This window comes from Amphibalanus amphitrite, unplaced genomic scaffold (assembly GCF_019059575.1).
Source record: "Amphibalanus amphitrite isolate SeventyFive unplaced genomic scaffold, NRLGWU_Aamphi_draft 000891F_arrow, whole genome shotgun sequence".
Lineage (NCBI taxonomy): Eukaryota > Metazoa > Arthropoda > Thecostraca > Balanomorpha > Balanidae > Amphibalanus > Amphibalanus amphitrite.
Window position 1 is genome coordinate 134154 of NW_024882385.1, and position 143329 is coordinate 277482.

Below are 143329 nucleotides of genomic sequence, written 5' to 3' on the forward strand. Positions count from 1 at the left end.
TTTCGCGGGAAGAGCTGTCAGGCCTACAGCTTTAGAGATACATAAAAATGTTTCGACATAAAAGGTGTGGAATCAAAAGGGCTATAAAACTGCTATTTCGGTTTTTCGAATTTTTTGGATTTTCACCCCAAAAATCAAAACGTATATTTTTTGAATATAATGGCCAAAAATCCATTTTTTTTTTAATTTCGAAAAAACGGAATATATTTGATAGTCCCTACCGCCTTCTATCTACCTACCAAAATTGAGATCGATACCTTTTTTTTGGCCAAGCTATAGCGAAAAAACTGTTCAAAATTGATGACGTCAAATTTTCCAACTCAATTTTTAGCAGTTCTAGACCTTGTAGAGCAAAACAAAGACCACCATTAGACTCCCCGTGACGAGCTGCATCGAATCGATACCCATTTTATGCAAAAATATCAACTTTGAAATTTGACCTTTTTGACCTGACCTTGACCTGACCTCCACCAGAAAGTGACCTAAACCGTACCTGATGGTCTTATAACCAACACCATTGAGTTGGAAATGAAAAACTGGCCATAAAATAAAACATGCATCGCATAACCTTAGTAAAGTTGGGTTCATGTGGTGACCCTTGGTGACCTTTGGTGACCTGACCTGTGACCTGACCTGGTATGACCAGTGACCTCTAATAGCAACATATGTACTAGACAACTGACGCCTTATCGCTGATTTTCGACAAAATGCGTTTTGCTCGGTGTTATAGCGCTTTCCCTAGAAGCTCGTGAACGGTGAAACATTTTATCTTTGACCTGACCTGTGACGTCATCGGTTACCCCTAGGTCAATGAAATTTGGTTTCCTTCGACAAATTTGACAGGGCTATCGAACGCCGTTTGAATTTTCCGGATCCGTCCAGTAGTTTCGGAGATACGGGGGGGGGCAAAAAATGCCCCCCCCCCACCGCGCGGAAGGTGGCTGGTAGGCCCACCGCCTGCCGGGTTAAATTACTTGGATTGAACAGCTGGGAAAGATTTCGAAGAAGTCAGGATTTCCCTTTTAAAGCACACAATTCTGCCTGACAAGAATGATTTCAAGGATGCAGTTTAACCACTGGCGGATCCAGGGGGGCATTTAGGGCCATGCCCCCCCCCCCCCCAAAGGCCTAAAGTGGCCTGTTTGGCCCCCCAAAACGTCAGAAAAATTGCTAAGAAAATATACCTTGATGGAGGTTTTTAGCCACTTGATGAAGTAAAGCTTTCCACAGCATAATATGGAGGCAATATGGTAGCAGTGAGGGTCAGTCAAAAGTTGCGCGAGCGGAGTCGCCACCTTCAAAAAAAGACTGTGGTTGGCACGTGTTTATGGCGCGGCAGCTGGTAGTTGGCGGTGTTTCGCGTGGTGTGGCATCACTGGCGGATCCAGGGGGGGGGGGGGCACGGGAGCCTGAGGTGCCCCTGACAGCAGGCCCGTGGTGCCCTTGCTAGGCCTGTGGTGCCCCTGGACCCTGGAAGGCCTGTGGTGCCTCTGGCGGGCCTATAGGGTGCCCCTGCTAGGCTGCTGATGCCCCTGGGACCTGACAGGACTGTGGTGCCCCTGACAAGCCTAAAGTGCCCCCAACAGACCCGTGATGCCCCCGACAGGCCCAAGGTGCCCCTGCGTGATGCCGTGATGCGTGCGAGGCCGGTGGTGCCCCTGCGAGGCCGGTGGTGCCCCTGCTAGACCGGTGGTGCCCCTGGCAGGCCTGTGATGCCCCTGCTAGGCCGCTGGTGCCCCTGGGCCCTGACAGGACTATGGTCCCCCTGACAGGCCCAAGGTGCCCCTGCAAGGCCGGTGGTGCCCCTGTAAGGCCTATGGTACCCCTGCTAGGCCTCTGGTGCCCCTGACAGACCCATGGTGCCCCTGCGAGGCCGGTGGTGCCCCTGGCAGGTCTCTGGTGTCCCTGACAGACCTGAGGTGCCCCTGACAAGCCTGTGGGGCCCCTCACAGGCCCGTGGTGCTCTTGCTAGGCCTGTGGTGCCCCTGGCGGGCTGGTGGTGCCCGGTGCCCCTGCTAGGTCGGTGGTGCCCCTGACAGGCCTATGGTGCCCCCGGGCACCAAGGGGGGTCATGACCCAGGTGGCCCCCCTTGGATCTGCCACTGATACGTTATGGCTTATGCAATATGCAATTGCAGGCACTTGGTATCCCTCACTTATCCCTCATTGGGGGCTCTGGCGGGCTCCTGAGGGCCCACGTCTATCTCCGGGAGCCCTAGACGGGCTCCTTTGGGTCCTTTCAGTCCACTATAGCATAAGAGGTCTCCACGCGAGTCCTTTACATCTGAGGGCGTACCCTGACGTCTGAGGTACCCAACTGCAGCTCCAATGGTCTCTTACACTGGCGGATCCAGGGATCACTGTGTATATATTTAGGGATCACAGGGATCACAGGGATCACCATTATATATTTTTTCTTCCCAGAGGCTTAAAGTGGCCCGTTTGCCCCCTCCCCCAAACGATAATGAAACATAGTTCAATCAGTGCGTGGCCCAGGAGCCGAGTTAGACAGGGGGTGTTTTACCACCTCCCGGCCCGCAAAGGGACCCAAGCACTGACTCGAAGCGGGTTAACTCGTCGACAAAAGCAATGGTAAGTGTTTACAAAGTAATATAAAGGCATGGGACGGGTGGGCTACCATTTATATATTTTTTCTTTTTAGTTAAAAAAAATATTCAGTGTCAGGGCTGTGACGAAAAATAAGTGGCCTAAATCCGATGAGAAAACAGGATTTGGGGGTACCCTATAGGTTTGACTCCTGCATGAGTTACCCCCCCCCCCCCAAAACGCAAGCCTGGATCCGCCCCTGAGTTTAACCGTTTAACCATTTCTCGTTTAGTCATCGCCCTCTGCATCCTCAGAACCAGCCCATCTTCATCTTTACACTCGAAATTCGCAGTTTCCAGTTCCGGACTGACGGTCACCCATCCTCACAACCGGTGAACGGCAGATACGCCTTCGGGATGACCGTTTGATTAGCTGACCCACGGGCCCGTCCATAACGAGAGTGGCTCAGTGGCTGCGGCACACGAGTGACCGAGTCGATGGTCGACTGTGCGCAAGGTCCCCCTGCACTCAGGTAACCTTTTATTCTTCGGCCCCGGAAATGGTCTGGACCGAAAGGACCAGTATTTTAACAAAACTATAGTTAGATACAAGGAATGAAAATTGTTCAGGAACCAGTGCTTACCCTTTCCAGCATTTTCTACAAGCAGACCTCGGTAGTCGGTTGTTTATGATAAAGGATGATGGTTGTAATCGTTGCCATCACTGCACGGACAGATGATGGTAGCAACAGCCAACGCCCAACAGTCGACATTTTATGATGGTCAACGCTTCTGTTAGTTGGTTTTTCATTATCCCGGCAGGCGGTGGGCCTACCAGCCACCTTCCGCGCGGTGGGGGGGGGGGGGGCATTTTTTTGTCCCCCCCCCGTATCTCCGAAACTATTGGACGGATCCGGAAAATTCAAACGGCGTTCGATAGCCCTGTCAAATTTGTCGAAGGAAACCAAATTTCATTGACCTCGGGGTCACCGATGACGTCACAGGTCAGGTCAAAGATAAAATGTTTCGCCGTTCACGGGGCTTCTAGGGAAAGCGCTATAACACCGAGTAAAACGCATTTTGTCGAAAATCAGCGATAAGGCGTCAGTTGTCTAGTACATATGTTGCTATTAGAGGTCACTGGTCATACCAGGTCAGGTCACAGGTCAGGTCACCATTAAGGTCACCAAGGGTCACCACATGAGCCCAACTTTACTACTGTGGACGTCAAACCGCGTGGGACGCGACTTTTTCGCAATAACTTTTGAATGCGTTGCCTCTCAAGAATGAAACTTCGGCAATGGACGTTTCAGACCCCGGACTAATTTTTATTACTAAGGTTTTTCAATGTCCGATCAATATTTAGGGCACTTCCCGTTCACTCGTAATGTTAAATTTTGCTCCTGAAACTCTCTCGGTGAGCAGAGGCTACTCCACAAGGGGCGGAGCCATAGTGTGACGTTGGAGCTAAGCTCCGCCTCGGCTGGCCGTTGCCTGAGGCGCTACCTGACCCGAGACCGGTCAGTCGCGGTCCGTAGGGGTTGGTACGCGGTGCTTCCTGAATGAATGCTCAGCTGGTGTTTGTGGATATAACGTGCATGGCGAATGATGGCTCAAATATCTACTTACATAGAGTATTCTTTTTAGAATGGACCGAGTGTTGACTGTTCGCACTTCTATCAATGAAATATTTTCTTCGACTCGCTAAGAATGTCACCCAGATAGGAAGACTATGCGCGTACGCCAAATATTACGATGATTTAACCCGCGCGGGGCTGGGGTCTCCAGCCGAACGCGCGGGGCTGGGGGGGGGGGGGTAAATTTTACCCCCCCCCCCCCTGTTATCTCCCGAACTAATGGTCCGATTTGGAAAATTCAAACGCCAATCGAAAGATCTCATCACGAACAACTAAAAACATGTACCTACTTAATTTTAAGTTTGAGGTAACAGAAAATAATTACGTTTGAGGTAACGATGAATAACAGGAAATAATTAAATTATTATCTAATAAGTTTGTCAACGTAATTACGTAAATGAGATACGTAATAATATAATATATTTACACAGTCAAGTTAATTTTTTTTAATCAAAATTTTGATTTTAGGTTCTTGTAGATATCAAACCGCCAGGAACGTTAGTAGGTACACTTCGTGTTATCCTGCCAAGCCCCAATATGCCCCAACTTAAATGTTTCCGTAATGCACCGGTACGCATAGCCGGAGGGGAGCCGGATCCGCCGGAGCCGTCATATTTTGCCCTGGGTGGGAGCCGGAGCCGGAGCCGTATTGCCATTTTACTCGGAGCCGGAGCCGGAGCTGGAGCTGACTCAAATGTTCAAGGCTCTGCATCCCTGCTGCTAAGTCAATAATTCGTATAGTTAATTTGGTAAAGGGCCATACTGAACAATCTCGGCTTTTTTCTCGTATTAAAAAAAAAAAAACTGGTAAAAGGCCATACTGAACAATCTCGGTTTCGAGATGTCCGCCCATCTGAGACGCGCACACAGCATGCAGAACCGGTTCTGAGTGAGGATCGACCGACAGATGGCAGTCGTGTCTGAACGGTAGATGGCAGGGAATTCGTAGTTAGTAGGCGGGGCTTCGCGAGCAGCCTGACGATAGCCGCCATCCGGGCTGATATTTCACTTAGCATTACGAGTGAACGGGAAGTGCCCTAAATATTGATCGGACATTGAAAAACCTTAGTAATAAAAATTAGGCCGGGGTCTGAAACGTCCATTGCCGAAGTTTCGTTCTTGAGAGGCAACGTATTCAAAAGTTATTGCGAAAAAGTCGCGTCCCACGCGGTTTGACGTCCACAGTAAGGTTATGCGATGCATGTTTTATGGCCATTTTTTTCATTTCCAACTCAATGGTGTTGGTTATAAGACCATCAGGTACGGTTTAGGTCACTTTCTGGTGGAGGTCAGGTCAAGGTCAGGTCAAAAAAGGTCAAATTTCAAAGTTGATATTTTTGCATAAAATGAGTATCGATTCGATGCAGCTTGTCACGGGGAGTCTAATGGTGGTCTTTGTTTTGCGCTACGAGGTCTAGAATTGCTAAAAATTGAGTTTGAAAATTTGACGTCATCAATTTTGAAGTTTCTTCGCTATAACTTGGCCAAAAAAGAGGTATGATCTCAAATTTGGTATTTAGATAGAAGGCGGTAGGGACTATCACATATGCTCCGTTTTTTCGAAATTCAAAAAACTTTTTGGATTTTTTGGCTATTATAATCAAAAAATCTATTTTTTTTTATTTTTGGGGTCAAAATCCAAAAAATTCGAAAACCGGAATAGCAGTTTTGTAGCCCTTTTGATTTCACACCTTTTACGTCTGAAACATTTTTCTGTATCTCTAAAGCTGTAGGCCTGACAGCTCTTCCCGCGAAACCTTTTTTGGGTCGAAAATGGCAAAAATGACGTCACTCTGACGTCATTAGCGGCCAACCTATCATAGCCTTTGGAAAAAAATTTTGGTCACCATGTGCGCTAGCTACTCCCGGGAGGGTAATGAACGTTTGGTGACGATCGGCGCAGCGGTTCTCGAGATATATTGAAAAAACTAAAGGGGGGGGGGGGCAAAAAAATGTCCCCCCCCCACCGCCTGGAAGGTTATACACACGTAGGCATAATAGGAATATTTCATCAAACAACGTCCGCGCAGCAGTGATTACTGGTTTTGCATTCTTGTTCTAATCTGTTATCTGCAAGTTCGCCGAATCTCTTGCTAAGACGGCTTAGCAGACTGCGACTGACGAGTTTGGCGTATTTTTGCGCTGCGAGCGGGTTCCAGAGCCGACTGACCGGCTGCAGTGCTGGTGCCGGTCCGTCGGGGCTGCTGTCGGCGCTTCGATCACACAACTCGAGGTCGGTGCCTCGGCGGGGTGAGCGGGGGTCTCGCGGTATGCCATGCAGACGTCATATCGTCGGCCGGTGCCGGCTAGCCTCCCGGCAACCGGTACTAATAAGAAGCAGGGCCTAATCGGGCCCGCCTAATCACGAGACCTGTCCGGCGCGCCGGGCCGGACGCTGCCGTGAGCCGGTCTCAAGGTTAAACGGACGCCACAATGGGGAAATGACATCAAGTGTGATCGCCGTTACCGGTTCCCTGTTTGGATAAAGCTGATGTGGCCAGCGAGCATGATTACTTGCCCAAGCTCATTTCGGAGAGGACGTGGGAATGCAGCAGTCACTGAATGTCGCCCTTCAACCTACAATGGCGTTAGGCGTATCAATCTCACCTCGCACTGAAAGAAAAAATGACACCCTGTACGGGGTATTGACGGTCATGTCAAAAATAACACCCGAGTGGGGTGTTTTGAGGGGAGTCGCTGAGCTATTATAAATGGGGTGTTTGGCGTACACCCCAGGAGGGTTTCGACGCATAGTGGGGAGTCGCAGCCGCTAAAGGGGGGGTCAGCGCCGGCCCACATGGGGTTCCGTTAGACTGCAGGTGACACCCCTCAAATATCAGCCGAGCACCCCTTTTTGGTCCCTAAGCACCCGACAGGGTGTCAAACTCCCAAATTAGGGTGTAAAATATAGCAGCTCAACTCCCCTATTTTTCTGATATAACTCCCCATATTGTTCCTGACCCCCACGCGGGGAACCGCGCGCCTTCGGCAGGGAATCTCTCAGAGAAGTTTCACTCCCCTATACTTCCGAAAAACTCCCGGCGAGGATTAAATGTCCTTCGGAACGAGAATCTCAGAGCATATTTATAACCGGGTGAGGAGTTACTCTTTCCGTTCGCGGCCTTGCGGCGCCCTGTAGTGTGCACGACCAACGTATGACACGGTAACCAGTCTAGATATCATCATGATATGGTTGGCCACTCTACGCTATGCACGCTTTTGCCTTAGCTCCAAACATGCACCAGCCATTCGTGAAAAACAGGTCCCGATTTTACCAACTTTAGTTTGCGCCATCTATCGGTAGGATTTGAAGCTGAAAACACGGGGTGTCACTCCAGGATAATGACACCCCAGAGGGGTTTCAACGGGGGTGTCTCAGCGACACTCCAATTTTTTGGCCTGCAATTTTTGGGGAGTTCGCTAGCCGAACCTCTCCCAAGGGGGTCATGTACATTTTTGCGGCGTCAAAAGGTAATGGGGCTCCCGTGTCGGGTGTCACAACACCCATGACATCCTAAAATCATGAAAACGGAGCCTAATTTAGGAGTATTTTGGAGTATGTGGTGTCAGATTGTAAGAAATGGGGTTCCCCGATTTTTTTCAGTGCGCAAGAAACATTATGCGACATATTTTATTGGACAGATTGCATTGAGTTGGTAGTTACCGGCTCAACTCACCGTCGGTGAATTGAGGCGTCATTCATCGGTGACACCGAAGCTATGATCGAGTTTCACGTGCGCGAACGTTCAATGAGAGTATTGGACTAAAATGCCAAAAACCTTCTGAATTTTTAACTCGGCTTGATAAAATAAGTTTATAGAGGCGTCGATCGGTGATCCGAAAGGGGAAATCAAAATATAAAGTCGCGATCGAATTTACTCATTAGAGGGCATATAAGATAAAATGCATTAAAGGTAGTGTGCCAGCTTTCTTGGACCGTATGAAGTTAATGGCCCAGATAAGGAGAACCGGATTTTTAGAACTTATCCATACCTTCAAAACTCATGGAAACGTCTTAAATTCTTCAAATTTTGAGTACCCCAGTGCGAAATTCGCCCCGACGGGTTGTCGGTCGTACCCCAACCACATTTCACACCACTATGAACAATAAATGCACACACTGAAATCGCTATTACCGATATGCTCATCCAATCAAGTTTCGATAAACCCGTTCATCATCATCTCCTGTGGTTTCGAACACGCCTGTTAGGTGGCTTCTGATGCTCGTCGAGGTCGGAATTTCCAAATACGCGTGGTGCGTCGGGCCGCGCGCTCTGACTTCGGCCAAGAAAAATGCGTCAGCTGATCATTGTCATTTCTGCCACTTGCGTGTGGTGAAATGGGGTCATAACTTATAAGACGGCTTTTTCATATCAATTATTTTACATACAATCATATTTCAAACCATAAATAATGTTCGACAGCCAAATAAAAGAAACAATACCAATACGGGCTTACAGTTTAAGGCCCGACATTGTGTTGTCTACGATTAGACAGCTGATAACTCATTCCCGTACGTCGTATGGTCGTAACACTATAATGACCTTTGCTTATTGTCACAAGTGCGCCGCATTCGCGATTGTTGCCCGACGCCTGTTTGCAGGTGAGCCCACTACAGTTGTTATACATATCTAAAAACCGAAAAACTTTTAGGCGAAAAAGGCACTATTCCAGGCCCATTTTTGATTTTTTTTTTGCGATATTATGTAAAAACAGAAGCTTCTTATCCTAGGAAAAATAAAATGGGAAATCTTTCAAAGGTGGCACACTACCTTTAAGATGTTCATTCACCTTCGATCACAGTCATATAGGTAACGTTAAATTAATCAGTATTTCATTAATGTCAAGTGGCTGTCAATAATGTCATTAGAGGGTTTTGATAAAAAAAACTCCACAAGTTGAGTTATCAAATAAAAAACGACTGGTGTAGGTACCAAACTATCATTCAACGTGAATGGAGACGGCAAACACAATCTTCAAGCGCTGCTTTGCAATAGTCCTTGCCGGAGTTATTTATCAACAGTCAAACCTTATCGGTTGATCACCGACCAAACCTCAGAGGACAACAATTTTGAGCTTTGTTGAAATAGTGCACCAATGATAGCGCCTCTGTGGACGTGCCAACTGTCTACGAGCCTCTTGCGAAGCTCCAGCCCTAATTAGGGGCGAAAGGGCGAGGAAGTCGCATCCCCGTATACAGAAAATCAAAATATGCGACAAGGTCCGGCAGCCTTGCCTAGACTTGAGTCTGGAACCCGTCTTAGTTAATTCGCATTACTAGTGTACAGTAGGTCTACTAAAAAAGTCCCCCGCTCCAGAGGCGGCCGGCCGGCCGAACCCCCGGATTCCAGCCCCGACTCTATTGCGCAGGCCGCGGCAGCGACACAGGTCAGGTCGCGGCGCCCGGCGAGTGGGTCAGTTGGCGGCGGCCGGCCGTGGAGTGAGGAGTGAGGACGCCGTGTGTGGGGCGCAGAGATGCCGCAGTGCAGAGGAGGGGGAAGATAGCGACTCTGCACTATGCCGGAAATGATGCCTTTGTGATCTAAATTAAACACCTGCAGACGCAGTGCATATCCTCCCTCGCCCCATTCCTATTTTATCATAATCCTTCAATAATCCGTAATGAGTAATGACCATTCAACGCAAGCAAACAAAACAACCCGTTTAGCGGCGACATCATCTCGGATAAAAAGCGACAGTGATAATTAAAATAGAGTTAGCGCGAGGGCAAATCGAGGGGTATATATGTATCACATACCGAGTATTTTATTCCCATCTAGCAAATCAAGATTGGAGATCTTGTCCAACAAGTCAGCGGCCGTTCTAGACACAGATAAATGCTTTGTTTTCGGTCGCATCATTATCTGCAATAATTCGAAGCGAGGTTTAACCCTCGCCTGCCGAGAAGAAGGGGCGAATGCCGCCACCATGTATTTTTTGCGGTTGCTCAAAGCACACTGATGATAGAAGGCTGACATTTCATACGCCTTGCATTTAATTCAAGCCGGATCATTTGACATCAACCACGTTTTCATGGCGTCTTAAAGAGACCCTCCCACCTTCAAAAAAGTTAATGAATTGGCATGAAAGTGATGTCGCTCGGTTCAGAAAGAGCAAAAACGAATATCTACCAAATTTCATCGAAAAATATTCACCGGTTTTCAAGATATTAGACTTTTACTTTTGTTTACTTTTTGGAATCTCCGCTGTTCCTAGTGACTTTTTTTGAAAGTGCGGCATTTGTTGCGCGCTAAGCAGCATATACCACCGCGTGCTACAAAACGTTTTAGTCAAACATTTAAAAATCGTTAGATATCTGCGCTGACGTCACACATTCAGAGGGGTATTCCTATGCATTAGCCCCTCTGAATCAAAATGCTGCAATTTTGAAATTCAATATTTCCGATTTAAGGCATTTCTCGATGTTGTAAGTGCCGAAACCGGTAATTGTGAGCCAGGGACCCCATTTTGGCTATCTCAACTCAAATCTAATGTTAAGGTGGGAGGGTCCCTTTAAGTAAATCTCTGCACGGTTGTCGGTTATAAAATGATGCAAATCCGCAATGCACTTAGTGTCATATAAGCATAATGGGGAAATATGGAAACTGTTAATTTGGCGTCGGAAATGATCTAAAATTATGCCTCAAGCACTTCAAATCGTGACTTCATACATTCTTGGCAAGGTTTAATGCTTCACTTTTGCATTGTTCACCTTGCGTGACGTCATTTATGACGTCACTAGGACTAGGGTGATAGGAGTGCTTCGTCAATAACTCCCGATCAAAATGAGCTAGCCAGTCGGGACAGCCATCAATGGACTTTTATGCAACATATCCTCCTTTCAACAGCTTCGTGACCTGTGTTGCCCTAACATGACATTGACCTCAGGTAAACATCCTAAATTGCTTTCACCTAAACAAAAAAGCGTATAAATCGACGCGTCTGAGAACAGAAAACACGATTGTATCGAAATGACGATAATGCGACCATTTTTGCGAAGTTATTTACCAAAAACCGATCGAATGCCTTGGGACCCTTGACCTGCCCTAAGAGGTCACTGATATTTTAAAATCGGGTACCAGTCGCTGCGTCACGTAACGAAGCCAACGCTCGTTTTTTTCCGCGAGGCTCTAGCAGCTAGCTCAATCATAGGAGTTAAACATGGGGTTGGGGGATCGCTCCCTTCTCACTCGCTATTTGGCCGGGATAGTGTTTGCAATTATTGTTAAAATCTAGCATTTTAAGATTTCAAATGACCCATTTCCCGCCCAAGTCTTTCAATTCAAGGTCATAACACCATGTCACGTCAAGTGACCTTACCTCAAGGAAAGTTCCTGTGCTCATCATATCTAAATACACCGACTAACCGATCGCTTTAGAACTTTCAGCGATTTCAATGGGCAACACTATATGCATTTGAAACGTTTACTTTGCAAGTTTGACATTGTTGACAGAAAGGCCGGGTCAATTTTGAGATCGCTCAAGTCAATGGGAGAAAATTGAACTGTGACATAACTATGCTCTGGTGTAAAAATTATTGGGTTGTGCGAGACAGCCACAGTGATCTGCGGAGGCGAGACTGTTCCCGTGGGACGATTGCCCTGTCGGGACAGTCCAGCCGTCTCCCAAACGGTCACCCGAAGAGGATTATGTGTCCTGGAATGGATCCGACATCAACTACAGGTTGGCTGGTGGGGTGACCTCCAGTCCAGAGAGGGAAGCATGAAGACTAGGGGCGATGCGGATTGTTTTTTCCTGAGGATAGCGAGGACGGAAGGAATCTAGCACCCTTGACCCTTCCTCATACTGAATGTATCTCAATCGTTTTTTTCTCCACATCGTCAATGTGTCATGAATAAAAATATGAAATCTGGGAGGATAAATTAAATATAGAAATTGTGGCCAACAGAACAATATCAGTTGCGTTCAACATACTCGTAAGCATGATCACACACCCAGCTTACATATGAGCCATGTAATAACCAGTATAACGCCTTTTGGGGCGACTAACGGAGCGAGCGAGAGGGTGGGCCTTGCACGTGCGAAATTGCGAGGGGGTACCTCCAACTGACTTGTGCACGGCACCCTACTAACTGGTCTCTAGCGATGTGCCAAATTTGGGCACAATCGGCCCAGCCGTTCTCGAGATCTGGAAGCGGCACCCTGCACGTGCGCACGTGCAAAATGGGTCCCAACTGACTTGTGCACGGCACCCTACTAACCGGTCCCTAACCGTGTACCAAATTTGAGCGCAATCGGTCCAGCCGTTCCCGAGATCTGGAAACGACCCCTGCACGAGCGCACGTGCAGCAGCACCCCAACTCTGGCACATGTATATGCAGTGCCTAGTGGGTGCCTACCTACATGCCAACTTTCAGCGCAATCGGCCAAGTAGTTACCGAGATATTGCAACAATTACAAAACGGACACCTCTTCGTTTTGCACGTGGCACGCATAGGCGGCGGAACGATTTGAGACAAGGGGGGGGCACCATGGCTCAAGGAGCCAAACCTAGGGTACCCCCAAATCCTGTTTTCTCATCGGATTTAGGCCACTTATTTTTCGTCACAGCCCTGACACGATGATTTTTTATTATTTTTTTTTTTTACTAAACGAAAATGGCAGTTCACCCCCGTATGCAGGGGTGTACCTAATTTTATATCTCTTTGTGGGGGCATATGCAGCCACCCACAATCCTGAATTATGCCCCCACAATGATGAAAAAGCACCCACAAGTCTTTTACAAGGCTGCAACCGTCCTTTCGAGAGCACGGTGCCCTTCGCATGCTCTAACGGCCTCCTCCTGACCGTCTCGCGTTCATGGATAGCGTTTTTAATCACTCGGCGCCCTTCTGGGAGAATGGCGCACTTTTGACAGCACCGCGCCATTCTCATGGTCTAACGGCGCCCTCCTGACCGTCTCGCGTCCTTAGGTCTCTGTTCACCGTGCATCCCTCGACTATTCGGCGCCCTTCTGGGCTCTCAGCGCCCCTGAACCACATATAGCGTTTTCAATCACTCGGCACCCTTTTACGAGAATGGCGCCCTTTTCATGATCTCAAGGCGCCCTCGTAACCATCTGGCGCCCCCACGTCCCCACCAACGTAGCACTACTGACTGTGCGGCGCCCTTCTGGCCTCTTAGCGCCCCTGGACCACATAGCGTTTTCAATCACTCGGCGCCCTCCTAGGAGAATGGCGCCCTTTTCATCGTCTCACGGCGCCCTCGTAAGTCGTAACCGTCTGGCGCCTCCACATTTGGTGCCCCTCCTACTGGATGGCGCCTCTCTACATATTTTTTACGTCCTTCCGGTCAGTTTCCACTTTTAAGCGTGTATTTGCTTAGTCAGACACGTCACTTGAAGCGCCATTCGGCTAGCAATGTTATCAAATTCGGTGTTAATTTAGGCTCCCACATAAAGAATATCGCGCCCCAAAACGGCCTGGCGCCGGGTGCCCCTACAGCTGGGCACCCACAATCATTTTAGGAAAATTACACCCCTGCCCGTATGTGTGGTTAACTTTAAGCTGATCCTCAAGTACCTATGTGTTTGTCTCTTCCTTATTGTCGTTTGATAAATTCCATTTATCCTACATGTATAATTCCCAAGAAGCCATCGCAGTACTAATCAGTGGCGAATCCCAGGGTGGAGGTCACATGGGTCATGACTTAGGGCCTGGGGTCACCACATGCCTGCCAGGAGCACCACAGGCCCGCCAGGGGTGCCAAAGGCCTAGCAGGGGCACCACGGGCCTGTCAGTGGCACCACAGGCCTGCCAGGAGCACCATCGGCCTAGCAAAAGCACTACAGGTCTTCCAGGGGCACCACAGACCTGCCAGGGGCACCAGAGGCCTGTCAGGGACACTATCGGCTTCGCAGGGGAACCACCGGCTTCGCAAGGGCACCATGGGCCTGTCAAGGGCACCACAAGCCTGTCGTTGGCAATTTAGGATTGTCAGAGGCACCACAAACCTGTCAAGGGCACCTGCGTTCTAACAGGGGCACCACAAACCTGCCAAGGCCCAGGGACACCACAGGCCTAGCAAGGACACCACAGGCCTGTCAGGGGCACCACGGGCCTGTCAGGGCCCATGGGCACCTAAGTCATGTCAGGGCCCACCGTAAGCTTGTCAGGGGGCAGGGTAGGTAGGTACCACAGTCTTTCCAGGGGCACCAGCGGCTTAGCAGGGGCACCAGTCATCACATGACTAACCAAAAATAAAGAAAAAAAAAACTGAAAATAGGGCACCACCAAAATTAAGTGGCCGAAATCCGTTGAGGTTTTAATTTTGGGCATAGGTAGGGGCACCACTTCGATTCATGAACCTCCCCTTAGAGTTTTCCCGAATCCGCCCCTGGTACTAATACATCAAATTTAAGGGGGGGCACCTTGCTATTGGTGCCCCCCTTGCAGAATTCAAGGGGGGGGCACGGTGCCCCGGTGCCCCCCCCGTTCCGCCGCCTATGGTGGCACGTGCATAGGGGGTCACCCACATGCATCAGGAATAGTCCAATACTTGGTAGAAGGAATGAAGCTACCCTACAAAAATTACCGCGTGTAAATCGGTCAAGTGGTTGCTGAGATATAAGCCTCGCAAAAGCGTGACCACGGCCGGCCGCTCATACTCAGAAATTTCCGTTAATCTAAGGAAAGACTACGCTCGCTACGCTCGCTCCGTAATTATTTTTGATAGACATGCTTAAGTTATGAAATCATCTGAAATGTTTGTAAAGTTCCACGATACGGATCTAATATCCTGCTATGCATCATGACAATTTCTGGTCAGGTCATGTCTTCGAACAATAGGCCAAATTTTTCAAATGACCTTTAAAGATCAACTTTTGATTCATTCGAAGCGTTTTGATAAGAGGAACACGAGGCTGGTAAAATTAATTTCAAGCAAGTTTTAAGCTAAAAACTTTTAAGTGTTTGTGGAAAAGCAATTGGTTTTCTCATAATACCGATGGTGGCAGTTGCTGTTATTTACGTGCTAAGCCGTTCACCTTAATTAAATCTGACAATATTATTCAGACAGCGGTAAACGAGATGATTGTTGTATTAGGTTAGGCTCGGTCGATTTCAGAGTGGGAAGGATGACAGGAATTAGGGGGAGACAGGGGGCCCGGGCGGGAGTCCTGGACCTCATGCTCCGCTGGGGCCGAGCCCATCACGTGGGTTGGATTGCCCTGACACATGGATAGCCCTGGGCGGTGTTTCACGGCCCCGCGTTGCAGCACGCTGCGCTGCGCTGCTGCATTGTTGCGGCGGTTGATATGAATTCGGCTCCACGCTAGCGTTGCGAGCTTCCGAGTCTGTTGATGTTTCCATGGAAATTGGAAACCCAATGCACCGGTGCGCGCAACGCACCCTGTCCAAGCAAAATTTTACCACCGATGACCTCTGGTGCCATGACCTCTGGCTCTAACCCGATCTAAAATGGGCAGAAGTATTCTTCTTCTTCTTTTTGCTATTTTTGACGCTACTTCGAATGCCACTTAAATGTCCAAAGCTGAGGTATAAGATTGATGCTCAATCCCCATTTCCCCTCCAACAGGGCGTGAAAGTCTAAGGCATTCCTGTGGGGCACGGGCTAACAATGAGTATCTCATAATCATTGTGACCAGGCCATGAACATCTACTGCCATTCTTTAACACCGGTTTCGCTGCGCTGAGCGGTGGCCGTCCCGTTTGTTGGATTCTACAGCTGGCTGGCGGAAAGCGTTACCGGCCGCCCGTCCACCGCCCGCGGGCCGGACCGAGCGGTCCCGCTGACCCTACCTGACCTGATGCCGGCGCGATACGGGACAGGCATACGGAGGTTCGGCTCAGCGGAGGCAGCGCCCACTGGTGCCGGGGACTTTTTTAATAGACCTACTGTACATACATACAACTTGTTATTCGTGTCCTTGGCTCAGCCTAGCATTTGATGGAGATTATAATTCATAAGCACACCCTATATAGTATGTTCATGCCAGAACAAACCAGATGACCGTTTTTTCATCAGTGCTTAAGAATGCTTAGCTTTCTGGCGACTCGAGACTGCGCAGTAGGTACTGGTAGGCTCACGGTCTTCCTATCGTGCTGGAGCGTCCAGTTATCTTTCGGAGTAATTAGCAAGCAAGCATTTTCCTGGTATTTGGCAAAATGACCCCAGATGGAATTAACGTATTAAGCACCTACATGCAAATTCCAGTTACTAGGATCTGTTTGCATTTCAATTTGCCAGCATGAAAATAAAAATCCATAATGCAAAAGACATCTAGGTAATGCTTGTTTATAGAATGTTATTGAAATTTCTCAGTCCAGCCATGAATAAGTGCAGCGATGACCTTCATTTGAAATTTGAATCGTTATTTTAAAATCGCTATAAAGTCGTTCATCATAGATCATTGGTCGTTAAACTACTACCTAACCTGTTAAGCTAAATAGATTAGATATATGTATTGCTCGACGGTTTGCTTTATTATAGATAACGGCCCAACGTTCCCCTACAGCGAAGCGCCGGGCAATTTATGCGTCTAATTTAGGTAACTGAATAATAATTTAACAGTTAATGATTTATGATAAAATACTTTTTAACAATTTAAACTAACGATTTGATAAAGGTCATTGCCGCATTTGTTATCCCATAAATCAGTAATTACCGGCTAGCGATGGTCTACACCAATCTAAATGGCTCCTTCTTTTCCGTGAAACCACTCGCGTAACGTTATACATACAGTTACGACTTACGATCATCCCCTGCTACTGATACGCGCAGGACGTCAGACTGTTTTTTGACACTGATCTGAAAAAGCTTGTGCTGATCACTGGTCCTCATAAGTATATTGTTTGTCAACAATTAACATCGATGGTATCATCTTGTTACAAACAAGGTTTACATCACATTCAAATCAGTCACAAAAAGCTCATTCTAGCTTTCTTCTCCCCGCCCTTGACGCTCACACTAAGCACATAAGCATTCTGTCTTTTTAGTGCCACCGGGGCAGGTCTATTCGGTAGAAGCAGCTCAGGCACCACTGCTCCATCCGTCTTTCTGGCAGTGCTCGGCCACCGTCACACCACTGACGCCGTTTTAAGCCGGTCAGCGCATCCTTCAGGTGTTTGTTCCTCTCCAAGCCTGCGGTGCTGGACCGTCCTCGCCACGCCGAGCACTGAGCGAGAGGACGGAATACCATCCCTCAAGTTCTCCCTTACTGCTGCCAACCACAGCCACGCCTCTCTGGCCGCAAGTCCAGTCTTAATTCCGACTAAAACTCATCTGATGATGAGTCGTTCGCGTCGGCCGTCACCGCTCCCTCTGCAGCGGCCGAGCTTCCCTGCCGTGCCGACTCTCCCTCCGCTGACTCAGACTTCTCCACACCGTCCTGGTCCCCGTGCCATAACCGCCGCCGCCAACCGGTGAGCGGCGGTTATGGCACCTATCCGTGCTTCTATCCTCAGGATACTGAAATCCTTCTCCTCCACGCCGCAACCCCCCTCCGGGCTGGACAGGCAACTTTATCTCATGCGGGCTGCTCCCTTGGAGCGGCACCGCTGCTCCTGAGGGAGCGCACCCCGTAGCCGGGTGCAGTGAGTGCTTTGGGGCTGGGTGGCCTGTCCTCTGGACGGGCTCAGCCCCGGCGACTCACTAGGGTGCCTGCCCAGACCAATGTCTCCCCATAATTCCTATCATCCTTCCGGCTCTGCAATGGTCTTGTCGACCGAAAGGGCCTAACCCAACAAAACAAAAACCGGTGAGCGTCTAAACGCCGAGGGCGCTCATGACGGCGCTCAGCTCGGCGGCCGCCTGGTTCAGGCTGGCCTGGGCGCCGGCCAGTGCGGGCGCCACACCCGCTCCGCTGCCGGGACGGCTGTTGAAGCGCGTGCCGATGGCAGGCGCTCCCAGAGACGGCACCTGGATGTTGAGAGGGCGCAGGGGGCGCACGGAGGGCACCACGGGGATGCTGCCGCTGAGAGCCGACTGGGCGGCCTGCAGGCTGGTGCCGCCGGCCGCCGGCACGGCGCCCGCAGTCGAGGGCACAGCGCCCGCAACCGGAGGCACAGCGCCCGCAGCAGGAGATGCAGCGCCCACGGCAGGAGATGCAGCTCCCACAGCAGGAGACGCAGCGCCTACAGCAGGAGATGCGGCGGCCGCGGGCTTCACGGGAGAGGCGGCCGGGACAGCCCTCTGGGCGGTGGCGGGCGCCACGGGAGCGCCCGCCTGGGCCGGGGTGCCGACGGCGGCCGGCGTCCGACGCCGACTGGAGAAGGAGCTCCTGGTGCCGAGCGTGGTGCCTGTGTCGGAGCGGATGCTGCTCGAGGTCTCAGAGACGGAGACGGACTCTCCGCCGCGAGAGGAGCCGCTCACGGAGACGCGCTGGGAGACTGAGGCGGCTCCGACGGCCGCCACCAGCACAGCTACCACCAGCAGACAACGCATTGTGACGCAGTTGAGACGAGAGGAGACCTGCGGACGGAGACACGGGCGGTCACGTCGGTCAGACAACGCTTTATAAGCTTGAAAGATGACGAGATGACCGTAAACCAGCCTGACCGGAGGGGAAATTGATTGACGCTTATGATGAAAATGATTGCGATAAAACTTGATTCCAGGACGGCTCTCAATGAGCGTCGTAACGTTGTTTCTCATGTTCAAGGGGACAGGCAGCCGAGTAATGCCATGCTCCGTTGCACCGGTCCTACCTGTTTATTCAGCAGCGTGCAGCCTGCAACTGGCGACCGGGCGGCGGTACCTGCTTATAAGAGGCGCCGGGAGCGGGACAGCCCGCGGACGATTCGGCAGCGCTACGCGGCATGCTGCTGGGATTTCTGGCCGCCGTCACTGACGTCATCGGCCGGTCGGAGCTGCCGACCCAGCAGCGGCCGACCGGGATTGGCCGGCGCCGACGGGTGACGTCATCCGGCCGACCGGCTTCGGTGAACGGCTCCAGGTAAAAATGTGAGAACGCCTGAGCTCACGTCATTTCATAACGACACGCGTCCAGCTACCGAATTCGGCGGATGACGCGAGACATGGATGGCGGAAACACTTGTATGTTTGAAAACTGTAGTTTGTAGACGGAAAGTGGCTATAGGTAGTTGGTCGGCCTGGGGAATGGGGATAGAAATAATCCATCAATCATCATGCGACGTGCTCTTTCTAGGCATAGGTAGGTATAGGGTGCGAAAATATAGGTAGGTGCATCTGCATATAAGCGAGATGGTCTTCTTTCAGGGATCCGTTTACTTTTTATGCCTAACGTAGACGGTAACCTCGCCCGCATTGGTGTCTTGCCAGCCGCGAACGTATGCGGTGGGGAGGGGGGGGGGAAGGGGGTCCGTTGGACCCCTCTAGCCTCTGATCGAGCTAGAGCTTCGCGGAAAAAAAACGAACGTTCAGCGTAATGCCCGTTACGAGAGGAAGCCGATAGTACCTAGGTACCCAATTTTAAGGTCCTAGGTCATTGGTTGACATGTTATGAAAGCACCAAAACTACTTCGTTAATGTTCAGGGTGCCATATATCGAAATCAGCTCCAAAAACTATATCATTTCACATGACTGAGCGTTTAAAACCACAAAAGGCTGGACTTGCGCGGACAATAGGTATATGAGCCAACATGCGCCGAATCGCGATTCGGCTATCCAGACATGGTCTCGAGGAACAGGTCATAGATCAAATGTCATTTGGGTCAGGGTTATGAAATTATCAGGGTAGGTGTAAAATTGATCAAATCGAGGGTCCTAAAGGTTTCGTTGCGATCAGCCGTTTTTAGCGCGAGCTATTCGCGAAAAACGGAGGGTCCTTTCGATCCCCCCTCCGCCTATAAGCGCGAGGGAAGGGAAAGCGTCATTGGGGGGGGGAGAGGGGGATAAAAGACGCCTCTTTCAGACGAACGTCATTCTAAACACATTCAAATATACTGAGTTACAACTCATGACACACTGAACCGGAAAATGGCACCCGTGACCCCTTCTTATGTCCTTGAGGTCATCCAGGTCACGAATGGAATCTTACAGTTAGGTATTCGCTAATAACTTAAAGAGGTGTGCTGGAGCGATGAAAGCGCCAGATGTGTTCAGCTCGACGATACGGATCGACGATCGACTGATATGCAACATGACCTTTTCTGTTCAGATCATCACGACCTAGGTCCTAGACCTAAGATGGGTTGTCGAAAGTGCGCTTTTCCGCGTCGCTGGCTCTATTGGTTCCCGGTTTAAGTGCCGGTATTGCGCTAAGTGTTGAAATTGGGAACATTTTACCTTTGATGACCTCTAGTGACCCTTTGACCTGGACCTAAAAATTGACTGAAGTATCCTTAGGTATTCCTTACTTTGGACGTTCTTTCGAATACCGCTTTACCACGTGTCGCTACATGGCTCAGAAGCCGAGTTAGAGCCATAGGGAGAGGTGTTCACCCCCCCCCCCCAGCAGGGCGTGAAAATCCAGGACTCCCAGCGGCACGCAGGGTAGCCTGGTATCAAAGGTCAATGGCTTATATCGGGTACCAGCCGGCGAGCCGCTGCGTCTTGTAACTTGTAATGGCACATAAGATCTTTGTATGCGAAGCGCAAGCTATTTAGGAACGAAACGGCAGGCGGCCGCGCTCCACCAGCCTAATGCCTATGTCACCGTGCACCAGCCCTTCCCGGCTCTCCTTCCTCTTTTGGAGCAGTAGGTACTAGGTAGGTATGCCCAGGGTCCAGAGAAGACTGAGCAATATCACTTATCAGTTACCAAATATGCATTTTACCATAAATGTAATGAATTTATCAAAAGCAATAACTATCATGGTGCTGCGGTTTGAATTTTGATTATAATCGCAGCATCTACATATAGCACTACACTACACGATCGTAACGACCAGTCACCCGATGACGTCACTAAACCGCTTCTGCTGGATGTAAACAAATCACTGGCCGTCGAGGTCAATATACTCGACCTTGGCATTCCACTTTGTGAGTGTTTTGCGCCGCGCGGTCGTGGGGTGCGCGCTCCGCAAGTATACGCGTATTTATATTTCTGAGAGGTTTTAATTTATTCGTTATGAATGCGGTAGTAAAAGGTGAGCTTGATATTGATCCGTAGTTATGGCTTCATGTCATAGATCGTCTCATTCTGCATGTTTTTTAAGTTGAAAGAAGTGGCGCAGCTGCGCAGCAGAAAGCATCAAACTTCAATATTGTTGCATTTTATGTCCACCTATGCCCTGAAATAAAGCTGGAATTGTTTAGTATTTCAACCATTTGTTAGTAGTTTCACTTATTGTGTGATATGTGATGTGAAACATGAATAAATAAATTCATTATGATAAGATTTCTGTCATTAGGGTAGTGTCCTATTGGCAATGCTCGATTCTGTAATTTAAATTAAGAGCCTGATAAGCTTAATAGCTCGATTGAGCTCTGTAACAGTCCATAAACCACCTTAAAACTCTTGGTTTAATGATACTGCAATAACATTCAAGAATTAGGTCAAATGCATTTTAAAGGGAATAGTTCACTTTCACGAAATTCATTTTTTTGCAATGAATTTACGACTTTTTTATGCTCAAAATGACCAGCAAATAAAATTAAACCTTGTTATAAAAATTGTATTTTCTATATTTTGATATAAGAAGAACTAGTTAGTTTTAACCCGCGAGTTGCTGGCCCCCACTTTTCGACCATAGCATAAAAATGGCGCGCCGCAGGCGCGCCAAATTTTGGGTACCTGTAGCGAATTGATTGAAGTTTATTGTGACAAAGTTTAAAAAAAATCGGTTGGGAAATTTTTGAGATATCAAGATTTTAGTGACTTCATGATTTCTGAGTTTTCGACCAAAAACGGCATATGTTCAAAAAATCATATAAAATCACAGAATAGACACACAGACATGCTGTAAACGCCATTATGCTGCCAATACCATGATCAATCAAATGGCTATCTTTGATTATTGATTATCGTTCCGCATTTTCCATAATCTTGAACTGAATCTTGGCAATTTCTCGTGACTTCTTCACAACCATGATACATGCATTTCTTAGATTGAACTTTTTTAGCCAAACACGTACACATATGATAAAATGAATGTCACCATTTCTACGTCCCAACTTACCTATAAAACATGTGTCACAGGCTGCAAATATCAGTTTTGATTTTCAGGGATATGTGCCTACCCGGTTGACCTGACCTTGACCCTGACCTATGCTTGACTAACCCCTACATGGAGCTGACACTCTTGTAGGCCTTTTATGATGGATTGTGCACCGTTTTGACAGAGTTTATGACGAGAGGCGCCCATTGCGAAGTCCTGAAGTCCATGCTACTGAAAGCCCGATTTCAGGTGTTTTACCTGACCTTGACCCGACCTGTGACCTCAAAATTCAACTTTTAAGTACTCATCTGAAGCGTCTCGTCGCGTTCTTTCGTTTGCCGCCTCGTGCGTTTCGCTGCGCCTATTGGTTCTCGAGTTATCGGCTGGGGGCGTTAGCCCTCCCCCCCCCCCAGCAAACGGTGGGTGGCGAAATACCCCAGCAACTGCCGGGTTAAAAGAGGGAAATGACCCCTGCAAGACACATATTCCTCAGCAAGGCACATTTTTCAGGACGAGACGAGAAATGGAATATCTTTGCCTAGCCTAGGGTGATCATTGGGCTGTAAAAGCTCCTGCTTTGTGCTAGTCTCAGCTCAAGCTACAGAACTGCTATTCCAGTTCAAAACCCCCATGTTAAAAGTGAACTATTTCCTTTAAGTTTAATGTTACATATATCCTGTGTAATTGCATTGTACTGCTACTAGTTGTGCTGTTGTATTTTTTTCATCTTACTTTTATTGTATTCTTTCAGACTGAACATAAGCTGTGGATTGGAGCAGCACACCATCTGGCACCTTCCCTTCTCTTAACCATGCTGTGGTATTCAGCATTTATCTACAGTGAGTACACTTTGCTTAGTTGCATCAACTGGAGCTTGGTTTTCTTGCATGTGGTGTGATTGACAGGCCAGTGGGCGGCCTTTTCGTACTGAGCTACTCTTCAATGCTAGGCTCACAGTGTCTCAGAATTTGAAACCCCTCTGCACCCCTGTCTTGGACACCACTCTGGCTTAAAGCATGGCATCATGGAACTTTTGCCAGGGAGGGCCAGACTCTCACCTCACCTCCCTCACCCTAGACAAACAGATACCTACTACCTAGTCAGCTTGATGTTGTGACATCAGAAAGAACACTGCTAAACTGGTAGGGAGGCAGGGGACAGTCTCCACCTACCTCAATCTTCAGCAGGTGATGGAGGGCAAGAAGTTCACTCAGTAAGCTGTGCCTGAGGCCACCCCCAACAAACTCAACAAGTACTATGTGGGTGTCCGCTCCGCCATCAGGTCGCGGCAGAGGCCTTGGGTGGCGGGTCTTATATGTTGTACTAGTATGTGTTAATCACAAGTGCAAAATCCTTTAATCTAAGTAAGGATCCAGAAGGTTAGGATCTAGATTCTAGAGGCTTGAGGTGCGCTGAGCTGAGGTGAGCTGAATTTTTGTTCAGTCCAAAAATGTTGCAACATCACAGTTCTGCTGGTGCCTGGGAATGTTATGCAAGGAGCGGAATATTATAGGAAATAGTATGCTCCCTAGTCCATCAGCTTGCAGGTATGTCTCGGCTTTATCGTGAGAATTGCTTTAGGGTATTTCGGTCACATGTGCTCACTATTTCAAATCAATGGGCAAATCCGAAAACGTTTGTAAAGACTGTTCGCCACTTATTTGCAAATCATTAGCTCGATTGAGGTTGAAGCGGTAAGCGGGGTCTTGCCCTCCTCAACAAGAGGGCCCAGCGAGGATTACCCCTCGCCTGTATAGGGGGGGGGGGGGGGAGTCGAATAACTCCCCTCGTTTTTTCGCAAATAACTCGCGTAAAAAGCGGCCGATCGTGACGAAGCTTTCATTATCCTCGAGTTAATTAATTTTACACCTACCCTGAAAATTCCATGACCCTGACCCAAATGACGTTTGACCTGTAATCTATTGCTCGAGACCATGTTTGGCCGGAATCTGGATTTGGCGTATGTCGGCTCGCATTAGCCGCGCGTTTGCAGTCTTTTGTGGTTTCAACCGTTCAAACATGTGTTATGATGCTGGTCCCATGCATTAGGGTGGGTGTCAAGGTCACCTGAAGGTCAGGTCATTAACCTTTGATGACCTCTGTTCACTTTTTCGAGTTTTGCATGTTTCTAGGCTATTTTTTTTTTTGGACCTGAATTCGAATTCAGCAACGAGTTGAACATTTACGAAGTAGTTTTGGTGTCTTCGTAACATGTTACGAAGCTGTCAGAGGCGGTTGACACGTACTACGAATACCCGGCAGGACCCCTACTGGTTGACCTGACCTGACCTGACTCGACGTGGCATAAATGCACAAAGACATCATCTGTGATAAAAACCTGCGTGATATTCGTGATCAGCACCTCGGAAAACCCCATAGCAGACACAATACGACGTTCTAACAGGTCCCGATTTTCCCGACTTTTGGGTCATTGACCTGACCTGGAAGGTCAACCAACTACCCAGGACCTTAAAATTGGCTATCATAGGCTTCCTCTCGTCACGGACAACACGCTCGTTTTTTCCGCAAAGCTTAAGCTCGATCAGAGGCCAAACGGCAGGGGGATCCGTTGGATCCCCCCCCCCCTTATACGTTCGCGGCTGGCAAAACACCAATACGGGCGAAGGTCAAAAGTTAAATTGTTCCATGAGCCCGGACGGTGCAGTTAGGCTCGGTGTCGTCACAAGGATGTTAACGGAAGATTGCAGATGATTGTCAACAATTCCTGATCAATATAATAAATTCCTCTTCCTGACAGTTCTGTTCCGGCTGTGTTGTGTCTTCGAACGGTATTGATGAGTCACCAACAACCGATCAATCAGCGTTCTGGAAAACGACCCAGCTATGAGTATATTATAATGGTTTTCCCAGCGCGCTGAGTGCGGAGGGCACGGATCGCAGCCGGGTCCAATGCTGTGTCAGTTCGGCGCCGATCCCGCGGGCCGGGATCTACGCAGGTAGTGGGCGACTTCTAACATTCCCAGCTTATCGGCGGATTACATCGGACTCTTCAGAAAACCACCTGCTTGCGTCTGGTTGTTGTTGGGCAGGCAGCATTTTTGACTTGCTAAATCATCGTGGTTAGCTACAACGCAGTTTGACTAGTTGATGCATTGGCGTATGGCAGGAGATGTTTCCGTGTTGGCATTGGAGACGTCTGATGAAATGATTCGATTGCCTGAATTTTACCTCGTCTCCTCTGGCTGCTTGGCTTACGCAACATTTAAGCTTACTGAAAATGTATTTTCCGGACTGCCTACTCATGCTGGGTCATGCTACCACTATTCCCACGTGCGTCATAGATTCGTTGGTTTATAAGGAAACTATCGATTAGGGTTACACTGTCCCACTGCTCGAAGCGTGTGGTCATTGTTTGGCGGCGTGTTCCGAACCGCCGTCAGCAGGGCTGCGGAGTCGATGGATTTTCGGCGACTCCGACTCCGACTCCGACTTCGGCTTTCAAAAACCAGCTCCGACTCCGACTCCGACTCCGGGCAGAATTGTCGACTCCGACCGACTCCAACTCCCGACTCCGACTCCGCAGACCTAGCAGGGCTGCGGAGTCGACAGAATTTCGGTGACTCCGACTCCGACTCCGGCTCGGGTTTCTAAAATCTACTCCGACTCCGACTCCGACTCCGGTCACAACTGTCGACTCCGACCGACTCCGACTCCGACTCCGACTCCGCAGCCCTGGCCGTCAGACGGTCCAGCGGAGTCCCTCGCCGGTGCTCCGGGGTCTCCGAGAGCGGTACGCTGCGCCGTGTCGAACTTAGTTCCGACATGTCACAGAGATGCCCGGGCTCATTCACATTCCCGTCACACGGATACGAACTTCATCGCCAGGCCGAACCTCCCGAGAACGCCAAGTTTACCCGGGTCCAAACAACTGCCGGCGTGGTTCAGACGTCTTTGAGATTGTTTAGATTAATATTTAAAGTCGCTGGCATGCCTGTAGTTTGATTTTTATATTTAACAAGTAAGTGGCATTTTATTGGCACGTTAATGATCATACTTCGCATCAATTATTTTCTCGGCCATTTTCGGTATCAGCATGCGAAAAGAAAAGGAAGATCACCATAGATCGAAGGTCGATTTTCCGGCTTAAAGGTAGTGTGCCAGCTTTCCTGGACCGTATGGAGTTTATGGCCCAGATAAGGAGAACCGGATTTTTAGAACTTATCCATACCTTCAAAACTCATGGAAACGTCTTAAATTCTTCAAATTATGAGTACCCCAGTGCGAAATTCGCCCCGACGGGTTGTCGGTCGTACCCCAACCACATTTCACACCACTATGAACAATAAATGCACACACTGAAATCGCTATTACCGATATGCTCATCCAATCAAGTTTCGATAAACCCGTTCACCATCATCTCCTGCGGTTTCGAACACGCCTGTTAGGTGGCTTCTGATGCTCGTCGAGGTCGGAATTTCCAAATACGCGTGGTGCGTCGGGCCGCGCGCTCTGACTTCGGCCAAGAAAAATGCGTCAGCTGATCATTGTCATTTCTGCCACTTGCGTGTGGTGAAATGGGGTCATAACTTATAAGACGGCTTTTTCATATCAATTATTTTACATAAAATCATATTTCAAACCATAAATAATGTTCGACAGCCAAATAAAAGAAACAATACCAATACGGGCTTACAGTTTAAGGCTCGACATTGTGTTGTCTACGATTAGACAGCTGATAACTCATTCCCGTACGTCGTATGGTCGTAACACTATAATGACCTTTGCTTATTGTCACAAGTGCGCCGCATTCGCGATTGTTGCCCGACGCCTGTTTGCAGGTGAGCCCACTACAGTTGTTATACATATCTAAAACCGAAAAACTTTTAGGCGAAAAAGGCACTATTCCAGGCCCATTTTTGATTTTTTTTTTGCGATATTAGGTAAAAACAGAAGCTTCTTATCCTAGGAAAAATAAAATGGGAAATCTTTCAAAGGTGGCACACTACCTTTAATCATTTTTTATTATTATTATGAATGGTCACTTTACCAGTGGAGAAATAGAGGCATAACATTGCCGAAAACACCATAGCGCATAAAAATTACTGAACTGTCGTCTGAATTGACCTCCAGGTCAACGATTAAGCCTTCAGGTTGACTCTTTGCGCAACAAGTTGAACAAGTTTGAAGTTGAACAAGTTTGAACAAGTTTTAGGCTTGAAGGTGAAAATGTTTCAAATGATTAAATGCCCATAAAGAGCCGTAAAATATTTGCCGAGCCTTCGAAGGTCGAATGGCCATATCTAAACGCGCATATTTAGCTGTACCGAAGCTGCACCTGTGCTGAGTCGTCATTAGTCGGTTATTTGTTAGGCCATATCCTTATCAAGTTTGCAAACTCCTATATAGTCAGCTTGTCAAAATAGCAAGTGCTTAACCGTGCATTATTTCAATCTTTTATTATTCTGTGACAAGTGTACCGACTTAACCCGCGCCCCACTGGGGTCTGTGTATAACACGCCCTACTGGGGGGGGGAGGGGGGGCTATTCATAGCCCCCCCTCCTAACTCCGAAACTACTGGGCCGATCGTCAAAATTCAAACGGCGTCTGATAGCCCCGGAAAAACTGTCGAGCGAAACCTAATTTCATTGACCTCGAGGTCACCGATGACGTCACAGGTCAGGTCAAAGTAAAAATTATTAGCATTTTGGCTTGTTCACATTTTGGGCTCTGGCCGCCGTCTTACAAGTCAGATCAGGCTCATTTTTGGTACACACACTCTTAAACAGATGCTCTAGATACCCTGAGGGTACCAAGCTTTTACTTTGATTTTCAGGTCAAGGTCAGGTCATCACAGGTCACGAAAATATTTTATCATGCGTCGGTCACGTGACACATGTTTTATGGTCCATTTAGGCCATAGATTTCGAATTTGATGTCGTCTGTGTCATTCGAGGTCATTTTGAGTCGAATTTAGCTTAGGTCAGGTCACTTTCAGGTCAAAAAAGGTCAAATTTTGAAGTTAAAACTTTTCAACAAAAAAGGTGTCTATTGGATGCAGTTTGAGCTCAGGAACACGATGGTGCCATTTATATTGGTGTACGATGTCAAATACGTACTGAAAAATTGATTTGAAAAATTAATAATTGTGAATTTTTTGCAATAATGCGTATAACTTGGCCATTTTTGAAGATATTTAGCTAAAACTTGCTAGAGTTAGTCATAATCAAGCGTTCTGTCACATATATTCCGGTTTTTTCGAAAAGTCAAAAACTTTTTGAAAAAAATATAAAAATACATATTTTGAATATTATTATATAAAATTTTCGAAATTTTCAAAATTTTGAAAATTCGAGATAGCAGTTTGATAGCGCGGTCAATTCTGAGTCCTTTCATGCAAAGAAATTGAATCTAGCTTAAAACCTGAGCTCTTGGGAGCGATTGCCGTGGTTCAATGTTTTGCGTCGAAATCGGCCGAACATGACGTCACTCTGACGTCATTTCCGGCCGACCTATGGTAGCTACGAAGTTCAAATTTTGACACAAGGTGTCAAATTGATGCAGCCAAAGGTACTGTAAGTTTGGCGTCGATCCGTCAAGCGGTTTGGAAGTTATTGCAGAAAAACGGGAGGGGGGGCTATAAATAGCCCCCCCCCCAGTGGGGCGCGGGTTAACATTCTATATAAGGCTATTTCGCGGATGCGGATGATAACGCCGACGTCTTGCCAACGTCTTACGTGGCCGTGTTATGAATTTTGGCTGTGATTGCGTGGGACTCCCAATCCTTACAAGTCTTATGGAGACATTTTTCAGGTGTGATTTGGTGTGGTTCAGTATCTGCCTAACTGAGTGATTCTATGTTTTATATTTCTAATTCGATGGGAATATGCATATGTTTTCTTGAGACATCCGGTGTGCTTCAGTTGTGATTTGGTAGACTCCCCAATGCTCAGCTCATCAGTCCTAACTGAAACGTTCCGTGTTTCAATCGCACTTTCTATGGGAATCCACATTAGAGATGTCAATCGGATACCAACTTTTTGGTATACCGATACCAAACCGATACCAACTCGGTATTTGGTATTTCAATCCTAATGTGCTTGGTATTTTGTTGGTATCATGAACCATCGCTAATGTTTAAGAGGCTAAGAAATCGGTAAAAGGTTGGTATTTTCCTCATGTTCCCAAGTTGGTTTGGTTTCGGTATTTCTCCACGGTTTTGGTTGGTATTTGGCAGACATGTGCATGGATCCGATAAAATGGATCTGGGATCTGATCCCACGGATCCTGATCTCGGATCCGACGGGATCATAGATCCAGCTCTGTAATTTATCGAGAGATCCGTAGGGATCACAGATCCGAGTCTCATTTTTTGCTTGAGATCCAGTGAGATCATAGATCCTCACTTATTTTTTGTCAACACATATATCCCAAAAAAGCACTTGTTTCAACTCACAAACGTTCTGTTTTAATGATTTTATGTGATCACACGTCATAATCCTGAGTTTTGTGTCACTTATTGGCATATAAACCCTTTAAAACATGGTTTCAAATGTGGTGCATAGTGGGATCCACTCAGACCATAGATCCATGTTCTTAATTTATCGTCAGATCATATGAGATCATAGATTCAAGATGTATTTTTTACGCCGGATCCGGTGGGATCATAGATCCCAACCTGTACTTTGCTTCGAGATCCACTGAGATCATAGATTCATCACTCGGATCCATGCACATGTCTGGACTATTTGGTTTGGTATCGGTATTCCGATTTTCCGTAATTGACATCACTAATCCACATAGGACTTACGAGAGCATTCCGTGTGTTTTCAGGTGTGATTCGGTGGGGCTCGGCGTGGGCGCTGGTGTGCACCGGAAGTGGTGAGCAATTTCTAGCATGTTCGATAACGTAAGGACTAAGTCATGAAAGTCAAAAGAGTACTTTTGGTGAGAAGATAAACTAGCGGCAATTACATGGCTGATTCTATTCGCGTTCCTTGCTGTCAACATGTGTGCGATATATGGTGACGTAATCAACATTATGCCGTTATGTTGCAACTTGCATGCATACCTGTGCAAAATACAGATACAATGCCATACCGGTTTGACTAGCCACCAAAAGGCTACAGGCGCTGTATTCAGTTCTGTGAACATCTGCTCATCCGTCGCCGGGCGGCTCGGCTGTGCCGCAGATTTTTCCTGTGACGGCGGCAGCCAGTGTCTGGCGCCGCGGAAGCTGTGCGACCAGTCTGCCGACTGCGCTGACGGCAGCGATGAGGGCTCGTGCGAGGCCGGCTCGCGGGTGTGTCCGGCCGGCCAGACGCCCTGCAGCGACCACCGGCTGTGCGTGCACCTCGACTGGCGCTGTGACGGCGTGCCCGACTGCCCGGACGGCTCGGACGAGATGGGATGCGCCGCACCGCAGCGCAGGTACGCACACGGGTGGTGGAGGTTTGAGTCTCTAGACGGACAGATGATGCCTGGGTTCTGACGCGGTTACCCAAGTCCCCCATATGGAGTGTTTTGGGTACCCTAGATATGGATATCTAGATACGGGTAGCCACAGTGCTATCCTCAATTATATGCATTAGGTGGTAGCAATTTGCTACCCGCATAGGCGGCGGAACGGGCAGGGCACCGGGGCACCGTGCCCCCCTTTGATTTTGGTATTTTAACATTAGCCCTATGGGCGTTGCATGGAAAGAATGAGACCAAAAGTCGGCAGTGCCCCCCCCCCCTTAATTGAAGGTGTTCCGCAACTACTGGTTTACCCGACGTTCCTGTCCACCCTAGGCTGTGTAGTGCCGGTCCTCGAGACTATCATATCCCCAGGCTAATAGAGCTCGCTCGCGACCAAACTCGCGTCTCCTTCCTCTCACAGTTCAAACTAACTCGCTGCTTCCCCAGACGCTGTGTGCCGGGCCAGGTGCAGTGTCGGGGTGACGGCCGCTGCCTGGACGTGCTGTACCGCTGTGATGGCACCCCGGACTGTGAGGACGGATCCGACGAGATAGGCTGCGCAGGTGAGCCCGTTAACTGACACAGCGTGTCCGCGGACTCTGTGTAAAACGGGTGGACAGTTGCTGGCTTCAGGCTTATTGTCAGATGCGACAAATTGACAAATGTGTATGCTTTTTTCTCCTGGAAGACAGAATGCATTACGTGTCCCTATATGGAAACCTGTCTGACTTGGTCCCTGCGCGGAATGGGGTACCCCAAGGCTCAGTGTTGTGACCCTTGCTCTTCTGGCTTTATGTCAATGATTTGCGAGTTGCTGTCACTGCAAATGTGCGAATGTTCGCGGATGACTCAAAGCTGTTCTCAGGCATGATGTGCGGACATTGCAGGCAGACCTGAACGCCCTCGTCGAATGGTCTGAGGTCTGTTTAAGCCGACCACCCATGTCTAATTATCTTCGTGTGTGTTTTCTTCCCTGCAGCGCCGTCGTCGCCGTGCGGCCGGGACGGTTTCTGGTGTCCGCACCGGTCGTTCTGTATCGCCGCGTCTCAGCAGTGTGACGGCCGGGACGACTGCGGGGATGGCTCGGACGAGTTTGGCTGTAACATCACCTGTCCTGTGGGAGGGATGAGGTGGGTAACGGGTGGCGACTGAGATTGGGCGGTAGAGACTGGGTAGCAAAGGGAAGATGCAGTTAGTGCTGCGGGGGCTGTATCAATCAGCGCTTGCAGAAAGAAGTTTTTGACTAGCGGACTGTTCTCAAATTTATAGACAATATTTTGTATCGAGGCCAGCTGAGTTTGTGACGGTAACCCCGACTGTCTGTGCGACTGCGTGTCTGTGTGACCGTGTGACTGACTGTGTTACTGTGTGTGTGACTGTTCCCAGGTGTCAGACGATGTGTATCGAGGCCAGCTGGGTTTGTGACGGCAGCCCGGACTGCGCTGACGGAAGGGACGAAGAGGGCTGTGCGACACTGGAGCCGCCGCCGCCCTGTGCCGCCGACCAGTTCACCTGTGATAGCGGCATGTGTATTCCGGTGAGCATAACTTAGGAACTCAGCGAGTTCGGAAGGGAGACGGCTCAACTCGCAGGTGCTAGGCTTAGTGGTAAGATGTTGGCTGCTAGCTACTGTTATAATTTTTATTGCAATCTATTTAATGGCTGGATTTAGCAAGTTCAAGTTCGAACTAAGCGGTACTTGTTGCGCAGCTGTTGAAAGAAGTTATCGGAGTCGCGATAATTCAGAAGTAAAGTTGTCCGTGCTTACATTGCCGGATATGGCTCGCCCACCTACCAGCCTCGACTGCCTGCGGCTGATTCCACCAGCAGCAAACTACCCAGCTGTCAGAAATATAATGTATTGAACGCTGGGGCAGCCACTCGAACTCGGGTTTTCTTGACCAACAGTCTGATGTTCCATTACCTGATTTACGGGACGGTCAGTTCCTAGGCCTGGGGATTCAACACTGCCTATGTCCACTCAGAACCAATGTAATGTTCGCTGGAACAAAGCACCGACTAATCAGCGGAGTGAGCGCTGGCTGAAGTCTCGGGGAACGACGGCCAAACAACTACCAAAGCTGAAGCGATTTTTGAAACTGATGACCGATAATAATATCTCACACAGATTGAGGACCGCTGCAACAGCCACCCCGACTGCGGACTGACTCAGTCTTGGTACTGTGACTGACTGAGTTGTTTCTCCTCCCCCCTTACAGATTGAGGACCACATGTGACAACTGACAGCTGAGATCTCTCCCCCACAGATTGAGGACCACTGCGATAGTTACCCAGCCTGCCGGACTGACTCAGTCTTGGTACTGTGACTGACTGAGTTATCACCCCCCAGATGGAGGACCACTGTGACAGCCATCCCGACTGCGCGGCCGGTGAGGATGAGCGCGACTGTGAGCCAAACTGCGCTCCCGAGCTGTTCCGATGTCCCGACGGCACGTGCCTGCCTCAGGAGCAGGTTTGCGACGGCGTGCGACAGTGCGCCTGGGGACACGGTGAGTGCGACAGTGGGCCTGGGGACACGGTGAGTGCGACAGTCAGTGTTCCTGGGGACACGGTGAGTAGGGACAGTGCGCCTGGGGACACGGTGAGTGCGACAGTGAGCCTGGGGACACGGCACGGTGAGTGCGACAGTGGGCCTGGGGGGAGTGCAACAGTGGGCCTGGGGACACGGTGAGTGCGACAGTGAGCCTGGGGACACGGTGAGTAGGGACGGTGCGCCTGGGGACACGGTGAGTGCGGCAGAGGGCCTGGGGACACGGTGAGTGCGACAGTGGGACTGGGGACACGGTGAGTGCGACAGTGGGCCTGGGGACACGGTAAGTGCGACAGTGTGGATCGGGGGGTCTGGGGACACGGTGAGTGCGACAGTGCGCCTGGGGACACGGTGAGTGCGACGGTGCGCCTGGGGACACGGTGAGTGCGACAGTGGAGTTCCTGGGGACACGGTGAGTGCGACAGTGCGCCTGATGATATGGTACTGAGTGCGACATTGCTCCTTGGGACACGGTGAGTAGGGACGGGTGGTCACTTCGCTGTTCGACAGAGCTGTGGTAGACTGGTGAACGTTGAACGGTGGATAGGCGGTCGGAGTAATGTGAACGGCATAGGTTGCTTGTTGCACAAGTCTGTGCATGGTTGACTTCGGCTAGCGGCAACGGGTGTTCTGGTAGGGCTGTGTAGCCGCGAGCCGACCGGATGCAATTATTAGGGTGGCGGGCAGGATATTGGCCGGTTCCGGGCAGAATTGGACGGTGTGGGTGTCGACGTGCTACAGCTGTCGCCGATACAGACAACGCGCGTATCGATCAGACAATCGAGTGCTAACTTTTTGTCACAATTACTGACGACCGGGGACGATTGGTCTGTAGGTGGCACCTATCTTTCATTTCTGTATTTTCACATTGAAGATGTTTTGTTTTCACGCTTCATTATTGCGCAGTTTGCCGATTGTCTCTGGTTCGGCTTGTCCTATTGCCTAATCCCCATTGCCGTATTTCCACTATGAATCATCCCTGGGTCTCAACTCTCAAGTCCCGCTATCTGACCACCCTGCTGTGTCTCCGCGTGTCCATCAGACGAGGACGACTGCGCCCACCTGGCCCAGTGTCCGCCGTCGGCCCGCTGCGAACACCACTGCATCGGCCTGCCCTCGGACACAGCACCCAACTGCACCTGCCGGCAGGGATACGCCCTCCAGGCCGACCGCGTCAGGTCAGTGGGCAATGTCGTGGCGCAGTCAATATGGTGGGTGGTCAAGATGCATGAAAGTGATACCGAGTACGATGGGTTGTTCTTAGGTCGGTATCGGTGCTCGTCAATCGTGAACAGCAGAACTATAATAGAACGTCCATTAGAGAGATGCGGAGTACGGACGATCGCTGCGTTGCAACAAATCTCAGAGACAGACATGTGCATGGATCCGAGTGATGGCTCTATGATCTCAGTGGATCTCGATTCTCGAAGCAAAATGCAGGTTAGGATCTATGATCCCACCGGATCCAGCGTGATTTTTTTTTCTGGATCTATGATCTCAGAATCTGACGATAAACCAAGAACATGGATCTATGATCTGAGTGGATCCCACCATGCACAGCATTTGAAACCAGGTTTCCAAGTGTTTCTTTGTCAACAAGTGTTTCTTGTGGTGCTCCTTACGAGCCTGAAGTGCCAGCGACAGGCCCATGGTGCCTCTGCGAGGCCGGTGATGCCCCTGCGAGGCCGTGGTGCCCCTGCGAGGCTGTGGTGCCCCTGCTAGGCCGCTGGTGCCCCTGGGCCCTGACAGGACTGTGGTGCTCCTGACAAGCCTGAAGTGTCCCCGACAGGCACGTGATGCCCCTGACAGTCCCAAGGTGCCCCTGCGAGGCCAGTGGGTGCCCCTGGCAAGCCTGTGGTGCCCCTGGCAGGTCTGTGGTGTCCCTGGCAGACCTGTGGTGCCCCTGGTAGGCTTCTGGTGCCCCTGACAGGCCTGTGGTGCTCCTGAAAGGACTGTGGTGCCCCTGGGCCCTGACAAGCCTGAGGTGCCCCTGACAGGTCCGTGGTGCCCTTGACAGGCCCAAGGTGCCCCTGCGAGGCCGGTGGTGCCCCTGGAAGGCCTTTGGTGCCCCTGGAAGACCTGTGGTGCCCCTGACAGGTCTGTGGTGCCCCTGGCAGACCAGTGGTGCTCTTGCTAGGCCGATGGTGCTCCTGACAGGCCGGTGGTGCCCCTGTCAGGTCTGTGGTGTCCCTGATAGGTCGGTGGTGCCCCTGGTAGGCCTGTGGTGCCCCCGGGCCCCAAGGGAGCATGACCCATGTGACCCCACCTTGGATCCGCCACTGGTTGGCACCCATACGAATTCCAGAAGCATCCAAAAACATTTTTTTACTACGAGCGATCGTGAAACGTAAGAAGTGAAAAGTCAGCAAAAGGTGTGTGTGTGTGGGGGGGGGGGGGGCAGTTAACATTGCTGGCCAGTGGCCCCCATTCGAAAGTGGGGGACCATTGCCCCGTGCCCCCCTGTTCCTACGCCTATGCCAGTAACCGATCAACTAATGCAAGGCCGCCTAATAAATTGTTAGTTTACGCCTTCTGCTGCGCCAGTATTGTCTCTCTTGCGCCAGTATTGCCAGTATCGCGCGCTGCCCCTAAGCTGCCACTTATTGCTTCTGACAAAGTTATCTTTCATTGGGTGGAGGAAAATTGCACTCAATAACGATGAAGCACAAATGGAAATCTTCATGGAAGGGCAGGCCAGAGAACCGTCAAGTTTGTTCTTCGGGGTGATACCTACAAATACATTAAAAAGTTCGGCAAAAAGTGGGGGGGGGGGGGACAGTTAACATTACTGGCCCCCTCCACTATGAAAAGTGGGGGGGCACCGTCCCCCCCGTCCCCCTGTTCCTACACCTATGCAGTATGATGTCACCGGATCTCAAACAAAAAATTAGCCTTGGATCTATGATCCCTACGGATCTCTCGATAAATTGAAAAGCTGGATCTATTATTTGGACGGATCCGAGATCAGGATCCGTGGGATCATATCCCAGATCCATTTTCTCGGATCCACGCACATGTCTGGTCAGAGACACGGAAATTAACCACTAAACGTCGGTTCGTGTCTCCATTCGTCCATTCCTCCCCTCACCCCACCTGACCCTCCCCACCCCTCGGTTCCCCACAGTTGTAAGGACGTGGACGAGTGCGCTCTGTCGCGACCGTGCGGTCACCGGTGTGTGAACACGGACGGCAGCTATCGGTGCAGCTGCGCAGACGGTTACCAGCTGCGCTCGGACGGGCAGACGTGTCGCGCCGGGGCGCCGCCCGCCTCCCTGCTGCTCGCAGATCGGCACGCCATCGAACAGGTTCGGGGACAAGTGCGGGGCTTCTCTGAGCACGCCGCTGCGGGTGTGGGTCGTGGGATACGGTGGCCGAAACGCTAATAAACAGCAATGGCTGCTCAATGTGGCGGCCTAAATCCTAAATCAGCGATGACTGAGTACGTAATGTAAACGTAATGTCAGTAATTTTTTTCTTTCATGTGTTTGTTTATTTACGCTCTTTCATACAGACTTCAGCCAACGGCGAGCCCACTTTTGTTTTCATTTGTGACATGATTAGCTGCTCGATCGATGGTGACGTGTTTCGATTGCCTTTTCATCGGCTGTTAAATCCGCCTCGTCCCCAGCTGACCTCTGTTCGTCCCCAGCTAACCACGAACGGAGCGCCGGCCGCGCTGACGCACAAAGGTCTGGCCAACGCCGTCTACCTGGACTTCCACTTCAACAAGGGCCTGCTGTTCTGGATGGACACGGCGCAGAACGTCATCTACCGCTCCCTCATCTCTGGGAACTCGCCGCCAACCAGTGAGTTGTCGGACGGGGCTGGGAGACTGGCAGGCTGGTGTGGGCTGTGGAACTGCGGGCATTGAGTGGTGGTTAGCGGTTTCGTACAGAGTGAATCAATAATGGTAATGTTATGCTGATGGCGATCCTAGTCATTCCACCAGCAGTGTTGGTTTGAGCTCTGCCGGTAATCTTTGCACCGTGTGTCCTCCCAGTCTGATGGCTGTGCCGTTGTCCGCTTAATTCGTGTTGTCCTTGCCGCTGTCCGCCTAATCTGCTGACTGTCGGTCAATCCATTCTCTACTGACCACGGTCGGTCTTACGGTCGTATAAAGTGACTGGAGTGTCGTCTGTCTAGTTCCTAGTCCACGCTAACTTACGGTGTCTCCCCCTCCCCCTCAGCGGTGGTGTACGGCGGCCTGCTGCACCCGGTCGGTCTGGCAGTCGACTGGCTGCACGACCTCCTCTATTGGGCTGACGAGCGGCAGAGTGTCATCGAGGTCAGTCAGCTGGACGGTCGGCAGAGGCACGCCGTCATCACCGAGGGACTGGACCGGCCGCGCGCACTCTGTCTGCACCCCGAGCGGGCGCTGCTGTTCTGGACAGACACCGGTGAGCTGCAATGCTGTTGAAACTCTGCAGAGTGTGTCGTGAGTGTGGCGGTCATGGCCGTCTGGTGTCTTGGTATCAGACGTTTTGCCGCATCGTATGTCAGTCTGTTCACTGCTAATGTTGGCGTGAAATGTAGCGAAAAGATGGAATGCAAGCGGTTGTGTCGCGTGCTGGGTAGTATCTTGCCGTCGCTGAGCTTACTTTGACGACAGGGTTAGGTCGTACATATTCGTCCGTCAGTCTTGGCGTTTCGGCAGGCGGGAGGCTCGCGTTGACAGTCTTAGCCCTAGAGAGTAATCGTCGGGCTGATTTTGCCGGTCTCCTTCCCTGACAGGCGAGGAGGCTCGTATCGAGCGTTCGCACGGTGACGGCGGCGGCCGGCGGACCATCATTAGCGAGGATCTGTTCTGGCCGAACGGACTGACCATCGACTATCCGACGGAGCGTCTGTACTGGAACGACGCCAAGCTGAACAGCATCTCCAGCTGCCTGCTGGACGGCTCTGATCGGCAGCAGGTGAGGCGTGAGATAGATGCTGGACTTGGAGACAGACAGAACAGACGAGGGAACCGCAGACAGCGGGGGTGGGTCGTGGACAGGCTGTGAAATATCGGACATGTGAAGCTGTATTTAATCCGCTGCAATGAGCCGAGGAACCGGATCAGCAAATAAATAAAGCCACCCAGTGCAGGACTGTCCTCAGTAGCAGCGCTTACAGCTTTACAGCCCATTTGGCTCCCTTGCCCACCGACGCAACATTCCAGTTGCTATCTGCACCCGAGGTCTTAGAATGAGGATTGCTTTTTGACTGGTGATGGTGATTTCTGAGTACTGTTGCTGGTGGTGACTGGTGGCTATTGGTGGCGGATACTGCCTCACGGGTTTTGGCTACCAGCTGGGTGACGGCTAGACTGTCTCAACCGACGGATGTAGTCTGGTGCTTGTTGGTGACGGGTTGGGCCCCTTTTCTCAAGCCGTAATACTCAGCTTGTGATGGTGCGCCTATAAGCTGTGACGCTGAGTTTCTCGTGTTGTAGAGGTCCCTCTATGACGGTCCGGTCCCATGTGTCGCGTGTCTCGGGTTTGGTTTGTCCCGTGTAATGGCTCCCGTCCCGCGAATGACATGTCCGGCCTGCACGGCGGCCGGTTACAGGTGGTCCGTCGCGGCGCGCCCCACCCGTACGGACTTACCGTGTTCGAGGACACTCTCTTCTGGACCGACTGGAAGACGCACGCACTGCACGCGGCCGACAAACGACACGGTACACGGCGCACGGACCGCCGCTCACTGGTGCATGTTGATGTACCGCATGCCACTGTACGTACACATGCCTGCCCATTGACACGTCTGGTCATGATCCACCCACCACGAACTGCTCACTGGTGCATGCACCGCCTACCCGTACGCGCTCACTGTAGCCGCCGACAACGTTATTGTGTCATTGCTTCTTGTGTCTTTGGAGCACACCCCCTTTTTGTTGGAGCACCGGAAAGTGGCTACACTCAGTCAGGACACCGGTCCTGACCCGCCCACCGGCGCACGGACTGTCTGCTGGTGCATGGTCCGCCTACTCTCTCACTCCCGGCCTACAGCATGCCAGCCCGAATGGTCTATGGAGTATGGAGCCTACCGCAGATTACCCACCAGCATCTGGACCACTCTTCCTTGGTGTGCACTCCGCCCATTAACTGTCGGAGCAGTGGCTGTTGTAACAGCATGACTTACTTTACCTCTTACATGAACCTGGCAAGCTGCGAATATCGGAGTTCCCTGGTCGACTTTTTACTCAGTGTCTACTTTTTTTTGTTATCGACGCATGCAATGACCGAGTCTTCTAGCATGACGTTGGCTGTGATATTGCCGTGTGCGCATGTCCAGTTTTTCGTATGCTGGGCGTATCGGACTAATCCAGCATACCAATCATGCCTTATGTTTGATTTACGTGATGAAATGCTCGTTCCAGCGTTTGGTTGCATGCGATCCACTATGTACGGTTATATAGAGACCGGGGAAACCCAGTTTTCAGGCTATGCTTGTGCTGAATGTTCCACATTAGTCAGAGATTCCCACAACAAACTACATGTTTTGATAATGGATGGCCTTTCCCATGCTAGGATATTGTTTACTTCAGTGGCTGGATTTTCATATCTGAAACCTACGTTTGGGTCTAAGTATGTTGTAGCAATGTTTTGACGTGATTAATTGTGTATTGTGTGAATGATGTTCAACAGGTGCATTTCTAAAGCATTTGTGAATGGATCTAAATTCCTCTGTATTTTATGATGGCGCATGTACTAAGCTTTCGGAATTTCGAAGCAATATCTGTCGACTGTCAAGGTGTTATACTTTTGACAAGACATCCTACTTTCGGGAAGCAACGATACGTGTTTATGCGGAAAGGAAAGGCCAGGTCGCCGTTTTATTTTTAGTAGGTATGCAGCTCGCGTGAGCAGATAGGTACGCGTTTTCAAAGTTTTTTTTTCATTGTTTGCCTTTGCGCGCTAACGTTTTGTTCGCTAATGTGTTGAATGATTCTTTACGTCTGCCTAAGTTGCGGCTTATGATCGAAATGGCAACTGACCTCCCCCTCCCTCTGGTTTTCTGTGAACAGGGAACCGTGCCCACGCGCTCCGTACTGGTCTGGAGCACCCAATGGATGTGCGCGCCGTACACCCGCTCCGCCAGCCGGGCGCACGCAGTCGCTGCCTGCCCGCTGCCGGCTGCTCCCACCTGTGCCTGCCGCGGCCGGACGGTCATACGTGCGCCTGTCCCAGCGGCCTACGGCTGAAAACTGGAAGGTGAGAGCTTCAGGATGGCGGAACAGCGCGGTAGGCACGATGGGGTGTTACTTTTGGTTTGTTAGGGCCTAGATGTGTTGCAAATCGAGGATAGTTTGTCGCTAGGGCAGAGCATTTGCATAACTACACCGTTTGCATATGTATTGTGCTGGGAGTTCACCTGACTATGTGCGGCTCTCGCAGGTCTAAGCGGTAGGTTTTGCCTTTTTACATTTCCGGCTATATCTCAGAAACTAATCGATATACGATGAAGCCATTTTAGAGGATAATGACAGGCAGTTATGTACGAATAAATTGATCGCATCTTCAGCAGAAGATATATCCAAAAATTCACTAAATTTAATAGGGGCAAAATCTACCCGCTAAAATCCGCGAGACCTGAACAGTATGTCTAAAAAATGTCCTGTCGCGGTCGCCACTATGCGGCGCTGGTGTCGCGAGCCGGTAGTTGGCCGAATCCGCACCGAGAGACTACGTATTCCCAAGCGCTGGTTGAGAGCTACGTAGCGGCCGACAGTAGCACAAGCTCCCGAAACCTCGTGACTCGACCCCGGTTGGAGGGAGGGGAGCGGGCAGGGGAGCGCGCCTAGGGAACGGGAGGGGTAAGCCGGCGGCTGCCGCGGCCAATAATGGTCAAGGGGTCACACAGCAAGCGAACAAGTGCTCGTGTGGGTTCGTGGGGATCGTGAAGCTTGTGCCTCTAACTCTAGCGATGCATGGATGCCACGTTCGGGGCCGCGTCTGAGCCAAACACGGCAACCCCGACAGGCGTGAGGTCAACCACGGCAAAATAATGGTGTTGAAAATGGAGACATGGAGACAATGTGCCAATGCAAGCCTTTATGACCAGAAACAGCTTTTCTGAGAACACAGAGGCCGGTATTGAATAATGATATCCGGATCGAAATTAACAATGACTTATTAAAAACCGAGCTAATATCGCTGCAAAAACAAGCCAAGATATTCGTTAAATGGAATTCATACGTAATTGAATTAAACTATCCTAAATAAAGATTTTAAAAGCTTTCTATCATTGACATTTGTCATTACATAAATGGCATGCAATAAAACAAGATTCAAAGATAGTCAAATAACATTGAATATCTTCCGTATTCAAGCAATAAGCAAGCAAGGACAAACAGTGGCGCGGGAATATTTTCTGGCGGGGGGGGGGGGGAGGGCACATCTGATATTTCCAGGACTCCTTCAGAATAAAGATCAACTTAGGGTACCCCCCCCCAAATATAGTTTTCTCACCGTTTTTAGGGCACTTACTTTTCACCCTTTGTTTTTTCACAAAAGAAAACAAAAAACATTTGTAAAAAGTAACAACTTAGGTATTCCGTCTCAGCTGAGTCAAGAAATCGCCCTTTTGGTAACCTGAAACAAAGGTTTAATTATATATACATAGATAACGCATCCGACCATCGTCCAGATTTTGAACCAACTCATGTTGAATCTTACCAACACTTCCCTGTCCAGGCTAACGGTCACTCGTCCCAGACTTATTGGAGAGTACAGTTCTATCAGGAGCATGTCTCTCCAGTCCCACAGTCCCCGAGGGGTTAACAGTTAGGGCCTATAGAATCTGATTATCAATTTCCTAACACTTGGACCTTTTTGACGGCCGCTTTGGTGTCACACATTTTTGGCCATTTGTCTCCCTTCTGAGGGCTGACTGGAAAGAGGATGAACTTGCAGTGATTGACCCCCGACTAATCATCGACATCACTTGTTGACTGTGCGCACTGCCCGTGCGTCCACATAGCGACAGACATTGGCTACAGACTGGTTGGCTACAGCCACCTACAATAATCCGGAATGGCCCACTTGATAAATAAATACCGAGATGTAGGTAGGGGAGAGTGGGGTAAGATGCCCAGGGTGGGAAAGACGCCCCACCCCCTCTAGCGGCGAAAAAAAAGAATCAGACCTGGAAAGTAATGTTCTTAGCGTAAAGCGGAAGCCTGCCTTGTTAACTGCACAAAAATTTGCGAAGCTCAGTTGGGCAACGGCTGGCTGATGATTGCATGTTTTTTATTTGCTGCTTTCAAGAAATATTTTGGTGTCAAAACATTGTGAATATCAAAGAAGGTAAATAATTTTTGCGTCCCTTGCTATAGTCGTGATACATTAGCATGCGTGTACTGTGTCCCAAACAGTTTGTTTCAGGGTGTAGTTTTATGGCTAACGAATTGTACTGATTTAATGTCACTTCGGTACCTTGGGATAAGATGCCCCCTGTCCTGATGGGGAAAGACGCCCCCCCCCTAAATCCGTAGGCTGTCCTTCAAACAGTCCGTCAAATCATTTATTACATACTTGTGATGTAGACAAAAGCCGATCTGGGACTATTGAGAGTCCAGTACGGTCGGGTGCTCCCCATGCCGGTCTTTCGGCCCACATAGCGACTTTTTGGGCGGCATCTGACTCTGAGAGCCCTCACGACGGCCTCTGTGGGCCCCATTAATGGCTCCAGGGCCCCTCACGACATCCTTTGAGGGCTCCCATGTTGGCCACACGGGCCGTGCTGGCATCTGAGGTCCCCACGATGGGCTAGAGGGCCCCCAGCATCATGAAGACCTATAAGAGCCCCACAGTGGTCTCCAAACGCCACCACCGAGGCTTGTTTGGCCGCGCTGGACTATGATGGCCCTAACGATGACCTCTGAAGCCCCTTACGACTACTTTTGAGGGCCCTTATGATGACGTTTGGTGTCTACTGCAGGCTCGAAGGGACTACTGATTCGTTCAGGCGATTCACGTGCCCATTTATGTCAGTTATAGTGCAGGGGGCATCTTACCCAACGCCAGGGGGCGTCTTTCCCACCCTGTGGGGTAAGATGCCCCCTTTCACTTTTTCAGGAAAATGCTTAATAGCAAAAAAAGTTATAATATTTCAGGCACGAAAGTGTGATATTTTTTGAGAAAAATGATGTCGGCTTCCGTTGAAACTCCAAGTTTTTGCTTTCCCATCGTCATTTTCGAATAATATATGACATAGCAAAACCCTGGGCATCTTTCCCCACTCTCCCCTACTGTATTGAAGACCTCATGTCGCGGCGTCAGACGTCTCTACAGGAACTGAACTCTCTAGCAAAAAATGTTATATCTCAAGAAAAAAGTCATTGTGAAGCAGATTGTCAGTTGCATTGGCAACCAAATAAGCTAATTTACGATTTAATTTGCACATGTTGTGAAGGAAGAGAACTCATAGAAAATTTAAGTGAGAACGAACTTATGGGACACCCTGTAGTGCCGAATATTGGTTGAATCATCAGCTCACATTGTCCAAGATTAGGAAGTACACATTCAACGTCGATAAGGGTAGTTCACGCTGCATCTGCCCGCTGACGCTGACGGCGGTGACAAACACCCCTGGTTGGACGACATCCGGAATCCTGAAATATTTCGATGGGCTACTCACGGCATCGGATCAGTTCCTCGTGGTATCGCACTAGTTCCCCACGGCATCGGATCAGTTTCACAATCCACGGGGTACATGAACACTGAACAGTTCCCAATGACACCTGAATATTAGACTACTCGTAATAATATGACATCGGACCAGTTCCGCGCGGCATCGGATCAGTTCCTCGCGGTATCGCACCAATTCACCGCGTATCTGAGCAGATTCACACGGTATCGCACCTGTCCCTCGAGACAGCAGATTAGTTAGTTCCTCGCAGGATCCGAACAGTTCCGACCAGTTCCGGCGCCGGAGGAGTGCTGTTGTCCTGTCGGATACAAAGGGACCATTCTGGTTATATAAGCCCTTGACCCGTCCTTAGTTTCCCAGGGCGAGTATAAGAGACTGCGATGCCATAACGTCACCTTTCAAATGCATTTTTCCGTAAATCGTTATTCCGACTAATGAGTATGACTATCTAGCATGAAACCACTAGACAGTCATAGCAATTGAGTCATGCTCATGCTATCAGCAGAGGTTCTGTTAACATGTCTAGAAAATAAGCAATAAACATATCAATTGTCATCTACCCGTGTCTCACCTTCATCGGGATCCTATGGAGCCGGGACCTGCAGAGGCTCTTACTGGTTCTGTTATCGGAACAGGTACGGCAGTAGCTCCCATTGGTCATTCCGCGACCTTTTCACCCGATTGTACACGTCCCTCACTCGGTCATACAGGAGCAGTTGCCGCACTCTCTTGTTCCAAAGATAAGCCAGCGTGCGGAGCTCAGTCTCAGTCTCCTCGGCCAACCCGTCCTGCAGCGTGGCCACGGCGTCGCCCACTCGAATAAGTGCCAGGTCCTCGCGACACTGGTCTAACGAGTAGGGAGTGGTGTAGTTGTGTTTGAATCTGGCAGCGTACACCTGGTCTTTTCGACGCCACCGGACGAGTTTCTGTGGGCTGGAGTGACCGACGGCCCGCAGCAGCAGGTCGGGCTGCAGCAGCAGCTCAGCTCTGCCTCGCGGTGTGTCCAGCGGCGCCGTCATCCCGGCTGGCCGACAGTCGGCCGGGAGCTGAAGCTGACTGTTCCACCAGGCGAACACCGCGGCAGTGTCGCCCAGGAGGTACTCCAGGTCTCGGTCGGTGAGAAGAGCCAGCAGCGGCGCGGCGTCCAGGGACACCAGGTCCTCAGCGGGAGTCTCTTTCAGCTCACCGAGGTGAGAGTCACCCAACTCCTCACTTTTCTCCTCGTAGGACGTTCCATCGGATGTCAGATCCGTCGGATCCACCACCAGCCACGCCATGAGCAGTAAGCACTGCTGTGAGTACAAACCAGAGTCTCTTCTGTACACCCGCTGTAGGAGACGATGCTGTCCCGCTGGCCCCAGTGCGGGGAGGAAGTGGTTGTGCCAGCTCTCCCAGCACGGTGCGTCCGGTCGGAACAGCGTCCCAAAGAACACCGCATTGCGTACCATCTGTCGCCCCAGCCGGCGGCGTAGCTCCAGCTCCGGAAGAGGTTCCAGGTCTCCATGCATCAGGACGTCCAGCGGCAGAACACGGATGCAGCAGGTCAGGAGGAGGCGGTCTGCGCGCTCCCGCATGACACGGACCGCAGTGATGATGGCCTGTACGTCGTCCCAGGTGAGTTCCGCCACGAGATTGATCGCGGGCCAGAAGAAACAGGGTATGGCGCCAGCACTGAGGTGGTCCTCCAACCAGTCCAGAGCCATGTAGACGCCCTCGCTGACTCCCGTCCACACCTCACTCCGGGTATCCTGTACTAGCCAGAGTACGGCATTTTTGATGAAGTACGACTTCAGCGTGCGTTTGTCGCTCTGCTCAACAGGCATGCTTTCTTTCATGATCTTCTTCATGCTCTTAAGTGTGATGATGGTGGCGTGCTGCACTGGACTGAGGAGGCGGACGGCCACCACCTCTGCTCTGGAGAAGGACACACGCCACTCTATCATCTCGGTGGCACTGCCGGGCATGCCGGTCGGCACCAGGTGCACGCCGAACCGACACAGGTCGTCTCGCACCGCTCTCGGCGGAAACTCTGCCTGGCGATGCCGTCCTTGGAACTCCTCCTGATGGGGCCACCAGTTTTGCAGACGCTGACAGGGAACGTGGTCCTTTCCGCCGTCCCTGTGCTCACGATTTCTGAAGTTGACCGCCGGACCGGGGCGGGCGAACTCGGCGCCGGTCGGGTACAGGATCTGACAAAACTCCCACATCAGCGTTCTCACCGACTGTGCCGACGGAGCCGACGCCGCCCGCTCGTGCTCACACCGGACCGTGGGCGTCCAGTGCAGGGTGACGAACCCCGGCCGGTCGGTGGGCCGAACCCACAGCTGCGGCGCCTCGCTCAGAGACACCCGGCTCGGCGGATCCCGGCTCACCACTTTGGACCTTGCACCGAAGTCCATCTCCAGCATTAAGTCATGGTCGGAGACAGACCGACCACCAATCACCCCATCGTCCAGTCCCTCTGCTCGACTGCCCGAGCGATTAATGCTTACCACTCGAGTTCCCCGTTCGGGACGACACAGCCTACACAGCGCCGCCTCCGCAGACTCCCGGTCCGGGGGTTCAGGCTCTTGGCCCGTTCTAACAGTCTCTTGTTCCTCGCTTTCGGTGATCCGGTCGGCTGACCTAGAAGCAGTCTCCCTGTCGGTCTCTCGTGTCTCCGTGTTGGTCTTTAGGGGTTTCCCTCTGGTCTGTAGGGACTCCAATGCCTTCTGCAGCTCCCTGCTGGTCTGTCGGTTGATCAGCGTTTCCATCAATGGCCGGCTGACAATCCAGAGGATCGCGTCGTCGAGCTCCTGTCGCGTTACACACGCCTGCAGGGCGGACGACTCCATGTTCAGCACACTTTTCTCGAGCAGCACGGTGTCGAACAGCAGACGGCGGCATACTGAGTCAGGACCGAGCCGCGCCGACAGCAGATCCTCCGGAGCACATTGTGCGGCACCGGACGGCTGGTCCTCCCGGCCACTGTCCTCCTGGTCCGTCTGGCCACTGTCCTCCTGGTCCGTCTGGCCACTGTCCGCCTGGTCCGTCTGGCCACTGTCCGCCTGGTCCGTCTGGCCACTGTCCTGGTCCGTCTGGCCACTGTCCGCCTGGTCCGTCTGGCCACTGTCCGCCTGGTCCGTCTGGCCACTTTTCTCCTGGTCCGTCTGGCCACTGTCCTCCTGGTCCGTCTGGCCACTGTCCTCCTGGTCCGTCTGGCCACTGTCCTCCTGGTCCGTCTGGCCACTGTCCTCCTGGTCCGTCTGGCCACTGTCCTCCTGGTCCGTCTGGCCACTGTCCTCCTGGTCCGTCTGGCCACTGTCCTCCTGGTCCGTCTGGCCACTGTTCTCCTGGTCCGTCTGGCCACTGTCCTCCTGGTCTGTCTGACCACTGTCCTCCTGGTCCGTCTGGCCACTGTCCTCCTGGTCCGTCTGGCCACTGTTCTCCTGGTCCGTCTGGCCACTGTCCGCCTGGTCCGTCTGGCCACTTTTCTCCTGGTCCGTCTGGCCACTGTCCTCCTGGTCCGTCTGGCCACTGTCCTCCTGGTCCGTCTGGCCACTGTTCTCCTGGTCCGTCTGGCCACTGTCCTCCTGGTCCGTCTGGCCACTGTCCGCCTGGTCCGTCTGGCCACTGTCCTCCTGGTCCGTCTGGCCACTTTTCTCCTGGTCCGTCTGGCCACTGTCCTCCTGGTCCGTCTGGCCACTGTCCTCCTGGTCCGTCTGGCCACTGTCCTCCTGGTCCGTCTGGCCACTGTTCTCCTGGTCCGTCTGACCACTGTCCTCCTGGTCCGTCTGGCCACTGTCCTACTGGTCCGTCTGGCCACTGTCCGCCTGGTCCGTCTGGCCACTGTCCTCCTGGTCCGTCTGGCCACTGTCCTACTGGTCCGTCTGGCCACTGTCCGCCTGGTCCGTCTGGCCACTGTCCTCCTGGTCCGTCTGGCCACTGTCCGCCTGGTCCGTCTGGCCACTGTCCTCCTGGTCCGTCTGGCCACTGTCCGCCTGGTCCGTCTGGCCACTGTCCTCCTGGTCCGTCTGGCCACTGTCCTCGTGGTCCGTCTGGCCACTGTCCGCCTGGTCCGCCGGCCCCGCCACTGCCCGCCGGTGACTCATGAGTCATGAGCTGCTCGCTGCAGCTTGCGACTCAGTGGTTCATAATTCACTACTTACGGTCCATGAGTACTCGTAAATCATTGGTCCGTAGACCGCAGCTCACGGATGAATCACAAACATGAGTCATTCATGCATCATAACCCGCAACCGGCTGCTCATGAGTTTTTTTGACACTCTTGATAGTTGATTTACCGCAACGGATGCATTTCGACAGATGGCTCACAGCTCAGCACTCATATGTGGTTCAAAACTTAGCTGCCTCTTTTTTCTTGTCACAAGGCTTCAACTTTTCAAGCCCAATCTTTTGAGTGATGCTGGATGCATATTGCATAACGCTTTACCGCACAGGCTTCATGGGAGAGGTAATCTGAGATGGACACTGATTGCACAATGCGCAGTTAACACATCACTCACAATCCACGCCACTCACGTTCAATCCGTGGATAATTTGCATGCGAGTTGCGACTCACTGATCACACATCACTCGCCGAACAACACCGGCCTGTCCACGGCGCCGGTACGGTCTGCACTGCAGGACGTCTGTCCAATGCCATATATAGGCGTCCGTCCGGCGGAAACGCCCCTCCCCTGCGAGCCGGCCGAGAGGGGGCGGTAGAGCACAGGCCAAAACATGCACCGAGTCCCAGCACCGCAGATCGGCCTGCAGCGCCCTATCGCCCGTGTAACGGCTATCGCTATCTGCACCGTGACGAGACATAAGTACACCGCCGCACAGTGGAAGAACCCCCCACCGTGCTGAGACATAACACCGCACAGTGGGAACACCACTCAGCCAGGGCTGCGGAGTCGGTGTCGGATCGGAGTCGGTTGGAGCCTACAGTTCTGACCAGAGTCGGAGTTAGAGTCGACAGCTCTGACCGGAGTCGGAGTTGCAGTCGATAGCTCTGACCGGAGTCGGAGTCACCGAAAATTAATCGACTCCGCAGAGGTTGAAGTCGGTCAGAGTCGACCCGTAGCCGGAGTCGGAGTTGGAGTTGATTTTTGAAAGCCGGAGTCTGAGTTTGAGTCACCAAAAATCTATCGACTCCGCGGCCCTGGATGAAATTTTATCAAAATATGAGAGACGGTGTTATTTCACGATTTTTTGGTCGTCTGTCGTGGAATGCCCCAGGTACCTGATTCCAGCCTCTCGATGACGAGACCGCTGTAATCGGACAGATCAACCGATACTCCGGCGACTCGATGGCGAGGTTAGCCGGAGCCGACTGGTCGCACCCCTGTCTGAGCGGAGACCCCGCACCCGAGCCTCGATGGCGAGACACGGGGAACGAGTTTGTTGAAGCTCAATGACTCGATGGCGAGACACTGTGGCCCAGGACTGCGGAGTCGGAGTCGGAGTCGGAGTCGGAGTCGGTCGGAGTAGACAGTTCTGCTCGGAGTCGGCGTCGGAGTCGCCGTCGCCAAAATCTTACCGACTCCGACTCCGGAGCCTGCTTAGCTCCATGTCATGCCCTGCACCTGTTTCCTTGACGATACTACGCTCTGAACCTTTCCAAATAAGCTTTTGTCGAAAAAATGCCGAAACAGCGCTTTCAGCAAAAAAGCAGAAGATAGCGGATTCGCCAGAACCTGGCGACCGCCCTCGAACGCTGCGCCAGCGCGCTGGCACGCTGCAGCGCGCGCGCCGTCCGGACGATGAAACAAGGCCCAGGTATCACCCGGTGCCGAGCGTGTGTCCCTCTGCCTCTCCTGGTAGCCGTGGTATTCACAAATAAACCGCCTCCCTCTCTCTCTCTCTCTCTCTCTCTCTCTCTCTCTCTCTCTCTCTCTCTCTCTCTCTCTCTCTCTCTCTCTCTCTCTTTCTCTTTCTCTTTCTCTTTCTCTTTCTCTTTCTCTTTCTCTTTCTCTTTCTCTTTCTCTTTCTCTTTCTCTTTCTCTTTCTCTTTCTCTTTCTCTTTCTCTTTCTCTTTCTCTTTCTCTTTCTCTTTCTCTTTCTCTTTCTCTTTCTCTTTCTCCCTCCCTCCCTTCCTCCCTCCCCACCTCGGCAGATTCAGCCAAGTTACCAATCAGCCTACCGTGGGAGAGCCAAACCACGGGACATATTTTTTAGACATACTGTAGGATGGACTATGGTGGACGATGTTGTGCTAACTGCTAACTGCGTAGGAAGTGACCTTACGGTGGTGGCTACTGGCTCCTGCTATAACGGTAGCTTTCGGTTACAGCCCGGCGTCCTTTGCCCCATCCACTGTTGCCTCACTCGCCGCTCTGCTTCTAACCTAGCCCGTCTCTTCCTCCAGCACCTCTGACTGCGAGTCGGAGCCGGCCACCGGTCTTCTGGTGGCCTCCAACGGCACGCTTCAGGTGGCACCAGTGCTGGGCGGCGGCCGGTGGCACCTGGTACCGCTGCTGGGCCCCGGCCGGCCGTCGGCGGCCGCCGCCGACCGCCGACACACGCTCTACTGGGCGGACGCGGACGGTGGTTGTCTGCGCAGCGCCTTCTGGAACGGATCCCAGCACCGGTGCCTGGTGGACGCCAACCTCGGTGGGTGCTGGACTCTGGAGGGATGCCTGGGGCTTCTGCTGGATGCAGGGATGTCATGTTTGAGGCGATACTGAACAGTGCGATTCGTGGATGGCGTGTTTCGTGATGACTTGACCATGACTGTCGTCTGTCTCCATGCTGAATTTTGATTCCTATCGAATTCTGCCGTGCAATGGCAGTCTGACCTCACATAGTAGGTTTTGCAATGCAGTTTTATTTTTCACCTATCGTCGCTTTGGCTCGGTAATTGGTAATAGTTGGCGCCTCAGCTGACTGCTCGAGTTTGCAGACCTATTCCTCTGTGCCCTAGTGATGCGCCGTGTCGGCTGTACCCGATGCATGCTTTCCTGTGTCCGCTGTACTCGCCGTTTAGTGCGTACTCCGAGTTCTCACCGCGCCGTACCCGTTCTCCAGGTAACATCACCGGCCTGGCGGTGGACTGGCTGTCGGGCCTGCTGTACTGGGCTGACGCCGGCCTGCGGCGGCTAGAAGTGGCCCGGACCGACGGCCGACACCGGCGGCTGCTGGTGGCCGACGGTATCGACAGCCCCACCTCGCTGCTGCTCAACCCGACCGGTCAGTGGCCAGCTGGTGGTCTAAGGGTGATTTTGAGTCCCCATTTGCGGTGCCAGGGTTATCTGCGATTGGTCTGAGTCCCAGACTGATCAGTTTGCCATCTGCGGTGAATGGATTCGTCGGTTGACTAGTCGAGTCGGTCCCCGACTAATTATTCCGTCGAGTTTTCAGACTGGTGTGATCCCAGACTGAGCAGTCCCTTTCAACCTGTGAGTGTGTGGTTAATGGTTTTATTCGTATATGGTGTGCTGTTGCAGATTGTTGAATCTGTTCCGTACCGGTCGTAATGTTGACTGTCCTGTCTTGCGCTGTTTGTGATGCTGCTATGTTTGTTCTTTGTGATGATGTGACCTGGTGTGACCTGCCTCTCCTTCTACAGCCGGTGTGATGTTCTGGTCGGACGCCGGCGGCTCCTCTGCCCGTATCGAGCGGTCCGCCATGGACGGCTCGGGTCGCTCGGTCCTGCTGCGCGGTGGACAGCTGGCGGCGCCCACTGGACTGGCTCTGGACGAAACCGCCACCACAATCTACTGGTGCGACGAGAAACTCGGTACGGCATCGTTCGCGGCACGAACTTGAGTTCGCTTGTATCCACTAGCGACCTTGTACTGGGTAACGTGGAACAAATAATATCAGCAACTTACAGACGGATATGAACTGTGGCTCGCTTTGGTATTTTGCTGTTTTGCTTTCCTTTGATGAACTAATGCGTGAATATTATGCGACAATCGTCGTTCCTGGGCAGCCAGCTGGTGAAATGGTATCTACGGTACGGACCTATTCGTACAATCCCTGTGCGCGGCAGCGTTTTCTCAGCTCTGACCTCCGTCTCCCCTCCAGGCACTGTGAGCGCGGCGCGTCTGACGCCGTCGGGCGGCGCCGGTCCGGTCCGCACCCTGTACTCGGGTCAGCGGCGGCCCGTGGCACTGGCCGCCGCCTCTGGACGCCTCTTCTGGCTGCTGGCCGGAGCAGAGACGGTGGTGAACGCCAGCGGCAGCCCCGGCGGTCCGCCGCCGACCCCACTGTCAGCCGCCCTGGGCCCGCCGCTGGCTCTGGCGGTGCTGGGAGCGGGACACGGCCCCGGTGACGGGGAGAGCCCGGTCGGTCCGTGCGGTACGGATAACGGCCGCTGCTCGCACCTGTGTCTGCCGACTCCCAACGGACCCGTCTGCAGCTGTCCCACCGGTGAGAAGAGGACGCTGGGTCGAAGGAGAGTCATACCAGTAGCTTCGCTCATCCCGGGCTTAATTAAGATTCTGTCACCAGCACAAGACAGCTGCTATTGTTTTTACAGCTTTTATTGCAAAAAAATGTTGCTCCACACATTCGTGTTGCATAAAGCATCAGCTACGCGCAGTTTGCAATCCTGGGTGGATATGTGTGGTTCAAGTCGTATTTTGCCTAGCATTAGCTATGCGCTGCTAGCTGTCGTGTCCCGAATATGTTAAGGCCGCCGTCCACTGTGACGGAATTCCGTCCGGAGTCCGTCAATAATGTCGCCGCACGCTGACCGCATCCGGACCGCAGACGGAAAGCTCACGGACACTGGCGAACACTTTGCGAAGAGCAGTTATCAGTTATTACAAAAGAAAATATAGCAATTTACTGGCATAACATAGTGCTGCCATGTCAAGGAAATTATGTTTACTCACTTCATCTTGAAAGAGTTGAAATTATTTCTTAAATTTGCAATTTAAAACTCGAAGACGGAATACAGTCCCTGCCCGCGTCCGTTCCGCTTGCGTTCTCCGCAGAAAACTTCAACATGTCGGACTTTGTTATTTCGTTTCCGTGGCAACCGCTTCCGAAACGCATGCGGAGAGCTGACGGAAAATCAACAGCTGATTGCCGTTCGGATGCGGTCCGCACGGAGCGCACACGATTTTCGTACGGACCGGATGCGCCCATAGGGTTCTGTGTTAAATTCCGTACGGACCGCAAGCGTTGCGCACAGTGGACGGCGGCCTTTACTCTCTTCTGACCGCGCTATCGCCGCTCCTTGCCACAGGCGTGCCGATGTCTTCTGACGGCCGGAGCTGCCAGTCGGGCCCCGCTCTCAGCCTGGTGTTCAGCCGCGGCTGGGAGGTACTGACTGTTACCACACCCCTCTGTTTCACAGGTGTACCGATGTCTTCTGACGGCCGGAGCTGCCAGTCGGGCCCCGCTCTCAGCCTGGTGTTCAGCCGCGGCTGGGAGGTACTGACTGTTACCACACCCCTCTGTTTCACAGGTGTACCGATGTCTTCTGACGGCCGGAGCTGCCAGTCGGGCCCCGCTCTCAGCCTGGTGTTCAGCCGCGGCTGGGAGGTACTGACTGTTACCACACCCCTCTGTTTCACAGGTGTACCGATGTCCTCTGACGGCCGGAGCTGCCAGTCGGGTCCCGCTCTCAGCCTGGTGTTCAGCCGCGGCTGGGAGGTGCGCCGACTCTCGCTGACGGAGCCGGCCTCCGTGGATACGGTGCTGCCCCTGCCGCGCTCCGCACACGTCACCGCCATGGCCTGGGACCCGCGCACAGGTATAGTTCGGCAATCCACCACCCTGGGACCCGCGCACAGGTGAGCATTTTTTTACAACATCGTGCTCCACTGAACTGAGACCTGCTGGAAGATGCGACTGTTCAGTGTGTCATCACACTAGGATTGAGAGCCTTGTCTGGTGAATACTTGATGGTACCCGTAGACATTGGACAGTGCAGACACTACATACTGCGACTAACCACCGTCTAGTTTTTCAGACCGCATTTTGCACGCCAGTTGTTGCCGCTTCTCTGAGACCGCCTGACAATCTCTTTTCTGTCAGACCGCCTGCTATACGCTGACGCCGGTGGCGGCCGGCGTCGAATCATCAGCAGCTCCATGGACGGACTCAAGTCTCACGTCATCGTTGCACACGATCTGGGTGACGTGGCAGACATAGTCATCGACGACATCGGCGGCAAGGTGGGTGGATGACTCCCGAGAGGCCAGAGTGGACTTGCTCCAGCGTTCATTGATCCTGGGCTGTGGGTTATATTGTTTTGTGATGTGAGCAGGGACTCGCCTGTATGCCATCACGATGTGTTGACCCACCGTTGAGCCCGTAGCGTGCTGCGTGTGTCGTGCGGTGCTGCTTGTGCTGGATTTTGCTGACGTGTTTTGTCAGCAAATCCATGGTCTGGATTTGCTGTGCGTTACCATGTGCTGTATCTGCTGACGAGTGTGCTCGTGTGCTGTCAGTTGTGCTATATGCTCTGTGGATAACTGATGTATTCTGCAGATATTCTGGACGGACCGGACGCGTAATGCCAGTGTGGAGGTGTGCTGTATCCTCTTGATAACTGTGTACTGTCCGCAGATATTCTGGACGGACCGGACGCGCGCCAGTGTGGAGGTGTGCTCGCTGGACGGCCAGCTCCGTCAGCTGGTGGTACACAGTCGGCTGCGCAGTCCGCGCGGCCTGGCGCTCTCCCACCGTCACGGGCTGCTGTTCTGGTCCGACTGGGGCCGGCCGCAGCAGGTCGAGAGCGCATGGATGGACGGCACGCACCGGTCAGTGGCGCGAGAGGAACGGCGAGCAGTGGGGAAGACTGTGCGACTAAGTGGGTCGCATGGAAAGACAATCGGGTTCGGACCAGAGTCTGAGCCGGTTCGGGTCCGAGACGTCTTTGCGTTGTTGGATATTATTGGATCTGCCTACCCTGATGACTTGGTTTGCTCCCTCCGTTGTCTTAGCGCTGTGATGTATTTGTGGCGGACGGCGTCGGACGGCCGTGTGTATTACCGAATTTGTTCCTTCCGTTCCCACAGCACTGTGGTGGTTGCGGAGGGCGTTGGTCGTCCGTGCGGTCTGGTGGTGGATGCGTCCTCCGACCGGCTGTTCTGGGTCGACCACCAGCTGGGCACCGTCGAGTCGGCCGCCCTCAACGGTTCAGAGCGGGTCACACTGGTCTCCGGTGAGCATGCGGGACGACGTCCTTGCGGTAAACGCTGTGACGCTGGTGTTTGACGGTCGATAGATGTTACTAGCTATACATATCTCTCTGTTTTAATTGCACTCAGGACTTCATGTCCTGTAATTTGCCATTAGCTAACTACTCAAACTGTCTGGTTGTGTGATAGTTTTTTCACTACACTCTCGGATGGTCCAATGCTGTATGGTTATCCCCGACATCACTGTCGTTAGCGAATAGCCTGTCTAGCTGTGACTGCTGTGAGCCCTTAGCTGCTGGTAGCCCAATGGTATGGTAGTTCTATTCTCAGCTTATCTCACTTTCTCCTCTGACTTCCCCCAGACCTGTCCCGTCCGTCCGGACTGGCCGTCCACCACGGTCGGCTCTACTGGACTGAGGAGACTGGGGCAGAGGGCGCCGACGGCGGCTCCGTCCGCGCCCGGGATATCTCCGACACCTCAGCGACGCCCGAGACCCTCACCCGGCCGCTCTCCAACCTGGGACACATTATGATGCTGGAGGTAAGGAGCAGGGGTGCTGTCTCAGAGCTTCGAAGTGGGTGCCCTGTACCTGAGTGGTGGGGATCATGATAAAATGACGCTGGATCGACTTTTGTATCCTCAGTGTTGTAGTGTTTTACGGAACTTAATATTTGTAAGCCGCATAGCGGAGATACATGAAGCCATATTGTAATAACTAATAAGTACGTTTTTTTTTTTGCTGATGCTGATACCCAGCCGGGTCTCCACCTTTACTGAGGTTCCCCTCGGTTCTCTCCACTCTGTTGGCAGCGTGACGCGGCCATGCTGCGTTACGTGTGTGGCGGCGGTGACAACGGCGGCTGCTCGGGCCTCTGCCTGCGCATCCCCACGGGCCGGAGCTGTGTGTGCGGTACCGGTCTGGTGCCACAGCCGACCGACGCCGGAGCCACCTGCCCCGACCGGCCGGCGAGAATGCTGCTCTACCTGACACTGAACAGGTGAGGGAGGGATGGTCTATTTGATGAACAGTTGGTAAGTGGAAGAGATTTCAGATTGTTGTAGGGTTGAAGAGGTGAAATCGATAATTTTACTTTACAAATAGCCATACGCATTTATTTTGTTGGACCGCTGCCATTCCCATGTTCGGTCACGTGGCGGTGTTGTTACGTCCAGTTGCCCTATGTCCCTTCCCACGCAGAGCATTGTCACGATGTTACCTAATACCTACCGCACTCCCCTTGCAGCGTGGCGCGTGTGTCTCTGGACGTGAGCCAGCCGTGGGACGTGACGTTGCCGGTGACGGACGTCTACAACGCTGCGCATCTCGACTTTGTGGCCGAGGAGAACGCCGTCGTCTATTCGGACCGGCGACTGAATCAGATCAGGTGAGGACTGGGTATGGGAGAGGTGCCCGCCATTGATGTTAGGGGGGTAGGCCTGAGAAGACGTAAAAACTGAACTCTGAGGTTGAACTCGGGTGGACCGAACTTGGTCCCAAATAACAGCTCAGGCGCAACATGTGGGACTAGGTACGGGCGGAGCAGTGTGGTCTCTGAGGGTTCGCATTGGACCAGATCAGATTTAGGAGGTGAGAAAGCGGGCGGGGTGGGGTATAAGAGAGGTAGGTATGTCCGAGCCGAGCAATAGGAGAATGAGGTGGGCCGAGTGTGGCCAAGGAGGGCCCGAGTCCCGAAGAGCCGTTCGATTCACTTTTATGTTGCAAACGTAATGCCGAGTGGTTTCCTTATTTTTTTTAAGTTCAGTCCCGAATCTTTGGAATGCCTGGTTTTAGAGACCAGAAACCACGTAAAGCGGAGTTTGTTGGGCAGCTGGTCTTTGTGCCGCTGAATGAGGGAATTTTGGGCACCCATTATAATTAAAGTCGAAGGTCAAACCTGTCTTCATAGCCGGCCGGAGCTCCGCTCGGCGACTTCATCTAGCCAGTTATGCGATCCCTGCCACTAACTGCAGGCCATCCACGTCCGAAATAAGTAATGAGTGGCACAACCGCTGACCGACCTTTGAAATATTTGTCTTGGCCTTTGCGATACAACAACCCTAGCTGGCTCAAGAGGTCGTCATCTTTTCATTGAGCTTCCGGTGGTAGGGCTACTACAAAATATATTTTTACGTGACATCATGGCAAATGACACTGATATCTGCAGTTAATGCGCATTGTAGGTGCATTGCGCTGTCTTTATTTGGTCATCTTTGCCTTTGCTCCGCAGACTGTAGCTCCATTCGATGTATCTTGGGTTAGCTTATGGGCGCCTTCCCATGCTGTTCAGCCCAAGAAGCGGACGGTGTCGACTCTGGCCACTGATTGGCTGCCGCCGCAGAGGCTCGCTCGCTGATTGGTGCGCCCGGTGCGCGCCAGATGCAGCGCTCGCAGGAACTGCAGTACCTGGCTGCGAGACGGCCGGCACTCGACGTAGGGTCGGCTCTGGAAGCGGGTATGGTGCCGGGTGTAGCTTGGCTGGTCCGCGTCTCGCTTGATGGGTGATCCCGCTGGTGACAGGGATGAAGCCGCTGACATTACCAGCGATCTCGCTGGCACTATTGGTGGCCTCGCCGGCACCACCGCTGACTCTGACGGCACCATCCTCACTGATGACGGCCAGCGGCAGTCAGGACAGCTTGGCCGGCCGGCAGCAGCGGCTCGGAGCGATATGGGACTCCCGCTGGCAGTAGAGATCAGGCAGAGCCAGACGGCCGCCGCTGCCGCCGCCGCCGTCACGTTCAGTGTTGTGTGTTCCATGGCTAACGGCTGTCGGTGCTGGCTCCTAAGGATACGAAGGATGGTCAGATCACCAGGGACCTAAAAGGGTAGCACATTCTTATTTTTCTTTTCTTTTTCTTTAGTTTGCCTTATACGAAACTAATTACAGTACCCTAATTGGCATGCTCGAGATATCTTGCTCGCACAAAAGTTTTCTCTCTTTCCAATTGATAGTAAGTAGCAATTCCAATTATTGCTTACTTTTATAAAATTTCGTATGGAGTTACAGCTCAAAATTTATCCAGTCTTAGAAGTTATCCAACATTTGGAGCGAAAGCTTCTTTTTTTAGAATTCTATAAAATCAAGATTCTTCTCCTCCCCTGTTCCCAAAGCTTGCTGCCGGAGACGGGTTGTCCTCTCTCACCTGTTCTACTGAGTCTCCCGACGATGGCCTGCCTTGCTCTGCTCTCGCCGCTGTGTGCCTGTCGCCTGCTCCCCGTCACCCTTATACCGGCCGGCTCGGTGGGGGTGGCAGCTACAGCCCGGCGTCCAGGCCGGGTGTGGGTGTCTGGTGGACCACGCACAGTGGCGGCTGTCCACTGCACGCCGGCCGACCCCGGGCGAGGGCCATGATAAACGAGCAGCCAGCACCGATCACCGGTTACTGGAGACTGATCGGTTTATTGGGAGTGGTGAGATGGCGATTACAGACAGAGCGCTAATTACCCTGTTTTGGGGTCGCCCGACCTCATTGTTCGTTGGAGCAGAGTTGTTACCAATTTCGTTCTTGATGATTGTTGATAGAAAAAATTGGCGCCATTTGGTAATATTTTTGTACTGATCCAGGCTAGGAGGTCCAGAAGTTTCGATGTTGCGAGATTATCTAACCGCTTAATCGGCGTGTGGCGAGAGCCTGGTTCGTGTCGCTTCGGCGCTCTGTACTTGCCCTGACATGGATGGCCTGCGATTGGTATCAGGCTCGCATTACAAGTCATCTGTTAGCTACCTATACGAACGGACGTCATACATACTGTAACAATGGTTAACGGGAGACATTAGCTTTAAGTTTACGGCAACTTGCGTGTGCCCTGCTTTCATTTACTGTATTGATGGAACCTTTCTGCGACATCAGCCTATCTGTCATGGTCCGTTGCATACTGTTTGACCCACTAATTCCTCCTCCCTTCCACAGGGTGGTGGACATCCGCACGCCGGCCACCACCCCGCCTCGCACGGTGCTCGAGTCGGCCGACGTATGGCCCGAGGGGGTGGCCGTCGACCGGTCGGCTCGGCTGGTGTTCTTCACGGAGGCGCGGGGCCCCAGTGTGTCTGTGGTGGCGCTGAGCGGCTGCTGCCGCCGGCGGCTGATCGCTGACGGCCTCTCCCGGCCCGGCGCCGTGGCGGTGTGGCCCCCGGCCGGCCTGCTGGTCTGGGTCGAGCAGCAGGGACCGCCGCGTATAGAGTCGGCCAGACTGGATGGATCCGAGCGGCGGCGGCTGGTCACCGAGAGGCTGTCGGCGCCCACCGGGCTGGCGCTGGAGGGGGACAGGTCAGTAGAGAGTCACGGCATGGGAGACAGGTCAGTAGAGATTACGGTATGGGAGACAGGTCAGTCGGGGTCACGGCATTTGGGGGAGACAGGTCAGTCGGGAGGTCACGGCACTGGAGGGAGACAGGTCAGTCGCGGTCACGGCACTGGCGGGAGACAGGTCAGTCAGGGTCACGGCGCTGAGGGAGACAAGTTAGATGGGGTTACGGCACGTGTGGTATCACTCGGGATGTGCACGGTTGGGTCATTCGGGAGGTCAAAACATTGGGGGACAGTGGGGTAACATGTCATACGGGACTGGGGATATGTGCTGGGGAGGGGACAGGTCAGACGGAATGTCACGGCACAGTGTGGGTTGCTAGTAACACAGCAATGGAGTCGCAAAAGATGGACAGAAACTGAATAACCGGCTGGGAATAGGTTGTTTCTCGTAATCACTATTTGACAAGCTATCGATGTGTGCCCGCTGAATCTCTAATCGTCTCTATCCGTCCTCCTACCCGCCCTCAGGATGTACTGGGCGGACTCTGAGCTGCACACGCTCGAGTCTGCCGACCTGGCCGGCGGTAACCGGCGGGTGCTCGTCTCCAGCGCCGGACACCCCTTCGGTGTCACCGTGGTGAGTATGGGACATGTCCCTTTGGTGTCATTGGGAGAGTAGTGTGTCACTGGGTTAGAGTATAGGACACCCGTCCGGTATCACTCTATTAACCCGCGCCCAGATGGGGTCTGCCGAGCAACGCGGTCTGATGGGGGGGGGGGCATTTTGGCCCCCCCCCTCAGATCTCGAGAACCACGCAACATAGCGACAAGCGGTAAACGGTGTTGGATAGCCCCAACGGGGAACTACCTTGTGACCCAATTTCATTGACCTCGGTCAAACCGATGACGTCACAGGTCAGGTCAAAGGTCGAATTTTCACCGTTTACAGGCATTTCAAGAAATGCGTTGTAAAATCGTGTAAAATGCATTTCATTGAAAATCATCGATGGGGAAATGTTCTTCAAACACATATTTTGCTATTTGAGGTCACTGATACCAGGTCAGGTCACAGAGGTCAGGTCACTGGGGGGTCACAATATGAAAGTGTCGTGTGATACATGTTTTATGGTCCATTTTACATGACAAATGCGATTATGTGGGTCAGACAGACTTTAGGGCCAGCTTAGGTCACGTTTTGGTCAAGGTCAGGTCAAGGTCAGGTCAAGGTCAGGTCAACTTAGGTCAAATTTCAAAGTTGATATTTTTGCATAAAATGGGTATCGATTCGATGCAGCTCGTCACGGGGAGTTCAATTGTGGTCTCCGTTTTGCGCTACGAGTTCTAGAATTGCTAAAAATTGAGTTCAAAAATTTGACGTCATCAATTTTTAACAGTTTTTTTCGCTATAACTTGGCCAAAAAAAGAGGTATCGATCTAAAATTTGGTATGTATATCGAAGAGCGCAGGGACTATCACATATATTCCGGTTTTTTCGAAATTCGAAAAATTTTGGAAATTTTTTGAGTTTTTCTAAAAAAATCAATTTTTTTTTATTTTTGGGGGTCAAAATCCAAAAATTTCGAAAATCCGAGATTGCAGTTTTGTAGCGCCGTCTTTTCTCTACACAACCACATAAAGAACTTTAAAATTGCTTGTTAACTGTAGAATTGGTGAGGGTTTCAAGATGTCATGTTTTTTGCTCATTTTTACTCGAACATGACCTCAGTTTGACCTCAATAACTCCTGACCTGAGGTGACCTGTGACTTGAAATTTTGTGTGAAGGTGTCAAATTGATGTCCGGTAAGGTACCCAAAATTTGGCGGCGCTGCGCGCCGCCGTTTTCTCGCTATTTAAGAAAAACCACAGGGGGGGGGGCCAAAATGGCCCCCCCCCCATCAGGGCGCGGGTTAATGTGGTCAAAAGATGGCACCGCTCAGTGTCCAGCGTTAGTGTTCATTTTTGGAACGTCGATCGAAAACCATTTATCTAGGTCCGCTCCGTAAGTCATTAGCATATACCAGTTATGCCAGACGTGCGATGCATAAACCACTTTATCTTCAAAACTTTGTAATAAATGGTTATATTGGTGATCACGTGTGTCCCCGTTAATGCCTTATGTCTGAGCCGCTCTCGTTTTGTCCCCCAGATGGGCGACTGGTTGTACTGGAGTGACTGGGGCACCCATTAGTGTCTGACGGGCTCTCGTTTGTCCCCAGATGGGTGACTGGCTGTACTGGAGTGACTGGGGCACACACAGTCTAGAGCGGGTCGGGAAGGTGGACGGCAGCCAGCGGGGCACCGTCAGGGACAGTAAGTCATCGCTGGGTCGGAATCAGGGGAATGACGTGGCGAGTCACGACTAAACGGGTGTTTATATCGAGTGTTTAGGATCGTATGTTGCACAAAGCCGTACCTAGATATTTCTTTTAATTTGCCGTAATTGATATCACTGATTACTAGCCGAATATAAGGCCTGTGTGGCCCATGTAGTTCAGGTAACCTTGTCCTGCAGTGCTGATGCAGAACGTCTGCCTTCTCTGTTGAAGCTGGGTCGGCCCCTTGCCTGGCTCCCTCTTCTCGTCTGAGCTCTGATCTGACCCCTCACCCCTCCTCACAGAGCTGGAGCGCATAATGGACGTGGTGGCTGTATCTACTGGTCGACCGGCCGGCTCCACCCCCTGTGCCCAGGAGAACGGCGGCTGCTCACACCTGTGTCTGTACCGCGGCGGAGGGAACCTGGTGTGCGCCTGCCCGGACACACCGGACGGTCGGGCGTGCGACACCACACCGCACTATCAGGTGAGTTACATCCAATTCACCACTCCACGCTATTCGGTGAGGTACGCTACCATCACACCGCACTTTCACGTGAAATACGGTCTGTCGCATTCTCACCAATGGTGAGAATGGTGAGTCACCTCATCACAGAGAGGTGGGAATAGTGAGGAGTGGTGAGTCACCACTCTTCACTATTCAATGATCCCTATACGAGGTTTACTTTTTAATCTGCTTTGTCGCTAGCAGGCGTCTTTTTTAGAACAGAACGGACGCTCGACTGCATAGCCACGGTGGCTCGTCTTCTCGTAAGCTCCCTGTCAAATTTGAGAAAAGGTCCTACCGTCGTGCAATGTGAACAAATGCTCGGAACTGTTGCAGCTATTGACACGACTCCGCTAGTCTGTCCCTTGCAATGCGGACATGCGACCCCATCACACCCTTTCATTCTAAAGCGTCATTCACATTGCATTGTCTCTCTGTCTCGCGTCATACACCCGCTCACCCCTCCCTTCCCCCGTCCCGCAGAGCCAGCCGAGCACCGCCGCCGGTCTGAGCGGGGTCAGCACGGCGCTGCTGGCCGCCGGCGGGCTGCTGCTGCTGCTGCTCGCCGTACTGCTGGCCGTGCTCTTCAGACGCTCACGGATGGCGCAGCGTGCCCCGGACCGAGAGGCCACCCTGACCTTCAGCAACCCCACGTACAACTCGTCGGCGTCTGACTTCAGCAGCGAGAAACGCTTCTCGTGGAGGAAGGCCAAATATGACAGGTCCCAGGTGAGGAGACAATGTAGGTCTTGAACGGAAAGACTAGCTGTATATCAGGGCCCTGTTTCACCGGTGATAGCAGCACGCTGCTTTTACACGTGTCAAATTGGGTTTCCATGGAAACATCAACAGGCCCATTGCTCCAACACTACCGCAAGTGTGACGTCAGCTCGCGCAATTTGATAGTAGCGTGGTAGCAGCGTCCCGTGAAACACCGCCCAGGCTGGTGGACTGGGTAACTGATCGATCAAATCGAGGGGTAAATGGCCTTGGCATATCCCATAATCGAGGGCATGGGATATGCTTGGATTGTAAACAGCATGCCTTGGTGTCTAAATACACTGTATTTTTTAATGCATGCATTTTACAAGTAATTATTAGGTATGTTCTTCATAACCTTGTGCTCATATCAGTAATTACATTCAAAAGAAAATACAGATTAATATATTTCGACTTGCGCCTTCATCAGAATATGAGAACGATATTCATCAGAATATGAGTTCTCATATTCTGATGAAGGCGCAAGTCGAATTATATTAATCTGTATTTTTCTTTTGAATATTATTACTAATATGAGCATAAGGTTATTAATAACATAACTACAGGGTGTTCCAAAAAAGTGAGCCCCCCAACTAAGATCGACTGTACCTCTGCAATAGGGTGTGTCACTAATCGCAATGCAAGGTGCTCCATCGATTTTATTGTGCTCCACTCATGTGGAAAGGGCGTGGCATTGTTAATTTCCCGCAAATTTTAACCCCCAGGCGGCGCCGAGCGAGAGAAGTTTGCCCTATCTCACAACATAGGCGACCCTAGCGCCCCTGGCGGCTGTTTGCTAAACTAACAGGCCGTTGACTGTATGGGCTTATCCCTGCTTTCTGTAAGCGCGTCTAGGGACAAATAATAGTATGGGCAGATTGCAGAGAGTGCAAGCTAATGACGAATACCTATAATGAATACAATATATTGTCACAGGGGCCCAGGAACATTCTGCCGTGCAAAGTAAAAGAAGCGTAACTCACTTTTTACGATTTTTCAGGAAAGCCGATTTACTGTTTGGAGACATTGTCGCTAAAGTATCATTCCAATATGGGAATTGCATACATCATTGAAATCGCTGAGAAACGGAGATATTTGTGGTATGCAGTAACGTTCCAACAATGGTTTAAGTTAAATGTAAATTGGCAAAAGGTTTTTTTCCTTTCACTTTTTGGGCGAACCGCTTGTACCGCCAAAAGGATGAAAAGCGTAACTCCAAACAGCGCCATGGTAAAAAAGCGTAACTCATTACTGCGCCAGGCGATGCTGTCAAAAAGAGCGTAACTCGCAAGTTACGCTCTTCTTATCTGAAAAAGGGAGCTTTTTTTCATTATGCGCTTATTTTGTACAAGGTGAATGCTTTATACCATACTATTTTATGGACCTCGCACGTCCGAAATAACAGCGAAAGCAGCCATCAGACCCATCAAAACATTGTCAATGAGAAATCCGACGAGGATAATCGGTTACCAATACGCCCACCACGAAGCATATTGCCCGTGAGTAGCTGTGTGTTAAAAGCGCAAGTTTAAACCAGACGCCACCGACTCTTCTGTCTCCTGAGGCTATCGCTACAAGCTTGGCACTAGATTTACCGAAAAAGCGGCCGGCGATCGCAGCTCGCAGTGGTCTTAGCCTACATATCTACCCGGTCAGATTCCTGATGCCCAGTTTCACCGACTGCTTTGGCCTTTGATGGCTTCTCCGAAGTAACTTATGTAGTCGCTAATGATAGGACGTAGAGCGGCGATAATCAAGTAAGCCTAAGTTTGTTTCATCTCTTAAGGGTTGTTCTTTGGGTCTTGGGGCGTCTTGTCAAAGGCAGCCTTCACCAGGAGGCACAAAGTCGTTTCTTCGCACGACTTCGTTACAAAAAGGTCTTCTTCGACTTCTTCACAAAGACGTTTTTTTTTTGTTGGGTTAGGCTTTTTCGGTTTGACAAGACCATTGCAGAGCCGGAAGGATGATAGGAATTAGGGGGAGACATTGGTCTGGACAGACACCCTAGAGAGTCGCCGGGGCTGAGCCCGTCCGAATGGACAGGCCGACCAGCCCCCCAAGCACTCTCTGCACCCGGCTACGGGGTGCGCTCCCTCAGGAGCAGCGGTGCCGCTCCAAGGGAGCAGCCCCCATGAGATATACATAGGTGCCTGTCCGGCCCGGAGTGGGGGTTGCGGCGTGGAGGAGAAGGATTTCAGTTTCCTGAGGATAGAAGCACGGAACGGTGACAAAGACGTCGAGCGAAGATTGCTTTTATCCCCCTCCCCCCCCCCGGTACTTGGATGACCCTGAAGTCCTTCGTCAGAGTATGGAATCTTAGCTGGCAACCCCAGTTTTGTTTCGCTCCCCTATCATCGAAATGGAAGAAGTCGTCATCTTTAAGGATATTCAGTTTTCGTCTGTTTTCTTCAATCATCCTAACAAAACCTCCGAAGCTATCCACTACAGTTTCTTTTACGGACACTCATTTGGACAACTGATGCGGGCAGCGCGTTTACTGAAACGCAGCTGTCACAGGCGGACGTCACCGGGTACGATGCCTTTGGCGAGTGCGATAACAGCATCACCGCTTCTGGAGAAGGACGCTGAGTCGCTGGCCTGTTGCTGTGGCGCTGAGGCCAACTCTTTGAGCGGCATATCTTCTGGGACAGCCAGGGCACTGTTTGCATGGAGGTAGTATTTCGTGGTCCTCCCAGCCGGCCACACGAGGTCTATACTACCTCAATGCAAGCAGTGCCCTGGCTGTCCCAGAAGATATGCCGCTCAGGGAGTTGGCCTCAGCGCCACAGCAACAGGCCAGCGACTCAGCGTCACTCGTGGCTGCCGCGATGTCGGCCGAGAGATGCTGGCTACTCCCAACCTGCATGGCCCCGCGATGACGCATTTACCACGAATCGAGCCCGCGCTAGCCGCCTCTCTGCGCCCTGGTAGTCCCGCGCGGAGAACACCATCGACTGGACGATCCCCCCCCCCACACACACACACATACACGACCCCGGCTGCCTCCGTAGTGAGTCCGCGGCGAACCTGTGAGCGTCCACAGAGGAACGACTCCGCAACATCCGAGGAGCGGACTACGTTACATGTGTCTCGTATAGGAAGATGACTTGGTGTGGGGGGGGGGGGACGGAATCCGCGAAGGTGGAAGATCTTCTCTGATCTTCCTTTCGGACAGAGGAGAAGGAATGACGGTAAGGGTTGCGGCGGGCTCCCTCTGCTCCATAACCAGGGCCGAGCTCTCAAGACGGCGCTTGATGACATCAGCAGGGTCGATCATAACCATGACCAAGGCCCAAGACCAGCGCTTCTGCCTCATCTGGACCGACTTCTACGCGGCGCTGCACACCGTGGACAGTGGCTTAGCGGCAAGGACTGCCGTCCGAGCCACCCGCGGAGAATGGCGAGCGGACTGGTCGGCAGGCGGGTATAGCTCCATCTACAACGACGGCTCACTACCAGCGCCTGCCAGGGCGGACAACAGGGAGGTAACGGTGGACGTCCACCAGCTTCGGGCGGAACACTGCAATGTAGCAGCCCAGTACCTTCACCGGACAGGCGGGCCGACGGGGCGTGGCTGCCGTGGCCGCCGGGTATAACAACTAGCACCAGAGCAAAACGTTTCCCGGGCGCTGATCTGGGCCGATGGGCCACCGATCTACCTGCTGGAGGACTTGTCGCACGACGAGGGCCCAATCGATCAGGCCTGACAGCAGGGGCTGGCATGTCCATCTTCAGTGGGTGCCATCGCTCTGAGATCCTAATGGCAGCGAGACAGTCGACAGCATCGCCGAGGAAGCCAGCGCCCTCAACCCAAACACCCAGTGGACTTTGAGGCAATCCACCGAGCCTCTGCCAGAGTGACAACTGACGACAGCCCGCTCCCTCCAGGCCTGGTCGACCGGATGAAACCGTCGGGTGGTGGGCTCGCCGCAATCCCCAGCCGTTACCGGCGGCGAGTGGGCGGCCGCGCTGTGCGTTCATGAGTCCTGAGCCGGCCACGGGACCGGCTGTACCCAATGCCCACGGTGGGTCGGCTGCCACCCTCCCTCCTCCCCGGTTGGCGAAGTGCGAACAGTCTGATGGGCGGCTCTGCGGATCTTCCCGGTTGCCGAGAGGAAGCTAACATCGGGATACCCCATACCATGATATGGAATACCCCACGTCCCATACCATGGCGCTGCTCCGCACTGTTGCCCACACGAGAGCGGTGTGGCTTCTTGCCATTGCTATGAATGGCAAGTTGGGACAAAGGGCATTGATTAAATATGCTTTGATAAAACCGGTAACTCAACAACATTTTCCATAATTCCATGCAAGAAAAGCGTAACTCCTGAGTTACGCTTTTTATCGTCCATTATTATGAGTTACGCTTTTCTTCTTTTGTAAAGTTAGCTCACTTGAGAAGATACGCTTCTTCATAAAAATAAACTTTAAAATAACTTAAAATATATTCAGCATTTAAGTCTGTAAATTGGTATATAGATTCCCTATTCGATTCTCCGTCGAACGATACCATTATCTCAAAATGGCCAAAAAGTGAGTTACGCTTGTTTTGGTTTGGACGGCAGCATTCTTCAAGTTGGGGTGCAAGCCCAAAATACCTGACATGACGCATATGAAATAGTAGCGTAGTCAGGGGGTCCCAGGAGGCACGTGCCATCTAGTCCCCCCCTATCGCATTCAGAGGACCCCTCGGGTCGGAGGGGCTCTGTGGCACCAGTTTACCGCTCAGGGTCTATGCTGGCCATATTTCGATTCAGAAAGAATAGGGCTCGTAACAGCACCTCGTGAGTCCAAAGAAGCCTCACTAAATTGTCCATGAGGGTTACACGCCGGCTTCTGAAGGCTACTGGCGGCCTCTGAGGGCCCTTTACCGGCCTCTTATGGCCGCTAGCGTGCCTCTGAGAGTCCTTGCCGGCCCAAGAGGGGCCATATCTAGGGCCTTACGCCAACCTGTAATCAGTAATCGCCTCACACCAATGTCTCAGACGGCCCCATTACGACGACTGTGAGACTGAGGGCCCTCACTGGTGCTTCTGAGAGCCCACCCGGCCATAAAGACCCCTGCGGTACCAACTGACCTCTGAGGGTCCACGCTGACTATATTTCAGCTGAGAAAGACCTCACAGGTCTCGTAAGAGCACCTCATGAGCCCCTAAGTAGCCACACTAAGATCTCCGTCAGGGTCTACGCCGGCTTCTGAGGATCCCATAACGGAGACCGTGAGGGCCCTCAGCAGGGCCTCTGAGGGTTCACAACCAGCACCTCTGAGAGACCCACACCAGTGGTTCTAAGGGCCCATAAGGACACCACTGAGGGTCCCCCAAGCCAGTGCCACACCATTTATGCAACCCTATATTGGTGGCTCTGAGGTACCCACACCTGCGCCTGTGAGGGTTCGGCAAAAGCATATCTGACGGCCACCTACCTGCAACTCTGAGGGCCCTACATCAGAGACTGAGGGCCGCACTAGCGTCTCAGAGTACCTTGTCGGTATCTAAGGACCCCACAAGGCTTCTGAAGATGCCGCCGGCCTCTGTGGGCCCCTTGCCGGTCTGAGGTCCCCCTCCCCGGTCGTTGAGGGCCCCCTGCCGACTTTTAAAGGGTTCGCACCAGCAGCTCTAAGGGCCACACACCCACATGTAACGGACCCACACCAGTGTCTCTGAGGGTCCACAACGGCGTCTGTATTCTGTGAGGACCCTCACCGGTGCTTATGAGGGATTCACACTAGCACCTCTGAGGGGCCACACGGGCGTATGTGAGGACCCCACACCAGTGCCTCTAAAGGCCCCTAATTGGAGGCTCTGAAGGCCCTGCATCGGTGATACTGAGGGTCCTACCAAAGGCACAATACAAACCATTAGTCTCCTTCTGAGTCCCACACGCCGCCCTCCCACCATAGGCGGCGGAACGGGGAGGGCACCGGGGCACCGTGCCCCCTCTGATTTGGGCATTTTAACATTAGCCCTATGGGCGTTGCATGGAAAGAATGGGACCAAAAGTCGCCATGCCCCCCCCCCCTCCACTTAATTGAAGGTGTTCCGCCGCTACTGCCTCCCACCGGAGCGAGTAAACCTGTATCAATCAACGACTTTACCACCGTTGTACGTCATAATGTTCTCATCACGCCAAATCAAATACCATCCGGAACCAAAATAGTCCAGTATAAAATCTGATTATTCTGACCTACCAAAGTTATGATCAAGTTCAGATAAAATCAAAGTGGGATGATAATAGCAGGTGTTCTTAAATCGATGCCGAGTCAGCAGAAACCATTCACTTCACATGCAAGAGAAATACCTCGTGCTGATGTTTATATAAAAACAGACATGTAGGTCCATAAAAGTGAGCAGAGATCCTTCATCGTTGCATCAATGTTGAGGGGGCGGCGCCCACTCGGCTCTCAAGTTGGAGGGGGGGGGGGCAAGCGCCCCCACTGCCCCCCCCTGTTCCCCGGGGTCTATGCAGTGAACGACGCTACAAAAAAAAAACATGTGACACCTAATAGCAGGCACTATAAACATGCGCTCGTACGTATCCCGTCAGACCAGGACGGGGATCGGGGGTAGTACTATGCAATATACATTAACACAGAACTATTTCCTGCTTTAAGATGCATAACATCACATTTTCACCAACATTCTGAGTGCCAGACAAGCCAACAGCAAGGCGTCATTTCGGTAAAATGCATTTAATGATGATCGTAAGCTCACAAAGCATATAGCGGGCGTGTTAGTTCAAAACATTGCCGCTAGGGGCGCTGAGGTCGCTAATGCTGAGAGATAGGCCAAAGTGTCGGCGGTCGGCGCCGCATGGGTGTTAATATTTGGGGGAAATAAAAAATGTCACACGGTTTCTACGTGTCTGGGGCACGATAAAATCAGTGGAGCACCATGTTTTGCGAAAAAAGTGCCCAAAATGACACACCCTATCCTACAGCTTTGGGAAGCCACTCAGTAGAAAGAGCAATCAAATTCCATCCAGATAGACCGTAATTCCGTTACATATCTTACACAACACGGCCAGAATTGTGAAAAGTACAATTCAACACCAAATTCTTGGTGAAACATTTAACGGTATCGGATATGGTTGAAAGTTCTTCGCATCTGACTGCATATTTCAGTTCACGTGCTTTTATTCATTCTTCGCACATGAACTTTTATCATGAAAATTGAACACTGAATGGATGACCTAGTTCAACCAGTATTTTGACCACTCCGATATCGGTCATGCGTTGCCGTCAGCAATAGGTACACGTTTACCGCCGTCGCCGTGTTTCACCCGATCTGGGCCTCGTTTCATAAAAGGAATTACTTACGGCGTTCCGTCAATTATGCCAGATTTGGCGTATTTGATGCCAATTCGGTTTCATAAAGCCGGAGACCGGAGTAATTCACGCCATCGAAATTACGGAGCTTCATTTACGGCAAATGTTCGAATCCGGACCAATTGATGCCATTTGGGTTTCATAAAACGACGTAATTAACGCCAAATATTTTATCAAGTTCTTGATATCAGTGGTGTAAACTACGCACAAAAATGTTGCGTGAATTTAAATTAATGTGAAGATTCGAAGATAATTTTTAATATAGGTATGTTATAATGTTGAGCCCGGTGAGGAAGAAAGAAGAGCCAAAATGAGAAAAAGAAACTGCAAATCTTCTGTACCAGTCGCTTTTTGTGGCAGCTATCGGAATTTTGTTTATTCGCCGCGCCGCGCCACTTTCGTAGCAAGGCACTTCTGCTTAGCTGGCTTTCTGCTGTTTTTAATATATTGATTTAATAAAGGATGGTCATCAATATCAATTTTGTTTTTTCATAAATAATTTTTAAGATTAAAATTCAACATAATTGTTTTATAATTTCTCGTAAAAAATTAGTGTTGACACGAAATTGTAATTTGTAGGACACTTGATAAATTACGGTAACTACGCAAATGTGCTTAGTTACGGGCATATTTACGTCTGGACAACGAGTTGCGGGGAAAAGTGATGATTTTGTTGCAGTTTTAGGAGCCGGTGATTAGGCTGGATTTTTGGGTTACTATTTCGTTCCGATTCATGTATTTCATAGTGTTTGGCTTTTGAATATTTTAGTTCTTTCAGATAAATATTACTTGCCTTACAACTTTTGTAAAAACGTTTTATTTTTTTTATAAGCCGACGTTCAGAGTCCTAAAAATACATCAGCACTACAATCATCGTAAACAAACAAATGGAGAGCACCACTTGGCTCTGTTCCAAGGCCATTTCTTAGTTTATCTGGTGGTTTTCTTACTCTTGTACGTCGTTCTGTTGGATGAGGATTATCAATAGACAGGTGTGACATATTATAGTGCATGTATGGCCTAAACTTTTGAATTCATTTTAAAAGGGAAAAAACGCAAGAAATTACCCAACGTTTCGCATTTATTGCTTAGTCATGGGTCTTCGAGTGCGATTGATCGCACTCGAAGACCCATGACTAAGCAATAAATGCGAAACGTTGGGTAATTTCTTGCGTTTTTTCCCTTTTAAAATGAATTCAAAAGTTTAGGCCATACATGCACTATAAAAGTTCTGTTGGATGTTTTGAATCCCTTAAGATTGACTTATATCATACTTAAGAAGCATGTTGACTGAAAACAATCCGAAGTATCCAGGAGGCTGACAGAGGTCCTGACTCCTGAGCAATATCAATATGTACTTGCACTTGATGTACTTGATGTGCAGGTAAAGAGGACTAATAAGCCCTGTTATATCAAGTTGTTATCATAGTTGATATCAAGTTGATATCAAGTTGAACAAGTTATGAAATTTTGGTTGATAAACGCAAGTTGATCGGGCTCATATATAAGCAAGAAAAAGTAAAATTAAAAGAGCTTATTGGCCGAAAACAAGCTATAATATTGCAGACCTTGGAGCAATACTGAAGATCACACTGAGCAGGATCATGCCAGAAAATGTTGACTGATGAGCGCATATTGATGTATTGGTATGAATATTGAATGATAACTTACAACAGCAAGATAAATTAGTGCTAACTATCAAGTTAAAAATCAAGAATGAATGGACTTGGGCAGTTTTACTATGCTTAGATGCTATGCAGATTGTAATGTGCATCAGGTACTCAGTGTCTGGCAAATGAAACATGCGATCATCATTCCATTGCTACTGGAGGAGAAAGCTTGGATCACTAAATCCACTTTATGTTTATTTTGATGTTAATCATCACTGTATTTCTTGAAAAAAGGATTGTAGTAAAATTGTCAATGTGACAATCCACGCAACAATGTGATCATATAATGTGCTCATAGTCATTCGTGATGGTGATTATTGGTCCAATACGAGTATACAATGGCAAAGCTCTCAGTCTCAGCGTTTCTTCCTGTGGATGGCCAGCAGTGACTCAGAGCTTAGAAGTATTAGATTTAGTTTTCTTCACAGGGCTGGGATAAAAAGTACTGAGGGTAATCTTCCACCAAGGAACTCTACTTTGACATGGTATGAGATGTAGGCACAAGTAGGTAGGTGCTTAGTTCCTATAGTCAGTAGTTGTGTATGTTTAGTCAGGTTAGCTTAGATTAGATTGTTAGTTTTTTAATTTGCCAAGTGTCCATAAAAATGTGACCTGAGCAATGAGTACCTATACCTGACTAACTAGTAACTTGACAGCTGACCTAACCTCAATCATCACACATATTTGCAGCCTACCCAAGACCTGCATAGTAGTAGCACCCAGTGATAGGTAGGTACTCACCATAATTCCATCTTACCTGCTAACCTTCAACTTGCCAAAAGTTAGCTCACATTGCCAAGCTGCATCCAGGGAAACAGTCAACTGAGGAGTTGGCTCATTGGGTGGCTGGTGTGAGTCTGTGCATTTAAAGTGTTTCTTCTCTGAAGCTGCTCTGCACTGCTGTATGTCATGTTAGATGCTCATAAAATGTGGGAAATGATTATAGCTACTTAAGTGCTTTGTTAATGCTCGAGACATGAACAAGTACAGATCCTGCAGGGTACAGCTGTGAGTTAGGTGCTAGGTGAGTATGTTATGTGAATGTGCCATAGTTTGACCTGTTTGACCATAGTAAGTATACAAACAAGCACAGGGTCACAGTTATATTCAATCTCCACATAAACATACAACAAAAACGGCCATATAGCCTAACTCCGAACACACCACAGATAACTTGAGCCTTTGCAGGCACAAAAATGTTTTGATCAACAGGCCAGGTATACAATATATCCTCTGTCCTTGCCGGATCTTGCTGCCAAGTTGAGGTACGATGACTGAACTTCAGGATTGATCAACCTTTTCTTAGCCACTGCTTATATACGAGAAAGACCAAATGCTTGTTTGTTTTGATTTACAGGACATGTAGGACAGGTATACAATATATCCTCTGTCCTTGGGGGATCTTGCTGCCAAGTTGAGGTACGATGACTGCAGCATATTTACGTCTGGACAACGAGTTGCGGGGAAAAGTGATGATTTTGTTGCAGTTTTAGGAGCCGGTGATTAGGCTGGATTTTTGGGTTACTATTTCGTTCCGATTCATGTATTTCATAGTGTTTGGCTTTTGAATATTTTAGTTCTTTCAGATAAATATTACTTGCCTTACAACTTTTGTAAAAACGTTTTATTTTTTTTATAAGCCGACGTTCAGAGTCCTAAAAATACATCAGCACTACAATCATTGTAAACAAACAAATGGAGAGCACCACTTGGCTCTGTTCCAAGGCCATTTCTTAGTTTATCTGGTGGTTTTCTTACTCTTGTACGTCGTTCTGTTGGATGAGGATTATCAATAGACAGGTGTGACATATTATAGTGCATGTATGGCCTAAACTTTTGAATTCATTTTAAAAGGGAAAAAACGCAAGAAATTACCCAACGTTTCGCATTTATTGCTTAGTCATGGGTCTTCGAGTGCGATTGATCGCACTCGAAGACCCATGACTAAGCAATAAATGCGAAACGTTGGGTAATTTCTTGCGTTTTTTCCCTTTTAAAATGAATTCAAAAGTTTAGGCCATACATGCACTATAAAAGTTCTGTTGGATGTTTTGAATCCCTTAAGATTGACTTATATCATACTTAAGAAGCATGTTGACTGAAAACAATCCGAAGTATCCAGGAGGCTGACAGAGGTCCTGACTCCTGAGCAATATCAATATGTACTTGCACTTGATGTACTTGATGTGCAGGTAAAGAGGACTAATAAGCCCTGTTATATCAAGTTGTTATCATAGTTGATATCAAGTTGATATCAAGTTGAACAAGTTATGAAATTTTGGTTGATAAACGCAAGTTGATCGGGCTCATATATAAGCAAGAAAAAGTAAAATTAAAAGAGCTTATTGGCCGAAAACAAGCTATAATATTGCAGACCTTGGAGCAATACTGAAGATCACACTGAGCAGGATCATGCCAGAAAATGTTGACTGATGAGCGCATATTGATGTATTGGTATGAATATTGAATGATAACTTACAACAGCAAGATAAATTAGTGCTAACTATCAAGTTAAAAATCAAGAATGAATGGACTTGGGCAGTTTTACTATGCTTAGATGCTATGCAGATTGTAATGTGCATCAGGTACTCAGTGTCTGGCAAATGAAACATGCGATCATCATTCCATTGCTACTGGAGGAGAAAGCTTGGATCACTAAATCCACTTTATGTTTATTTTGATGTTAATCATCACTGTATTTCTTGAAAAAAGGATTGTAGTAAAATTGTCAATGTGACAATCCACGCAACAATGTGATCATATAATGTGCTCATAGTCATTCGTGATGGTGATTATTGGTCCAATACGAGTATACAATGGCAAAGCTCTCAGTCTCAGCGTTTCTTCCTGTGGATGGCCAGCAGTGACTCAGAGCTTAGAAGTATTAGATTTAGTTTTCTTCACAGGGCTGGGATAAAAAGTACTGAGGGTAATCTTCCACCAAGGAACTCTACTTTGACATGGTATGAGATGTAGGCACAAGTAGGTAGGTGCTTAGTTCCTATAGTCAGTAGTTGTGTATGTTTAGTCAGGTTAGCTTAGATTAGATTGTTAGTTTTTTAATTTGCCAAGTGTCCATAAAAATGTGACCTGAGCAATGAGTACCTATACCTGACTAACTAGTAACTTGACAGCTGACCTAACCTCAATCATCACACATATTTGCAGCCTACCCAAGACCTGCATAGTAGTAGCACCCAGTGATAGGTAGGTACTCACCATAATTCCATCTTACCTGCTAACCTTCAACTTGCCAAAAGTTAGCTCACATTGCCAAGCTGCATCCAGGGAAACAGTCAACTGAGGAGTTGGCTCATTGGGTGGCTGGTGTGAGTCTGTGCATTTAAAGTGTTTCTTCTCTGAAGCTGCTCTGCACTGCTGTATGTCATGTTAGATGCTCATAAAATGTGGGAAATGATTATAGCTACTTAAGTGCTTTGTTAATGCTCGAGACATGAACAAGTACAGATCCTGCAGGGTACAGCTGTGAGTTAGGTGCTAGGTGAGTATGTTATGTGAATGTGCCATAGTTTGACCTGTTTGACCATAGTAAGTATACAAACAAGCACAGGGTCACAGTTATATTCAATCTCCACATAAACATACAACAAAAACGGCCATATAGCCTAACTCCGAACACACCACAGATAACTTGAGCCTTTGCAGGCACAAAAATGTTTTGATCAACAGGCCAGGTATACAATATATCCTCTGTCCTTGCCGGATCTTGCTGCCAAGTTGAGGTACGATGACTGAACTTCAGGATTGATCAACCTTTTCTTAGCCACTGCTTATATACGAGAAAGACCAAATGCTTGTTTGTTTTGATTTACAGGACATGTAGGACAGGTATACAATATATCCTCTGTCCTTGGGGGATCTTGCTGCCAAGTTGAGGTACGATGACTGAACTTCAGGATTGATCAACCTTTTCTTAGCCACTGCTTATATACGAGAAAGACCAAATGCTTGTTTGTAAACTGCGTTGAAAATTTAATGATCCACCTTCAATTCTGACATGAAGGCACAAATGAAATAGTTCCCTCTCCTTTTGGAATACACAAAGCAAAATATCTAATAAATTTTAGTGGATGGACAAGAGCAAATAGCATAGCTTCCCCTCAAGTTAACTTCTGGTCTGGCACCGCTGGTACCGATGAATTACACTGACGGACGCTTATTCGCTTCATATTTTGTAACAAACGCGCTAAAACTGCAATATAACAGCACTATATGCTTCTTGACAAAATGCAATAGTAGTAAAAATTTAGCCTTGATGGCATTCATTCTTGGTGGAAACGTAATTAAAAAATATTTTGTAGTAACAATGAAATTCCGGCCGAAAACAGTGCACGGTTTAAAAAAGAATCATTCCAATGACGGTCCATTCTTGCGGTCCTGAAATCGCCACTATTTCCGGCCTCTCCAACGCAACTCGTTGTCCAGACGTAAATATGCTAGTTACGGAGGTGTAAACAATTCCAGTTTTGGCTTTGTGAAACGGCTTCAGGGCTGGAGAAACCGGGGGGGACCGGGGGGGACCGTCCCCCTCGGGCCCCATAAATTCCATTTCCTGGGGGGGGACCTGGGGGGGACCTAATATATAACGAAAGTGGGCCCTTCTGACTTATGTTTTAAAAAAGTAATCAGCCATTTTGTTCTGTATTAGTGTTTAGAATCTCACATTCCAAGCATCGGAGCCCTATATCAGTGAGTAGATCTCAATGAGTCGTAGTCCACCACAAGCTAGTGGGCCCTTAATGGTTCCGTGATGACCGTGAACCATCAGAGAGCCATGGGCCCTCATTGAGTCCATGTGCAGTCCAGGTCCAGTAGTGGACCTGTTGAAAATTTGACAGAAAGGTGTTTGCTAGGCATACTTTCCTTTCACATACCTCCTATGTACAGCAACGCATGAATAATTCAGTGGCGGATCCTGGGGGGGGGGGGTCGGGGTCGTGACCCCCCAAATGGTCTGAGAGGGTCAGTTGACCCCCCTCCAAAAGCCGAAGACCTAAATGCGTTATAGACGCCGTCTTGCATGCTCAAAATCACCTGTCAAACACATCTGAGCTAATACCTTTGTTTTTGTCTGGATCGTGTTGCGTGAAAAGGCGTATTGAAGGCCAGAATCTTACTCGTTTTTGTCTCAACCGTGCGAGCACCAGGGGATGATACAGGAAAACTCCAAGGAGATGGTCATGAATTTAATTTGTGGTGCCCCTACCTATACCCAAAATTAAAAACTCAACGGATTTCGGTCACTTAATTTTGGTGATGCCGTGTTACCATTTTTGTTTTTTATATTGTTTATTTTATTTTTAGTGCCCCTGGGCCCTGGCAGGCCTGTGGTGCCCCTGGCTGGACTGTGGTAACGGGCCTGTAATGCCCCTGCTAGGTCGCTGGGGCCCCTGGGCCCTGACAGGACTGTGGTGCCCCTGACAGCCCAAGGTGCCCCTGACAGCCGAAGGTGCCCCTGCGAGGCCGGTGGTGCCCCTGGCAGACCTCTGGTGACCCCTGAGGTGCCTTCAAAAGAGGACGTGGGGCCATCAGAAGCGGCTATATGACCGTCGGCATTGGGCCTTAAGGGAACTGCATGGGCCCCTGCTGTGACCCAAAATAAGGATCTCGAATGTCGAAATGGGACCTTCAGAGACAGGTAGGGAGTCAGGGACCCTCATTTCACCGGTATGAGGCTGTAGGCACCCAAAAAGCAGTCGGAGTCCCTCAGATGTCGGAATACTTATGCATTACTTACGCGGCATGCTTACCTTCTTACATTTTGCGCCCTCAGAGGCCAGCGCGGGGTCCTCATAGGTCGATGTGAGCCCTCTGAAGCCGGTGAGAAACCTCAAAGGCCATCATAAGACCATCGGGCCACTGGACAGTATGAGACTCAAGAGGCAATTTGGACCTTCGGAGACCGGCGTGGGCCCTGCAGGGACGTACCCAAGGGGGGACGGGGCGCCTCCCATTGGGGTTTCAGGAGGCCCCCGTGGGGCGCCGAAGGCCCATGGGGGCCAAAATCACGTCGGAGGCGTAAGAACTTCACGGGAATCCAAAAAATCACGTCAGGACATTCAGGGCCCTCTGACCAGCCTGACAGCTAGGGTCCTTCTTACTTCCTGAGGCCTCCTTCTCCTTCCTTCTTACTTCCTGAATAACCGCCCGCTAGTGCCTGTGTCTGACCGCTAGGGCCCCTCTGACTCCTCAGTAGAGAGGAGGCCCTCTGTAGGTAGGAGGCCCTCTGTAGAGAGGAGGCCCCCGTAGAGAGGAGGCCCTCTGTATAGAGAAGGATCTATGTAGAGAGGAGGCCCTGTATAGAGAGGAGGCCCTCTGTGGAAAGGAGACCGCCTGAAAGCAGAAGGCCATCTGAAGAGAGGAGACCCGCTGTAGAGAGGAGGCCCTCTGTAGAGAGGAGGACTTCCTCAGTAGAGAGGAGGCCCTCTGTAGAGAGGACTCGCGCCTCAGTAGAGAGGAGGCCCTCTGAAGAGAGGAGGCCCTTTGCAGAGATGAGGTCCTCTGTAGAGAGGAGGTTCTTAGAAGAGAGGAGGGCCTCTGTAAAGGAGGCCCTCTGAAAGGGAGAGACCCTCAGTAGAGAGGAAGACCTCTGTAGAGAGGAGGCCGTCTGTAGTTAAGAGGCCTTGCGAAAAGAGGAGGCCCGCAGTAGAGAGTTGGTCCTCTGTAGAGAGGAGGCCCCCTCTGTGTTTTGACAAATCTTTTTGCAAATTTTTCGCGGCGCTTCGCGCCGCCGATTCATGTACGTACAGGTCAATACGAAATCGTGACTGTAATTACACCAACCAACCGTGACAAATTGAATTAGAACTCATATGTGTAACTGTGAAGGAACTCCGGCTTGTACTGCCATGCTCAAAGGGTGGTAAAATTTGTGTTTTGGAGCTGTGTTTTGACAAATGCTTTTGCAAATTTTCTCGGCGCTTTGCGCCGATTCATACACTAATCAATTAGAGAGATCGTGACTGTAATAACATCAACCGTGTCAAATTGAATCGGAATTCATATGTGTACTGTGAAGGAACTCCGGCTTGTACTAGCATGCTATGAGGGTTGTAATGTTCGTGTTTTAGAGCTGTGTTTTGACAAACGTGCCGATTCATGCACAGGTCAATAAGAGAGATCGTGACTGTAATAACACCAACCGTGTCCAATTGAATCGGAATTCATATATGTGTACTGTGAAGGAACTCCTGTTTGTACTAGCATGCTAAACTAAAAGGGTTGTAATATTTGTGTTTTAGAGCTGTGTTTGGACATTTTATTTGCAAATTTTTGCGGCGCTTCGCGCCGCCGATTCATAAACAGGTCAATAAAAGAGATCATGACTATATGCTACTAATGCATTAAGCTAAAAGTGAGGTAACTGTATCTACTTCTGGGTTTTTAAGTACGTCGATCCGCCCCCCCCCCCCCCCCAGTAAAAAATCCGTAGCGACGCCCCTGTAGGGGAAGTTGGGGGAACGCCGAATACTTTTTTTCTGACGCCCGTAGCACGCAAGGTAGACAACATTAGCTATTCTTGTTGGCGTCATTCGAGAGGCCAGTCTTTTGCCTTTCAAACATACAAGGCGCATTTGATGAATTCGCATACCGTTAAGCGCACAAACTAAAAATATCAAAGAAGTGACTTTTTCGGCGTTGCCCCGGACTGCGGGGAAAGCCGAAATGGGAGAAATGATCTACGGGGAATGCCGACATTGATGTTTTGCCACTTTATCTCAAACTTTATCCAGAACTTGTCAAAGCTGACACGCGTTTTAAGAGCTTGAGGACGCTTGGTGCACACTGGGAGTTATAATTGTGTGATATAATAAGAAAATGCCAGGTAAATAATTCCTTATAGGTAACAGGCCGTTGTGTCGGTTGAAAGTGTAATTTGTGTGACTAAAAATTCGCGTTGCTATTCTACAGCAGTAAAGTCCACGTAGCGTGCTATAACGTGCGTAATTGCACGTTTTCGGCATTACCCCAGCCAGCCATACTTTCATTTGCAGGCCCATAACTTTTCAACGTGCCGTATAAATTTCGAATAGGCAGCACACTTATGCAAAAACATGCTGAAGATTACTTGACCGAATTGGCCAGACAAACGGTAGCATAATGAGTAAGAAATGCAGCTTCAAAGGCGCATGTAGTACAAGGAACGCGTACCTTGAAAACGCTCTTGGCGCCCTCACAGCCGAAGTATTCCGAATGACGACTCGTAACAAACATGCAATAATTGTAGTCACTTAAGCTTCAGAGCATCACTGACAGGTGGCATCCATGTCTTACGGTTTTCGAAATATCTCGAATTTCGGCTTTGCCCCAACTCCGGCATTGCCCCAACTTCCCCTATAGGTGGGTTTCACTAACTGAAACTACTGAGCCGAGTGACTAATAACGATAAAACTTCATCTTAGAGACGACGAAGATCAAATGTCATTTGATCTCGACATACTCGCTCCCTACTCCCCCCCCCCCCCCCCGGTCGTCAGAATTCATCCATCAGACCCGGCATGTTGGCCGACTTGTGACCCCCTCCCAAACGTTCCCCTACATCCGCCCTTGGAAGGTTATATGATTTTGGGCCCTTTGAGACACATGGGGCCCTTTTCCTTGAGGGCCCCTCGAGGCCTAGTCCCCCCCACCTCTGAAATCATTTCTCCAGCCCTGAACGGCTTCATTTACGCTCCGTAGTTTGAAAGGGTGTGAAATACGGAAAGGTGTAAGTTACGGCAGAGTTTTATGAAACGAGGCCCTGGCAACACATTTTGTTCTGGTCGTTCTCGGTGTAATACGTAATCATTCAGAGCCACACTAGGTAGCCTACTAGATCCGATTTTGACCCTTCTTTCCAACAAGAGGTCTCTCATTATCGTAGGACGTACGGTTTTGGAGATAAAAGCAATATAAGTAAGGGGCTAACTTTTTTTTGGAACACCCTGTAATAATTACATTCATAATGCTCAAAAGTGCCATAGCAAGATTACAATCACCTTTGACAAGTGATTGGCTTTGGTTGTTATGCACAAGTTACCGTCATTTCGTTGTTGACCGGGCTGGCTATCGAACGTTTTCGAGCCTTTACTGGAACAATGTTTTGTACAAATGTTTCCCTCAAGTTAGGCGTCCCTCCGTACCTGTCTGACATGCGTGTATTATGTCGCCAGGAGCCGCCGCCGGCCGGCCAGTCGTCCGGCACGGCTTCCCTGGAGGCTGCCGCGCTCATTAACGGTGTGATGGCGGACCACAACAGCTCGACGCCGCTGGCCAGCTCCCCGAGCCTGCAGCACTGAGCTGGGTACTCCGGAATGGTCCCTATCAGTCTGAGATGGTCCTCCCTGGTCTGTGGGGTCCCCTGTGGTCCCTAGTAGTCCATCTGGCTCACGTCGGTTGGTCCGAACTGATCAGTCATCGGACGACTCCAGATATTTGAAGATTGACCACGGCTCTCAATCAGTCAATAACAGTAAAGTTGACAAGTGGGGCTGGAAGGGCAGAGGTTCAGTCCCGTAAGTAGGCAGTCCAGTCCGGGTAGTCAAAAAGGCGGGGCCGAGTCTCAAACATGGCGAACTCCCGCCGTCACGGGCCGGAATTAGCCCCCACCGCGGCCGGGCTAGTGATAACTGTGCGAGCTTGATGTGCGAGCTTTCCGGCCGGTACTCGGCCAGCGGGTGTGCCGGGCTGCTTTGCTCAAAGCCGCGGCGCAGACTGTGTAGAGTAGCTGTATTCCTGTCGTGTATTCACGGGGCCGACGTTAAAACATGTGGCAGAGGCGGCTCCTACGGGTCGCCAGGCTTTCATTGTGGAGTAGCTCAATTTATTTAGCAACGTGCGTTGCATTACCGTGATGGTGTGTAGAGCACAGGAACTACGAGGCGATTGAGGCAGTTAAGGGATTGCCACGAGGAACTGATAAGAACACGGCGACTAACTATTGGGATTATTGTCAGGGCTGTTAATGTTACGTGATGCTTTCCGCGTCATATATCAACGTTTGCCAAGTCATGTGGCTATTGGGATGATGGAACTGGCTTGATTAGTATTTATTTGTGCCAGTTATCTTCGACCCCACTCACACATGGGGTGTTGTAATACGCTGACGCTATATTTGATATCTAGTCTTGCGAGGAGCTTATGTAAGGGAGCACCGGTGGGTCGGATGCGTTTACTTTGACAGTGCCAAACTGTAATTGAGCTTATTTGCTCTGGCTATATATCAGTGTATGGTGCGTATTATTTGTTTACGTGATTTTTACATATAGCTCACGTTCAGGTGCTTCAATGTAACGATTTATTCCTGTATTTTGCTTTCACGGATGGGCTGGATTGTCGCGGTGTTGGACGTTTTGTTGTTGGTCTGCTCTGTGATCGTTGTTGCTGTCTGTTGCGGTGGACATCGGGGAGTCCCCAGCCGCGCGGCTGACTGCGGTGTCATTCAGTGTCTGCGCGTGCTCTGGGCGCTGCCGTCCCACCGTCGCCCGGTATTCAGTGTGGCGGTATGGTCCCACGCTGTGTTCGCCCGTTGCCGCTCGGCGCGGTGGGCGAACATCGAGGAGATCTCGGGTAGTGTTGTAAGCCGCTGCTATTGTCGCCACCGGCTGTATGGAAACGGGGGATGCGTTGAACCGTTGGAAGCTTTCTGACACCCGTACCCAGCTGCACTTTTCAAACGTACTCCGCCCCATTGTCCATCGAATCTCGGACCCATGTCACACTTACCCTTCAGAGGGCCTAAATCGCTGAATGATCAGCCATATTATCTCAATATCAGTCAGCCGGTCAGTCGCGTCCTCGGCTGACGGGCGGCTCCCAAGAAAGCCGTGCACCGCGGGGTCGTCGCTCCATCGCCCGGCGCTGCACCGTTCTTCGTTCGGTGTCGGTCGGAGATCATTGTGCAGCTGCGTGAGGGGATCTATGCTCGGTGGCAGCGTTGGGAAGGTTGTTGTTGGCGCTCTGGTTGTGACGTACTACGTACTGTTTGTCGGCGCTCTGTTTGTGGCAGGCTGTTTGTCGCCAGGTGTTAACAACAGCCGCTGTGTTTGTTCGGTGTTTGTCGACGGAGAATAGGGGACTTATCGGGTGCACGAACACTTCTAACTGCCAAATACACTGTCTAAAAATGTTGCAAAAGATTACGAAATAGTAGACTGTAATATTAAGTGAAGCATATTAGTAGCAAAGGCCATTCTCTGGGCGTTTTTCGCGATTCTCCATTTGTGGCGATGTCTGTAACTGGATCGCTGATTGTCAGCTACATGTTGGCCGGCGCGGTGTTAGCAGTGTTTTCAGCAACTGTGTTGGGTCGGTGTTCGCAGCTGCAACTGTGTTAGACTGGTGTTCTCAGCTGCAGCTGTGTTATGCCAGTGTTAGCAGCTGTGTTAGCAGTTGCGTTATGCCGATGTTGCAGCAGTCGCTGCTGGGCTCGCCTGTGCTATCAACCAGCTGTTCCGCCGATGTTATCAGCTGTGTTCCGTCGGTGTTAGCAGCTGTGTTCTGCCGGTGTTACAGCTGTGTTCCGCCGTGTCCGCGCGATGTTCTCAGTGTGCCTGCCGCTGCGGAGGTCCAGTGTTTCTCTTCTAGTTACGATGCTCTCTTTAGGCGAATCTTCCAAGAAGATCTGTAAACATTCCAAGTGTGACGATGATAGGCCCGCCGGGCGAGCTAGCGATGGTCTGTGACGCATCTGTTTTCCGTTGTCGGACGATGTTGTCAATGTGATTTGGTCGAGGGTGGACAAGTGAACAGAGATGCGACTGCTAGCGTTGCAGACGTGGAAGGCGCGACAGATTGATGGATCGTGCGCTAAGGCGCTGTGTCATATTCAACGAGTACCTTCTCCCTGACGAGCGGATGTCTCTCAGTTTCCCCTCCCGACCTCTCTCTGGCAGTGTGCCGGGAGGAGACGGTCGGTAGAGTTCGGTCTTCGGTAGGAAGTCCAGCTCAGCTCCTTGCCAAAGCGGCGCGCGGAGTCGCGGTAGTGCAACATGTAGCGCGCGTCGCTATCAGTCCGGTGACCTCTCGGGCTCTATCGCGCCTCTCCGGCTGCTCATGCAACTGCTCGGGTGGCTTTTGTGACAGATGCTTCAGATGTGCATAATATATTTGTGCGAAATAAATCATCAAAACCTAGCTGATTGTTTCTGAGGACTGAGCTAGCTTATCCTGTAGTCCGTGCAACGGGGACTTCGAACCGCGAGACTAACGGAGGAGGGAAATGGTATGAATTTCACGCGCTATATGTTTGAATGGATGCGGAGAACGAACGTAGTATAACTGTGTTAATGTATGGAATGATGTGACAAACGGTCATTCTCGTTACAGAATGAAAGGCATGAAAGGAGAGCTTTGTGTCCATGGTACACTCGGGGGCAGAGTGATGTTCCACCACTCCCTACCTATCGGGCTCCCATGGCTCAGCACTGGCTGCTGCCAGTGGCAGCACTGGCAGCACTGGCACTGGCAGGCAGTGCTGATCAGGTGCTGAGGGCAGGCAACACTGGCAGCAGCCAGTGCTGAGCCATGGGAGCCCGATGGGTGGGGAGTGGTGGAACATCAATCTGCCCCCGAGTGTACATACGAAAGGACCACACACGTTCAGCGCGGAATGATACAGGGCGGATCCTTCGTGGTTGTGCTTGTGCAGAAAAGCATACGCTTTTCAGTGCACTAAAAAAGTGATTGGACGTTCAAGGTGAACACATAGTTCCTCTTTTGTGTGTAAATCCCTTTTTATAATAATTATGTTGCTCATATTTGTAACATGCGGCCGACGTTGTTAATTTAGTAGTTCATACTTGACATGTGCGTCACATATTGTCTTCCCTGCGTTATTTGCAAAAGACGGTATTGTGTTCTAAAAAGATTCACTACGACGGGTTGCCAGGCAACTGATGATAAATTCAGGAATATTGTGGTTGCTGTTTGCTTTGTTGCTCGGCAACCGACGAACCATTATCGATCAGCAGGGCAGCATTTCAGTTATCGAACAGCCTATTTATTTAGGAAGACCGGTTGGCAATTTGGAACCCGCTCTAGGTGGATCAGTTTTGGGGAAATTATTATCGGTTTGGGTTGGTAAACTCGTGAATTACTTGGTAAGTATATTATTGTGAAGCTTCGATTTTAGAAGCTGGAGATAGTTTGTCATATTAGCTGAACTTGTGGTAACCTTTCTGTATTGCTTAGCGATTAGGATGCTCCCGGTGCTGCGGTTCGCTGAAAGTTTTTTTCTTCTTTAGAATGTCTCAAAACTGGAAATGTCATGACCTGAAATTCCAAGGGATATAGGACTGTAATTTCCTAAACTTTTGACAGAGGCCTGTTTCAGCCCTGGCAGAATATTCTGTCGAGTGTGACAACTGACATCACACATCTGGTGACGTTGTAGACCTCGGACGGCATAATATTTTGTGAAACTTTGTGACAGAATACTCTGTCGGCCAGCAAAATGCGCCGATCACCTTTCATCAGTGTGAAACGATTTCACATGAAAGCCAATAAAAAATAACATGTTTGTACTTTGTGTTTCTCAAATATTATGTAGGCTAGTATTTAACTCACCAATTTATGCTATTACACCTCCCAATACATCCCCGCAAGAAATAAACGCGCCACAATTCAATTGTTTGGTGCGCTACATTGATAGCAAAACCATTGGCATCACAAAAATCTGTCATGCCATTCTGCGGCAGAATATTTTGCCATGACGTCATACATTAGAAGCTCCGCCCCTTGCAGCTTGCTCCGCCCACTGATGCCTACTGCGCATGCATCATGGAATAATATTCCATAATATTTCACGCTGAAACAGGCCTCAAAGCATATTGCCATCTTTGGTCAGGAAAGCTGAACAAGGCAGTAACGGGTGGAATCTGAAAACGGTGCCAGAGGTGATATTACATGACTGTTAAGAAATTTTTCTCCCTTGCTGCCTTCCACAGGGCACAGGCTATTTGTCACATGATTTGTACGAGTGAATTTTAAGAGGCTTGATCAAATTCTATGGTAGGTCAAGCATCCTCAAATATGGGATTAACTGTGTTCTCAAATATGGATGCAAACATTCCGAAGACCTATTCCTATTTATGGATAAGATTGGTGAAATTCCTGCACTAAAATGGGTTTAGGGCTAGGCATCAGCCATCAACCTTCAAATGTTGGCACCTTCACACAGATACTACCTAGTCCCATTCAAATCTGATGACATAGGTAGGTAACAAAGCTAGATGAAAGGCAGCATTGAGATATTCATATTTTGAGTTTAACATAATTGTGATTAAAGAGGACCAAGTTTAGATCAGGACTGATAACTACTGACAGAGGATTGATGTAGCTATTCTGTTAGTGACAAATTAAAGTTTAACTCAGGTATTTTTACTGTTAATGAGGTCAAAAAGGTTCCTGGTGTTGATATTTTTTAGGTCAAATTTCTAACATAGGAGTCTCTTAAGAGATTAATTTTGGGGTCAAATTTGGACTTCATAGTTGTAACTCAGTACAATGCTTGACCAGTCATAACTCTCACGCCCGTATTATATTTCATGCATAATATCTTGAAAATTTGTTTTTGTTCACTTTTTCATTTTTTAATTCAATTGTCAAAAACGTACTTTTATATCTGAGGTACCTATTGTGTGGCACTTTATAATTCATCAGTAGGTTTTAATTGTAAAGTTGTATAAGAAAACTCATTGGCCAGAGTCGAGTTTTAGCAACTTTTTGGTGGAAATTGGCCTTGGTGACCTCACAAAGTAGGCCACTTCTAAACCAAATTAGGTTGGCAGGTTCCATAAAAAAAAATCGTAGCCATTGGCAAATTAATATAAAAGAAACTACAGGAGATTTCAGAGCAATCCCATCATCATTTACCAAACCATCACAAATAGTTGGCAGATGGGCAAAGGGTACCCTACCCTCCTCAGTGATGATGGTTTAACAGCAGTGCAGCCCTGCCACATCTAGCCTCCATTAGTCTCATGCCATCTCTGTTTTGTGTCCCCCTGCAGCTATGATGGCCCACCGGACACTGTCGGCGCTACTGCTGGCCCTCGCCGGTCTGGCGGCCGGCGCTGGGGCCGATCTGGCGCTGCCCCGCGGCGTCTCCATGGCCAAGGCCAGTCTGTACCAGGCGGGCGATACGTTCACCTGTTTGGACGGCTCGGCCACCATCCAGTTCCAGTACGTTAATGACGACTACTGCGACTGCGAGGACGGTAGTGACGAGCCGGGCACGTCGGCCTGCGCGGTGGGCTCGTTCTACTGCGCCAACCGCGGCCACGCCGCCGCAGAGGTGCCCTCCGCCTGGGTCAATGATGGCGTCTGCGGTGAGTTTCGGCTTCTGTTCTACCTGTAATGCTGTATTTCCCAGTGCAGCTACCCCCTTAGCTATGATTAACTTTTTCACTGATGTGCGAGTCTCAGTCCGGAGTTTCCACCCCTGCCTTGGATTTTTAAGCACTGCTTGGCCACAATACCATGAATGAGTATATGCTGGTAAAAGCTGCCAGCTGAGTGTGTGATGCATCGTGACGTTGTTCTATTTTCGCGTGTCGGCAGACTGCTGTGACGGCTCTGATGAGTACGCCAGCGGCGCCTGTCCCAACACGTGCGACGAGATCGGCGCGGCGGCGCGCGCTCGCCAACAGCAGATCGACGAGATGCGCCTGCGCGGCTACGAGGTCAAACTGAAGCTGATTGAGGAGGGCAAGGAGAAACTGGCAGAGAAACAGGTAAGAGCATCACTGGGGGCACGGTGAGAGTTTTATTCGGTATGGCGTGACAGGGTGCTCAGATACTTCGTGAGATTGAGCAGTAATCGCCACGAACTTTCAGAATGTGGATCGCTCATGATTGTTCAATACAATACAATACAATACAATTGTATGCCACACAGAAGAGTGTCCATTGTCCGTGGTTTTGTGCACGTAGTATACAACTTCTCTAGTCTTTCCATCAGTAGCCACGTGGCTAATCGCATGCTGTTTTGCATAGTTGACCTGGAGGTGATCTCTAACCGCCCTCTGCCAGGTCCGTCTAGCGGAGCTAAACCGTGAGAAAGAAGTAGCTGAGGAGATGAAGAACGCTCGTGAGGCGGCCAAAAATGAGGCGGAGGCTCAGGAGCGGCTGCTCCTGGATGCGTGGCACGAGCAGCGGCGCCAGCAGGAGCAGGAACATGAGGAGGCCAACCGGCAGCTGGCCGAGGAGACCTTCACCAGGCTGGACGTCAACAGCGACGGAAAGTGAGTGGCTGTGGCGGAGCCTCGCTGAGTGGTGTTGTGGAGCAAGGAGTAATGGGGAGGGGGTTAGCACTCAGCAGTGTCAGAAGGTGAGACTAGGTCGTCAGAAGTTGGGCAGTGGGCTGTTGTCTGTGATATACTCGTATTCTGATTGACTGCGTTCGTTACTCGATGGCTGACCGCTTTGTGTCGTTCTTTTGTTACATGCTGGCCGACCGTCGTGTAACGTAGACGTCGCCTGCGAGTACATTGTGTTTGACTATGCCTTCGTTACCCTCAGACTTACCACCGAGGAGCTGCAGAGGGAGCCCAAGCTGGACAAGGACGCTGACGGCGTCGTCTCCAAGGACGAGGTTGACTCCATTACCATGAACAAGGACGAGGTAACGGAGAGCTGGAAGACGTTCCTCAGTAATTGGGGCTTAAAATGTTCTTTTTCTCTTGCTAACTGTCACTGTTGGGATTTAAGTAAAGATAATTAAGTACACTTGATTTTGTTTTCTATTGTACTACGCTGTTATATCCAGTGCTCTGTGTTCTCTCTTTTATTTTATGACTCGTATCAGGATGTTTCCTCTGACCGTCTGCCCACCCCACCACCCTGCCTCAGCTGGAGATGGAGGAGTTTGTGGTGAGCACGTGGCCGCTGCTGAAGCCGTTCTTCCACCCGCTTCACGTGCCGGAGGAGGGCGGCCAGCCGACCGGCGCGCCCGCCGCGGCCCCCGACCAGCAGCAGCAGGAGGTGGCAGAGGGAGAGGAACTGACAGAGGAGGAGCTGGCGGCTGGAGAGGTGGACGCAGGCGATCTGGTCACTCCGGGAGCCGGAACGGTGCAGGAGCTCGACAGGGACGAGGTGAGGACTGCTGGTCACTAGAAAGAATAAGAGACGCAGTTACTGGGGCACCTTGTCTTCTTTTGTGATGGACATTGTCCGGGGCGAACGAACGATGCGTGATGTTTTCGAACGATACGTGACGAACGATATATGATGCGACTGTTTGGTCTGCCCCCCCCCCCCGTCGCTTTTCCGGGCTATTAACGGTCCTCATGACCCCCAGACTCTCCACGTCTGACCCTTCTTTGACATACCACTCCTTCCACCCTCATTTCTCGAGAACTACGCCCCTCTTCACTCCCGCCTTTGTTCAGTTCTTGTTTTACGCTGCTACTTGTTCCCACGATCCCGCTTCTCACCGGCTACGGTGCCTCTCCATCTGCTCTTTCCGGCTCTGACCGCCTCTCTCCCCTTTACAGCTGGTTGAGGACTCGTATGAGCCTCCTGCCTACGACTCCGATGACGAGGAAGAAGACGAGGAGGAGGAGGAATTTGACGCTGCCGAACACTACCGGCGGCGACACAGCGCGCCGGAGACGACCGGGGACGAGCCGGAGTACGACGCCGAGACCCAGGCGGCCGTGGACGGTAGGTGGCGCGACGGGTGGCACGGGAAGCTGGCTGTTCGATAAGTAGTTACATGAGGTTATTGGTAATGGTAAATAAATGAGAGTAAACGATTATTTTGTACAACAGAGCTGGATCGCGAGTGAGCCGCTAAGACTTTCCAGCTAGCCATACAAAGTCAAGCGAAGCAGCCAGTGGTTACGTGCCAGCTCCCATCAATCATGCTAACTTTGCTTTGATGCACGATGTCAGGATGTAATGATGCAACGAAATGTATGCATTTATATCCCAGAGGTTTCCCCTGTTAATGCTATTTTCACGGTCTATATCGGTCATGTAGCTTGTGACGTCGGATTTCTCAATCCCCAGCTTGTGACCTCTGTTGTGTGTTTTTATCATCGTTGAATGACGCCGTAACATTGGTTCTATCGGTCACGTGGGATCATAGGTGGAGAATTGTGACCAGCTGGGGGTGCTCGGGCGCAGCAAATCCGCCGCCGCCTAGCGGTGACCTTGACCCGCGCCGCCCGGCCGCGGCTCCAAAGCCAAGCCGGCGTGGAATTGGGAGAGCTCGAGCACCCCCAGTCCAGCACAATTCTCCACCCGTGCGTGGGATCCGGTTGTCAGATTTATCGTCGTTTATTAAAAATGATCGAAAGGAAACGAGCACGATGTTTGGCTTGGATGGAAAAGAAAACGGACTCTTTTCTTGGCTGATGACCTGCGCAGTATATATCTAGAAAACACCTTGCATTTGGACAGTGGAGCGTATTATGATACGAAATTATTGAGACGGAATGGTGAGCCTGGATAAGCACCTGTGATGCTCACTATCATAATATCCCTTTTCACGACGGGTTATTGGCAAAGTGCACCATTTGTTCTTAGAGAACAGAAAAGCGATGCTCTAAGAACGCGGAGACGATTCTATGTCACGTGCTGCCTATCGCCATTTAGGCTCACACCGGTCATTTCTATAAGGTGCGAGATCATAAAAGAATATCCTTTCTCCCAAAGTATACATAGGCTGTTATTGCACAAAGTATACCTGTAGTGATGCACGAGCAATCTCTAATCCCTTCTTTTCCCTCTCGTCCACAGCGGCCAAGCAGGCTCGCGCTGAGCTGCAGGAGGCCGAGCAGAAGCTGCGTGACATTGAACGCGAGGTGGGCGGTGTGGAATCGTTCACCGGACTGGATCTGGGCCCCGAGAAGGCGTTCGCCGCGCTCTACCAGCAGTGCTTCACGCTCGAGAACCGCGAGTACGAGTACAAACTCTGCGTGTTCGATAAGGTAAGAAGACTGGAGCGATTGCACTATGTAGCACATATTATAATTTGTGATAGGTACTGTTGTTGCTTAAATTTGATGGGGTGATTGCTGTCTCTGAACGGAAATTATGCAATGGCTTTGCCTTTGTCAACTGCCTTTTACTTAAGCGCATGTAATTACTATTGTTAATCGCATAACTAGTCTAAGACTACTACCTAAATCCTCCAAGCTTTGTGACATCGCTGATTGCGCCCTTCTGCTCTTCTACGTTCAGCCAGTCCTGACTATTCGTCTCCCCCGCTCCGCCCCTCAGGCCACCCAGAAGCCGCGCAGTGGCGGCGTGGAGACCTCCCTGGGCAAGTGGGACTCCTGGGAGCGACCCGAACAGACCGGCTACACCCAGCAGCTGTACAACAACGGACAGCAGTGCTGGAACGGCCCCAAACGCTCGGCGCATGTGAGTACTGAGTACCTACAGTGTGGGAGGCCGGGGTGGGGCTGGCGGGCCGCGACTCATCTAAACTGGGGGTACTTTAGATACTGAGCTCTGGGGTATATTTGATCTGGGATTTATCTGTCCTGGATCTATCTTTGGAGTGTTTTGATTTAGCGCTGCGTTTTCAAGGCTAAATACGTGGAAACGTAAAATAATGCAAGGTATCATATGTTAGTAACCTTATCCAGTGTCAGCTATTCTTAGTTACACCGTGGTTGGGCTAAATGGCTCAACGCCATAGAAGTCCATGGTGTAGCTGTAGGATTGACCTGTTCTAAAAGGATGGTAATAGCTACTGGGCTGTGTTTGTGAAGTGCGAGTTTTCCTTGAACGTAATGCGATATTAGCTGGGCTGGGTATGTTTTGAACCGCTGATTGTCTGTACCTACCGTTCTCCGTCCGGATGCAGTTTTTTACCGGCGACGTTCGGGTACCATAGCTGCCAGTGGAGCTCGACTGACCACCGAGCTGTAATTGAACCGTCGCCTGCCGTGTTACGGTGCTATAATTGTACCGCGCTGGTCGCGCTCTGTGCGGTGCCGTTCGCGAAACGGTCTCAGGGCGCTAATGAGGTACCGGGACTGTTGTGTAAGGCTTAGTGGAATATTCACGGAACCTGAAGATTAGATTAACTTCAGTATATGTTTTAATTTCATTTCAAGTTTTACGGTATATTACGAATATGCAATAACTTATCAATTACATAACTATGTAATGAAGCTACGATAGCTTTAATAGACTTAAATTGTCAAGGTTGATCGTTTTCATTTTACACATTTTATATGATTGAGACTGTCGCGCTCAAAGTTCCAGTGTGGACAGGCAGCCTCTCTGTTCTCACGTGGTAACCCGGAAGGCGATGAGACGAAGGTAGCATCGTGCGAGTTGCGACTGCTTCTGACGCTGAATGACAAGATCATAGCTCAACTTTTCCGTCCAGTAGACTTCGAGCTGCTAGACACACTCGACGGTCGTTGAAGCTGGGGTCACGAGTGGACCTCGGGAACTTTGCAATCCGCTACCTCTGTGTGAACTCGGCATATGTCAGTGACAGATGTGCCCGACTTCGATCAACCCAAGTATGCTGCCTATGCCATGATTGCATTCTCTGGGAAACAAACTCGCTCAGGCGAAGATTAAAGCAAACGTTACAGTATGTCTGCAGGTTGATTGGTAGCCACTGGATTTGACGCGCTTTACTTTCGATCTCATCTGTCTTTTTGGGGATAAAGTGCCCGACAAATCGTGCTGATAACTCTGGGAATGCTGTCTGTCTCCGTGAGAACATACCGCTGTCTGAAAAAGAACACCTATGCTCCGTAAAACGAGCCTGGATATAGAAAGATTCTGAAACAGCTGCGTGTTTCAGCTTTTTTCAGAAAAAGATTTGAGTACCCGTAAGGTGAAGTGGAGTCTGTCAAATCATTTAAAACTCCAATAACAGGATATTTTCCATGGAAAAGTGCGACGCCGGAGATTTTGAAAGATCTGCCTGTGCTTGCAATAATTTAGACGATAGACATGACACCATCAGAGCCATTACGGTCAAAGCCAGTCGGCGCGATGTATCGCTGTGTTGTTTGTGTGCCCTTCACACTATATAACGCTGTTCTCAACTCAAAACAATCATAGTGGGGTCGATGCGTTGATCTGTGATAGAACTTGTCATCCAGAAAACGAATTATCTTGATGCAGCGTTTGATCTTTAATAGGTATATTCGGTCGCCCATAAACGAATAGAATTTTCCGCTTTTTGTCTTATTATGTTCATGCAGCTACGCAGTATATTTCACGGAACAGTGACATATCGAGCTTCTACCTACCTTCGAGGCTTCTACCAATAGGATGAGTCTCACTCCGTGCATATATGATGCGCCTCTGTGATCGACGATAACTTGATTTCCTGGGAAGTGACTGTGAGCAGTTTGCGTGTGGCACGCAATAGGACTTGGCTAGCACTGCGACTGACTTCCGAGATGAGTACGTATGTGTCTTGCACGGTCTCTAGGATTGCGACCGGCGGTGTATTGCCTCCGTGACTCAGGGCAGAGAAATAACTCATCGGGATTTCCACGGCTTAACGGATCTGAAAACCCGGTGGCCTGTCGTACAATCTCCGTCTCATTTATGACATATCCCCGTGGAACAAATAATACATCCGCTCTCCCAGAACGCGGTATTGCACACAATAAAACCCGACTTCGTTTCGCTGTTTATTGGTATCCGCTGAGATCTCACAAATGATCCGACAGTAATGCACAGTGAATGATGATGGGATTATGTCGTCGACTCTGGTTTGAGCTCGGCTAATGTCCTGGTTCTCTAATGCCCGTGAACGGCCAGCCGTTCCATTCTGCCAGCCCCAACTGCCACCACTGCCGTCCTTTTGTTCTGTACGAGTCGTCACCATTACCGGTCCGCCGTGTGGATTACTGAGTCAGGAGTCATGTCAGTGTCATCTTAGCCTGACATTAGGCCTTCCGACACAGCTCAGCCAGCTTTGATCCCGGAATGGCGACTACTCTTGTCTAGACTGTGGAATCACGGCATAGTCGTTGGTGCCTTTCCAATCACATCAGAGGCGATGGATGCAGCTCACAGTGACACAGAACGGCGACAGGACTGGCTCCTTCCATGCCCATCAGGCCGCCAGTTCGGCAGCTGTGCGCCCAATCCAGGTGCTGTACTCGCTCAGCCGCGTGTACACGTTGGGAAAGACGGTAGTGCCGCACCCGGCCGCCTCTCTCATCAGACCCACCAGCTGAAGGCGGCCACCCCGGCCGGTGGTGACCAGAGGCCCGCCGCGGTCCTGAGGACAGCGCCTCTCGACTGTGTCCGGTCCGGCGGCCGCCACGCACACCTCTGTGCCGCTGATACCGAGCGGGAACTCTCGCCGGTAGGTGGGGAGTACGCGGTAGGCGGCGTCGCAGTCGGAGCCGCGTACCTCGGACATGGTGGTACTCTGGAGTGGTCCCACCGGACCGGAGGTGCCGAACGGGCTGACGCCGCGGCCGAGGGTACGCAGCTCGGCGGCGGGCCGGCCGGAGGATAGACAGACCCCTCCTTCTGATGGTCCTCCAGCGAGCAGCAGCAGAGCCAGATCATGCCGCCCTCCGCTGTGGAGCGGGTGGATCACAGCGCGTAGCACCCCACTCATCACCGTCTCGCCACCCTCGCCGAGACGCACCACCAGGTCTTCTGGCGTCCGACCTTCCACACACCGCGCCGCAGTCAGTATCAGACGCGGCCCGAGCAGCGCGCCGGCACACAGCCAGTGACGCCGGCTGCCCACCAGTGCCACCCAGGGAGCTGACGGCCGTCCGCACTCCTCGGCACCTGCCAGCCGAGCCGCCGGTAGCGCCGAGAGAGCCGGCACCGGCGGGAGGTCGACCAGCGGCGCCTCCGTGGGTGCCTCCAGGTGCTTCGGAGGCGTCACGAATAGACCGCCGGCCAGGAGGAATGGAGATGAGTTGAACGATGGTCGGCGAGGAGGGGAGGACGTCGTCGTCGGCGGCGGCGGCGGCGGCGGCGGCGGCGGTGTCTTCTTGGTGGCTGGAGTCGACTCTGTCGTTGTTGTCCGCTCGGGCTCACGGGTTGTCGGTGCCAGCGTTGTGGTCTTTGGTTCTGGCTTTGCTGTTGTTACTTCGGGCTTCTTGGTCGTCTTTTCTCGTTCTTCAGTTGACTTTTTGGTTGACGTTTCTTTTTCACTTTCATCGGGTTTCGTTGTCGTTGGCTCCAGCGTAGTTTTGCCCACTTTTGGCTTTTGCTTTGTGTGTTCCTGGCTTTCCGTTGCTGCCTGTGGCTGTTCCGTTGACAGGTCTTGCGACTTTGTTGGCGATATCGACTTCTCCTTTGTTTGAGTACTCCTTGCTGTAGTGGTAGCTGGCTGTGTGGACTTCGGAACCACTTGTTTCTCCGCTTGTTCAGCCTTCGTTGTTTCTTCTGTTGATCCGGTCAATGTTTGCACAGTTTCTGGCGTTTCCGTGGCATTGTCTTGGGTCGCCTCGCTTTGTGGCACTGTTGTCGGCACTGCTGTTGGCGGTGTCTGGGTAACACTGAGTGCGTGAGACTCGTTGGATGGCCGCTCGGGTCTTACGTTCGCCTTTGCAGCCTCTCTCACAGCCGCCAGGGGCACTAGAGGAGGAGGCAGTAGCAGTTTAGACGGTGTTCCTGTCTTTGCGCTCCCGGACTGCGATGTCCTGGTGTTGGGTTTAGTGGGAATCGGCGTCCGCGTGGGCTCTGGGGTGACGAGCTGGGTGACTATGGTCGCGGGACGAACGGCCGCCGCGGCACTGCCCCTCAGCAACGCCAGCGGCAGCGGCGGCGACAGAGTCAGCAGCGGCTTGGCCGGCCGGCTGACGTGCGGACAGCAGAAGACGATGTACGGTCCATCGGTGGCGCAGAGCGTCGGTCTGGCTGACAGCAGTGTCTGGAGAGTGGGGAACGCCGGGCAGCCGCCGGGCTCGGCTGTGGAGACACAGGAGCCGAGCCGGCCGTCGGGGGTGCTGCAGGGCCGCCGCGCCGCACCGAACGCCGGTCCCCGCAGCTGGGCAACGGCCGGCACTGACACCACCACCACCACCAGCACCACCGTCACCACCGCCAGCACCAGCCGCCGGAGCGGGGACGGAGGCGCGGTGTGCAGCGCGGCGGGCATGACGGGCGACTGAGCGCCCCGCCGGCCTGCCCGCTGCGGTCCGGGTCGTCCCAGACCGGTCTGTCTCCTGCTGCCGGACTCAGGAATCCGGGAGGATCGACCGCGGCACGGTCATCTTGTCAGATCGTGCTGTTCGAATCACTGTGGTGATTGGGTGGCTTTGTCACTTGCGGTTTTACCGCTGAAGTGGCGAGCTGGGATACTGATCCCGGTTGATTGGATCGTTGCGTTTTCTGTAATCCGTTCTGGGTAGTAGATTCTGCGTAGCAGGTGTGCGTCCATTAGGATCACCCGTGCTAAGTCTGGGCGATTTCGTGAGTCACCGGTTCGTCGGATGGCACATGCATGCAACTTATCCGTCATCTTGCTTCGCCAGCCCCCGGCAGCTCCCTTTCTCGTTTATGACGCTAGTCACAGTGTGACTAACCGTCTGTTGTGATTAATCGCCGTCGACAGAGTTCTAACCGTTGTCTGTCGCATCTCTGACTATTCTCTGACCATTGTCTCACAGCTGACCATTGTCTGTCAGAGCTCTGAGTACTGTCTGTCAGAGCCTTTGCCACAAGCTGCCAAAGCTCAGTCGTCTGACGGACACCAGACACCCTGAGCACTCTGTTCCTGTCGAGCCGCCTGTGCTGTGCCGCCTGTCGCTGCTCGGTTTTATTGGATGCCAGCTCTGGGTGGTCGGCCGACGTCAGCTTGGCTGTGCGGGGTCCTCACCGAACAAACAAAGTTCCACCGCTGGTCTATAGCTTAGTGAGAAGTGTAGGCATTTGAAAATACTCTGATGGCACTGAAACTTTAAACTTCAGACAGCGAAATTAATGTCTTGAAGCTGCAAACTGGTGAACATAACAAGCTTTGTCATTGAACTAACTCGACAGGAATCTCAAGGGCAAGGCCAAGATAAATGTCTACAGCTCCAGTAATCCGTGAGAAATCTTCTTACAAATAAAAGGCTCTCGAGTGCCATCAGACTGCCTTTGTATATGCCCCTTTGTGATGATTTGTGCCTGGTAACGGTGAAGACCGGTCCTAGTCTGATGCCCGCCGTCGATGTCCAGTGTTCATCTCTGCCGGGGCTCTGGGCCGCTCCCCGGTCCCTGTCATTTCCGACCCATTGTCGGTGACAGAGGAGTGGCATTTTGTCAGAAGAACTGCCTCCATCGTTTCAATTATTATGTGCTGACCCTATGATAATGTCTTTGCCGGTGAAATATTCCTATCGACAAGCTCAATTTTACAGATGCGGCTCCTGCTTTTCCGAAGAATAAAAAGTTATTAATTCTGGCCACATGATGCATTGTCTGGTCAGCTATGTTGGTATTTAAAGGGAACGAGATCAGGCTTTCATGTCCGCTCAGTCCTGTAGTGTTAACCCTATTAGTGGCAGGCTCCTGGCTACCCCCTATTAGTGGCAGGGGGGGGCTGTTTACGACCCCCCCCCCTTGATATCTCGAGATCTAACGGGCCGATTTTCAAAATTCAAACGGCATTCGATTTCGCTCAACGTGATCTACATTTCTAAAAAATAAAAATTAAAAAATGTCAATAGGGGGGGTAGAGGGGGGTAAAAACGGGCAAATTGCAGATACATTTTAGACTGTTTATCACGGCCAGGTTTCTGAACCAATCTTAACGCAACTTTTGCCGATCGATAGAGAATGAACCAGGAATTCACATGGATCCTAAAAATATGCATTTTCAAAAATCATAGGCGGATACAGATCATTGAGATTGGGGGTACACAAAAAGTATAGTAAATAAGGTTTTTGTTGGTACTGTTTCTAAAAAGGGTGGTAATGGTCTTGTTATGTTATAATTTTCTTATGAGAGAACGACTAAAATTGTATTGGTAATGCATAGGCGGTGTCAGGGCACCTATGTTGGGAGGTAAAACATAACCCCCCTTTTTGGACGCCTGGATCCGCCTATTATAGCAAAAACGTGTCAAAAGAGGATGCACAATAACTGTATATGTTATCACATGATACCTTTTATTCACTGTTCGTAAAACTGGTGCAGCATCGTGATCTTCGCCCAAATGACTCGCTTCACGAATAGGACCCCCCAATTCCCAGTGCTCTGGAGCCGCCCCTGGTAAAGTAATGAACTTGAAATTTTCAGGGAATGTGCCCAATTTAGTTTTAGGAAAAGTCAGAAAATTTCAGCATCGTAGCTTCAGCGGTTTCGGAGATATTCCCGAAAAACCTGAGGGGTGGATAAACCCCCCCCCCCCCCTGCCACTAATAGGGTTAAGTCACTTTCCCTAGCCCGCACCTCCACTAACGTTTATCCGGTATCCACATAGAGACAAATGGAGGGAGACTTGCTCAGTGTAGTGCCCAGTGCCCATGCGTCATAATAAATTAGAATCAGCATTGGCGTCTCCTCGATCCAACTTGTTTCGGGTGATGTGAAATGCTAAAACTAACTCCGAAAACTAACTCCGAAATGCGTTATGATCCGAAAGGATGGCCTTCTCAAGCTCTTGAGACGTGAACAGAGCAATATTCTTATGATTTAATGCTTCTAATGCTTCGTAAAGCTTCTTCCGGCATACTAGAGGCTATTGTACGCATGCTAGAGGATCGGCGTTTATTTTTAGGTAGAATCATGCATATGCGCTTTCCTTATGCTCTCTACCGTGACTGCTAATCAGCCTGTAACCATCTTTGATCTGGGGATGCTGGCACACCTTACATTGAAGCGTATGGTACGCATTAGCTGGACTGGACATGCATCCTGGACAGAATCGTGGCGGGATCTTTGAGCTGAGTCGCGACTTGCAGTTATTCTAATGCCGCTCCGACAGTCCCAATCAGCTTGCGGTGAGGAATGTCTGCTGTATGCCGGACTGCGGTAGTTTTTCCTTTGTCGTTGGGCATTAGGCTGAGCGCTGCGCCGATTAGCTCGTCCGCTTTGTCAGAATTTTTAGCCTCAGCAACCATCCGACCGAGATAAGATTCCGTGGTGATTACACTGTCCATCGGGTGGTCAGTCGGTACCGGGGTTATGCCTGGAGAATAATACGGACAGCGAACTCCCTGACTGTTTAATGACTCGGTGGATGATGATTTGCGTCACGTTTACTGGATGACGCATATCACGCTAGACTGGCATCAACTGCGATAGACAATCATTCATGGTTCACCGGACACCAGAGAGTTGCCAAGGTGGAAAAATCACATCAATATCCTTGGGTAATTTACATAGCTGGAGGTCGTCCGATCATGACTTCACGGTGCATCTAAGATCAATGGATGTATAAGGTGAATGATGCGCGAATGTGTCAGCTTGATGAGTTTTGTGATATGAGGAGAACACTTTGTCAGCAAGTGTACCGTATGGCACATGCAGCGCCGTCACATCCCACGCCTGCATTCCTAGCATTGGTATTTGTTCACTTTCGCATGATCGCCCTCTCGGTTCATGGTCTTCACCTCATCTTGACCTACTGACCTCATGTGGTTCCGACGCCTCCAGACCTTTGAACGTTACCTGCTCAGTGCTCATGATTTTAAGTTGACCTCTCCTATCATCGATCTCTCTAATGACGTCATGTGCCAACCCTGGCCTCTCCTCAGTCCTTACGCTACTTGACACTGATTTTCGACCTCCTTTCTGACTTTGACTGGTGACCTCACCAAACACTTCCCCATGACGTTCACCCGTTTCTCCCTGACATCAGCTGACGTCTCCTGTCCCTTCTGCCGAACAGGTGACGTTTGCCTGCGGTGAGGAGACGCGCGTACTGGATGTCACTGAGCCGGCCAAGTGTGAGTATAAGTTCTCTCTGGAGACGCCGGCGGTGTGCGAACGGCCCTCGGCCGAGGGCGAGCAGCTGTTCCATGACGAGCTGTAGGCGCCTGGCGCCTGTTGAACCTGCCAACCCACCTACCACGACGAACTGTAGGCGCCTGCTGGCCTAGGACCGACGGGGAGAAGCTATGCTGTGACCACCATCACGCTATATCACGATGATTCGTAGACTGCTCGAATGCCGCATGACACAACGCGACTCGAGATGACAGGGGACGCTCCCATGTTTGTCTAGACGATTGACGCCAGGCGGTAAATGAGAGACAGAGGTCAAGCGTCGCGCAAGGGTTGTAGAAGTGCATTATGCATTGTATTGTGCTGCCTGTGGGTCGTTGTGTTGCTCTATATGGTGTGGTGTTTGGATTCAGTTTGTGTTGTGTTTTGTGTCGTTGGTGAACGGTGGTGATTGGAATTGTGTGCGATGCTACGCTGTCCTCTGTGATTGGGATGAACGGGTAGCAGCCCGAAGACGTTTCCGAATATCAACGGCGAGCGCAGACGAGATTTAGAATTGGAACGGGTTCGACCCAGGAAAAGGCTGGTAGCCCGGAGTTCTGTAGCCTTGGGTAGCCCTGTACGTATGGCAGACGTCAGTCTAACTGTGAGATTGGGCACTATCAGGAATTCATTGTCCTCACTTCTGGTGGCAAGCGGCCATATTTTGATGACGAGCACAGCCTTCTGCACCGAGAGTGGCTTGTTTGCTGGTGGCCCGAATGGCTGAACTCATGGTGTTGCTCTTTGTATCCTGTGTTCGTCTTGAAATGCGTTCGTCCTCAGTTGTTGGCTTCAAAATAAACGTATGAATAGCATTGGCAATATGTTTCGTTGCTGAGTGGCGCAAACCGTTTGGAATCGAGTTAGGCGTTCCCATTTCGAAGATATGTTACCTGCGCTGCGCTTCGCCTTGTTCATCAATTCTTCCCCAGCAACATTGGCGCATAGTTCCACTATGCGGTTCATAGTGCATTTTACATTCTGCCTGCACAGATCTGTTGAGAAGTGGTGCCATCTGACGCTACACTATATTAGGAATGTCCGTTTCGGTAGCTTTCCGCTAGAGGCGCTCTATGCACGTTTAGCTTACCAACATTCGACCTGCTTGCAGGGGATCACCACATCAATATCGTAGGTGGATTGATTGAGAATAGGTCCCCAGTCTGGCATACCGTTCCTCCCCCGTATGATTCTGGATTCAGGTCAAGATACCGGCCACAAAAACAAGCCACATTGTGGAAATGCACACCGGCTCAAAACACTGCCGACTTGCTAAGGTCGCTAGGGCAAGTGGAATATATTGTGTTGTTATAAAGCGCTGATTCTGACAATGCGGATATGTATAGGTGTCCGCAGTAGGCCACATGACACACCACCCATTCAGGTAACGCTCAAACAACGTTGCTCACGCACTGTTCTGTGGTTTTCTGTCGCGACAGTCCTTGCAGGTCTCGTCCCAGCCCCGGTAATGGTGAATATGCCAACTGATGCTATTCATACCGCCAATCAATGGCTACCATTAGGGTTCAGCGCCTGCAGCGGCGGCTGAGCGGAATCGGCGGCACGAGCGGCTGCCCGGGGCACTGCGCCGCGTGCACGGATTCCGGCTAAGGCGCACTATTCCGGGAGATTACTCGACGCACGGGCTGACGGCGTGTGTCGGATAACAGCGCTGCGATACGCCGCCGACGGTAGCCTCGTCCTACCAGCCCTCCGCACATCCGCGGGGTAAAAAAAAAACGTTAATAATTATAGGCGGGATCACGTAGGATATATTGTTATTGTTTTGTTTATTGTTTTGTTTAATAGGTGTTATTGTTTTGTTTTGTTATTTACGTGGTCGCTAGAATGTATTGGCTAGACTAATGGAGCAGCTTTTTAGCTCCGATGCTAATGTCTCGATGATCATGGTTCAGAGCCGAACCGACTATGAGCGGGATCATGTCATTGAGCAAACTTGATAAGTGGGGGTTTTACAAATCTGTACAGCCCCTACAATCCCATTTTCGCCGTTTGTTTCGCCGTCTCTCGACGTTATGTATGTTTGAATTAGTTCAACACGAAAGGGACATACGATAACTAAACTTCATGTCTAGTAAATGCACTCAAAGCTGAAAATACTTCTTATTTGGGACATTTTATGTTTTTATTTTCGACACAGTAGCATTTCTGCCTTGAGAATTCAAGTGCGATGACACCAATATAAAATACAGATCCACAATTCTTCCATTGCTCCCTTCTTCTGACTTTTGAAGCGAAACGGGCATGATATTTGTCTTTTCTCGTCCGCTTTGACACACTTCCACTTCCTGGCTTTCATCCTTAGGACATCTTCCAGTGGGTACTGTCTCTTCTTTTCTCAGTAGTCACAAGAAGCACGTTGGGCCTGACAGTATGTATACTGGCATAACATTTCTCTGAACACCTGGTAAGCTGGAAAAGAGGAGATTAGTGCGTTTCCGGGTGGAAGACTCGGGGGCCTTATCGATGCTGCGACGGTCGGCTGGCTCGTTCTCCTTTACCTGGTAACAGTGCCGTGGGCGCTGCGGGCCCAGGAAGGAACAGATTAGCCAGGATCAGCGGGCCTCACATTCCCCAACAAAATAAATTGAGCGTTGTATCTCACCCATCTTAACACTAACATCAAAGCTGTTTTTGTACCATTTAATATACCTTGTTCATACCGAGCGATATTGCATTGAAACTCTTCAAAGGCATTTTTCTAATTAATTTGACCATAGTTATACCTACGTTAGCATTTGAATATTCCACTGAATGCCTACCTCAGTCCTCACCTTGGCCGAAATAAGAACCGTCCACTTAAGATGGCCTGGGGCTGGCCTTTAAAATTTTATTTTTGGTGATATTGAGCTGAATTTCACCACTGAATCATAATATTTCGCTTCTTACGTCAGTCTCAGAATTCAGTAGGTACAGTCCACAGCAGAAGTAATGTGGGGTTTCAGTCATGGGTATGTTCTGCTTCTGAAGCTTAGGAACGATTAACCAGACTACAATTAAACTTTGAATGTAGCTTATATGTATCGTCATTCGTCACCCTTGCAGCTGCAACTTTAGCTATTGACATCTTCTTTTCGATCACTCCGCATTAAACAATCGCCAGTCAAAGCCAACCGTTGAGATTGGTAAAACCCTACATTACTTTAGCGGTGGGCTGTACCTAGTTAATGCCAAAACACTAAGAGTTTCACGCATCACTTACGCTAGTCTAATCCCCTTGAATCGTGATCGGACAGCTAAATTCGTAACAAAATTATTTTCAAATTCTTGAAAGCTGTCGGCTGTTACTTTGCCGTCCCTGCGCTACCATTTACTCGTTAAATAGGTAGGGAACAATATGCATCCATCTCACTCTCACTGCCTCGCCCAGTTTAGCAACGAACGCACCGGGACGACTAGACCAGCACTTTCATTCCGCACTCTCTAGATGGCACTAGTGGTTGCGCCTGAATGCATGCTGTGCCGCAATGCTCTATCCGCGCTGTGGTGTTCAACGCAGGGCTGCGGACGGTGCTGGCGGATGTCTGCGTCATTGGGATTTCTACTTACTCAGACCTCGTGATCAGCCGGTGGGGAGCAGAGATAAGGAGGCAGCTGAAGCGGCGTCGGCTCCGGCTGAGATATTGATGCTGCGAGCGTTGGCTGTTTGTGCCGTCGATCGAGGCCCGATCGGTGTCCCGCTAGCGAGGGAAGTTGGACGAAAGGCAGCTGATGTCGCCGTATTGTCTCTGGGAACAGTGTTGATGTGCATCACCTTGGCAAGTGTTCATGAGTTTTGTATGCATGTGCATTGTGCATTGCTATGAATGGTCGCAGAAGGAGTAAGCAGCGTTATAATTTATCACGGCTCTTATCTTTTGTACCCAACGTTATTATAACGATACTCTTTCTCCATCTCGACATGAGGCCTTATCACCCTCCAGGGTTCCCTAAGGTAGGAAAACATCTCAACCTCTGCAGTTGTCCCTAGAGGATAGAGCTATTTACACCCAGAATTGCCCACCACTTGCCGCTCACTGTATGGTGCATCGCTCGCTGATGCATCCCTCGCCCGTCCCTGTGCGTACTGCGTACCCCGTGCGGACGTCAGCCCACCCTTCGTCTGTACAGAGCTCGCCGGCGAAACACCCATCATCGCGTCGCCTTCATTCTGCAGCGGCGCGGCGCGCGTGCCTCTGACGTCATCGGCCAGTTCGATCGACGACCGCTGGGCCCGACGGCCGGCCGACGGCGCGGGGTCCAGAGTCGGCCGCCGGAGCCGCCGCCGACGGTCGCCGACACCGCCGCGGTCGGAGCTGTCTGCTGCCTGAGCTGGCTGTCGTCTTCCGCGCACTGTCTGCTGGTCAGGTAAGTGCCCGTTTGTGGCGGCAGGAGGTTGGGGAGGGGTTGGTTGGATGGTGCAGAAGAAGACAGCTGCAGGAATCAGTGGGGTGGTGTTTACTGTCCATAAATCACAGCAGAGAATGATACAATGACCGTCTCCTTCACCCTGGAGACTATGCAGGTGGTTTGAACACTCGAGCGGCCGAGTTTCGAGTTGTTGCGCCGAGTTGGGGCGCGGTGTCGGTCACACAGTACCAGCTGTCCGGGGGCAGCGACCCGCGGTGTCAAAGGTCAACTGTCAGTCGGTCGCAGACGTTCCCTGGGGGTGTCGTCAGGTCTCGACTCGCCGCAATCCCTGCAGCCCCGAACCGGCTCCAAATGGCGCCGAGAGCAACAAAAGAGTCGTTGGTGGAAATATAAAGGCCGCTAGGTCGCTCAAGTGCTAGAGGGAAATGTGAAGTATTGAAACACTTGGCTGTTAGGCAGTTAAAATTCGCCTCTGAGGAGGATGGCAGTGTTGTCAAACAATTTCTATTTTAATCTATTGGGTGTTCACCGACCGGGAGCTTGAGCTTTTGCTTCAACTTCGTAAGCTAAGCGTGACGATTGTAATTCTGCCGTTTCATGATGATGCATTTGCACTTGTGCTGTGATCCGCTCATATGGAATGCGTTTACGCAGATATGAAATCTTGCAAAATGCAAGGGCCTTCTTTTAATGACAGTATTTTCACCGCAGGTCAGACTTTTTACAAGTATAAACTCATGTGGGACATAGACGGAGGCGATATCTCGCTCCTCGCCCCCGTCGATTTATCGCGCTATATTTTGGGGTGGTCGACCGCCTTAAGGGCAAGCTCAGAAATCTAGCATCGATATAGTCAATAACACACCTATTTTCAGGACTTTCAAAGGCCACACCCAAAATATCAAGGCTAGGGAAATGTCAAAGCCTTTGTCTTGGGGGCTGGTACGACCATGCCATTTTGACACTTTAACGTTTAACTCTAAGTTCAGCTGTTCTGCATACTTTCCTTATCTAGCGGTAGCTATGTTCTGATCCTACGCGATAAATTGTGAGTTTTGATATTTGTATGTTGTTGCTTTATCTTCGCTATTATTAGTTATTTATTTTGTGATGATCGTCGCAAAGTGTGAATAGATAGACAACTGACGGTATGCGTGGCTTTTATTTATCAATCAAATCGGCTATCAGCCATAGGCGGCGGAACGGGGGGGGGCACCGGGGCACCGTGCCCCCCCTTGAATTCTGCAAGGGGGGCACCAATAGCAAGGTGCCCCCCCTTAAATTTGATGTATTAGTACCAGGGGCGGATTCGGGAAAACTCTAAGGGGAGGTTCATGAATCGAAGTGGTGCCCCTACCTATGCCCAAAATTAAAACCTCAACGGATTTCGGCCACTTAATTTTGGTGGTGCCCTATTTTCAGTTTTTTTTTCTTTATTTTTGGTTAGTCATGTGATGACTGGTGCCCCTGCTAAGCCGCTGGTGCCCCTGGAAAGACTGTGGTACCTACCTACCCTGCCCCCTGACAAGCTTACGGTGGGCCCTGACATGACTTAGGTGCCCATGGGCCCTGACAGGCCCGTGGTGCCCCTGACAGGCCTGTGGTGTCCTTGCTAGGCCTGTGGTGTCCCTGGGCCTTGGCAGGTTTGTGGTGCCCCTGTTAGAACGCAGGTGCCCTTGACAGGTTTGTGGTGCCTCTGACAATCCTAAATTGCCAACGACAGGCTTGTGGTGCCCTTGACAGGCCCATGGTGCCCTTGCGAAGCCGGTGGTTCCCCTGCGAAGCCGATAGTGTCCCTGACAGGCCTCTGGTGCCCCTGGCAGGTCTGTGGTGCCCCTGGAAGACCTGTAGTGCTTTTGCTAGGCCGATGGTGCTCCTGGCAGGCCTGTGGTGCCACTGACAGGCCCGTGGTGCCCCTGCTAGGCCTTTGGCACCCCTGGCGGGCCTGTGGTGCTCCTGGCAGGCATGTGGTGACCCCAGGCCCTAAGTCATGACCCATGTGACCTCCACCCTGGGATTCGCCACTGATTAGTACTGCGATGGCTTCTTGGGAATTATACATGTAGGATAAATGGAATTTATCAAACGACAATAAGGAAGAGACAAACACATAGGTACTTGAGGATCAGCTTAAAGTTAACCACACATACGGGCAGGGGTGTAATTTTCCTAAAATGATTGTGGGTGCCCAGCTGTAGGGGCACCCGGCGCCAGGCCGTTTTGGGGCGCGATAGATATTCTTTATGTGGGAGCCTAAATTAACACCGAATTTGATAACATTGCTAGCCGAATGGCGCTTCAAGTGACGTGTCTGACTAAGCAAATACACGCTTAAAAGTGGAAACTGACCGGAAGGACGTAAAAAATATGTAGAGAGGCGCCATCCAGTAGGAGGGGCACCAAATGTGGAGGCGCCAGACGGTTACGACTTACGAGGGCGCCGTGAGACGATGAAAAGGGCGCCATTCTCCTAGGAGGGCGCCGAGTGATTGAAAACGCTATGTGGTCCAAGGGCGCTAAGAGGCCAGAAGGGCGCCGCACAGTCAGTAGTGCTACGTTGGTGGGGACGTGGGGGCGCCAGATGGTTACGAGGGCGCCTTGAGATCATGAAAAGGGCGCCATTCTCGTAAAAGGGTGCCGAGTGATTGAAAACGCTATATGTGGTTCAGGGGCGCTGAGAGCCCAGAAGGGCGCCGAATAGTCGAGGGATGCACGGTGAACAGAGACCTAAGGACGCGAGACGGTCAGGAGGGCGCCGTTAGACCATGAGAATGGCGCGGTGCTGTCAAAAGTGCGCCATTCTCCCAGAAGGGCGCCGAGTGATTAAAAACGCTATCCATGAACGCGAGACGGTCAGGAGGAGGCCGTTAGAGCATGCGAAGGGCACCGTGCTCTCGAAAGGACGCTTGCAGCCTTGTAAAAGACTTGTGGGTGCTTTTTCATCATTGTGGGGGCATAATTCAGGATTGTGGGTGGCTGCATATGCCCCCACAAAGAGATATAAAATTAGGTACACCCCTGCATACGGGGGTGAACTGCCATTTTCGTTTAGTAAAAAAAAAAAATAATAAAAAAATCATCGTGTCAGGGCTGTGACGAAAAATAAGTGGCCTAAATCCGATGAGAAAACAGGATTTGGGGGTACCCTAGGTTTGGCTCCTTGAGCCATGGTGCCCCCCCTTGTCTCAAATCGTTCCGCCGCCTATGCTATCAGCCTTATTATGACGCCTCCAAAAGTAACAACTGATAAAAAGAATTAGCTTCTAAGGTCCTACGATCCTTAGAACTAATTGTTGACCAAAAGTGATTAGGACTAAGATCGGTTAGATAATTATTTCTGTATTGTTAGTAGCCGAGAAATGCTTGGATTATAGTAATTACTTGAAAAACATCCTCCTTTGCAGTTTATGTTGTAAGTTCGAATATAGTTGGTTTATTATGGTTTTAACGTTCAATCAAATTGCATGCATACATATAACGCTTAATTTCCTACACTATCATGATTTGCGTGACGCTAAGTCTATTTTTTTTACAACTATGCTACTATTGTTAAAAATAGCGGCTATATCATGGCCGGTTTCGCGTCGCGACTGACCTTATAGAGGTGGCGGCACAAGGCCTGGGCCATCTGTATTCAGCGAGCCATTGTCATGTCGCGTCCAATATCGCCGAGCTCCCAATACTCCGGTGGTGAGGAACGCCGTGAGGCGGAGACGGAGCGCGCTTCGGTGGGGACATATTGCAAAAGAAATGGGGACGCTTCGTGGATGTAGTTTGCTCGCTGCTGACCCATAAATAACTGATCATTCTCGGCTACGAGCTAATCGTGTTCCTCAGATGCCGCCATGCCGTAAGGCCGTAAGGCAGTGGCAGATAAGGGCCATCAGCGACCACGCTGATAGCTTTTTCTAATGCGACTTCATTTAAGCGTAATTATTCGCTTCAAACTGTTTTATCGGCCGCTTTTCAATCATTGTAGTGATGAAGATGAACCAGCGATGATATCTGCTGGATTGAACGGATTACTCGTTTGTAGTTTGCTCGCTGCTGACCCATAAATGACTGATCATTCTCGGCTACGAGCTAATCGTGTTCCTCAGATGCCGCCATGCCGTAAGGCCGTAAGGCAGTGGCAGATAAGGGCCATCAGCGACCACGCTGATAGCTATTTCTAATGCGACTTCATTTAAGCGTAATTATTCGCTTCAAACTGTTTTATCGGCCGCTTTTCAATCATTGTAGTGATGAAGATGAACCAGCGATGACATCTGCTGGATTGAACGGATTACAAAATGTGCACCGATTTACTTATTTCATTTGTGGTTGATTTCGCTAATAAGATCCGCTCATGATTGTCGGTCTTCATCCTCCCGTGGGACTGGTTCAGCATCTGAAGGGCTTACAGCGATTTCCCCCAATTACCTAGGCTGGGGCAGCCCCATGGCTCACGTGGCGCCACTCAGCCGTGGCTATTTCCCGAGCCGACAGCGCTCGCGGCTCCCGGCAGACCAACACACGAATGGCGACGACCTACGTCAGTTGGCAATGACAAATACCCCGGTATATGGGCGGCGATCTGTGTTATATTGGCCGGAGCCGGGTCAATACCCGCCGCGGCGAGTTCTCCGCCGCTCCCGGGCGCTCTCGACAGAAACGGCGCATAATTAATTCTCCTGGTCCTGTTAGTTGTTTACCATGCGAATGTCAAGAGCTTGTTCAAATGAGATTTTTGTCAATTACGGTCAGATGAGAGTTATGTTGGTGGAAACTTATTAGTACATAATCAATATTTTGTATTTGTTATCCAAAAGCCTATAAGCAAAAAGATGCAATATGCAACATGCATTGGTAATGCATAAAGTTTGCTACAATGTTTGAATCTATACTTCAAAATTACACGGATTCCGCAAAAGAAAAGGAAGCAATATTGCGGTTCAAAGATAAGTGCTTACAGTAGCCTTAGCCTAGCGTTGTGCTCTACATATATTAAGAGCAGATTACGCATTGAAGAATCCGATCGTCGTTTACAACTGTCTGCACAATGCCTACATCTGTTTAGAAACAGCCGAGGAGTGAGTTAGTGAGTATGCATGCATGCTACCGGCCGAAAGTTACGCAATCCGTTTTTACAACTTACACGCATTACAGGCACAATGACCCACCAATAGCACTACTTGCATCCGCCCCGCCTTTCCGACTCACTTTTTTGTAGTGATCGAACTATTCAAATCACTACGTGACCGTCGTCGGACGGTTAGCGCCGAGGAGCCCTTGGCGGCGGAGGTGCCTGGAAGGTAGACTGACCCGCGGTGGTTGGCTGTACTGCGGCACAGTCTAACGAGACCCGGTTCTTAGCGTGGAGCTCGCTGCCGCCGCGAGTGGTCGCGCGTGGTGTTGTCTTTTCCTCTATCTGTTCGAACTGTGAGTGACAAAAAGTGATACAATTTTCACGAAATATCTTTTGCTGCAGTTGGCGCGCCCTGAAGCTCGGCCCCCAAGAACAAACAAGAAATTTATCGCAATATTCTACGTGAAAGAACCATTAGAATTTGCCCCAAGATTCAACTTTTGTTTCCAAATAGGTATTGTTTCAATTCTTTTTAGGCTGTCTTCCTCACTACAATAGTGCTTGTATGGATATAAGAACTACATATACCTACCAATTATCCACGTTCTCAATTTTAGGCATGTTTACTGGCTGGAGCACATTGTATAATTAGTCAAAACTACTGTTACAAGATTAGCAGCAAGAAATCGGCATTGGATTACGATGTGCAGCGCCTTTACCCTCTAACTTAACAGTTTATTCTTTCATAGCGTCACACGTCTTCCATATATCACCGCCATTGAAAATTTAAACTTCTCGTACAGTTGTTCCTATCGTTACGTTGCGTGCGACGGAGCGATGTCCGTTGCTGTCTGAGGCCCATTAAAGTTGCCGACCGGCCGGGCCGAGTCGGCCGCACCGTATTCCGGCCGCGGTGGCCGTGTCATCAGCGGGCCGCGCCGGCCGAGGTATTCGGATTCCGGACGGGAGCCGGGCGCCGGGCGGCCGCGGCCGGCTCCCGTCAGATTGGCTGCGTCTGCGGTCTGATCGCGCGCCGACCCACCTTCAAATCACCGACAATGAGGCTGGGAAAACAGCGGCGCCGCCGCCGCCGGTCGTCCGCGCCGCCCACGGCCGCCATGCGCCGTCAGTTATGCCGCCACCGCTCACCGACGCCGCCGTCAGCGCCGCCCACAATCCCTGCCGCCGCGCGCCGACCGGCCGAGCCCAGCTTGTAGCTGTCAGGGCAGCGATCCAGAGCTGACAAGTTGTGACTTGATGAGCGTGCAAGCGCTAGTTTTTGTCCGCACTCTCGGTGATAGTCTGGAGATATATGCTGGCACTGTCTTTGACAGCCGTTTGTCCGCGCCCGCATGCGATTGAGGCTGTTTGTCATCCGGCAGAGCGACGCCATTAACCCGCGAGTTGCTGGGGGGGGGGGCGTTAAACGCCCCCACTTTTTTCGCCGGGCCATAGCATAAAAACGGCGCGCCGCAGGCGCGCCAAATTTTGGGTACCTGTAGGGAATTGATTGAAGTATATTGTGACGAAGTTTAAAAAAAATCGGTCGGAAAATTTTTGAGATATCGAGGTTTTAGTGACGTCATGATTTCTGAGTTTTCGACCAAAAACGGCATATGTTCAAAAAATCATATAAAATCACAGAATAGATATATAGACATGCCGTAAACGCCATTAGACTGCCAATACCATGAGCAATCAAATGGCTATCTTCGATTATTGATTATTGTTCCGCATTTTCCAAAATCTTGAACTAAATCTTGGCAATTTCTCGTGACTACTTCACGACCATAATACATGCATTTCTTAAATTGAACTTTTTGAGCCAAACTAGTACATATATGAGAAAAGAAGCATCACCATCGTGTTCTACGCTCCAAATTACCCATAAAACATGTGTCACAGGCTGCGAATATCAGTTTTGATTTTCGGGGATATGTGCCTACCCGGTTGACCTGACCTTGACCCTGACCTATGCTTGACTGACCCTTACATGGAGCTGACACTCTTCTAGACCTTATATGATGGATTGTGCACCGTTTTGACAGAGTTTATGACAAGAGGCGCCCATTGCAAAGTCCTGAAGTCCATGCTACTGAAAGCCCGATTTCCGGTGTTTGACCTGACCTTGACCTGACCTGTGACCTCAAAATTCAACTTTAAAGTACTCATCTGAAGCGTCTCGTCGCGCTCTTTCGTTTGCCGCCTCGTGCGTTTCGCTGCGCCTATTGGTTCTCGAGTTATCGGCTGGGGGCGTTTAACGCCCCCCCCAGCAAACGGTGGGTGGCGAAATACCCCAGCAACTGCCGGGTTAATGCGGGCACATGTTGTGTGGGCTGCGCCGCGGGTGGGCCGACCCCCCCCCCCCCCGGACAGCACGGCGGGAGGGGGGGCACCCCGGGGGCGTCCCCGCTGGACGGATAGTTGCTGTCAGCGGCTGTTTGCTGACGGCTATTGGTCACGGCGGGGTGGGACCTTGGATTGCCTGCCACGCGGCCGTGATCAACTGTGTGGACTCTGTAATCAGAGCCGGCTGCGACTCTCCGTGCAGACCGTGAACGGACGGTGGTCCAGTGTTAGTGGTTCAGTGGTCCAAGGTGGTCCAATGTCATAGGTGGGCCAGTAGATCGCGGATGGACGGTGGTCCAGCGTTGGTGGTTCAGTGGTCCAAGGTGGTCTAATTTCATAGGTGGTCCAGTGGACCGCGGACGGACGGTGATCCAGTGTTGGTGGTTCAATGGTCCAAGGACAGACGGTGGTTCGGTGTCGCAGACGGTCCAATCAAAATTGGATTGGACAAGCGGTGTAATGTGGAGTCAGAACAAAGAGGACTCTCCCGGGGAACGGAGGCTCTAATGATGTGTGTTCTAAAACAAATAACAATAGCATTTGTATTGTTTAAAGGAAATAGTTCACTTTTAACATGGGGTTTGGAACTGGAATAGCAGTTTAGTTGCTTGCGCTGAGACTAGCACAAATCAGAAGCTTTTACGGCCCAACGATCACCCTAGACGAAGATATTCCATTTTTTGTTCCGAAAAGAGTGCCTTGCAGAGGAATGCGTGCCTTGCTGAGGAATGCAGTCACGTCATCGTCAGCCAATCAGAATGCTGCTTACAGCCGATGGGTTTGTCCTACGCAATATGATTGATCAACGCGTAATAAGCTTCCGCGTCAAACATTATTTTATATAGAATATAGTTCTTCTTATACTAAAATATAGAAAATAATCCTTTTTACAAAAACGTTTTGTTTTATTTTCTGATCATTTTGAGCATAAAAAAACATAAATTCATAGCAAAATACTAATTTCAGGAAAGTGAACTATTTCCTTTAAAAGATAACATGAATAGCATGGTCTATTGTTAGATCCTAAAATAAGCATCAGACGGTACAGCTAAAAGCTTTGTAACTTAATGCCATTTTTCAAACTTTGCATCCTTCTAATTTGACATTGTCTGCTTCTAACATGCTTCATCGCGTTGTTTATTTTTCTTCTCAGATCATAGGAGGTCCGAACCTATCGAACCGGACCTTTTGAACCTGCACAGCGACCGCTATTGCGTTTCAAATTGAAATATATCGCAGTGGCGTCAATAAGTGTCAATGTTATCGCATCGGTGAGTGAGGTGACCAAAGGTGACGTCCCAGTGGAAACTGAGCAACGTCAAGACTCGGAGGAGACGCTGACAGACGATGTCGTGCATCGGCGGAGCTGCAGCCTTGCCTCTGTCCAGCTGCAGTCGACCAAGTGTGTGACATCCTCATCGGAGCTCCGTATGTGACGTTCTCGACGCAGGTCTATGTGTGGCGCTGTTTTGGGCGCAGTTGTATTTAGCCTTTTCGGTGCAGATTTGATTGTGATGTTATTGACGCAGCTCTACATATATGTGGCACATTCGGCGCAGCTTATGTAACATTCTTCTCAGCGCAGCATTTCTGTGTGACGTTTTGGTACAGCTCTGGCCTCTGTGTGTGGCGTTATTCTCAGAGCAGCTCTGCGTGCGGTGTTCTCGACGCAGCTCCAGACTCGGCTGCAGCAGCTCAGAGGGAGCCCGTACGCTGAACCGGTCGGACTGGGGCACATCAAAGACGTGCTGACTCAGATTCAGGCCTCGCTGAAATGACATTGATGAAGGGTCCGAAATGGCGTTATGGCAGGTTTTGATGATAAGGACTTTGACAAGTTTTATCAAATAATAGAAATGCTCTGCGATCGCACGTCCTGGCAGCCGAAATTGATCAAATACGGCGCAGGTGGAAACCATACAGGCAAGGGAGAACACGGAACTCGAATATTGGATCACATTGCCACGACTTTTTGCCCTTTCCCATTATTCAATTTATCAGTTCGGGTAACGCTGTTAGATTCCCATCGACCATAAGTTAGACGCAATGGACCATGACATAATTCGGTAATGGCCATAATGGTAAATAAGAGGCTGATGCCGTGGTTTTGTTTGATGTATGATGGTGCATGCCATTAGTTTGGCACTGAAAATGCGCCAAATGCAAATTATATAGTGCTGTCGCTGAGAAGATACAGTTTATATGCAGCACAGTGCAATGGATTTACACTGCTTTTATCACTAATTCAGAATTTCTCTCATCATGGTGAACCCGTCCGGTGTCGTTTTGGCATTGCTTTCGGTCACATTGGCCGTATGCGAAAGGCACACAGACGGACAGAAAGGCGGACGGACATGCATACAGACGGACAGACATACGGGCGAACGGAAGGCGGGCGGAGAGACAGACAGACGGACAGACGGACAGACAGGCAGACATACGGACGGACGGACATACGGACAAACGGAAGGCGGGCGGAGAGACGAACAGACGGACAGGATAGACAGATAGACGGACAGACGGACAGACAGACGGTGAAAGAACGGGCGGGAGACGGACGGACGGACGGACGGACGGGACGGCGGATGGACGCACAGACGGACGAACAAACAGACGGATGGCCGGCCGTCCGAACTCGGTCCACCCGACCAGGTGTCCTCAGCCGGTGCGTGACCCGCGTTCAGAGGGTCCTCACGTCTCCGGCACCTGGGCACTGCGGGACGGACTGACGTGCCGCGGCGCACACTAAGCACCGCGCCGCTGCGCCCATCGATATGAGACCGATCGGTGGGCTCACAGCTCCGCTCAACTGCGGAACTCGAGAGCGGTGCCCGGCGGTCTCTGCCGGCCTCAATTTGGAGCCCCGCCCACCTCGGTACCTCACATCGACAATTGTACATCCCTGGAGATCAGTTTATGGTGATGGCGCCAGCTCACAATACTCATGCAATTACCATGTGACTTCCTGAATTGCATTGGAAAGTTAATTCACCATCACTGTTTCAGTATAGTTCGTGGAATGGATAATGTGTTCGGTTGGGTAGTTTCAAATTGCTTGGAAAATCATTTTTCCGTTCTTACGCATGGGAAATTTCTAAAAATGTGCTAGAAACTTTTATATGAAACTAGCCGTGGGGTTTTTCCAGTTCAAGCTCACAATCACATTATTTCTGAATATATATCCTGATTTCATTATTTTAAAATCATGAGCACATCGCGAATGAATGCTGCTCAGCTTAAAAAGCACGCTACTTATCTATTTGAAAAGCAACGTGGGCATCCGTAAACTTTCATTTGTAGCATTCCGTTGAATGACAGGGCCCTTGTAATCCCAAACCGTCTTCAAAGCTACGTGGCATTACCTCATGGCACTCTAAAGCTGTTACAGCTCCCTGTTCAAGCAGCGCCGACGGCAAGAGAGCCACTCTCGGAATAAGTGGCGTCGGTAACCGGACGAGCCCCGTGGTCTTTAGACCTTCCGGCGCCGTCCAGACGACGACCACCGGCAGCCTGCACCTGTACCGATCACAGGGGAAGTCAGCGTTTGTTCGGACAGCTGGTGACTAACTCAGGCAGCGTACACCCACGCGCGACAGCAAACTTTGACCACGAGTGTCGCGCGCGATGTTGAAGACGACACGCGGGACGAGGTGAGGTACCGCGGCCGGCCGTCACTCGCCACCCCTCTGCCCTGGAGGAGAGAGGGTGGGAGGATGACGGACGGGGGTCGGCGAGTACCGGGGGACTCACCGGAAACTACCAATGCGCGCTACTCAGGGTTACCGGCGGCAAATGCAGGCGCCCGGCCCACGCGAATTCCGCCGAATTCCACGAAGCCAATCCGTCAAAGTCGCTGGGAGAGGCAGGCTTCATATATTCACGGCCACCACGCAATATCAGGCCGAGGCAGTGGGAGGAGGTGGGTGGTTCCACGTGACTGCCTCCCAGTGCAGTGGGTAGTTTGGAATTTGGATCTTACCGCCCGACCGTTTGGGTTACTACCCAGGGGACTTTGGAATGGAATTCACTTATCGCGCGGTTGCCATCCGGTGTAATTCGTGCATCTAATTACCCGCCCACATGTCGCTACAGCCTGCAGCCTGTCAGTCGGTCTGAGAGCCCTGAGAGTGGCCGGTGGTTCCACCGCGTGTTCGCTGTTGTGCCGAGCCTCGCCGGTCGACCCGCGGGCGGTGCAGCGCCAGCTATCGAGCAGCCGCTCTCCGCCGGTCGATGTCCGCTATCGACTGAGGTGTGTCGCTCGCTCTCGACGATGCGGGTCCACCGAAATGGGAGCGAGTCGACGGGCCCGTCCCAGTGGCTTCGGCTGGTTGACGGGCCTGCCCCAGTGGCTTCGGCTGGCTGCCAGGCCTGTTCCAGCGGCTTCGGCTGGCTGACGAGCTCACCTCAGTGTAGTAATGCTCACTGGTCACAGAATGGTGAGCGATGGCGCCGATTTAATTCCAAAGTAATGTCCGAAGGTCACAGTTACGGGTGGCTGATGGTGCAATTTGTGGTGGAATCACGTCGTCAGTGGCCACTTTCCCTTTTAGAGGTTGACCTCACTTTATTGAATTCTTCTCCGTTAAACTTCACTAACCTATCCACTGTCCAGTCGGCCGGTGCTCGCGGTCGGGTTCGGACGCGCGCGCCACCTCTCTCCACCGAGTGGTACAGACTACCGATACAGAGCGCGGTGTGCGACCAACAGTGCCGGCGGCTTTTTTTGATCAGTGAGCGCAAGCTTCATGCTTACCTTCTAAGCTCACTTTGGGGACGGAACTCGCAGTTTCTCGAGTCGAGTGTTTGTTTCTCTCTGTGTCGCGGCTGACCCAGTGACGTGGCGCGCGAGCCATGCTGCGTCCCGATGCTTCCCGTGCGGTCGGCGCCGAGTCTGAGGCCCGTGACAACTCAACCAGCACGGACCAGCCGACTGGCGCCGGCGAACGACAGTCCGTGAGTCAGCTCGTGAGGGCTTACGGCGACGCACCAGTCGACGGCCAAAAGCGTGACCGCTCAGAGTCGGGCGACCAGGCCCCGGCGGGCAAGCGTGGCGCCCGAGAGCGCAGCGGCGAGCCCACGCGAAGCCCGTCCAGCCTGAGCAGTAAGGGAGGCAGGAGCTTCAGGGATGAGCTGGACGCCGCAGTGGAGGATCTGGAGCAGCGTGTCACCACATCCCTCTCCAGAGACCTCCACGAGTTCCGCGAGAGGATGTCGGCTCAGATCGAGAAGCTCCTCGGCCGCGTTCAGGATCTCGAGCATCACGTCGAGGAACGGGACAACATTATAGATCGGCTATCGGACGACCTTCGCCAGTCAAGACAGGAGATTTCGGCTCTACAAGCGCGCGTCGAGGATGCCGAAATCAACTCTCGCTTGCCCTGTCTCGTGCTCTCCGGCCCGGCCATGGCGCCTCGCCGGGCGGCTCGCCTGGAGCCGCCCCTGCCAGGGCAGCCGCCCGCGGCGGTGCCGGCCGGGCAGCCGGGACCTGACCCGGGACGCGCGGTGGAGTCACGATCAGCTGACCGCCGGGCCGGCGAGGAGGGCGGAGCCGGTCAGTGTGCGGCCGGTGCTGGTGGTGAGCGGCGTGACACGCGTGACCAGTCCTCGGCTCGCGGTGACACGTGGGGAGACAGAGAGGACGTGAACGCGCTCGTAGTGTCGACATTGAACCAGTGTATGCCCGGACTCAGCATGAACTTGAAAGACATCGACCGAGCGCATCGGCTTCCGGGCCCGAACAATCGCGTCATCGTGCGTTTTGTGCAGTCGGGACAAGGTAGTGTGCGCGACGTAGTGATGAGCCGGCGTCTCGAGTTGCGGGGTAGGGACTTGTTCATCAACGAGTCCTTGACCAAGCTGCGGAGCAGCATCTTCCAGTCTCTCCTGGCCGCCAAGCGAGAAAAGAAGATTTTTACAGTCTACACTCGCGGTGGCCAGGTCTTCTTCAAGGAGAAGCAGCACGGTGTGGGAACGAGAGTCAACTCCCTGCAGCAGCTGCGCGGGCTTGGCTACACGCCACTCCAGCGCTGATACATCGCTGCAGCCCCGGAGACTGGCCCGGTGGCCCGCGCGAAGCGGCCACCCGCACTGCGTCAGTGTTGAGGACTCGGATCATGTTGACTTGTGCTCCAAGGAGAGACAACAGCAAACTGAGGTAATGTAGTTATATTGGGCAAGTGTGTGGTGGGGAGCGGGTGGTCTGCGGATATGCGTAGTTTGGGCGGGCCGGTTTCGTCTGTGGGGGACTTCTTCGGCGTTTTTTCAAAACGTATTTGAGGAGACGCTGGGGGGGGGGGCCTTTTGTGGGCGGGGCCGGTTCGCTTGATTGTGCGTGATTGTTTCTTTGATGTATTTGTGGACTGCTCGCTCCTTGCTACAAACTGAAGTAATGTTTGTGTCCTCACCCGTGCTACGTCTTCCAAGGCGAAGTCAACGTCATTTGTTTAAAACTTGTTAGCTTGATAGTTACACGCATGTGTTCAGCTAGCGTTCGCTTCTCACGATGCCACTTATCGACTTTGATATGTTTCTCCTGTTGCTTGATTTTTGCACTCCGTTTAAACGTATTTTGATCACTCTAGAATGTCAGTGGGCTCCGTCCCCGTTATTGTTTTTATTTGCTTTTCTTCTACTTTTTAGTATGCCTAATTTGCACTTTTTGCACGCACTTCTAGCAAGCACACACATATTATGCATGCACACACACAAACACACCACAACTACTCACAAATACACACATCAATATGCACAAATACAAGGCCGGAGTTCGACTCTGGCGCGGCGCGCGGCTTCCGCGCGGTCGTTTCTGGCTCGGTGGTTTCTACTTCTAAATTTAATTTCAGAGCGCCTCGTTCAAACTTTAAGTAAACATGTCTGAACTGAAATTTGCTACATTAAACTGCAGAGGGCTGAGTAATATCAAGAAAAGGAGAGACGTAATGAGTTATCTGAGATCTAAAAAATTCGATATTTTATTCCTTCAAGACACGCACATGACAGAAAACTCAACACAATATTTTAACAGCTTATGGAAAGGGAAAGCCTATCATTCGTGCCACACAAATCGTAGTAGGGGTGTTGCTATTATGATCAACCACAATATACAACATGAACTTATTGATATTCAAAAAGCTAATTGTGGAAACTTCTTAATAATAATATGCAAAATAGGTACGAGAACATACCTTCTTGCAAATATATACGGCCCAAATGAAGATAATCCTAATTTTTACCTTTCTCTTCAGAGTCGCATTGAATCTTGTTATACTGATCATATTATTTTGGCCGGAGATTTCAATTTTGTAATGAATTTCAATAAAGACACGTTACATTACGCACGCGAACACAATATAAATGCCAAAAGAGTTTTCAGTAGCTTTGTGAATGAAAACACACTTCATGATATATGGCGAAAATTATATCCAAATGACCTACAGTATACATGGACAAAAAGGAATCCATTGAGATGTGGGAGATTGGATATGATTTTCGTAGATGAGACGCTGGTGCCGTTAGTACAACACGTCTTGATTAACCCCGGTTATAAAACCGATCATTGTATAGTAGAAATGAACATACACATTGCGGAAATAAATAAAGGCCCAGGATTGTGGAAATTCAACGAATCAGTATTAAAAGAGGATGAGTACATAAACATAATACAATCAACAATAATAAATGTAGTAAGTCAATATGCTATCCCAGTATATAATGCAAAATACCTACAAAATGAAAATAACTTCAATTCAGTTGAATTTACAATAGAGGACGGTATCTTCTATGAGACTCTTATTATGTCGTTAAGAGGAGAAACAGTAAGATACTGCAAAAGAAAAGCAAAGGAAAGACGATTAGTAGAAAGAAATTTAAATAACAAAATAGAAATAGCACACACAAATTTCAACCAAAATAAATGCGAAGAAAATGCACGTTTATTAAATAAAGCTCAAGAAGAGTTAGAAACCTACCGAAAACCTTACGTTGAAGGGCTTATCATTAGATCAAGGACACAATGGCACGAAGAAGGAGAAAAGAACACAAAATATTTTTTGTCACTTGAAAAACGAAATATAATTAAGAAGTCTATACAGTACATTAAACACAATGAACAAATAATAACAACAGCAAAGGATATACTCTCCATATTTACGAATGTCCTGCAAGATAAATATTCAGAGCATATTACTGTATGCCTGGCCTATTCAAATACATTAGCCAGAGGGGTGTGGTAATAACTGGTGTAAGCAAATTGACCACGGTCAAAAATGCATTACCAGAATGCACTTAAGCCAACATTTTGGAATGGTCTCGTTCCTAAGTCGGCTAAGAGCTTCGGTCCAGAAAATAAATTTATCGTTGGCATACAGTAAAATACATACCAAACTCGGCCGGTGATAAATTTTCAAGACCTCAGTCCTTACTGATTTTTGAACTCGGCCTTCGGCCTCGTTCAAAAATCCAGTAAGGACCTCGGTCTTGAAAATTTATTTACACCGGCCTCGTTCAGTATTATATAATACAACTTTGAACGAAGAGTTCATTCGAGAAAATATCAACCAATCTCTCACAGAGAACGAAAAGAATGAATTAGATACAGACATAACCATACGGGAACTAAAATCTGCTCTGGACTCAATGAAAAAAGGAAAATCCCCGGGAAGTAATGGATTCACCGTTGATTTCTTTCGCTGTTTCTGGAATCAGTTAGGTATTTTCTTACATAGAGCTTTCAAGTCAAACTTAAATCGAGGGCAATTACTAGCAACGCATCGAGAAGGTATTATAACACTTATCCCTAAAGCCGGAAAACCAACACACTCTGTTAAAGGATGGCGCCCCATTTCACTGCTCAACGTAGATTATAAGATTATTTCAACGGCAATCTCAATCAGGTTTAAGAAAATAATTGACCGTATCATCGGCCCGTCGCAATCGGCATATATAAAGGGTAGGTATATTGGCGAAAACACGCGACTATTATATGACGTTATATCACATGTAAATGGAAAAAGCAAAGCGGGGATCATCATGGCTGCGGATTTCGAAGCGGCTTTCGAAACGGTATCATGGCCATATATGAGAACAGTATTAAAGGAGTTAAATTTTGGCAATAATTTCTTAAGACTTCTAAATACAATGTACTTTAATAAACAAAATTTTGCTAGGATAATCATGAATGGGTATTTAGGAGACAAAATATACCTGAATAGAGGGATACGACAGGGAGATCCAGTGTCCGGTCATCTTTTTAACTTAGCGGTGCTGATATTAGAAAGACAGATAAACAACTCTAGAATGTTAACAGGCATTCGTTTGAACAGAAACACAGAAGTAAGAATCAGCCAATATGCTGATGACACAATACTCTTTCTTGAGAATACAGAACGTTCGTTAAACGGGGCCATTAATGAAATCTCACAATTTTCTAAGCAATCCGGACTCCGAATTAACTGGGAAAAAACTTCTTGTTTAAATTTGGGATGTCAGCAACCTCCGATTAACATAAATACAAGTATTATGCATAAGTTAAAATGGGTCCAAGAACTTAAAGTTTTAGGAATATATTTCAAAAACAATATAGACACTATAACTGACGATAATGTAGAGAGAAAGTTAGCAAACCTGCGTTATGATATCGTGCAATGGAAACGACGAAACATCACTTTGTTTGGAAAAATCACAGTAATAAAATCGATACTTGTATCCAAGTTAGTGCACTTGTTCTTAGCGCTCCCAAATCCATCACAAAAGTATGTCAAGAAGATTGAGCAATTGTTGTTTAATTTTCTTTGGGACAATAAACCTGACCGCATTAAAAGAACGAAAATAATTCAAACTCTTGAATTCGACGGACTTAAGATGATAGATTTAAAGTCTTTTATAGATAGTGCCCGTCCCAGTGGCTTCGGCTGGTTGACGGGCCTGCCCCAGTGGCTTCGGCTGGCTGCCAGGCCTGTTCCAGCGGCTTCGGCTGGCTGACGAGCTCACCTCAGTGTAGTAATGCTCACTGGTCACAGAATGGTGAGCGATGGCGCCGATTTAATTCCAAAGTAATGTCCGAAGGTCACAGTACGTCTGTCAAACTAGCAGCGAGCAGCGAGCAGCGAGTCCAGCAGCGAGAAACGGGCCATCCCGATTTAGCTAAAATTTGGCTCACAGAGCCTTCTCAGCACGCTGATTCCGAAAATCATGGTCTCTAGGGTGGAAATATTGACCGTTCTCGAGATAGAACCCTCTAAAGTTCTTACCACCCATGACCGGGCCATCCCGATTTGGCTGAAAATTGGCTCACAGAGCCTTCTCAGCACGCTGATTCCGAAAATCATGGTCTCTAGGGTGGAAATATTGACCGTTCTCGAGATAGAACCCTCTAAAGTTCTTACCATCCATGACCGGGCCATCCCGATTTGGCTGAAAATTGGCTCACAGAGCCTTCTCAGCACGCTGATTCCGAAAATCATGGTCTCTAGGGTGGAAATATTGGCCGTTCTCGAGATAGAACCCTCTAAAGTTCTTACCATCCATGACCGGGCCATCCCGATTTGGCTGAAAATTGGCTCACAGAGCCTTCTCAGCACGCTGATTCCGAAAATCATGGTCTCTAGGGTGGAAATATTGACCGTTCTCGAGATAGAACCCTCTAAAAATCTTACCATCCATGACCGGGCCATCCCGATTTGGCTGAAAATTTGCTCACAGAGCCTTCTCAGCACGCTGATTCCGAAAATTATGGTCTCTAGGGTGGAAATATTGACCGTTCTCGAGATAGAACCCTCTAAAATTCTTACCACCCATGACCGGGCCATCCCGATTTGGCTGAAAATTGGCTCACAGAGCCTTCTCAGCACGGTGATTCCGAAAATCATGGTCTCAAGGGTGGAAATATTGACCGTTCTCGAGATAGAACCCTCTAAAGTTCTTACCACCCATGACCGGGCCATCCCGATTTGGCTGAAAATTGGCTCACAGAGCCTTCTCAGCACGCTGATTCCGAAAATCATGGTCTCTAGGGTGGAAATATTGACCGTTCTCGAGATAGAACCCTCGCAGCGAGTCCAGCAGCGAGAAACGGGCCATCCCGATTTAGCTGAAATTTGGCTCACAGAGCCTTCTCAGCACGCTGATTCCGAAAATCATGGTCTCTAGGGTGGAAATATTGACCGTTCTCGAGATAGAACCCTCTAAAGTTCTTACCATCCATGACCGGGCCATCCCGATTTGGCTGAAAATTGGCTCACAGAGCCTTCTCAGCACGCTGATTCCGAAAATCATGGTCTCTAGGGTGGAAATATTGACCGTTCTCGAGATAGAACCCTCTAAAGTTCTTACCATCCATGACCGGGCCATCCCGATTTGGCTGAAAATTGGCTCACAGAGCCTTCTCAGCACGCTGATTCCGAAAATCATGGTCTCTAGGGTGGAAATATTGGCCGTTCTCGAGATAGAACCCTCTAAAGTTCTTACCATCCATGACCGGGCCATCCCGATTTGGCTGAAAATTGGCTCACAGAGCCTTCTCAGCACGCTGATTCCGAAAATCATGGTCTCTAGGGTGGAAATATTGACCGTTCTCGAGATAGAACCCTCTAAAAATCTTACCATCCATGACCGGGCCATCCCGATTTGGCTGAAAATTTGCTCACAGAGCCTTCTCAGCACGGTGATTCCGAAAATTATGGTCTCTAGGGTGGAAATATTGACCGTTCTCGAGATAGAACCCTCTAAAATTCTTACCACCCATGACCGGGCCATCCCGATTTGGCTGAAAATTGGCTCACAGAGCCTTCTCAGCACGGTGATTCCGAAAATCATGGTCTCAAGGGTGGAAATATTGACCGTTCTCGAGATAGAACCCTCTAAAGTTCTTACCACCCATGACCGGGCCATCCCGATTTGGCTGAAAATTGGCTCACAGAGCCTTCTCAGCACGCTGATTCCGAAAATCATGGTCTCTAGGGTGGAAATATTGACCGTTCTCGAGATAGAACCCTCGCAGCGAGTCCAGCAGCGAGAAACGGGCCATCCCGATTTAGCTGAAATTTGGCTCACAGAGCCTTCTCAGCACGCTGATTCCGAAAATCATGGTCTCTAGGGTGGAAATATTGACCGTTCTCGAGATAGAACCCTCTAAAGTTCTTACCATCCATGACCGGGCCATCCCGATTTGGCTGAAAATTGGCTTACAGAGCCTTCTCAGCACGCTGATTCCGAAAATCATGGTCTCTAGGATGGAAATATTGACCGTTCTCGAGATAGAACCCTCTAAAGTTCTTACCACCCATGACCGGGCCATCCCGATTTGGCTGAAAATTGGCTCACAGAGCCTTCTCAGCACGCTGATTCCGAAAATCATGGTCTCTAGGGTGGAAATATTGACCGTTCTCGAGATAGAACCCTCTAAAAATCTTACCATCCATGACCGGGCCATCCCGATTTGGCTGAAAATTTGCTCACAGAGCCTTCTCAGCACGCTGATTCCGAAAATTATGGTCTCTAGGGTGGAAATATTGACCGTTCTCGAGATAGAACCCTCTAAAATTCTTACCACCCATGACCGGGCCATCCCGATTTGGCTGAAAATTGGCTCACAGAGCCTTCTCAGCACGGTGATTCCGAAAATCATGGTCTCAAGGGTGGAAATATTGACCGTTCTCGAGATAGAACCCTCTAAAGTTCTTACCACCCATGACCGGGCCATCCCGATTTGGCTGAAAATTGGCTCACAGAGCCTTCTCAGCACGCTGATTCCGAAAATCATGGTCTCTAGGGTGGAAACATTGACCGTTCTCGAGATAGAACCCTCGCAGCGAGTCCAGCAGCGAGAAACGGGCCATCCCGATTTAGCTGAAATTTGGCTCACAGAGCCTTCTCAGCACGCTGATTCCGAAAATCATGGTCTCTAGGGTGGAAATATTGACCGTTCTCGAGATAGAACCCTCTAAAGTTCTTACCATCAATGACCGGGCCATCCCGATTTGGCTGAAAATTGGCTCACAGAGCCTTCTCAGCACGCTGATTCCGAAAATCATGGTCTCTAGGGTGGAAATATTGACCGTTCTCGAGATAGAACCCTCTAAAGTTCTTACCACCCATGACCGGGCCATCCCGATTTGGCTGAAAATTGGCCCACAGAGCCTTCTCAGCATGGTAATTCCGAAAATCATGGTCTCAAGGGTGGAAATATTGACCGTTCTCGAGATAGAACCCTCTAAAGTTCTTACCACCCATGACCGGGCCATCCCGATTTGGCTGAAAATTGGCTCACAGAGCCTTCTCAGCACGCTGATTCCGAAAATCATGGTCTCTAGGGTGGAATTATTGACCGTTCTCGAGATAGAACCCTCGCAGCGAGTCCAGCAGCGAGAAACGGGCCATCCCGATTTAGCTGAAATTTGGCTCACAGAGCCTACTCAGCACGCTGATTCCGAAAATCATGGTCTTTAGGGTGGAAATATTGACTGTTCTCGAGATAGAACCCTCTTAAGTTCGTACCACCCATGACCGGGCCATCCCGATTTGGCTGAAAATTGGCTCAGAGAGCCTTCTCAGCACGCTGATTCCGAAAATCATGGTCTCTAGGGTGGAAATATTGACCGTTCTCGAGATAGAACCCTCGCAGCGAGTCCAGCAGCAAGAAACGGGCCATCCCGATTTAGCTGAAATTTGGCTCACAGTGCCTTCTGAGCACGCTGATTCCGAAAATCATGGTCTCTAGGGTGGAAATCTTGACCGTTTTCGAGATAACACCCTCTAAAGTTCTTACCATCCATGACCGGGCGGGCCATCCCGATTTTGCTTAAAATTGGCTCACAGAGCCTTCTCAGCACGCTGATTCCGAAAATCATGGTCTCTAGGGTGGAAATATTGAGGGTTCTATCTCGAGAACGGTCAATATTTCCACCCTAGAGACCATGATTTTCGGAATCAGCGTGCTGAGAAGGCTCTGTGAGCCAATTTTCAGCCAAATCGGGATGGCCCGGTCATGGATGGTAAGAACTTTAGAGGGTTCTATCTCGAGAACGGTCAATATTTCCACCCTAGAGACCATGATTTTCGGAATCAGCGTGCTGAGAAGGCTCTGTGAGCCAATTTTCAGCCAAATCGGGATGGCCCGGTCATGGGTGGTAAGAACTTTAGAGGGTTCTATCTCGAGAACGGTCAATATTTCCACACTAGAGACCACGATTTTCGGAATCAGCGTGCTGAGAAGGCTCTGTGAGCCAATTTTCAGCCAAATCGGGACGACCCGGTCATGGGTGGTAAGAAGTTTAGAGGGTTCTATCTCGAGAACGGTCAAGATTTCCACCCTAGAGACCATGATTTTCGGAATCAGCGTGCTGAGAAGGCTCTGTGAGCCAAATTTCAACTAAATCGGGATGGCCCGTTTCTCGCTGCTGGACTCGCTGCGCGGGTTCTATCTCGAGAACGGTCAATATTTCCACCCTAGAGACCATGATTTTCGGAATCAGCGTGCTGAGAAGGCTCTGTGAGCCAATTTTCAGCCAAATCGGGATGGCCCGGTCATGGGTGGTAAGAACTTTAGAGGGTTCTATCTCGAGAACGGTCAATATTTCCACCCTTGAGACCATGATTTTCGGAATCACCGTGCTGAGAAGGCTCTGTGAGCCAATTTTCAGCCAAATCGGGATGGCCCGGTCATGGGTGGTAAGAACTTTAGAGGGTTCTATCTCGAGAACGGTCAATATTTCCACCCTAGAGACCATGATTTTCGGAATCAGCGTGCTGAGAAGGCTCTGTGAGCCAATTTTCAGCCAAATCGGGATGGCCCGGTCATGGATGGTAAGAACTTTAGAGGGTTCTATCTCGAGAATGGTCAATATTTCCACCCTAGAGACCATGATTTTCGGAATCAGCGTGCTGAGAAGGCTCTGTGAGCCAATTTTCAGCCAAATCGCGATGGCCCGGTCATGGATGGTAAGAACTTTAGAGGGTTTTATCTCGAGAACGGTCAATATTTCCACCCTAGAGACCATGATTTTCGGAATCAGCGTGCTGAGAAGGCTCTGTGAGCCAAATTTCAGCTAAATCGGGATGGCCCGTTTCTCGCTGCTGGACTCGCTGCGAGGGTTCTATCTCGAGAACGGTCAATATTTCCACCCAAGAGACCATTATTTTCGGAATCAGCGCACTGAGAAGGCTCTGTGAGCCAATTTTCAGCCAAATCGGGATGGCCCGGTCATGGGTGGTAAGAACTTTAGAGGGTTCTATCTCGAGAACGGTCAATATTTCCACCCTAGAGACCATGATTTTCGGAATCAGCGTGCTGAGAAGGCTCTGTGAGCCAATTTTCAGCCAAATCGGGATGGCCCGGTCATAGGTGGTAAGAACTTTAGAGGGTTCTATCTCGAGAACGGTCAATATTTCCACCCTAGAGACCATGATTTCCGGAATCAGCGTGCTGAGAAGGCTCTGTGAGCCAAATTTCAGCTAAATCGGGATGGCCCGTTTCTCGCTGCTGGACTCGCTGCGAGGGTTCTATCTCGAGAACGGTCAATATTTCCACCCTAGAGACCATGATTTTCGGAATCAGCGTGCTGAGAAGGCTCTGGGAGCCAATTTTCAGCCAAATCGGGATGGCCCGGTCATGGGTGGTAAGAACTTTAGAGGGTTCTATCTCGAGAACGGTCAATATTTCCACCCTTGAGATCATGATTTTCGGAATCACCGTGCTGAGAAGGCTCTGTGAGCCAATTTTCAGCCAAATCGGGATGGCCCGGTCATGGGTGGTAAGAACTTTAGAGGGTTCTATCTCGAGAACGGTCAATATTTCCACCCTAGAGACCATGATTTTCGGAATCAGCGTGCTGAGAAGGCTCTGTGAGCAAATTTTCAGCCAAATCGGGATGGCCCGGTCATGGGTGGTAAGAACTTTAGAGGGTTCTATCTCGAGAACGGTCAATATTTCCACCCTAGAGACCATGTTTTTTGGAATCAGCGTGCTGAGAAGGTTCTGTGAGCCAATTTTCAGCCAAATCGGGATGGCCCGGTCATGGATGGTAAGAACTTTAGAGGGTTCTATCTCGAGAATGGTCAATATTTCCACCCTAGAGACCATGATTTTCGGAATCAGCGTGCTGAGAAGGCTCTGTGAGCCAATTTTCAGCCAAATCGGGATGGCCCGGTCATGGATGGTAAGAACTTTAGAGGGTTCTATCTCGAGAACGGTCAATATTTCCACCCTAGAGACCATGATTTTCGGAATCAGCGTGCTGAGAAGGCTCTGTGAGCCAAATTTCAGCTAAATCGGGATGGCCCGTTTCTCGCTGCTGGACTCGCTGCGAGGGTTCTATCTCGAGAACGGTCAATATTTCCACCCAAGAGACCATTATTTTCGGAATCAGCGCACTGAGAAGGCTCTGTGAGCCAATTTTCAGCCAAATCGGGATGGCCCGGTCATGGGTGGTAAGAACTTTAGAGGGTTCTATCTCGAGAACGGTCAATATTTCCACCCTAGAGACCATGATTTTCGGAATCAGCGTGCTGAGAAGGCTCTGTGAGCCAATTTTCAGCCAAATCGGGATGGCCCGGTCATAGGTGGTAAGAACTTTAGAGGGTTCTATCTCGAGAACGGTCAATATTTCCACCCTAGAGACCATGATTTCCGGAATCAGCGTGCTGAGAAGGCTCTGTGAGCCAAATTTCAGCTAAATCGGGATGGCCCGTTTCTCGCTGCTGGACTCGCTGCGAGGGTTCTATCTCGAGAACGGTCAATATTTCCACCCTAGAGACCATGATTTTCGGAATCAGCGTGCTGAGAAGGCTCTGGGAGCCAATTTTCAGCCAAATCGGGATGGCCCGGTCATGGGTGGTAAGAACTTTAGAGGGTTCTATCTCGAGAACGGTCAATATTTCCACCCTTGAGATCATGATTTTCGGAATCACCGTGCTGAGAAGGCTCTGTGAGCCAATTTTCAGCCAAATCGGGATGGCCCGGTCATGGGTGGTAAGAACTTTAGAGGGTTCTATCTCGAGAACGGTCAATATTTCCACCCTAGAGACCATGATTTTCGGAATCAGCGTGCTGAGAAGGCTCTGTGAGCAAATTTTCAGCCAAATCGGGATGGCCCGGTCATGGGTGGTAAGAACTTTAGAGGGTTCTATCTCGAGAACGGTCAATATTTCCACCCTAGAGACCATGTTTTTTGGAATCAGCGTGCTGAGAAGGTTCTGTGAGCCAATTTTCAGCCAAATCGGGATGGCCCGGTCATGGATGGTAAGAACTTTAGAGGGTTCTATCTCGAGAATGGTCAATATTTCCACCCTAGAGACCATGATTTTCGGAATCAGCGTGCTGAGAAGGCTCTGTGAGCCAATTTTCAGCCAAATCGGGATGGCCCGGTCATGGATGGTAAGAACTTTAGAGGGTTCTATCTCGAGAACGGTCAATATTTCCACCCTAGAGACCATGATTTTCGGAATCAGCGTGCTGAGAAGGCTCTGTGAGCCAAATTTCAGCTAAATCGGGATGGCCCGTTTCTCGCTGCTGGACTCGCTGCTCGCTGCTCGCTGCTAGTTTGACAGACGTGGTCACAGTTACGAGTGGCTGATGGTGCAATTTGTGGTGGAATCACGTCGTCAGTGGCCACTTTCCCTTTTAGAGGTTGACCTCACTTTATTGAATTCTTCTCCGTTAAACTTCACTAACCTATCCACTGTCAAACGACCCATCTTTCAATTGTTGGCTGCGTTATTCGCTCCGCTGAAAGTGGCGGTTCTTTGTCTCTTTGTTTTCCCACACACTAAGCGGTCGTATGTATGATAAGGCACCAGCATCGAGGGTCCGTTCGGAAAGAACGCGTGGTTCGGCGTTCCAGAGACCAGACTGGCGTCAGCAATGCGTCAGCTGATGTTTGGCAGCACGGAGAGCTCTCATTGGTGATGCTGAACGCTGCCGAATTGCTATTGGTCGACGCTGGGCGTCACCCTGTGGTGCTAGCTATGAAATAAGGTGCTGTCTGACATTCACATTTCATATGAAGTTTTCAAAGTTATGTTGTTTCAGATTCGATACCGATCATTTGCTGGTACACGGAAACATCATATAAAGGTCTCATGTTAAATGATTTTGGGTGGGTCCACTGATAATGTCAAGAATTTCTGCTTAATGCTCAACTCTTCATTTGGTCTGACATCCGAGTTACCGGTTCATGAAGCGTTCATGAAGGGTAGGACCCGTGAGCATTCGCGCAGAAATATGTCCTCTCCAAATAAGTCCTCTCCAAATAGAGCTGTGGTGCTCGCAAACCACATTTTCATTTGAATGTTCGTTCATCTCCCGGCGCGTGGTTCGCTTTTCTGCATGACATAGGCACTAGCGAACCTAAATGTAATATTCTATTCTCGGTAGATGGCGTCACAAATCAGAATGCATTCGCAGGGTTACAAATTGCAATTTGTTGGGAGTAAATTCAAGTCGTCTCCGTGGGGTTGTCAAATGCATGAAGGTTCTCCCTCGCATAAATGTTTCTTGTTTCTCTAAAACGTACCGTCTATAGGGTGAAGTCGTATAAGAGTACGCACTTAGTGGATTTCTTGCTCTCATTTGTTTAATATTTGAAAGAAAGAAATCGCAAATAGGGAATATTAAAGTTCATTGAATTAGCCATCAACCCATGGGGCAACGATCCTTCAGCGTAAATGGAAGTGGTCTAAAAATGACATTTTCTGAACCGCTGCAGTTGCGTACTCTTACCATATGGGGTGTGTAAGAGTACGCACGCCAGGCGGGTGGAGTACGCAAGCATATGAACACACACCTAGGTATGCAGCTTGTTCTGTCCAAATGCTTAACTTCAAACTCAGAAGGCTTTTAAGTTAATTCGAGTATCCAAAAAGAAAAACATAAAATAAATCTTTCAAGTCTATAAATCAGGAAATAATCATGTCGTGTGTTTCTTTAAAAAATGCACAATCAAAAGGGAGAATAACTCGTATTTGGAAGAATTTCGGGTACGCATCTGCAATTCACAGTGCTCCATTGATGATATACCTACAAAACAAACGTCATTGAGCGATAGATTAATAACTTTATATTTCTGTATATTCGATTTAATGTATAATTCTGCGTACTCTTACCCTCCTGAACAGTGCGTGCTCTTACCATACATGCAATTCGCGCACAAAACAACCCCGAAACGTTGTGCAAAACTTCGCAAACAGAATATTGCACTGCACAGTATTTCCCCAGAAAACCTCACAAGTTTCCCACAACAATCACGGAAATGTACCTTATCTCAACTGCCAAGTATCAAAATTATTGTACTATACCATAATAATATCATAACGCTCAAAAATAATATTCATCGCCTTAAACTCAACAGCGTCGCCGCTCAACGCCCACGTTCCGTTGGTGACAAGCACGCACTGGCGGCTTCATGTCACTTCATGAACTCGACGAACCCGCGTTGCTAAGCAACCGAAACAGCTGATGCGTACTCTTATCGCCCGCGTACTCTTACCCGCCCTTACCCTACTTGCTGGAAATCCGTCTCTGAAAATTGTGTTTAGAGTGAGTGGATGTCAATTGTCACATTTTTTTTCTCATGAGTTTCTGTTTTGTTAGTGATCACATGAAACCGTGCCGGAAGTTTACCTCTGTCCTGTTATAGCCATGATCGTTGACCAATGACCATATCCAACTTTTACTTTTGACCCCTGCAATGGAGGTTCCGGGATTCAGGCGACCTGGAGACAGACCTGTTATTTTTAGATGAGCTGGCCGGGATCGCCGTTTGTCATGCCCAGATGGCACAGCTACACGGGTCTTTGTCGCCAGATGAGTTGGGTGGGCCGCACTCCCACCAGACTTCGAAATTGGTATTCTGGGCGACACGACAGAGCCAGACACGATATTCACACAATGTCTACAGTATCTCCGCCCAAATAGACGATTTATCAGTTTTATCTCCGCACTGATTTGACCAGACCCAAAGCTGATCGGGCCAGCTCGTATGCATATCTTGGTCTGATCTGCGATAGTCTGATAATCGGATTGAGGAGCAGCCCTTCGCTGAACATTCGCGCATTGTCCAGGGAAGGGGATATTCAAAGCAGTCGTATTCGGCAATACAATGAACGAATACGGATGAGACCAATAAGGGAAGCCTTTTATTAAATCCTCCTGAGACAGAACAGTGAAGAATCGTCATTTCTAACTCCGTTATGGCCAAGTTTGCAGCGCACGTAATGCTCATTCAAATGGCCTTGGCCAGGACCATTTAAGGCTTGCTGCGATACTCTCAATGGAGGGTGCTCCACAGACTGTGATACAGAGGGGGGGGGCACACCTCTAAAAGTGTATTTAAATTCTGGGGAAAAAGCGCCTATCAGGTTTCTTTCACGCTGGCTAATGCTGTGCGATTTAAACTTGAAAACGTTTTTTTAGTAAAAACTAGGGTGGCCCGCGTGCTCCGCAACGCGAAAAGGGATATTTTCGATCGGCGGGTGTTCGGTTGTTCTTGTGTCGGTTGGGTTATCTATCCATTTCGGTCGATTGCTTTTTGACGGCTAAACGTTTTGGTTTGTGGAAAAAATATCCACCGCATCGAGGTGCCCGTGTCTGATAAGCATGCTTTCCACTTCAGAATCTGTCAAATGTGCTTTATAATTGAGGTGCGTAGTTTTAAGACAAATGAAAGGCGTAGATAATTTTCGCTAAAAATCGTTTTGCAGAGGTTTAAAACATTTATATTTTTAAGAATACTGTTGCTTGTCATGCAAACGTGATGATTGGATCTTGGAGAGAATTGAATGCTCTTTCTAATGATAGCATTTTCAATTGTCAAGCGTATCAGGTTAAGCAGCAAATCCCGTGTATCTTTTTAGTGGCACATTGTGGACAAATACCATTTTAATTCAGCGATTTTTCCACATTGTTTTTGATCAATTAGCTGTCCACAATTTTTCCATGAGAGGCGGTACATTTCTCTTGGCAATTGACGTTGTTTCAACTCTCTCAGTCTGATGGTCACGGGAAAATAAAATAAAATCCAAAATACGTCTAAAATGGCACTTTTTGAAATGAAATTGCCCTCACACTTGCACGTGGCGCGTGCCACCCCTGCACCGCACACTATTCGATTGCCCGTTCGATTCTCTACACGATGCTGTTTTCCCCGTGCCGATCGGGCGCACGGCTACCGAGATATTGCACGGGGAACGGACCCGTGTCGGGCAAATTTAGCCATTTTCGCCCGTTTTTGCCAGCCGATTTATACATGTAAAGTCTATGACGCGAATTTGCACTTTTTGGGCACGCGCCACGCGCTCGCTATCGATCCGATCGAGCCGAGACCGCTCAAAGGCACGTTGTCCATCCTTGTTCTATAACTTGCGCAAATTTCAGCGCGGTAGGTGCAACGGTGTGACCTGTAACCCGCGCTACGTAGCACCATGTCGCGACCTTCGTAATAGACAGAAACTACGCCTTCCTCAAATAGTAATATAGACAAGCGGCTGCGCCACTTGCTTTGCTGCGTGGTAGAAAAATTGCGGCACCAGTCAATTTGCTTTCGAATGGTGTTTGGTTCATGTCGATGTGTTGTCTAAAAGCATAGATATGGACGGAAATGTGAAGAGAATTTAAAAAAGAACTGTGCTGAGGGCGTCGTTGGATGAAATTTGGGTGATACGGGGTCAATACGGGTCAAAGGGGTCAGCCCCGGTCACTTTGGGTCAGGCCAGGTCACATAGGTCACCTCTCGTCCAGCTGGGATCAGCCCGGGCCACTGTTCTGCTTTTGCCTCCACCACTACCCCTACCCATACCACTACCCCTAGCACTACCCCTACCACTACCCCTACCACTACCCCTACCCCTACCCCTACCACTACCCCTACCCCTACCACTACTACTACCCCTACTACTATCCCTACCACTACCCCTACCACTGCCCCTACTACTACCCCTACTACTACCCCTACTACTACCCCTACTGCTACCCCTACCACTACTACTACCCCTACCACTACCCGTACCCCTACTACTACTCCTACCACTACCCCTACCCCTACCACTACCCTACCACTACCACTACCCCTACCACTACCCCTTCCCCTACCCCTACCCCTTTCCCTACCAACACCGCCGGGTCATGTCAGGTCAAAGAATAATTGGATCCATTCAGTACTAAAATATCAGACTTAAAGTGTTCCCAGCCCTGCCCCTATTCGTGCCATTCCATTACGCTGAATCGAATTTGTCGGAAATGGCGCTTTGTGGCATATGTGGCGCATTGCGACAAACGCGGCGCATCTGAAACTGTTGGCTGAGCATGTATCCTGGCAACAAATTGTACCCTTATCGGACCATATTTGACAAAACTGTGCGATTTGCGGCAAAAATGACGCCTTGTCACCAATGTGACGCATTGCGGCAAACACGGTGCATTTGTATACTCGTATCACAAACTGTTTCCATTGAACGAAAATCAACACATATTTTCGCCACCATTTATCAAAATCAATAATTTCATCATCCTTCAATGCGAGGCACCCGCCACCGATCGGCATGCATTTAGTTCACAAAGTTTGTCGACCCCGGCTCTCAATGAAGATCTACGAACCGATCAAAATTTCATTGGCGTTCTTCCAGCGCGCCCCACGCGCGAACCGTGCACCCCAGCGAGTCGGAACCTAGAAAAGGCGCTGACCCGCTCTGTTACCTAGAAGGTGTGCAAATTTCAACCCCCTACGATATACTGTCTGCCCTGTAGGCCGGCTAAATTGAACCCACTACACGGCGTGGCGGACAGACAAACAAACAGATGGATCCTGTTCAAATAGTAGTATAGACAAGCGGCTGCGCCACTTGCTTCGCGGCGTAGCCATTGGCGAAAAACTTGCTGAACTTGCAAAAACTTGCTGAACTTGCAAAAGTACTTGGTAATTGCCAAAGTACTCGGTACTTGCCAAAGTACTTGGTACTTGCTTGGTATTTGCATAAGTACTCGGTATTTGCCAAAGTACTTGGTACTTGCTTGGTATTTGCATAAGTACTTGGTACTTGCTTGGTACTTGTAAAAGTACTTGGTACTTGCTTGGTACTTGCGAAAGTACTTGGTACTTGCACTCGCCCCCCCCGTTCCCCCGACTCTACTCCCACACCTACCCCCTCGGGATAATTCCGGGTTCGTCGGGTAGGAAAACTTGCCACTCTACTCCCCCCCCACAGAGCCATTTGGTATCGATCGGTGTTTATCCCGTGTCAATCGGTCGTCAATAAGCCGAGATATGCACGGCGAATTATTTCAATCGGCGTCGATCAGAATCTTCAGAACGGAGGGACCCACACTCATTTCTGGCCGTATCTCACTTTTCCGAGATGTACGTCAAACTACGTATTTAAAACTACATATTCTACAGCCGAATCTTCAAACTGGGGGTACCTCAGACCGTGGGAACGACTCGGCTCAGCACTGCCGCACGCGCATTCAGCGGCGGCTTGTCGATTTTTCGAGTGTCGGCTGCCGATCTCCCGAGAGCCGGCCACCTGTCAGCCGCCGCTCGGCTCTGTGTTAAGCATATGGGGACGGCGAATTTCTCCCGGAGGGAAGCACCTCGCTCACAAAAGCACGTGAATCAGCCGCATTCCTGTGTGGCGCGCAATGCTGAAGAGATATGTCTGCACGCAGCTATCTCGCAAGCCCTAACAGGAAAAGCTCGCTGCAAAAACTGAGCGATTCAAAAAACCCGCAATCCTAGTCAAATAGTATATTAAACAAGATATCTTGGCTCGCTCCGCGTCGCGTTGGCCATAAAATGATTAAGGAGAAAATTTGGGATCGAATGGTGTTTTTGCGGTGACGATCGGACGTCTAGAAGCTTCGATATTGGCGAAAAACTTGGTGAACTTGCAAAAGTACTTGGTACTTGCTTGGTACTTGTCAAAGTACTCGGTACTTGCCAAAGTACTTGGTACTTGCTTGGTATTTGCATAAGTACTCGATATTGGCCTTGGTACTTGCTTGGTATTTGCATAAGTACTTGGTACTTGCTTGGTACTTGTAAAAGTACTTGGTACTTGCTTGGTACTTGCGAAAGTACTTGGTACTTGCTTGGTACTTGTACTCGCCCCCCCCTTGTTCCCCCGACTCTACTCCTACCCCTACCCCCTCGGGATAATTCCGGGTTCGTCGGGTAGGAAAACTTGCCACTCTATCCCCCCCCCCCCAGAGCCATTTGGTATCGATCGGTGTTCGGTCGTCAATAAGCCGAGATATGCACCGCGAATTATTTCAATCGGCGCCGATCAGAATCTTCAGGACGGAGGTATCCACACTCATTCCTGGCCGTATCTCACTTTTCCGAGATCTACGTCAAACTACGTATTTAAAACTACATATTCTACAGCCGAATCTTCCAACTGGGGGTACCTCACTCACAATCGCACGTGAATCAGCCGCATTCCTGGTCATCGTCTAATGCTTAAGAGATATGTGTGTACGCAGCTATCTCGCAAGCCCTAACAGGAAAAGCTCGCTGCAAAAACTGAGCACTTCAAAAAACCCGCAATCCTACTCAAATGGATAATTAAACAAGATATCTTGGCTCGCTACGCGTCGTGTTGGCCATAAAATGATTAAGGACAAAATTTGGGATCGAATGGTGTTTTTCCGGTGACGATCGGACGTCTAGAAGCTTCGATATTGGCGAAAAACTTACTTAACTTGCAAAAGTACTTGGTACTTGCAAAAGTACTTGGTACTTGCTTTACTTGGTACGTGCCCCCCCCCCGTTCCCCCGACTCTACTCCCACCCCTACCCCCTCGGGATAATTCCGGGTTCGTCGGGTAGGAAAACTTGCCACTCTATCCCCCCCCCCCAGAGCCATTTGGTATCGATCGGTGTTCGGTCGTCAATAAGCCGAGATATGCACGGCGAATTATTTCAATCGGCGCCGATCAGAATCTTCAGGACGGAGGTACCCACACTCATTCCTGGCCGTATCTCACTTTTCCGAGATTTACGTCAAACTACGTATTTAAAACTACATATTCTACAGCCGAATCTTCAAACTAAGGGTACCTCACTCACAATCGCACGTGAATCAACCGCATTCCTGGTTATCGTCTAATGCTGAAGAGATATGTGTGTACGCAGATATCTCGCAAGCCCTAACAGGAAAAGCTCGCTGCAAAAACTCAGCGCTTCAAAAAACCCGCAATCCTACTCAAATGGTATATTAAACAAGATATCTTGGCTCGCTCCGCGTCGCTTCGGCCATAAAAAGATTCGGGAGAAAATTTGGGATCGAGTGGTGTTTTTCCGGTGACGATCGGACGTCTAGAAGCTTCGATATTGGCGAAAAACTTGCTGAACTTGCAAAAGTACTTGGTACTTGCTTGGTACTTGCCAAAGTACTCGGTACTTGCCAAAGTACTTGGTACTTGCTTGGTATTTGCATAAGTACTCGGTATTTGCCAAAGTACTTGGTACTTGCTTGGTATTTCCATAAGTACTTGGTACTTGCTTGGTACTTGTAAAAGTACTTGGTACTTGCGAAAGTACTTGGTACTTGCACTCGCCCCCCCGTTCCCCCGACTCTACTCCCACACCTACCCCGTCGGGATAATTCCGGGTTCGTCGGGTAGGAAAACTTGCCACTCTACTCCCCCCTCCCCACAGAGCCATTTGGTATCGATCAGTGCTTATCCCGTGTCAATCGGTCGTCAATAAGCCGAGATATGCACGGCGAATTATTTCAATCGGCGTCGATCAGAATCTTCAGAACGGAGGGACCCACACTCATTTCTGGCCGTATCTCACTTTTCCGAGATGTACGTCAAACTACGTATTTAAAACTACATATTCTACAGCCGAATCTTCAAACTGGGGGTACCTCAGACCGTGGGAACGACTCGGCTCAGCACTGCCGCACGCGCATTCAGCGGCGGGTTGTCGATTTTTCGAGTGTCGGCTGCCGATCTCCCGAGAGCCGGCCACCTGTCAGCCGCCGCTCGGCTCTGTGTTAAGCATATGGGGACGGCGAATTTCTCCCGGAGGGAAGCACCTCGCTCACAAAAGCACGTGAATCAGCCGCATTCCTGTGTGGCGCGCAATGCTGAAGAGATATGTGTGTACGCAGCTATCTCGCAGGCCCTAACAGGAAAAGCTCGCTGCAAAAACTGAGCGTTTCAAAAAACCCGCAATCCTAGTCAAATAGTATACTATACAAGATATCTTGGCTCGCTCCGCGTCGCTTTGGCCATATAAAGATTCGGGAGAAAATTTGGGATCGAATGGTGTTTTCCCGGTGACGATCGGACGTCTAGAAGCTTCGATATTGGCGAAAAACTTGCTGAACTTGCAAAAGTACTTGGTACTTGCTTGGTACTTGCAAAAGTACTCGGTACTTGCCAAAGTACTTGGTACTTGCTTGGTATTTGCATAAGTACTCTGTATTTGCCAAAGTACTTGGTACTTGCTTGGTATTTCCATAAGTACTTGGTACTTGCTTGGTACTTGTAAAAGTACTTGGTACTTGCTTGGTACTTGCGAAAGTACTTGGTACTTGCACTCGCCCCCCCCCGTTCCCCCGACTCTACTCCCACACCTACCCCCTCGGGATAATTCCGGGTTCGTCGGGTAGGAAAACTTGCCACTCTACTCCCCCCCCCCCCACAGAGCCATTTGGTATCGATCGGTGTTGATCCCGTGTCAATCGGTCGTCAATAAGCCGAGATATGCACGGCGAATTATTTCAATCGGCGTCGATCAGAATCTTCAGAACGGAGGGACCCACACTCATTTCTGGCCGTATCTCACTTTTCCGAGATGTACGTCAAACTACGTATTTAAAACTACATATTCTACAGCCGAATCTTCAAACTGGGGGTACCTCAGACCGTGGGAACGACTCGGCTCAGCACTGCCGCACGCGCATTCAGCGGCGGCTTGTCGATTTTTCGAGTGTCGGCTGCCGATCTCCCGAGAGCCGGCCACCTGTCAGCCGCCGCTCGGCTCTGTGTTAAGCATATGGGGACGGCGAATTTCTCCCGGAGGGAAGCACCTCGCTCACAAAAGCACGTGAATCAGCCGCATTCCTTGTTATCGTCTAATGCTGAAGAGATATGTGTGTACGCAGCTATCTCGCAAGCCCTAACAGGAAAAGCTCGCTGCAAAAACTGAGCGTTTCAAAAAACCCGAAATCCTACTCAAATGGATATTTAAACAAGATATCTTGGCTCGCTCCGCGTCGCTTTGGCCATAAAGAGATTCGGGAGAAAATTTGGGATCGAATGGTGTTTTTCCGGTGACGATTGGACGTCTAGAAGCTTCGATATTGGCGAAAAACTTGCTGAACTTGCAAAAGTACTTGGTACTTGCTTGGTACTTGCCAAAGTACTCGGTACTTGCCAAAGTACTTGGTACTTGCTTGGTATTTGCATAAGTACTCGGTATTTGCCAAAGTACTTGGTACTTGCTTGGTATTTCCATAAGTACTTGGTACTTGCTTGGTACTGCGAAAGTACTTGGTACTTGCACTCGCCCCCCGTTCCCCCGACTCTACTCCCACACCTACCCCCTCGGGATAATTCCGGGTTCGTCGGGTAGGAAAACTTGCCACTCTACTCCCCCCCCCCCCCACACACACACACAGAGCCATTTGGTATCGATCGGTGTTTATCCCGTGTCAATCGGTCGTCAATAAGCCGAGATATGCACGGCGAATTATTTCAATCGGCGTCGATCAGAATCTTCAGAACGGAGGGACCCACACTCATTTCTGGCCGTATCTCACTTTTCCGAGATTTACGTCAAACTACGTATTTAAAACTACATATTCTACAGCCGAATCTTCAAACTGGGGGTACCTCAGACCGTGGGAACGACTCGGCTCAGCACTGCCGCACGCGCATTCAGCGGCGGCTTGTCGATTTTTCGAGTGTCGGCTGCCGATCTCCCGAGAGCCGGCCACCTGTCAGCCGCCGCTCGGCTCTGTGTTAAGCATATGGGGACGGCGAATTTCTCCCGGAGGGAAGCACCTCGCTCACAAAAGCACGTGAATCAGCCGCATTCCTGTGAGGCGCGCAATGTTGAAGAGATATGTGTGCACGCAGCTATCTCGCAAGCCCTAAGAGAAAAAGCTCGCTGCAAAAACTCAACGTTTCAAAAAACCCGCAATCCTACTCAAATGAATAACTAAACAAGATATCTTGGCTCGCTCCGCGTCGCTTTGGCAATCAAAGTATGAGGGAGAAAATTTGGGATCGATTGGTGTTCGTCCCGTGTTAATCGGACGTCTAGAAGCTTAGATATTCACGAAAAACTTGTTGAACTTGCCAAAGTACCTGCCAGCTTGCTGTATCACCTGCTACTTGGTAATGTACTGAAAACTTGCTAATGTACTGAAAACCTGCCAAAGGTATTTACTTGCGGGCCTAAATACCGCAAAGAGTTTAAATCAGACGTCTTAAGACGACCAAAGACTTTCAAAATTTCCCTTGGTCTCAGTTCGTTTTAATTTGTTTTCAATGAATGTTTGCAGTTTGAGTTATGCTTAATTCCAATTCGTATTTTGTTTCACCTACCTATCATTTCTCACATACTTTTTGCGTCCTACCTATTAAGCGATTACACTTACGTCGAAAGAGCCGGTGGGTGCTTATAATGCAATACCCTGCACGGTGAACAGCTTGCGAGTTTTGCAGCGGTGCGATTGCTGGGGCTTATCGCTGACTGAAAAGGGTAAATACAGTAAATACAGATGGCTGTGTTGGATCCCTTTGCTTTTGCCCAACATTCAGCGTTGGAATTGTGGCTTTACCGTCCCTCTTATTAAAGTTATCTAACTTTTTGTAGCTTCGTCAGGTTAGACACGACGCGCGCGGCGGTATCCATCTGGTGGCCGCTGGCGGAACTACCGCGCATTGCCCGCTTGCCGCACGGGCCTGGCGGCCGCCAGTGGAACTACTGCGCAGGTGGCAGCACCTGCCCGTGGAGAAGCGGCTGGCAATCGGCCGCCCCACTCCCCACCCCGCCCCCACCCAGCTGGCCGCCAGACCGTGGGAACGACTCGGCTCAGCGCTGCCGGCCGCTGGACGGGGAAACCCCGCCCCGCCGCCCGCCGCCCGACACACTGCCGCCGGGCCGGCCGGTGGAATTTTCCAGCCGTCTCTCCGGAACGGCGGTACCCCGCTCATTTTCGCACGCGCATTCAGCGGCGGTTTGTCGATTTTTCGAGTGTCGGCTGCCGATCTCCCGAGAGCCGGCCACCTGTCAGCCGCCGCTCGGCTCTGTGTTAAGCATATGGGGACGGCGAATTTCTCCCGGAGGGAAGCACCTCGCTCACAAAAGCACGTGAATCAGCCGCATTCCTTGTTATCGTCTAATGCTGAAGAGATATGTGTGTACGCAGCTATCTCGCAAGCCCTAACAGGAAAAGCTCGCTGCAAAAACTGAGCGTTTCAAAAAACCCGAAATCCTACTCAAATGGATATTTAAACAAGATATCTTGGCTCGCTCCGCGTCGCTTTGGCAATCAAAGTATGAGGGAGAAAATTTGGGATCGATTGGTGTTCGTCCCGTGTTAATCGGACGTCTAGAAGCTTAGATATTCACGAAAAACTTGTTGAACTTGCCAAAGTACCTGCCAGCTTGCTGTATCACCTGCTACTTGGTAATGTACTGAAAACTTGCTAATGTACTGAAAACCTGCCAAAGGTATTTACTTGCGGGCCTAAATACCGCAAAGAGTTTAAATCAGACGTCTTAAGACGACCAAAGACTTTCAAAATTTCCCTTGGTCTCAGTTCGTTTTAATTTGTTTTCAATGAATGTTTGCAGTTTGAGTTATGCTTAATTCCAATTCGTATTTTGTTTCACCTACCTATCATTTCTCACATACTTTTTGCGTCCTACCTATTAAGCGATTACACTTACGTCGAAAGAGCCGGTGGGTGCTTATAATGCAATACCCTGCACGGTGAACAGCTTGCGAGTTTTGCAGCGGTGCGATTGCTGGGGCTTATCGCTGACTGAAAAGGGTAAATACAGTAAATACAGATGGCTGTGTTGGATCCCTTTGCTTTTGCCCAACATTCAGCGTTGGAATTGTGGCTTTACCGTCCCTCTTATTAAAGTTATCTAACTTTTTGTAGCTTCGTCAGGTTAGACACGACGCGCGCGGCGGTATCCATCTGGTGGCCGCTGGCGGAACTACCGCGCATTGCCCGCTTGCCGCACGGGCCTGGCGGCCGCCAGTGGAACTACTGCGCAGGTGGCAGCACCTGCCCGTGGAGAAGCGGCTGGCAATCGGCCGCCCCACTCCCCACCCCGCCCCCACCCAGCTGGCCGCCAGACCGTGGGAACGACTCGGCTCAGCGCTGCCGGCCGCTGGACGGGGAAACCCCGCCCCGCCGCCCGCCGCCCGACACACTGCCGCCGGGCCGGCCGGTGGAATTTTCCAGCCGTCTCTCCGGAACGGCGGTACCCCGCTCATTTTCGCACGCGCATTCAGCGGCGGTTTGTCGATTTTTCGAGTGTCGGCTGCCGATCTCCCGAGAGCCGGCCACCTGTCAGCCGCCGCTCGGCTCTGTGTTAAGCATATGGGGACGGCGAATTTCTCCCGGAGGGAAGCACCTCGCTCACAAAAGCACGTGAATCAGCCGCATTCCTTGTTATCGTCTAATGCTGAAGAGATATGTGTGTACGCAGCTATCTCGCAAGCCCTAAGAGAAAAAGCTCGCTGCAAAAACTGAGCGTTTCAAAAAACCCGCAATCCTACTCAAATGGTATATTATACAAGATATCTTGGCTCGCTCCGCGTCGCTTTGGCCATAAAAAGATTCGGGAGAAAATTTGGGATCGAATGGTGTTTTTCCGGTGACGATCGGACGTCTAGAAGCTTCGATATTGGCGAAAAACTTGCTGAAGTTGCAAAAGTACTTGGTACTTGCTTGGTACTTGCCAAAGTACTCGGTACTTGCCAAAGTACTTGGTACTTGCTTGGTATTTCCATAAGTACTTGGTACTTGCTTGGTACTTGTAAAAGTACTTGGTACTTGCTTGGTACTTGCGAAAGTACTTGGTACTTGCACTCGCCCCCCCCCCGTTCCCCCGACTCTACTCCCACACCTACCCCTCGGGATAATTCCGGGTTCGTCGGGTAGGAAAACTTGCCACTCTACTCCCCCCCCCCCACAGAGCCATTTGGTATCGATCGGTGTTTATCCCGTGTCAATCGGTCGTCAATAAGCCGAGATATGCACGGCGAATTATTTCAATCGGCGTCGATCAGAATCTTCAGAACGGAGGGACCCACACTCATTTCTGGCCGTATCTCACTTTTCCGAGATGTACGTCAAACTACGTATTTAAAACTACATATTCTACAGCCGAATCTTCCAACTGGGGGTACCTCAGACCGTGGGAACGACTCGGCTCAGCACTGCCGCACGCGCATTCAGCGGCGGCTTGTCGATTTTTCGAGTGTCGGCTGCCGATCTCCCGAGAGCCGGCCACCTGTCAGCCGCCGCTCGGCTCTGTGTTAAGCATATGGGGACGGCGAATTTCTCCCGGAGGGAAGCACCTCGCTCACAAAAGCACGTGAATCAGCCGCATTCCTTGTTATCGTCTAATGCTGAAGAGATATGTGTGTACGCAGCTATCTCGCAAGCCCTAACAGGAAAAGCTCGCTGCAAAAACTGAGCGTTTCAAAAAACCCGAAATCCTACTCAAATGGATATTTAAACAAGATATCTTGGCTCGCTCCGCGTCGCTTTGGCCATAAAAAGATTCGGGAGAAAATTTGGGATCGAATGGTGTTTTTCCGGTGACGATCGGACGTCTAGAAGCTTCGATATTGGCGAAAAACTTGCTGAACTTGCAAAAGTACTTGGTACTTGCTTGGTACTTGCCAAAGTACTCGG

At 50.2% G+C, this 143329-nt stretch overlaps 5 protein-coding genes and 1 long non-coding RNA gene across 7 annotated transcripts; 3 read left to right on the forward strand and 3 right to left on the reverse strand.

The window, feature by feature from the left end:
• Positions 1–16990: 16990 nt before the first annotated feature.
• LOC122367714 (cuticle protein 16.5-like) lies at positions 16991–18982 on the reverse strand. The gene is made up of 2 exons (XM_043341063.1): positions 18871–18982; positions 16991–18634 (listed from the first exon to the last, which is right to left on the reverse strand). The coding sequence occupies exon 2, from the start codon at positions 18605–18607 to the stop codon at positions 17930–17932; it is 678 nt and encodes a 225-aa protein (XP_043196998.1). The 5' UTR covers positions 18608–18634; positions 18871–18982; the 3' UTR covers positions 16991–17929.
• A 2163-nt stretch (positions 18983–21145) lies between these two features.
• On the forward strand, positions 21146–86791 carry LOC122367715 (low-density lipoprotein receptor-related protein 4-like). The gene is made up of 33 exons (XM_043341064.1): positions 21146–21235; positions 22998–23085; positions 30039–30086; positions 30398–30635; positions 31113–31228; positions 31645–31795; positions 32052–32202; positions 33016–33175; positions 34259–34394; positions 36341–36566; positions 36866–37022; positions 37404–37613; positions 37948–38129; positions 38767–38875; positions 40226–40412; positions 50204–50448; positions 50863–51024; positions 51404–51574; positions 51865–52209; positions 53366–53542; positions 53827–53966; positions 54361–54554; positions 54813–54958; positions 55298–55476; positions 55747–55934; positions 56181–56321; positions 58849–59205; positions 59716–59824; positions 61405–61498; positions 61806–61987; positions 62492–62737; positions 80941–81071; positions 86779–86791. Exons 2-32 carry the CDS (start codon positions 23058–23060, stop codon positions 81064–81066), a joined length of 5301 nt encoding a protein of 1766 aa, XP_043196999.1. The 5' UTR covers positions 21146–21235; positions 22998–23057; the 3' UTR covers positions 81067–81071; positions 86779–86791.
• Positions 32063–34312, forward strand: LOC122367712. The gene is made up of 3 exons (XR_006254110.1): positions 32063–32202; positions 33016–33175; positions 34259–34312. It is a non-coding gene; the product is annotated as an uncharacterized LOC122367712 (long non-coding RNA).
• LOC122367711 lies at positions 43449–47624 on the reverse strand. Of its 2 annotated transcripts, XM_043341060.1 has the most exons (3): positions 44423–47624; positions 44064–44149; positions 43449–43813 (listed from the first exon to the last, which is right to left on the reverse strand). In XM_043341060.1, exon 1 carries the CDS (start codon positions 46683–46685, stop codon positions 44475–44477), a length of 2211 nt encoding a protein of 736 aa, XP_043196995.1. In that variant the 5' UTR covers positions 46686–47624; the 3' UTR covers positions 43449–43813; positions 44064–44149; positions 44423–44474. The 2 variants fall into 2 exon arrangements, with proteins under 2 accessions (XP_043196995.1, XP_043196994.1); XM_043341059.1 differs by having other exon boundaries at positions 43449–44172.
• Positions 86784–91616, forward strand: LOC122367716 (glucosidase 2 subunit beta-like). Its single transcript, XM_043341065.1, has 10 exons — positions 86784–87096; positions 87329–87501; positions 87800–88011; positions 88289–88391; positions 88619–88639; positions 88739–88861; positions 89263–89431; positions 90512–90702; positions 90995–91138; positions 91587–91616. The coding sequence occupies exons 1-10, from the start codon at positions 86784–86786 to the stop codon at positions 91614–91616; spliced, it is 1479 nt and encodes a 492-aa protein (XP_043197000.1).
• A 2202-nt stretch (positions 91617–93818) lies between these two features.
• On the reverse strand, positions 93819–96353 carry LOC122367717 (transmembrane protease serine 9-like). Its single transcript, XM_043341066.1, has 3 exons — positions 96344–96353; positions 95538–95644; positions 93819–94973 (listed from the first exon to the last, which is right to left on the reverse strand). Exons 1-3 carry the CDS (start codon positions 96351–96353, stop codon positions 93819–93821), a joined length of 1272 nt encoding a protein of 423 aa, XP_043197001.1.
• Between the last annotated feature and the right edge of the window lie 46976 nt (positions 96354–143329).

Excerpts from the sequence above, each read along its gene's own strand:
- LOC122367717 (XM_043341066.1), bottom strand. Across the intron at positions 94,974-95,537 it reads TCGTCTTCTGCTGTCCGCAC|GCAGCAACGGAAAGCCAGGA; the intron begins GTCAGCCGGCCG and ends GAACAGCCACAG.
- LOC122367716 (XM_043341065.1), top strand. The coding sequence starts at position 86,784 with ATGGCCCACCGGACACTGTCGGCGCTACTGCTGGCCCTCGCCGGTCTG. Across the intron at positions 87,502-87,799 it reads AGAAACTGGCAGAGAAACAG|GTCCGTCTAGCGGAGCTAAA; the intron begins GTAAGAGCATCA and ends GCCCTCTGCCAG. Across the intron at positions 90,703-90,994 it reads AACTCTGCGTGTTCGATAAG|GCCACCCAGAAGCCGCGCAG; the intron begins GTAAGAAGACTG and ends TCCGCCCCTCAG.
- LOC122367715 (XM_043341064.1), top strand. The coding sequence starts at position 23,058 with ATGCTGTGGTATTCAGCATTTATCTACA. Across the intron at positions 54,555-54,812 it reads TGGATGGACGGCACGCACCG|CACTGTGGTGGTTGCGGAGG; the intron begins GTCAGTGGCGCG and ends CCGTTCCCACAG. Across the intron at positions 55,935-56,180 it reads CTCTACCTGACACTGAACAG|CGTGGCGCGTGTGTCTCTGG; the intron begins GTGAGGGAGGGA and ends CTCCCCTTGCAG.
- LOC122367711 (XM_043341060.1), bottom strand. The coding sequence starts at position 46,685 with ATGGAGTCGTCCGCCCTGCAGGCGTGTGTAACGCGACAGGAGCTCGAC.
- LOC122367714 (XM_043341063.1), bottom strand. The coding sequence starts at position 18,607 with ATGCGTTGTCTGCTGGTGGTAGCTGTGCTGGTGGCGGCCGTCGGAGCC.